At 42.8% G+C, this 144,179-nt stretch overlaps 4 protein-coding genes and 1 pseudogene across 4 annotated transcripts; 1 reads left to right on the forward strand and 4 right to left on the reverse strand.

The window, feature by feature from the left end:
• The first annotated feature begins 208 nt into the window (after positions 1–208).
• Positions 209–21,102, forward strand: LOC118358296 (alpha-1A adrenergic receptor-like). The gene is made up of 3 exons (XM_035735941.2): positions 209–414; positions 9,909–11,630; positions 18,124–21,102. The coding sequence occupies exons 2-3, from the start codon at positions 10,727–10,729 to the stop codon at positions 18,633–18,635; spliced, it is 1,416 nt and encodes a 471-aa protein (XP_035591834.1). The 5' UTR covers positions 209–414; positions 9,909–10,726; the 3' UTR covers positions 18,636–21,102.
• A 4,120-nt stretch (positions 21,103–25,222) lies between these two features.
• LOC118358596 (uncharacterized) lies at positions 25,223–25,275 on the reverse strand (annotated as a pseudogene).
• A 6,728-nt stretch (positions 25,276–32,003) lies between these two features.
• LOC118358297 (dihydropyrimidinase-related protein 2-like) lies at positions 32,004–51,243 on the reverse strand. The gene is made up of 14 exons (XM_035735943.2): positions 50,841–51,243; positions 42,594–42,682; positions 40,984–41,168; positions 39,704–39,868; positions 39,463–39,524; positions 38,604–38,684; positions 38,242–38,310; positions 37,843–37,963; positions 37,456–37,612; positions 37,111–37,252; positions 36,691–36,861; positions 35,730–35,909; positions 35,397–35,586; positions 32,004–33,561 (listed from the first exon to the last, which is right to left on the reverse strand). Exons 1-14 carry the CDS (start codon positions 50,880–50,882, stop codon positions 33,470–33,472), a joined length of 1,746 nt encoding a protein of 581 aa, XP_035591836.1. The 5' UTR covers positions 50,883–51,243; the 3' UTR covers positions 32,004–33,469.
• A 2,768-nt stretch (positions 51,244–54,011) lies between these two features.
• LOC118358299 (BCL2/adenovirus E1B 19 kDa protein-interacting protein 3-like) lies at positions 54,012–67,479 on the reverse strand. The gene is made up of 6 exons (XM_035735945.2): positions 67,335–67,479; positions 60,691–60,946; positions 60,499–60,580; positions 60,263–60,369; positions 58,132–58,281; positions 54,012–56,236 (listed from the first exon to the last, which is right to left on the reverse strand). Exons 1-6 carry the CDS (start codon positions 67,390–67,392, stop codon positions 56,188–56,190), a joined length of 702 nt encoding a protein of 233 aa, XP_035591838.1. The 5' UTR covers positions 67,393–67,479; the 3' UTR covers positions 54,012–56,187.
• A 323-nt stretch (positions 67,480–67,802) lies between these two features.
• LOC118358298 (serine/threonine-protein phosphatase 2A 55 kDa regulatory subunit B alpha isoform-like) lies at positions 67,803–87,923 on the reverse strand. Its single transcript, XM_035735944.2, has 10 exons — positions 87,588–87,923; positions 87,005–87,082; positions 75,935–76,032; positions 75,653–75,818; positions 74,522–74,634; positions 74,211–74,388; positions 73,779–73,943; positions 73,445–73,614; positions 73,070–73,161; positions 67,803–70,866 (listed from the first exon to the last, which is right to left on the reverse strand). Exons 1-10 carry the CDS (start codon positions 87,592–87,594, stop codon positions 70,590–70,592), a joined length of 1,344 nt encoding a protein of 447 aa, XP_035591837.1. The 5' UTR covers positions 87,595–87,923; the 3' UTR covers positions 67,803–70,589.
• Positions 87,924–144,179: the final 56,256 nt, after the last annotated feature.

The raw sequence follows: 144,179 nt of genomic DNA on the forward strand, positions 1-144,179 counted from the left end.
TGTGCCATCGCTGAGAAATCGCTGGGAAAATCTAAAGTTTTGTATAAATATTGATGACGCATGGTATGCTGATCTGTAGAAGGAAGCTGAAATGTATAGGCTATAGTGGAGGCGGGGGTGAAGGGGTGGTAGCAATGACTCATTTCGTAGTCATCGTTTCAAGGAGTAAATGCTCTTGAAGAGCAGCACTTAAATGGATCCAGGGCTTTCCATTAGGAGCGCACTTGGCTATCTGAATTAGTATCCGATACCTCACCTCGGTCGAGAAAGCGTAGCATATCACAAAAGCCCGCAGTTATTAACACCCTGTCCTTTTTACACCTTACAATGCTCCTTTTTCATCTTTCTTTTTGCTTTTCCGTATACTTGACATTTGTTGCTGTTCAAACCATCCGGGCAAGTGTCAAGAGTTAGGTGAGTAACGGTCCAGTGAAAATGTTTGATTGCTTCGGTCAATGGGATCGATTTTTTAAAAAGAAGTAACTCATTTATTGCAATCTATTTTTAGTTGATTGTCAACATATATGTTATTAATGTTTTCATGTATTGCATAGGCTACTTTGATGTACAGTATTGGAAAAATAGTCTAAGGAGAACGAAATGTAGACTAGTATTGGTTTAAAATTATATCCAAGTAGATTGAAAACAGTTCAATTTATGCGAATCACAGTTATGGTCAAAAAGACGGAACATCTACTCGACTTTTTCATTCTCTCAAAACGCTTCCTTCTAGTGTCTATTTATTTTACCTTTATTTAACCAGGCAAGTCAGTTAAGAAAAAATCTTATTTTCAATGACGGCCCGAGGAACAGTGGGTTAACTGCTTGTTCAGGGGCAGAACGACAGATTTGTACCTTGTCAGCTCGGGGGTTTGAACTTGCAACCTTGCGGTTACTAGTCCAACGCTCTAACCACTAGGCTACCATAGTTCAACAAACTTTGCAATTTTCAATACTAGTCAATAACCTAATCAACGTTAAATATATGACGCTTTTGCAGAGCCTAGATTGTGTAGTTTAAATTTGTACAATGAAATAATTCTAAAACCTATAGCCTATGTGCTTGCTACAGTAGGCTATAACGATGTATGAAATAATATGTTTAATTGTTTGTTGCGTTGCACCTTGCATTAGCCTTGAAGAGCAAGCAGTAAGGAGAAACAGTCCATAGTTAGGCCATGGCTTCCATAGCTTCTTTCTTTCTTTCTTTGCAGAGGAAATAGTATGTTGTTCTTATAAATTGTGTATTTGTATTTATTTTATGTATTTTTCCCACTGGGCCTTTTGTATATTCATTGTCTTCCATCAGTTTTTCATGTAATAGAATTGAGCTGTGAGAGGTCACCACAGAGTCCATTCATGTATGAAAAAACAAAGTGTGATTAAATCAAATCAAATCAAATGTTATTTGTCACATACACATGGTTAGCAGATGTTAATGCGAGTGTAGCGAAATGCTTGTGCTTCTAGTTCCGACAATGCAGTGATAACCAACAAGTGATCTAAATAACAATTCCAAAACTACTGTCTTATACACAGTGTAAGGGGATAAAGAATATGTACATAAGGATATATGAATGAGTGATGGTACAGGGCAGCATACAGTAGATGGTATCGAGTACAGTATATACATATGAGATGAGTATGTAGACAAAGTAAACAAAGTGGCATAGTTAAAGTGGCTAGTGATACATGTATTACATAAGGATGCAGTCGATGATATAGAGTACAGTATATACGTATGCATATGAGATTAATAATGTAGGGTAAGTAACATTATACAAGGTAGAATTGTTTAAAGTGGCTAGTGATATATTTACATCATTTCCCATCAATTCCCATTATTAAAGTGGCTGGAGTTGGGTCAGTGTCAATGACAGTGTGTTGGCAGCGGCCACTCAATGTTAGTGGTGGCTGTTTAACAGTTTGATGGCCTTGAGATAGAAGCTGTTTTTCAGTCTCTCGGTCCCAGCTTTGATGCACCTGTACTGACCTCGCCTTCTGGATGATAGCGGGGTGAACAGGCAGTGGCTCGGGTGGTTGATGTCGTTGATGATCTTTATGGCCTTCCTGTAACATCGGGTGGTGTAGGTGTCCTGGAGGGCAGGTAGTTTGCCCCCGGTGATGCGTTGTGCAGACCTCACTACCCTCTGGAGAGCCTTACGGTTGAGGGCGGAGCAGTTGCCGTACCAGGCGGTGATACAGCCCGCCAGGATGCTCTCGATTGTGCATCTGTAGAAGTTTGTGAGTGCTTTTGGTGACAAGCCGAATTTCTTCAGCCTCCTGAGGTTGAAGAGGCGCTGCTGCGCCTTCTTCACGACGCTGTCAGTGTGAGTGGACCAATTCAGTTTGTCTGTGATGTGTATGCCGAGGAACTTAAAACTTGCTACCCTCTCCACTACTGTTCCATCGATGTGGATAGGGGTGTTCCCTCTGCTGTTTACTGAAGTCCACAATCATCTCCTTAGTTTTGTTGACGTTGAGTGTGAGGTTATTTTCCTGACACCACACTCCGAGGGCCCTCACCTCCTCTCTGTAGGCCGTCTCGTCGTTGTTGGTAATCAAGCCTACCACTGTTGTGTCGTCCGCAAACTTGATGATTGAGTTGGAGGCGTGCGTGGCCACGCAGTCGTGGGTGAACAGGGAGTACAGGAGAGGGCTCAGAACGCACCCTTGTGGGGCCCCCGTGTTGAGGATCAGCGGGGAGGAGATGTTGTTGCCTACCCTCACCACCTGGGGGCGGCCCGTCAGGAAGTCCAGTACCCAGTTGCACAGGGCGGGGTCGAGACCCAGGGTCTCGAGCTTGATGACGAGCTTGGAGGGTACTATGGTGTTGAATGCCGAGCTGTAGTCGATGAACAGCATTCTCACATAGGTATTCCTCTTGTCCAGGTGGGTTAGGGCAGTGTGCAGTGTGGTTGAGATTGCCTCGTCTGTGGACCTATTTGGGCGGTAAGCAAATTGGAGTGGGTCTAGGGTGTCAGGTAGGGTGGAGGTGATATGGTCCTTGACTAGTCTCTCAAAGCACTTCATGATGATGGAAGTGAGTGCTACGGGGCGGTAGTCGTTTAGCTCAGTTACCTTAGCTTTCTTGGGAACAGGAACAATGGTGGCCCTCTTGAAGCATGTGGGAACAGCAGACTGGTATAGGGATTGATTGAATATGTCCGTAAACACACCGGCCAGCTGGTCTGCGCATGCTCTGAGGGCGCGGCTGGGGATGCCGTCTGGGCCTGCAGCCTTGCGAGGGTTAACACGTTTAAATGTCTTACTCACCTCGGCTGCAGTGAAGGAGAGACCGCATGTTTTCGTTGCAGGCCGTGTCAGTGGCACTGTATTGTCCTCAAAGCGGGCAAAAAAGTTATTTAGTCTGCCTGGGAGCAAGACATCCTGGTCCGTGACTGGGCTGGGTTTCTTCTTGTAGTCCGTGATTGACTGTAGACCCTGCCACATGCCTCTTGTGTCTGAGCCGTTGAATTGAGATTCTACTTTGTCTCTGTACTGACGCTTAGTTTGTTTAATAGCCTTGCGGAGGGAATAGCTGCATTGTTTATATTCGGTCATGTTACCAGACACCTTGCCCTGATTAAAAGCAGTGGTTCGCGCTTTCAGTTTCACGCGAATGCTGCCATCAATCCACAGTTTCTGGTTAGGGAATGTTTTTATTGTTGCTATGGGAACGACATCTTCAACGCACGTTCGAATGAACTCGCACACCGAATCAGCGTATTCGTCAATATTTTTATCTGACGCAATACGAAACATGTCCCAGTCCACGTGATGGAAGCAGTCTTGGAGTGTGGAGTGATCTTGGTCGGACCAGCGTTGGACAGACCTCAGCTTGGGGGCCTCTTGTTTAAGTTTCTGTCTGTAGGCAGGGATCAACAAAATGGAGTCGTGGTCAGCTTTTCCGAAAGGGGGGCGGGGCAGGGCCTTATATGCGTCGCGGAAGTTAGAGTAACAATGATCCAAGGTTTTACCACCCCTGGTTGCGCAATCGATATGCTGATAAAATTACTGAGCATTATACAATGGGTGTGTCTAATCCTGAATGCTGATTGGCTAAAACCGCATTCCAGCTGGTGTATATTCTACAAATGACCACCTGCTAAATCTATGATGTTAAAATGCCTATTTACTCTGTTTAATTTGACTGCGAAATCCACTGTCTCATCAGCCCAGCCAGGCAATTTATATCTCCACTACAAAGAACATCTAGCCATTATCTCATCTTTTAGACTAAAATGTAGTTTTCAACAGCGGAGATTAGTATAAACATTGCTGTCTGTCTCTCCGACATTTGCAACATTGCTTCAATATTCATATTCGATCTACAGCTGTCGCATAGTAATGAACTTGTCACGAGTCGGGATTACATAGACAGGCAGGCAGCTTTTGTCAGCCAGTCAAAATCATGAATAAGCATAATTTTATGGATATATACAAAGAAAATGAAACGAAGTGCAGCTAGTCTACAGTCTTTCCAGCTTCAGTTTCAAGGAATTGTGTTTGCTGTGTTGTTGTCTATTTCCTATGAACAATAGTGTCCTGACGAGGATCACATTTTCTATACCAGGTGAAATCGCGCCTCATTAGCTCATCGTTATTGATGTATCCAAATAAATTCCACTAGAAAACAGCTTAAACAAATGCAAATGCATCTACTTTGTTTTTATTCTGGCTGCACTGTTTGACGTGACAAAGTTAGCCGTAGTTGGCTAGCTAGCAAGCAAGGGATAAGTATGGCAATAGAACATTTAGATCAAATAACTGGGTCGTGTCCATAGATACAGAACAAAAACGACTGGATCGTGTCTCTGGCAACTGAACCGATAGAAAGAACGACCAGCCAGCTTTGGTAGCAACCCTCGATTTGTGTCAGGACTATATCTTCTGGAAGGATGAAATAGTATGAATAAATGAATCAAAATAAGGTTTTTAATGAAAATATGTAAATCATTATTTGAATATTTTGGTAACTCGTTGTATAAAAGTGATAATGCCCTCAAAGCCAGTGTTCGGAGGATATATTGGCACGGTTTGCCGGCCTCCGATTTCGTCTCGGCCTAACAACACCCGTGCCAATATATACTCCAAACACCGGCTTCTCTGGCATTATGACCTGACTGGAGCTAATGGTCGGAGACAGGGAATACCACCATACTACTGCAATAATGTGATAATTGTTCATTAAAGCGTACCAGTAATTGTGATGTAATCATGGACAGAATGGATGTTGCTTTAGGGGCAGTCATGTCTGCCGTTATGTGGACACACTGTCTCAGGCATAATGTAATGCTTTTACCATCCCTAATTTGAACAAATCCTAACAGGCACCATTTAGAGGGGGTTGGCTGTCTGTGCAGCTTGTTAGACACAAACAATCCTTGTTTTCTTGATTTGAGTATAATGTTTTTGCGGTTTGGGTTTGTGGTAATTTATTGAGGCATTTCATGTTACCTGTGCACCTGAGTCTGGTATGCACCTAATTTCTAACATCCAGATGTTGCTTACAAGGCACTATGCTGAGGGAAACTCATTAAGTAATGCTTTCATGTGTGACAATGATGCAAATGTCATTGTTGTTTATTCATAACTTTGCCATGGGCAGTTTTTTGTTTGTCCCACGCGCTTCAGTGGCTAAAATCAGACACTGTCTTAGCACCCTATATTTCCCTTAAATCAAATGAGCACTCTCTCATCCTGCTAGTACACTACCCAAGTAAGTATCTGTGCATTAGAGACCTTTCTAACGCCTAGAAAACTCTGATTCAAACTCCCATTCAACAGCTATGCAAACATTATAATGTCAAAATACGTTTGTTGATCACTAAAATTAACATGGAGTTTTGCTGAGCAATTATCTTCATTTACTCCTGTCACGGTTGGTATGTGCTTCCAAAAAAGGTCTAAATAAAAATGAAATAAAAAATGTACAAGCAAAATGACTATTTGGCACCTCCAATTTATGAGCTGTTGTAGACTTCCGACCTGTGAGGGGCAGTAATGAGTGATTGGAGGTGCAGAATATGATTTTTTTGGGTTGCTTGTACATTTTTATTTAGACCTTTTTTGGAACAACAAACGTATTTAGACATTAGAACGCTTTCAGAGCTGGTGAATGGGAGTTTGAATCTGAGCTTTCGGGGCGTTAGAGAGGTCTAAAGATACTGGTTCAGCACCTATATTGCCCTTAAAGCAAATGAGCACTCTCGCCCTGCTAGGACACAAGCCAAGCGCTGTTGTGTGTTATAACCCACACCGTGAGTAATATTATTGCACCATCCCAGTGTTCTCTCCAGCAGCACACCACACGCAGGAACTAGTTGGAGGTGTGAATGTAAGTGGCATCTGGCTGTACACAGGAGTTCACCAGGCTGCTTCAGCAGCTGCTCAGCCAGTGTGGAGCAGGACTCTGTGGGGCACAGAGGAAAGGTCATGCTGCGGTAATAATAATGTGATGGAGGAGAGAGGGGAGGAGGACAGTAAGGGACTAAGTCATGTTTTAATTTAGACCCATCACTAACGGTCCACTTTCACCTATTCTGTATGGGAATGGATGATATGCATACAAAGTACAAGAGAATTGGTTAGAATACATAAACCTTGACACTGATGGATTTATAGTCTAAGAGCTGCACTCAGATGAACTTCTAATGTCATCATCTAAGTCAAAGCTGCTTATCATAACCCAATATAAACCAAACTAGGGCTGTTTCCATCCACTTTTAGTATTCTACTGTGTTGTCAGGCATTCGATCAAATCTACAGTATATTCCATATATGACGTCCATGTACCAAATGCCTTTGAGCAGCAGAGACAAGGCTGATGAGATTCATTTTACATCAGTCAGACAGTGGGTGTTTTCTGTGGGACATTGTGAAAAATACATGTAGCTATGTCCTCTATTATGAAAGTTTACTCTTTGAAGGCGAAGGAGAGACAGCTCGAAAGATTGTTGCATCTCCACCATACAACAATGTCAAGATGAATTACAGTGCCTTCAGAAATGATTCCCACCACTTGACTTTTTCCACATTTTATTGTGTTACAATCTGGGATTAAAATTGATTTAATTGTAATTTTCTTCTCAATGAGCTACACAAAATACTCTTAATGTCAAAGTGGAAGAAAAATTTGAACATATTTTTTTAAATTATGGAAAATAAAACACTAATGTACCTTGATTGGATAAGTATTCACCCTCCTGAGTCAATACATGTTAGAATCACCTTTGGCAGCTATTTCAGCTGTGAGTCTTTCTGGGTAAGTCTCTAAGAGCTTTGCACACCTGGATTGTACAATATTTGCCCATTATTCTTAAATATATTATTCAAGCTCTGTCAAGTTGGTTGTTAATCATTGCTAGACAGGCATTTTCAAGTCTTGCCATAGATTTTCAAGCCGATTTAAATCAAAACTGTAACTAGGCTACTCAGGAACATTCAATGTCATCTTGGTAAGCAACGCAAGTGTATATTTGGCCTTGTGTTTTAGGTAATTGTCCTGGGTAAATTTGTCTTACAGTGTCTGTTGGAAAGCAGACAGAACCAATAATATGATGGAGGAGAGAGGGAAGGAGGACAGTAGGGAACTAAGTCATGTTTTAATTTAGACCCATTACTACCCGTGTGTGTTTTTTTCACCCATTGATTCCACTTTCACCTATTCTGTATGGGAATGGATGATATGCACACAAAGTACAAGAGAATTGGTTAGAATACATAAACCTTGACACTGATGGATTTATAGTCTAAGAGCTGCACTCAGATGAACTTCTAATGTCATCATCTAAGTCAAAGCTGCTTATCATAACCCAATATAAACCAAACTAGGGCTGTTTCCATCTACTTTTATTATTCTAATGTGTTGTCAAGCATTCGATCAAATCTAAATTCCATAGATGACGTCCATGTACCAAATGCCATTGAGCAGTAGTGACAAAGCTGATTAGATACATTTAACATCAGCCAGACAGTTGTTTTTTATGTGGAAGATCTTGAAATATAGAGCACACATAGCTATGTCCTCTATTTTGAAAGTTTACTCATTGAAAGAGAAGGAGAGAAAGCCAGCTGTGAGTCTTTCTGGATAAGTCTCTAAGAGCTTTGCACACCTGGATTGTACAATATTTGCCCATTATTCTTTTTTAAACTTATCAAGCGCTTTCAAGTGGGTTTTTGATCATTGCTAGACAGCCATTTTCAGGTCCTGCCGTAGATTTTCAAGACGATTTAAGTCTAAACTAACTAGGCCACTCAGGAACATTCAATGTCGTCTTGGTAAGCAACTCCAGTGTATATTTGGCCTTGTGTTTTAGGTTAATGTGCTGCGGAAAGGTGAATTTGTCTTCTAGTGCTTGTTGGAAATCAGACTGGAAAACAAGCTTTTCCTCTAGGATTTTGCCTGTGCTCTCTTCCGTTTATTTATTTTTTTAACTTAAAAATTAATCACAGGTCCTTTGTCGATGAAAAGCATACCCATAACATAATGCAGCCACCACCATGCTTGTAAATATGAATAGTGGTAACCAGTGATGTGTTGTGTTGGATTTGCCCCAAGCATAACGCTTTGTATTCAGGACAAAAAGTTCATTTCTTTGCCACATTTTCTGCAGTATTACTTTAGTGCCTTATTGCAAACAGGATGCATGTTTTGGAATATTTTTTATTCTGTACATGCTTCCTTCTTTTCACTCTGTCATTAATGTTAGTATTGTGGAGTAACTACAATGTTGTTGATCCATCCTCAGTTAATTCCTATCACAGCCATTAAACTCTGTAACTTAAAAAAAAATGCTATTGGCCTCATGGTGAAATTTCTGAGCAGTTTCTTTCCTCTCTGGCAACTGAGTTAGGAAGGGCACCTGTATCTTTGTAGTGACTGGGTGTATGGATACATCATCCAATGTGTAATTAATAACTTCACCATGCTCAAAGGGATATTCAATGTCTGCTTTTTATTACCCATCTACCAATGGGTGCCCTTCTTTGCAAACCATTGGAAAACCTCCCTGGTTTTTGTGGTTCAATCTGTGCTTGAAATTCACTGTTCGACTGAGGGACCGTACAGATAATTGTATGTGTAGGGTACAGAGATGGGGGTAGTCATTTGAAAATCATGTTAAAAACTATTATTGCACACAGAGTGAGTCCATGCAACTTATTATGTGACTTGTTAAGCAAATGTTTAGCTTATTTAGGTTTGCCATAACAAAAGGGTTGAATAATTATTGACTCAAGACATTTCAGCTTTTCATTTTGAATTAATTTGTAAACAATTCTGAAAACATGATTCCACTTTGACATTGTGAAGTAATGTGTGTAGATGGGTGACACAAAGCCTCAATTTAATATATTTAAAATTCAGGCTACAACACAACAACAAAATGTGGAAAAATTCTAGGGGTGTGAATACTTTCTGAAGGAAATGTATACAGTACATGAAAGGACTGCATGTCTTAAGACAGATGAATACATTTTTATGTCATAAAAGTCAGCAATCAAATCCAATTTTATATGGAAGCTTTCCTTCTATTCCATTCTTAGGCTACACAGATAAATTGAGAAAAAGGCATAGATTTGCTCAGCATTTGCAGCAGGTGCAAAGTCTGCACCTGCTTTTCTTTCAAAAAGGAAATGTATTCAGGATGAGAAAAGGGATTGTATCTCCCATACAATGGGACTGGATAGGGGCCAGATAGGTAATTTTAAGCAGCTAATGATATTGAAACACGTGGCAGAATACAAATTGTGGCTGTCTGAAGATGTTTTAAAAGATGTAGCGACTTGTCTTACTGAGGTTTGATTTTGCATGAGATCTGTTGTGGTGGTTGGATGTCATACCAGCTTATACTTAGTCTTACTCAGACCAAAGCATCACTGTGGCTGTATCTCTTTTTTTTCAGGGAGAGTCATGCCACAGATGCACAGTGACTATTCAACTCATCCACATCCAAGCTGAGGCTGTTCCCACTTTCAGGAGGCTTGGCCAGACTTGCCCTGGGACTGGCCTGTCTCTTCACCTGTAATAACCCTGCTACCTCCTGACTCCTACTCTGGCTAGCGGTCTGGTGTGGAGCTCAAGCTCAGTGAGAATACCTTTCAGTATTCTCTTCCAGTTGGATTGAGCCAAACTAAAACCAAACTACTCAGATTGCAGATATTCACTGTCCTCTTCCCACTATTCTACATTTTTGATATGACACAGACTTGCCCTTGTACACTTTGAAGTAGGTATTGGGAAGATCAGAGAGATCGACCTCAGAGCTATGCCTATGATCATGATCCTCAGTAACCAAATACGACTCTGACAGGTCAGACTGTCAGAGTCAACTCCACACTCCATCAAATATCTTTTGTGGTCTCCAACTGTATTTTAACTTGTGGCTTAACATCAAGCACAATCTCAAAATGGATTATGATTTCTGTGTTAAATAGCATTCCTCTGCATACACAATGTGTGTCTCGCTCAGTGTTTAAAACAAGAACATAGCTTACTATTTTTGATTCATCTTAATTGCTCATTAGATTGAGACATCATCAGTCAAATTATAATTTGACATGACAGTCTTAATGTGATCCTTATTGTAATTATTTTAATTTCTCAGGAAAGTGCTCTGATGTCCTTGTCTTCTCTCAGCAAACATAACTGTCTGCAGTCTGTTTATCAGTCTACTGTTACAGTACAGGGCAGCACAGTGTATCAATACTGTATAGAGAACAGATGGTTCCTATAGCAGACAACATGAACATGACCCCAGAGCCTCCGACACAGAACTGCTCCAACTGCAGCCAGGCGTTTGTCCCAGAGCTCAATGTGATCAAGGCTGTGGCGCTGGGACTGATACTTGGGACCTTCATCATATTTGGGGTTTTTGGTAACATCCTGGTTATCTTGTCGGTGGTCTGTCATCGACACCTACGCACAGTCACACACTACTTCATTGTCAACTTAGCGGTGGCAGACCTCCTGCTGAGCTCCATCGTGCTGCCCTTCTCTGCCACCTTTGAGATCTTAGGGTACTGGGTGTTCGGACGGCCATTCTGCAACGTGTGGGCAGCGATGGATGTGCTGTGCTGCACAGCCTCCATCATGAGCCTATGTGTGATCTCAGTGGACCGCTACATCGGGGTCAGCTACCCGCTGCGCTACCCAGCGATCGTGACAGAGCGCAGGGCACTGCTAGCTCTGGTGGGCCTGTGGGCTCTGTCTGTCACAATCTCTATCGGCCCTCTGTTTGGCTGGAAGGAGCCGGCGCCTGAGGATGAGTCTATCTGTAAGATCACAGAGGAGCCTGCCTATGCCATCTTCTCTGCTGTGGGCTCCTTCTATCTCCCGCTGGCCATCATACTGTCTATGTACTGCAGGGTGTATGTGGTGGCCCGCCAGGAGAGCCGAGGCCTGAGGGAGGGGCACAAAACAGACAAGTCAGACTCAGAGAGCATCACACTGAGGATCCACCGCGGCAACACGGCTGTGTCTGAGGACGAGGCCCTGCGCAGCCACACACACTTCGCCCTGCGCCTCCTCAAGTTCTCCCGAGAAAAGAAGGCCGCCAAGACCCTGGGCATTGTGGTTGGCTGCTTCGTGCTCTGCTGGCTGCCTTTCTTCCTGGTTCTGCCCATAGGTGAGTGTTACCCATTGTACCTAGGCTCCGTACCTTGTAGACCGTGCTCCACAGCTGCTGTTTCATGCTGTTAATGCCACCTCCTTTTGTATCTACACTTGGCAAAATAATTTATGAGGGTTTATAATTAAATTGCATTGCAGAGATGGATGTAGGAGGGAGTGTGGGATGACTCCCAAAATAGATGTTCACAACAGTCTCATGCAAGCCTTTCTTATGTCATACGGTATCAACCATAGAAATAGAACAAGTTTATTTATGTGTGTAATAAATCACTGATTTTAGGTTATGTGAGGCTGTTGGATGATGTAAAATGTAGTCTATTGTCGCATTAATCAACAATGGGCTGCATCTGCAAAGATTTACTTTCATTGATGACACTAATTAAAACTGGTTTACAAATAGAAACCATCTGAAGTAACGCAAATGTATCATTAAAAAGAGTACACTAATCAAAGTATTTGTTTGAGCTGTGCAAAATGTCAATCTTCTCCTCGCCCTTATGTTATTTTACTTGTCATACATGACAGCTTTTGTCTAACTTAACTACCAAACATTTTTTTTGTAGTATATGCAGTTGAAGTCAGAAGTTTACATACACTTAGGTTGGAGTCATTAAAACTCGTTTTCCCACAAATTTCTTGTTAACAAACTATAGTGTTGGGAAGTCGGTTAGGACATCTACTTTGTGCATGACACAAGTAATTTTTCCAACAATTGTTTACCGACAGAGTATTTCACTTATAATTCACTGTATCAAAATTCCAGTGGGTCAGACGTTTACATACACTAAGTTGACGGTGCCTTTAAACAGCTTGGAAAATTCCAGAAAATTATGTCATGGCTTCAGAAGCTTCTAGAAGCTACATAATTTGAATCAATTTGAGGTGTACCTGTGGATGTATTTCAAGGCCTACCTTCAAACTCAGTGCCTCTTTGCTTGACATCATGGGAAAATCAAAAGAAATCAGCCAAGATCTCAGAAAAAAATTGTAGACCTCCACAAGTCTGATTCATCCTTGGTAGCAATTTCCAAATGCGTGAAGGTACCACGTTCATCTGTACAAAAATAGTACGCAAGTATAAACACCATGGGATCATGCAGCCGTCATACCACTCAAGAAAGAGACGCGTTCTGTCTCCTAGAGATGAACGTACTTTGGTGTAAAAAGTGCAAATCAATCCCAGAACAACAGCAAAGGACCTTGTGAAGATGCTGGAGAAAACAGCTACAAATGTATCTATATCCACAGTAAAACGAGTCCTATAACGACATAAACTGAAAGGCTGCTCAGCATGGAAGAAGCCACTGCTCCAAAACCGCCATAAAAAAGTCAGACTACGCTTTGCAACTGCACATGGGGACAAAGATCGTACTTTTTGGAGAAATGTCCTCTGGCCATCAGACTGTTAAACAGCCACCACTAACATTGAGTGGCTGCTGCCAACACACTGACTCAACTCCAGCCACTTTAATAATGGGAATTGATGGGAAATGATGTCAAATATATCACTAGCCACTTTAAACAATGCTACCTAATATAATGTTTACATACCCTACATTATTCATCTCATATGTATACGTATATACTGTACTCTATATCATCTACTGCATCTTTATGTAATACATGTATCACTAGCCACTTTATCTATGCCACTTTGTTTACATACTCATCTCATATATATACTGTACTCGATACCATCTACTGTATCTTGCCTATGCCGATCTGTACCATCATACATTTACATTTAAGTCATTTAGCAGACGCTCTTATCCAGAGCGACTATCTTTATGTACATATTCTTTATCCCCTTACACTTGTGTGTATAAGACAGTAGTTTTGGAATTGTTAGTTAGATTACTTGTTGGTTATTACTGCATTGTCGGAACTAGAAGCAAGCATTTCGCTACACTCGCATTAACATCTGCTAACCATGTGTATGTGACAAATACAATTTGATTTGATTTGATTTGGTCTGATGAAACAAAAATATAACTATTTGGCCATAATGACCATTATGTTTGGAGGAAAGCCGAAGAACACCATCCCAACTGTGAAGCACAAGGAGTGGCAGCATCATGTTGTGGGAATGCTTTGCTTCAGGAGGGACTAGAGCACTTCACAAAATAGATGGCATCATGAGGCAGGAAAATTATGTGGATATATTGAAGCAACATCTCAAGACATCAGTCAGGAAATTAAAGCTTGGTTGCAAATGGGTCTTCCAAATGGACAATGACCCCAAGCATACTTCCAAAGTTGTGGCAAAATGGCTTAAGGACAAAGTCAAGGTGTATTGGAGTGGCCATGAAAAAGCCCTGAGCTCAATCCCATAGAAAATTTGTGGGCAGAACTGAAAAAGCGTGTGAGAGCAATGAGGCCGACACAAGCTCTGTCAGGAAGAATGGGCCAAAATTCACCCAATTTATTGTGGGAAGCTTGTTGAAGGCTACCCAAAACATTTGGCCCAGGTTAAACAATTTAAAGGCAATGCAACCAAATACTAATTGAGTGTATGTAAACTTCTGACCCACTGGGAATGTGATGAAATAAAGAAATGCTGAAATAAATAATTCTCTCTACTATTATTCTGACATTTCACATTCTTAAAATAAAGTGGTGGTCTTAACTGACCTAAGACAGGGAATTGTTACTGGGATTAAATGTCAGGAATTGTGAAAAACTGAGTTTAAATGTATTTGGCTAAGGTGTATGTAAACGTCCGACCCCAACTGTACATACACTTACAATAATGTGGTATTTCATGTGGAAATAATGAAATAAAAAAGTAATTTCAGTAGCTTTTATTTCAGAGCACACAATGCCCAATAACAAGTATAATTGCCATAAACATTTACTGATGTTATCACAATCTTTGAATAGAGTCAGTATTATTTTAATAGAAAACTGATTGATGAACATTTCAGATTAGGCCCATTATCCTCATCATTTCATTTGATTAAATTATTGTGTTTACTATTGTGTAGAAAATATAGAGAGGATGTTCACACGAACACGCACACACGCACGCACACACACACGCACACACACACACGCACACGCACACGCACGCACACACACACATTAGAAAGTGATAGAGATAGAGAGCTACAGAGAAAGATAGAGTACGTTTGGAACTTCCATTCATTCATTTCCAAGACACCAATGTCGATTTTTGTTATCCAACCATAGCCGTAAGTGCTTGTGAAATTGATCGTTTTTGGTGTTAATTGAATGGTTTTTCGGAAGGCCACTGAGGAGTTACTGCAATTTGGGCCAGGTGTCTCAGTGATGCAGTGCAGGCAACAAAGTTAAAAGCTGTGACCGGGTCTGGTACTAGGCTAGCCAGACACTGGGTCATCATAGGATTCTTCAGACAACAGAGATACTCTAAGCATGGGTGCGTGGTCACTTTCAGTCAGCCTCTGTCCCAGTCATCTTCTCAGTGTGATCAAAGAGCTGCTGTGGTTGAAAGAAAGTGTCTTTCCAGTTTGGCTGGTCTGTGAATAAGGCAACCTCACAGAGAGTTACACATAAGAAACTGTATTTGAAGAGTTGAACGCTATATCCACACATTTTTCACATTTGTATTTTTTCACCAGAAATGATTGCTTATGGGTACCTTCATGTGTGTGTAAAATATTACTGTTGTCAGATATATTATTCATAGATTTGAGAGAGTATGAAAATTTTTTTTTTGCTAAACGCTATATAGTCATTGTTTAGCTGGAATGGCATGTTCGTGTCCTGTATATCATTTGTACATTTCTTTACTAAAGATGTAGTTATTTGTTCCATGTGACTGTGTAAAACCAAGCAGTCCTACTTATTTCTCTGAGTGAGGTTTGTCTTTCTGAAATTAAACCATGACATGACAGATTTTAAACTAATACGTATCTGTCAATGAACAACCCCCATGCCATGATTAGATAGTGAAATAAAACACATTCATCTCATTCATAATGTCTTTAAACAATACAAGCAAATTTACCAACATTTCTGAAAATTGGTATAGCGTTTTGGAATGAAACTAATCATTTCCAGAGGACATATGTATGTGGTTCTGTACAAAGATAATGAATATACTATACATAATGAACATAACATAACAATGACTGTTTAACACGTAGTAGCATCAACTACTATTAATGACTGGCATTAGTAACAACCAACAGTAAATGCACACAAGTTTCAATAACAACATCACTCACGTCTGTCCACGCACTCCACTTGGAGAAAGACTGATGAGGCTCTTACCTGAGCAGGCAAAAGGACTGTCTGCTGTCCTGCCCCCTAGCAACCTCCCTAGCAACCTCCCTAGCAACCTCCTTAGCAACCTATAGGTGGCCTGGTAGCTGAGGTAACTCAGAGTTTGGGGAGCCAGTTTATGATCCCCTAGTCTCTCTGGCAACATCGGGGAATGGGTGGAGTGAGCTGCATGAAGTTAGGAGTGCTGAGCACATGCTGCCGGAAACTTTCTTTTGTGTCATACTTCACACACACTTTTCAGACAACAATTTTCTCTCTCTCTCTCTCTCTCTCTCTCTCTCTCTCTCTCTCTCTCTCTCTCTCTCTCTCTCTCTCTCTCTCTCTCTCTCTCTCTCTCTCTTTCTCTTTCTCTCTCTCTCTCTCTCTCTCTCTCTCTCTCTCTCTCTCTCTCTCTCTCTCTCTCTCTCTCTCTCTCTCCCTCGGCATCTATTTATCTTGCACATAGAGGCATTTTCATCAATGTGATCACAGTAGGAAGGAAAGATAAAGTCTGCTTGTTAGCTTAATCATTTCAGTATAGGATGAATGTGGGAAGAAAATACAAATCAAATCAAATTTAAGATCAAGTCAACTCCTTTCTAACCCCTCAGGGTTCCGATTTATTATACACTCTCATGCTCAGAAATATAGTAACTGCAATAGAGAGCTAGGGTGGTGATTCTACTCCCTTACCATGTCTGGACAACATGTCACAATGTTATGTATTATTATGCTGTTAAATCACAGAACCGTTTTCAAGTTAAGATTGATTGTGTTCAGCTGGGGATGGTTATTCTTGTTTGCTTTGGTTTATTGGGGCAGGCTTTATTTCTTCTTTAAGAGGGAAACTTACCCTTGTGGGGATTTGAGTGGGTCAAAAGGGTTAAAGAGGGCTATCACTGTCTTGGCAGTGTGTTTATTTTGAGACTGGTTTGTTCCAGTAGCTATTTAAAAGGCATGACCAAGAGCTACGCAACTGTTTACTCACACGTTGACAAGGTAGTGGTATCTTGTCTGCTGGTGCTGTGGTCGTTAGTCGGTAGTTGCACTTGTGCCTACCATGCATATTTGGTATTGTTATCTTAAATCATTATTGACATTATGAATTATATTTGGGGGTGTTGGTAGTGAGCTACAGTATTAGAGCAGTAGTGTGCTTCTGTGTCTTCCTGGATGTATGGCAACGTCTCACTTGGGAAGTGAGCACATTTATTGGTCATCCATGATTTATTTCTCACTCTATATTGTTTTCCGTCGCTATAAATCACTGTATACCCTCTGTTTGGTGCAGTAGAGGGAGAGAATGAAACCAAATTATTTGTTTAGCTTGTTTAACATGCTTTGCATCACTGTCTTTATTGTGTCAACTTTTCATAGAAAAATTAGGCTTCCTGAGTAACGGCAATCAAGTTTCCAGGATGTATGAATTCAGTAGTAAGAAGAGTAGTAGAATAGCTCTTGCTTGTTGCACAGTAGTCATCTGAGATGTACTTGACACGGAATCATATCTACTCAAACTTCACCTCCTTTCCTTCGCTCCTCTCTCTCTCTCTCTCTCTCTCTCTCTCTCTCTCTCTCTCTCTCTCTCTCTCTCTCTCTCTCTCTCTCTCTCTCTCTCTATCCATCTCCACATCACTAAAAGTTGTCCAACATTTCACAAGACAGCTCACCCAGCCTACCTTTGAAGATAGACGCTCAAATTCAAGGCCATCCAAGACATTAGCCATTTAATTATTTTAATGTGTCGAGCATTGGCTGTGAAAAGTCCTTCATGTAATGTGCATGTTAAACCATTTTAATCTACTTCACTATTAAGTGTGCAGCTCACACTCTATCACACTTTCTCCCATGAGCCCCTGTAGTAGGATTTATGAAGGCAATTTTAAATCAACTGATACCTTGATGTCAATACCTTGATGTTAATCAGTTTTCTTCCCTTTATGTGTGGCATGTGTGTCCGTGTCTAATTCTCTCTCTCTGTGTGTGTGTGTGTGTGTGTGTGTGTGTGTGTGTGTGTGTGTGTGTGTGTGTGTGTGTGTGTGTGTGTGTGTGTGTGTGTGTGTGTGTGTGTGTGTGTGTGTGTGTGTGTGTGTGTGTGTGTGTGTGTGTGTGTGTGTGTGTGTGTGTGTGTGTGTGTGTGTGTGTGTGTGTGTGTGTGTGTGTGTGTGTGTGTGTGTGTGTGTGTGTGTGTGTGTGTGTGTGTGTGTGTGTGTGTGTGTGTGTGTGTGTGTGGCCTATTATAGGTTCCATATTCCCGGCATACAGACCTTCGGACACAGTTTTCAAGATCACCTTCTGGCTGGGCTACTTCAACAGCTGCATCAACCCTATCATCTACCCCTGTTCCAACCAGGAGTTTAAGAAGGCCTTCCAGAGTATTCTGGGAGTGCGCTGTCTGAGAGCCCAGCCAAGAGCCACTCATCACCTAGGTCCAGGCCTCAGTCAAGCCCAGGTCCAGGGTCATTCTCTCACTCTGAGAGTAGATGGCAGAGGTGACCCCTCCCGTCTTAGCCCCTCCTCCTCCATAGCCCTGTCCCGCACACCCTCCTCTAGGGATGACAGAGAGTGGAAGATAGAGACAGGACAGGCTAAGGTGGCCCAACTGTGCAGTAGGAGTCTGCTGAAGACCTGCTGCTGCATCAGAGACGGGAGCCTCAACCAGGGGCCCAGCCATCCCCAGCCCCCTCCACACGGGGACATGCCCACCATTAAGATCCACCAGCTGTCTTTCTGTGAAAATGGAGAGGCCGTATAACCAGAGATAATGATGGAGTAAATCATTTTGAATGTCTCTGGTATGAATACTGTAGTTCTTCTTCTCTTAAACAAAGCATGGTCTACCCTCAAGGTCCAGTGCTATTAAAGGAAACTAAAGTGAATAGTGAATACATTTCTAAGCCCAGTGGAGTTTACAACGATGGAACATTAATAATAGCTGGTGGAGATGGTCGATGAAATTCTGAAATATGACTGCAGATACACAATGGCAGTGTTTAAATTCATGACTGTTTGTTTTTACACACTAAACCAAGGTTTTACCTCGAGATGATGACACTCTTTAAAGGTCCAATGCAGCAGTTATTATCTACATATCAACTAATTTCTGGGTAACAATTAACTACCTTGCTGTGATTGTTTTTAAATTAAAATGATCAAAAAGTAACATTACATTTACATTTTAGTCATTTAGCAGATGTTCTTAATCAGAGCGTCTTACACTAGTGAGAAACAAAAATAGCTTCTTGGCGAAGAGCAATTTCTCAAGCAAGAATTTTGCTAAGGATGTCTGGTAGTGGTCTGAGTGGGAAGGGGAAAATGGAAAATTAGCTGTTATTGGAACTCTCTTTCTTATTGGTCTATTAACTAATTTACCACCTGGTGATGCCACCAGGCAGGCCACAACTCTATCCAGCTCTTACACTAAAAGGGCATCATCATAATTTTCACATTTCACAGTATTATTCCTACCTCATAGTGTGGAAATATATATAAAACACACTGTACTGGGCCTTTAAGACAAGTGCACATTCTCTCAGGTGGTCTTTGCCACTCTTCACACTTTACCATCCAGTTGATTTGAATAGTAAAGAAAACCGTCCAAATTACTATTCCAATCTAATGCCAAAAGTGATAGTTCCCCAAGAGCAAAATATACCCCCCTTTTAAATATACATGTTAGAAAAAGTTTTCCATGGGGATCTTACTGGGGTCTACACTTTAGCTATATCAATATATGTATTATTTATTCCAGATATTCTTGATAAGATATTGGGGTTTGTGAAGTTATTTCTTAAGAAGGACCAAATTGTGTGTTCCTTGTGTAATGTTTACAAGTTGTATACTTACAAAGAATATTACCAATGCATTCTAGGTCAAGTCTGTACATATGTAATTGGTGGTAACCTCACAAATTGTTCAAAATTGTAATCATTCTCCCAGTGTCTTACCCTTTACCAAGCTCTTGTCCCGTTGTGAGAATAGTGTGTGACTGTGTGATACTGTGACATCACTCCCAGTCTCCCTGGGGAGTCAGAGGGCAGGCACAATGCCCATCACAAATGAATCACACCATACTGTCCACAGCAGGCTGGAACCCAAGAGGATACTGTCCTTCCATGTCACGTATTCCAATAAACAGAGTATGAGATATTCTCAGTTTGGGAGTTGCAACATTACTTTGAGAATCCTTTTTTTGGGATTTCATGGACACACATGTTTCATAAACACGCATGAACAGTATTGCTTTGTACTCCAACATTCCCACGATACCACTTTCCAATCTCCACTGCCAGACAGAAGATTAACTTCCTCCTTTGGAATTCTGAGGGATCATTTCATGGGTTTTGACCTCATAACTGCTCCCAAGCCTCTAAATCCACCATAAACCAGTGAGAAATTTGCCTTCATACTGTAGCTCAGGCTTTCCAGTATCAGAGAACCATTTGCAAATTGCATCCATACAGTGGAGGCTCCTCAGAGGAGGAAGGGGAGGACCATCCTCAGTGAATTTCATAAAAATAGTGAAATTAAAAAGGTTATCCTTTTTAGATTAAACTATACTAAATATATTCACGTCACCAAATAATTTTATAAAACACACTGTTTTGCAATGAAGCTCTACAGTAGCCTCAACAGTACTCAGTAGGGTAGCACCATGGTGTAGCCGGAGGACAGCTAGTTTCCGTCCTCCTCAGGGTACATTGCCTTCAATACAAAACCTAGGAGGCTCATGGTTCTCACCCCCTTCCATATACTTACACAGTAATTATGACAACTTCTGGAGGATTTCCTCCAACCTATCAGAGTTCTTGTAGCAGGGACTGACATGTTGTTCACCCAATCTGTATCAAAGCATTCTACAGGAGAACGTCATCCATCTGTGAACTGAAGCTAAAGCGCATCTGGGTCATGCAGCAAGACTGATCCAAAACACACAATCATGAAAATGGCTAAAAAGCAGCAAATTTGAAGTTTTGGAATGGCCCAGTCAAAGTCCAGACCTAATCCCAATTGAGATGTTGTGTCAGTTCATGCTGGAAAACCCACAAATATTGCTGAGTTACCGCAGTTCTGTATGGAAGGATAGGACAAAATTCCTCCACAGCGACATGAGAGACTGATCAACAACTACAGGAAGCGTTTGGTTGAAGTCATTGCAGCTAAAGGTGGCACAACCAGTTATTGAGTGTAAGGGGGCAATAACTTTTTCACATAGGGGTATTGGGTGTTGCATAACTTTGTTTATGAAATAAAGGAAATAAGTATGCAATTGTTGTGTTATTTATCAACTCAGGTTCCCTGTATCTAATAATAGGTTTTGGTTGAAGATCTGATAACATTCAGTATGAAAGATATGCAAAAGTAGAGACATTTAGACAGGGGAAAAACATATATTTTACAGCACTGTATATATCATTGTAATTTTTTTTCACTTTCACTTAGCAAGCAAATGCAGCTAGCTAGTTTAGACTACTCAAACACCCACCTCAAAGGAGAGGGATGGCTATCCAACGCTATGGCTGTCCAACACTGGAATGCTTTCAAGTCAAGGCAAACTTTTGGTTTTATAAATTTATTGTCAACAGGGCCCCTTGATGTAACTGCTAAACTGCTTGCTGACTGTACACTTTACTGCATGATTGTAGCGGATTTACTAATGCGTTAGTTCTAGTAGCTATGTTTACTAGCTATGATGTTAGCTAACATGGTGACAACGATGTAGGCTGTGTGTAGCGGTTATGATATGAAGGTTTGGCTTGGAAAAGTTTTTCTGCCTAGCTGATGTGTTGTGCACTGAAGTCCACAAGCGAAGGGAAAATGTGAGAGGAGTAGAGTGCGTAGATGCAAGAAGGAATTCTACAACGAGCAAAAATATAATGCTCTTTCTTTGTGGCTGCTATGAAAGTGAACTGTGTTTGCATGTGATCAGGGGTGTATTCATTCCACCGATTCTGTTGCAAAACGTTTCTTAAACAGAAGCAAACGGAACAAAATGGGGATAAACCTACCTGAATTTGACTGAATTTGCAACTGTTGGACTAATGATTACACCCTAGATTAGCTAGATGCGGACAAGAGCGTGCAAGGCGGTATTGAATATGTCACTGTCTGTCACCTTGACAACTCAATTTTTTTTCTCGACCTGTGCACCTACGTTGTAAACTGTCATTCATAGGCTAGATTGTAGCAACCTCATGATGGGTATAGGGAAATTAGAGTATAATTTAGTAGCCTAAACCAATCAATGTTATATTGAGCTGGGTGAATGGGAATGACAGTCATAGGAATGACAGTCATCCAATATGCTGTAATAGAAATAAGGCCATGCTCATAAGAAAAGATAATGTCCTCCCTCATCTTAAACATCACCAACCGCCACTTACACAAGCACACAAATAAAAGTGATTGCATGGATACCCATGTGAAAGAATACTACAGTTTAGTGTAGAATACTACAGTAAATACTATAGAACTCTGTAGTAAACTGTAATATACAGTACTGTAGAATACTATACTACACACTGTAGTATCCCGATCATGTGTAGTACTTACTATAGGACTTTGTATTATACTGTAGAATACTACAGTAAATAATACAATATACTACAGACCGCGGAACACTACAGTAAATATTACAGTGATGTCCGCAAAAACACTACAGTAATTACTAGTATATACTACAGTTTTTAATTTGCATATACCTTGCCCATTCCCGTCCCCCATATCCCAATTTGTGCCACCTATAAGTAAAAAACCTACATGCCAAGTATAGACCATATATTGTGTTCCCTTCAGGATATAGAAAACAGCAGAAGCACTGAACTTTCCATTCCGACCTACCTACCTACCTACCTACCTGATACAGAAAATTAGCTCCCTGAGTATTTTCTCAACCAGGTTTCCTCATGTGGGTATGCACTGACCACATTGTGGGCATAATAATAATAATCATCTCTACAGAGGGGTTATCTGTAATTTACATCAAGGCAGAAGCATGGTAGTGAACAGGGTATGGAGCGCAGGCAGTATTGGTTGACTTTCCTGTGGTTAATTTCTCTTGGGTGTTACAATGTACTCCCTCTGTGCGTTTGGAATGTGAATGGCATTGCAACGACAATTGTCACTCCCGGCATGAAGATGAGTATCTCCAGCAAGTCCTGGCAGCCAAGTGGACAGGTTGACCTGAGGGGAGTGGCCAGAAATACTTATTGAGCCAGCAGACACTCTGTCCCCATTGACATTGGCTGGCATGAATGTGCCTCTCTCTCTGTGAGTCATACTGTCTCAGTGCTGATGTAATCGAGAGGCTATTGGCTCAAAACACAGAGGGTATTGATGATGAACTGACTGTGTCTCGCTCTCTGGGCTGGAGAGAGGGATACAAAGAGTGATACAAAGAGAGATACAAAGAGACTAAGAGCCCAATTCAATCGAACCTGCATTATTAAAAGCACGCAATTGCTTTTTTCTGAATATAGAAAAGTTGTGGGTAAAAACCTACAACCAGTACTGAGTAGATACCCCTCCTATGCAGATGCTCCCAGTTTCCTGAATAAGAAGTGTGTGGGTGCGTGGGCTGTAGTTTCCAAAGAAAGATAAAATAGTCATGCAGGTAGCACACTAGTATCGTCAAACAAATAATACAAAAAATAAGTACTGAGAAAGGTATTACACATTTTTAAGTCTCTCTTTGCTCTACCCTCTGCTTCTGGTTTTCAATTATCTACCGTCTTTGAAATACAACCCTTCTAATGAATTCCACTAATAGAGCTTTGGCTGAAAGGGGATCAGACTGGAAAAATAGAACTTTCCATCCTCTGTTGCAATGACACGTGAACCAGACCCTGCTGATTTTACTTTTGACTCAGCCCAATGTGACGTGCTTGTGACATACGAAGGATAGACTTCCATAGAAATACTTCAATACGAAGTTCCCACGGGGGCAAAGACACTGTTAATTCATTCTGAGAGAGCCAGACTCAGACACACACGCCTAACTGCCATGGTCCTGAAATAGACCCCAAAAAAGTCCCAAAGCGTTTTCACCCACATGAAAAAATATTATAGTATACTATGGTATACAGAGCTTTCTGAAAGTATTCACACCCCTTGACTTTTTCCACATTTTTTTGTGTTACAGCCCAAATTGAATATTGGTTACAGAGGGTAGTGCATACGGCCCAGTACACCCCTGGGGCGGAACTCACTGCCATCCAGGATCTCTATGTCAGGCGCTGTCAAAGGAAGACCCTAAAAATTGTCAAAGACTCCAGCCACCCAAGACATCAAATTGTTCTCTCTGCTACCGCAAGGCAAGCGGTACCAATGCAAGTCTGAAACCAACAGGACCCTAAACAGCTTCTACCCCCAAGCCACAAGACTGCTAAATAGTTAGCTAAATAGTTAACCAAATAGCTACCTGGACTAACCTGCATTGACTTTTTTTTTTACTCATCACATACGCTGTTGCTACTGTTTATTATCTGTCACTTTATTCCTAGTTATATGTACATATCTACATCAATTACCTCGTACCCCAGCACATTTACTCAGTATTGGTACTCCGTGTAAATAGCCAAGTTATCGTTACTCATTATGTATTCATTATTACGTGTTTTATTATTTCTCTATTTTCGTTCTCTCTGCAATGTTGAAAAGTGCCCTTAAGTAAGCATTTCACTGTTAGCCAATTTGTAAGTCCCTCTGGATAAGAGCGTCTGCTAAATGACTTAAATGTAAATGTAGTCTACACCTGTTGTTGTCAGTGGTGGGTGTAGCTGGTGCATGGAAGTCAGGTGCAGGAGAGCAGAGATGAATAGACAAAGCACTTTACTTAGGCAATCATAATACAGAACGCAACTGCATCACAACACAAACGCCCAAAGAACAAGTGAGGCAGCACAAAGTACAAAACCCAAGTACAAAGCACCGGCTGCCACAAAAATGGAAAATGAAAGGTGGATCGGCGATGGCTAGAAGACCGGTGACGTCGACCGCCGAACACCGCCCGAACAAGGAGAGGGAGAGGAACCGACTTCGGCGGAAGTCGTGACAGTTGTTTAGAAAGCATGTGACAAATATTTTAATTTAATTTGAATTTGTTTTGTATTCAGTGTAGTGTTTTTACAGACTTAACTGTAGTATTTACTGTAGTATACTGTAGTAATTACAGTTAACTATAGAATAAATACTGTAATAAAATAATATGTAGTACACATAATAGTAATTAATGGAGTGTTTTTGCTGACTGTAGTATACTATAGTATTTACTGTAGTGTTTTTGCGGACATTAATGTAGTATTTAATATAATGTTTTTGTTTTATCATCTTTGACATAGAAGTGTAGGCTTTCTCCTTGAAGAAACCTTCTAGAGAAATACTAAAATAGCACATTTTCTATAACCTGTAGGTAGGTAGGACTGGGGTCGTTTTTTGGGGTATCTTTACTTTACTATTTATATTTTTGACACATTTTAAATGTACTACATTTCTGAAGAAAATATGTTCTTTTTACTTCCATACATTTTCCCTGACACCAAAAAGTACTCGATACATTTCCAATGCTCAGGCAAGACAACAATAGGGTTCAATTTCCACACCTATCAATATAACATGTTGATATCCCTACTGCCTTTGAGCTGGTGGACTCGCTAACACAAATACTGCATTTGTAAATTATGTCTGTGTTGGAGTGCGTCCCTGGCTGTCCGTAAATTGAAACAAACAAGAAAATTATGCCATCTGGTTTGCTTAATACAAGGAATTTGATGAATAGCATTTACTTGTACTTTTCACTTGATAATTGAATAGTTTTTCCACCACTGTACTTAAGTACATTTAAAACCAGATACTTTTAGACGTTTACTCAAGTAGTATTTTACTGGGTGACTTTCACTTGAGTCATTTTCTATTAAGGTATCTTTACTTTTGCTCAAATATGACAATGAGAACTTTTTCCATCACTGCTGAATAAAGAGTTTAGCATTTCTGCTCTTTACTATAATCTGTAGGGAACACAATACAGAAAAGTATGTGGACACCCCTTCCAATTAGAAGATCTGGCTATTTCAGCCACACCCGTTGATGATAGGTGTACAAAATCGAGCACACAGCCATGCAATCTCCATAGACAAACATTGGTAGTATCATGGCCTTATTGAAGAGCTCACTTACTTTCAAATCTAAACTTTCACCTTTCCAACAAGTCCGTTCCTCAAATGTATGTTTGGTGGAGGAGGAATTATGTTCTGGGGCTGATTTTCAAGACTCCTTAGTTCCAGTGAAGGCAAATCTAAACTCTACAGCATACAATGACATTCTAGACGATTCTGTGCTTTGTGGCAACAGTTTGGGGAAGGCCCTTTCCTGTTTCAGTATGACAATGCTCCCGTGCACAAAACGAGGCCCATACAAAAATGGTTTGTCGAGATTGGTGTGGAAGAACTTGACTGGCCTGCACAGAGCCCTGACCTCAACCCATCAAACATTTTTGGGATGAAGTGGAACACCGACTGTGAGCCAGGCCTAATTGCCCAACATCAGTGCCTGACCTCACTAATGCTCTTGTGGCTAAATGGAGGCAAGTCCCTGCAGCAATGTTCCAACATCTAGTGGCAAGCCTTCCCATAAGAGTGGAGGCTGTTAGAGCAGAAAATGGGGATGAACTCCATATTGACTCCCATGATTTTGGAACAAGATGTGCAATGAGCAGATGTCCATATACTTTTGTATGTACTTCATGCAGTGTATATGGTATATGGTCTATACTTGGCATGTAGGTTTCTCACTTATGGGTGACACAAACTGGACCATTGGTGGGGGGGTATATGCAAATTAAATACTGTAGTATTCATATATAAAAAATTAAGTGTATTTTGCAGACATTACTGAAGTATTTCTAACAGTTTTTGGTGGGATAATATGGAAGTATTTAGTATTTTACAGTATACTACAACATTCTATAGTAAGTACTACACATGATCTAGGGTTACTACAGTGGGTAGCATAGTATTCTACAGTATACTAGTTTACTATACAATTCTATAGTATGTACTGTAGTATTATATAGTAAACAGTGTAGTCTTTCTTCATATGGGCACTGCATGTGCAATGAATGAGAAATGTGTGTGTGAGAGAACATGCTGGTCAATAGTGACTGTCACGTTCTCACTGTTTGCAGTTCTCACTGATGATGACTACATGTGCTCATATAGGATTCCCCCGGAGCTTTATTCCATTGAAGTTCTTCTACAGTGTCTGTTTTCAGAAGCTCTCGTCTGTGGGGGTGGATTGATCGACCTTATGCTCTCCCTTCTCCACTACCAATTAGTGTGTCCTCACATAACTAGATTCAGTCGTAATTGGACAACTGCATGGTCGTGGATAATCATGAAACTGTTGGTGGAGTAAATAGCCCATGTTGTTTTAGCCCCACATTCTGAAATGCCCCCCCCCCCAGTTTTATAATTAGAATGTGATACAAAACGAGGCAACGGTGTGCTTCCGGACCATGCGGATGCCTCCGAGCGGTCGAGTAGGCTGTTTGGAGTGTTTATCTGACAAAAATTATAAATGTGTCCCGCCCGCTTCAAAAACCAAAGTTGCGCCCTTGAAAAAATAAAAATAAAGTTTTAACGTCACATTCACCGGATAGGTGCAGTGAAATGTATTTTTTTTTACAGGGTTAGCCATAGTAGTACAGGGTATTCGAAGCAGTGATTTACTGGTCCACCGATTTACTGGTCCACCGCTCTAATCTCTAGGCTACCTGCAGCCCTATGACGAGTTTGTAGAGAGGCTATTTTGAGGCTGACCACACAAAGCGGACTGTCTCCACCTAGTGTGCTTTCCTGTAGCCTACACTTCCATTTTTACTACATCATTTCTGAAACTAGCATCTCAGAGATGTTATTAGCAAATAAATATAATTAAAGCGCATGATTTATCAAAATACTTCAAGACAAATCTAATGAACAGCAAACTAATACAATGAACAACATTGACTATTCGCCTTTAGATTGAGAACAGTGATTTATAATTACAGGATTATATGTAACGCTGAAAATACATTTGAAATATTCGTCAGTACAATGGGAACATGAGATTCTTGTCATTATTTATTGTAATATTTATATAATGAATGTGTTTATTTATCCTCTCATATTCATATACATACATACTGGTTTTATCAGGGGCGCAACAGGGGTGCCGCTTTCACTGGGGATGTCCTTCCCGCATTCTGAAATTGCATTTTTGTCATCCCCAGGTTTAGCATTCGAATGTGATACAAAATAGGACAACGGTTTGCTTTAGGACCATGCGGACGCCTCCGGGCAGTCAGGTGGGCTGTTTGGGGTGTTTATCCGACTGGATTTAGGACCGCTAGGACCCCACAGAGCGGCCTGACAGGTTGGGTGAAGGCAAAGCTTCTGGAAGGCTGGCTGGACCAGCATAGGAGAGTTGAGCATGGTTTAGTGTGTACGTGTAGTGCTCTTTCACCAAATTGTAAAATGTAACAGAACAGAGACTGGCTACTCTTTAGTTGACTGATGTAGCTGTCAAGGTAACTTCTGTTTAACTTAACAGAAAAAAACTAAACTAGTGTTTATTTGCAGTGCTGAGCTAGTATTGTAACTGAAATGTAACGTTAGCTAATGTTTCATCCCCTCGACTGAGGTGAATGAATAAGCTACGCTAGTGAGTAGCTACCACAGCCAGGTTAGCTCTAGTCTCTAGCTATCTGTCAGATAGCAATATGATGTGGCAATTATTACTAACAGCAGTTGTTGGTATGTAAATGTTTTGTAGCCTTTTTTTGTCCTGTTTCAGGAGTAAATTAACTTGGCAAGCTTTCGCCAGTTGATGTACCGTTAGAGAGAGAACTGACCAAAAGTTGGCTTTCATTAGCTATTATTTTTGCCTCAATCAACAAGACCTGAATCAAATGATGAAACCATCCGCTGGCTTTCTCTCCCACACCCAACCGCTACCGCAAGAACTGGTCCCAGAACCAACCGCAGTCGGGCAATGTTATTTTAGGCATATCTGATGCAGCTCCCTTGCCAGCCATGGTCCCAGCAATTTTGCACCCTATAGACAATATCAAATGCGCAAAAATAACTTATGAAATAAGTTAAATTACAAGACAGGGCCGTGGACCCCTAGGGACAGGATGGGGTGACCCAGCTATATTGTGTGCAAGTAAAACGAGCTCCACAGTACTATTAGGCCGATGATATGAATTATACGGAGGATGTGCGGTTTCTGTGTGTTAATGTGAAGGTGCATGTGTGTTTTCATTACATTGTGTGTTCCAAATCTTTCCCCTGGGACAAAAAAATAAATATGAGAAGGATGTTGTGTTGGAGAGTTCAGTTATTGACTAGACTGGTGGGGGTCAGCCGTGTAGGCTGCTCGGGTTGGCTGGGCGGTCTGGCTGTAATTTGAAATACAGGATATCTTAAAGATAATCAGAAGTTAAATTCACATAGAAATTAAAAGTGGATGGTGTTCAGAGATAGATGGGAGCAGTTGAGTGGACCTGCAGGATGGGACTAAAAACGAACAAGGGATAACTATTGTAAAAATACTGTGTCCGTAAAATATATAAAGTATGTATATGCTGGAAGTAGAAGCCTAAGTGTTGTTGTCCATTAGTTTATTCCAATTATGGGAGGGATGGTAGTGTTAGGGGAAAATAATAATATATATATATATATATATATATATACTTACAAAAAAATAAATGGGTGATTGGAATTGATGCAAACAATTACATTGATGGATGCCACAATCTATCTGCAATATTAAAGCTGACCCCCAAAAAAAAAATATATATATATATATATAGATATACAGTACCAGTCAAAAGTTTGGACACACCTGCTCATTCAAGAGTTTTTATTAATTTTAAAAACTATTTTCTACATTGTAGAATAAAAGTGAAGACATCAAAACTATGAAATAACACAAATGGAATCATTTAAAAACCAAAAATATTATATATTTTAGATTCTTCAAAGTAGCCACCCTTTGCCTTGATGACAGCTTTGCACACTCTTGGCATTCTCTCAACCAGCTTCATGAGGAATGCTTTTCCAACAGTCTTGAAAGAGTTCCCACATATACTGAGCACTTGTTTACTGCTTTTCCTTCACTCTGCGGTCCAACTCATCCCAAACCATCTCAATTGGGTTGAGGTCGGATGATTGTGGAGGCCAGGTCATCTGATGCAGCACTCCATCACTCTCCTTCTTGGTCAAATAGCCCTTACACAGCCTGGAGGTGTATTTTGGATCAGTGTCCTGTTGAAAAACAAATGATAGTCCCACTACATGTAAACCACATGGGATGGCGTATCGCTGCAGAATGCTGTGGTAGCCATGCTGATTAAGTGTGCCTTGAATTCTAAATGTATCATAGTGTCACCTGCAAAGCACCCCCACACCATCTCCTCCATGCTTCACAGGGGGAACCACACATGTGGAGATCATCCGTTCACCGACTGCGTCTCACAAAGACACAGCGGTTGGAACAAAAACTCTCAAATTTTGACTCATCAGACCAAAGGACAGATTTCCACAGGTCTAATGTCCATTGCTCATGTTTTTTGGCCCAAGCAAGTCTCTTCTTATTGGTGTCCGTTAGTAGTGGTTTCTTTGCAGTAATTCGACCATGAAGGCCTGATTCACGCAGTGTCCTCTGAACAGTTGATGTTGAGATGTGTCTGTTAAATTAATTTTGTGAAGCATTTATTTGGGCTGCAATCTGAGGTGCAGTTAACTCTAATGAACTTATCTTCTGCAGCAGAAGTAACTCTGGGTCCTCCTTTCCTGTGGCGGTCCTCATGAGAGCCAGTTTTATCATAGTTCTTGATGGTTTTTGTGACTGCACTTGAAGAATCTTTCAAAATTCTTGAAATTTTCTGGATTGACTGACCTTCATGTTTTAAAGTAATGTTGGACTGTCGTTTCTCTTTACTTATTTAAGCTGTTCTTTCCACAATATGGACTAAGGGACATCTTCTGTATACCACCTTACCTTGTCACAACACAACTGATTGGCTCACTCTCTAACAAGGCAAACCTGTTAATTGAAATTCATTCCAGGTGACTACCTCATGAAGCTGGTTGAGAGAATGCCAAGTGTGCAAAACTGTCAAGGCAAAGGGTGGCTACTTTGAATAATCTAAAATATATCTTGATTTATTTAACAGTTTTTTGGTTACTACATGATTCCATGTGTTATTTCATAGTTTTGATGTATTCCCTATTATTCTACAATGTAGAAAATAGTCAAAATAATGGAAAAACCTGGAATGAGTAGGTGTCCAAACTTGACTATATGTGTATGCCCCCCACTCCTAAAACCAAAGTTGCGCCTCTATTTTATGACCAAAACTAAACCTGTATCTGCTAGCACAATAACTGTTAGAGACAAAGAATTTTGTTGAATTTTTTTATGTTTAAAACCATTTACATCAACACCGATGGGATTCAATGCCGTCAGGAGTAAGTACCCCAAAATCCCAGTAGCCTACAAAACATACATGGTCAACAGTTTATCACTAGATGGCAGGGCAGAGAGGGCAATGACAGTGCTAAACTTCATAAATTAAAAATAAACACTATAGGAAACCTCTCCATCTGCAATTCACTTACATCACATACAAGCTTGGCATGATGACCTGTACCTAAACAAGGCAAGGAGGAAAGAATACAATGCTATACAGAAAACTGATCAGATGAATAAGGAGCCTACTGTAAAAGGTCCCTACTGTACCTTTCACACAGTGAGTGCTTAGTGAGTGGTTAACTATCATTGTCCATACCCTGATGAGTGGCACTAACAGTGGGGTCTAATGTGAATAGGTAAGAGGATAAAGAGAGTGATGATGGAGCACCCGTTAAAAGTGGCTCCCATCGTCAACACTCACAGAGCTACAAGGAGATGCTATTCTAATGTCTCCAACAATAAGGACAGGAGTCAAACCACATAACCGGCACACGGTAAATAATGGATTTCATTATCATAGCTTTTTTTCACTGGATCTCAAAGCACCACTTGTACTAGCTTTGTCACTGACAGTGCTTAAGATATATTTTTCATAAATACATGGTTCATATAGTGTGCAATCAATCAATACTTTATAGAATAGGCAGGCAAGTGATATTGAACAAACATTCTGAAAAATAACTAAAACAAACATCTAATACAAATCAACATTTTCACAGATACACCTTTTGCACTTTAGCAGATAGAACATGAAGACCTGTGACGTATGAGACCATGATGGAGGAATGGTAAGAGCTAACCCCGCTTCCCCCGTAAAGTGGTTTTCACAAAGCTTGAATTTGTGTGGTTGAGTGGAAAAAGTAGGCACCACCATCTGCACATACACAGCATTGAACAAATAGCACCAGAGAGGTTGCTAGGGGCAACCTTCTATCCAGCATGGCTGTCAGTGTCATTAGAAATAAACAGCAGTGTGATTATAGGAAGCCTGGTGTCTTGGCGAGCTTTAACTTTGGAAAGCTAGAGAAAAATAAAGGATGAAATAAGAGGCAAAATGTCTCTCGTCTGTTTGTTTTTTTGCCGAAGGTTCTCCCTGCTGCCATGTATTGTGCATGCTTTGTGTCAAAGGTGTTCTGAGTGAGGAGATGAATGGTTTAACCCTACAATACTCTCACCTTTGACTTCTGTGCATTCCATCAGCAAACAAGCTAAGATCTAATAGTCAATATTTCAGAGATTACAGTAGTGTTTTAGCTCTAGACACGATTGAAAATGTAGAATATTAACAACAAAAATATTACAACAATACAAAAAGTGCAGTAATGAGAGAAAGGAAGATTAAAGTGAATTTGTTCAGCTGAAACTTCTGTGGTAATGCTGACCAGAAAGACTGGGAGGATAATACCAAGAACTCACAGCTGTCATTCAAATACTGCAAACTGACAGAGCGGTTAAAAGGTCCTCTCAGTTACTTAAACGACACTACTCTAAAGCCTTAAAATTATGCCAAATGCAAGAAACCATTCCATTCACTTATAGGATAGAAGGAAAACAATAAGATGTATTTTAATAAAATATGCCACGTGTCTTTGACAATGATTCAATTCAGTGTCTCCGTAGTTCATAACGACATTTATCACTTCTTGGAAACAATGCGTGTCAAGGCCCATTAAATAGCAGATACATCAAATGTCACGACTGCAATCCACAGTTCCTCTTGTACAATTAAAAGCCAAAATGTAAACAAAGCCCAAACTTAAATGGGATATAAATATATTTGTCACAAAACTGTAAAACATCAAGCGGTCTAAATTCACTTGACTCTTCCTTTAAAAAAAAAAAATGAAGGTGGCATATTGGTCATACAAAACAAAACATTGAGTGCTATCACTTTTTTTTCTTTGAATGAGGTGACAGAGCTGTTAAATATGGATGAAGATGAAGTGTTTTTGACCAGGGTGCAGTTGAGTCAGGGAGAAGGATCACATTAGATGAAGCATTGGTTGTGATGGTTTGTCTGGGAGTTGGGGTGGATTCTCCCGCTCATCTCCTCTCTGGCTCAGCTGACAGGAGAGCCTAACCCAGGCTGGTGATGTTCGACCTCCCACCGGGGGGCGCCGCGATGCGCTGGGTGTTGCGGCGAGGAATATTATCATCAACCTGTGCACCTGGGCATGAGAGATAGAGAGAAAAAAAGTCAAATCTTAAAGGGGATTTGAATGAGACATCGCTCTGATTTCCCTGACAAAAAAACAACACAAGAAGTTGTTTATTTTTAACAGATGAAATATATTGTAAAATTGCAGGCCAAAATGATAAAACTGGAGTGCCTACAGTCGTGGCCAAAAGTTTTGAGAATGACACAAATATTAATTTTCACAAAGTCTGCTGCCTCAGTTTGTATGATGGCAATTTGCATATACTCCAGAATGTTATGAAGAGTGATCAGATGAATTGCAAAGTCCCTCTTTGCCATGCAAATGAACTGAATCCCCCAAAAACATTTCAACTGCATTTCAGCCCTGCCACAAAAGGACCAGCTGACATCATGTCAGTGATTCTCTCGTTAACACAGGTGTGAGTGTTGACGAGGACAAGGCTGGAGATCACTCTGCCATGCTGATTGAGTTTGAATAGCTCTGGATAAGAGCGTCTGCTAAATGACTTAAATGTAAATGTAAATAACAGACTGGAAGCTTCAAAAGGAGGGTGGTGCTTGGAATCATTGTTCTTCCTCTGTCAATAATGGTTATCTGCAAGGAAACATGTGTCGTCATCATTGTTTTGCACAAAAAGGGCTTCACAGGCAAGGATATTGCTGCCAGTAAGATTGCACCTAAATCAACCATTTATCAGATCATCAAGAACTTCAAGGAGGGCGGTTCAAATGTTGTGAAGAAGGCTTCAGGGCGCCCAAGAAAGTCCAGCAAGTGCCAGGACCGTCTCCTAAAGTTGATTCAGTTACGGGATCGTGGCACCATCAGTACAGAGCTTGCTCAGGAATGGCAGCAGGCAGGTGTGAGTGCATCTGCACGCACAGTGAGGCAAAGACTTTTGGAGGATGGCCTGGTGACAAGAAGGGCAGCAAAGAATCCACTTCTCTCCAGGAAAAACATCAGGGACAGACTGATATTCTGCAAAAGGTACAGGGATTGGACTGCTGAGGACTGGGGTGAAGTCATTTTCTCTGATGAATCCCCTATCCGATTGTTCGGGGCATCCGGAAAAAAGCTTGTCCGGAGAAAACAAGGTGAGCGCTACCATCAGTCCTGTGTCATGCCAACAGTAAAGCATACTGAGACCATTCACGTGTGGGGTTGCTTCTCAGCCAAGGGAGTGGGCTCACTCACAATTTTGCCTAAGAACACAGCCATGAATAAAGAATGGTACCAACACATCCTCTGAGAGCAACTTCTCCCAACCATCCAGGAACAGCTTGGTGACGAACCATGCCTTTTCCAGCATGATGGGGCACCTTGCCATAAGGCAAAAGTGATAACTAAGTGGCTCAGGGAACAAAACATCTTGGGTCCATATTTTGGGTCCATGGCCAGGAAACTCCCCAGTCCTTAATCCCATTGAGAACTTGTGGTCAATCCTCAAGAGGTGGGTGGACAAACAAAAACCCACAAATTCTGACAAACTCCAAGCATGGATTATTCAAGAATGGGCTGCCATCAGTCAGGATGTGGCCCAGAAGTTAATTGACAGCATGCCAGGGCGGATTGAAGGGTCAACACTGCAAATATTGACTCTTTGCATCAACTTCATATAATTGTTAATAAAAGTCTTTGACACTTATATAATGCTTGTAATTATACTTCAGTATTCCATAGTAACATCTGACAAAATATCTAAAGACACTGAAGCAGCAAACTTTGTGAAAATTAATATTTGTGTCATTCTCAAAACTTTTGGCAACAACATAACATGTCTTAGTATTATGCTATTCCTACTGATGTTCCATGTAAGAGCTGTGAGAGACATTTTGAGCTGTACTCACCAGACAGGCTGAAGCCAGACTGGTGCAGGTTGCGAACTGGCTGAGGACCCTGCTGATGCTGTTGCTGCTGCTGCTGCAGCTTAGCTGGAGAGGTCTTCACTGAGGTGACCGGAGTCATTACCTTAGGTGTCACATTCTCACACACTGGCCCATCATAGAGACCCCTGGGGACCCCCCTCAGCTCCGTCAGCTTGGAGGAGACAAACAGAGAGACAGACAGACAGACAAGATGACAGCATCAGTTCGGCTGTTCGAGTTCTGCGATCATCGCTGTCAGTGGGAATGGTCATAAACAATCTATTCTGTGCCAATTTCACAGCACTATAGACTCACCCTGCTGCGAGCCTTTATCCTCCTGTAGACATGGTCAGGGAAGGGCTTGCGGCTCACATAGCGCCCACATCCCTCAGTGGTATGGAGGTCGCCCTCTTCCAACACGATTTTGCCCTGGCTGATCACCACCAGGGGAGCTCCACGCACCTCAATGCCCTCAAAGATATTATAGTCCACCGCCTGCAGAAGAACAGCTCTGATGAGAACAGTGACAAATAGACTGGCACAGTACAAGAGGGCAAATAACATAGAAAGAGAACACCAAGACTACACGATTATCACATGCACAAAACAACAACACATTTAAACAAGTTGAGGCCTTTTTCAATATGAACTTCAGTCCGGGCTTTAGTCTTTCAATGACTTGTGCCAGCATGGTGATGGCCATCAATCACATCAACATAGATGCCCAGAGAGAAAGACTGACTGTTACACTGTTACACAGTGAGTCACTGACATTCAGCTGACATCCTACTAGGAAACTAGTGCTAATATAGCCAGCTAGCTCCTCTAAATGATGAGTAGTGATGACTCAGTGAGCGATAAAAAAATAATAATACAAATCGTTTGTCACACCAGATAGATAGGTGCAGTGAAATATGACGTTTTACAGGGTCAGACATAGCAGTACAGCGCCCCGGACCAAATTATGATTAAGTGCATTGCTCAAGGGCACATCAACAGATTTTTCACCTTGCCGGCTTGGGTATTCAAATCCAAACCGACAAGTTACTGGCCGAACGCTCTAACCGCTAGGCTACCAAACAGTCTGCATGAGGTGTTCTGTGAAAAGCCATTTCGGGTGAGTAGATTTTTACTTGTTAGGTTGGATCAAAGCTTTGTTGGTAAAAGAGCTTCAATGTTTCATATGAAAATGAGTCCTACATACAGTAGGTGTGACTAAAACCATGTATAAATACCATGACATGGTCAATACAGTGTGGGTTGGCCAGGCTCTTACCACGTTGTGGCTCTTGGCAGAGATGACCTTGCTGACGTCTGGGTCCCAGAGGACCAGGTCGGCGTCAGAGCCCACAGCGATGCGGCCCTTACGGGGGTACAGGTTGAAGATCTTAGCTGCATTGGTGCTGGTCACAGCCACAAACTGGTTCTCGTCCATTTTTCCAGTCACCTAAGGGAATCAGAAGACAAGGCGCTGTCACTTCCTTTCTAACAAAACAGCTGCAAACATTCACCACCAACTGAGACAACCGCTTGATGACATGAATAACTGTGGCACAAACAGGGAAAGTAGATTGATTGTTAATACCACAAGATCTGTGTCTATTTACAATAACAGGATACATTTAAAAGAAGCATGTGTGATTGGGGTATGTTTGATGGTAGGAAACCCGGCAGAAAAGTCAGTAGTGTGCCTCACCACACACTTGTCCCAGATGAGGGAGAGTCTCTCCTCAGTGCCGTTGGTGCCCTCTGGGATGAGGGTGAAGTTGTCTTTACCCACGGCACGCTGGGAGGTGTGGAATGTGCAATGAGCACTACCAGTCACCTGCAGGTCACCACTGGAAAGGAACAAAGGATGGAGGGGAAGAGGGAGAGAGACTACTAACAGGTCTTATGTTTGATCTTTCTGTCTTGAGTGATACGACTTTCCAGGAGGCTAGGATGACATACTGCCCTCTGGTGGAAGATGTGTGTAAGTAACACATGATTACTGCATAGCTCTGTGTTGAATAAAGGTACATAGTGTAAATGGTGTACCTACCAGGAGAGCAGTGAGTTAAGATAGTCAGGGGTGGTGGGGTCGGGGCTGAGGGGTGGGGAGGTGATGAAGGCAGCTGCCTTGGCCCAGTTCTTACTCCAGTAGTGGGTGCCGTCCGTGCCCAGGCTGGCAGAGATGGGCTCTCCATACACCACAGCGCCTAGAGTACCACAGAAACACAGCAAAACACGAGGTCAGCATGGCAGGGAGAGTCAGTGTTCTATACACCTCAGAGTGCTCGTGCCCGGTCTGCAAGCCAGGACTGATTTACAAGTGGAATCATTTATGTGGGATTTGACATTTAGTGTATCTATAACCACAGAGAACAATCAATACAAAAACATGTTGCAGTAGTCCATCACCACACTTCTTTCTCCTTTTTACTAGTACCCTTTTTCCTGGCCAGGGCGATGACGTCAGCAGCACTCTTGCTCATCACCTTGGTGATGTACAGGGGGCAGTTGGTCTGATTGGCCACAGTGACTGACCGGTTGACTGCCTCTGCCTCCACCTACACACCAGACAGACACAGAGAGAGGGATTTCAGTCCAAACAGACCAGACTCAGTGACCTTCATGTTGAGTTACAGACTAGCTTTAATGCTTCTAGGCATTCTGGAAGAAGCAAGCATAGGAAAGAACACTCGACTCACTCATTTACATCTGTATTGAATTCTGTTAATATCATACAGCCTCTTACCTAATGTCCATGTAAAGCAACCAAAGGCACACATCAAATACAAGCAGAAGGCTGATAGAAGCACAGGACCTGGCCAGAGGTCATACTTACCTCCTCTGGGCGGCTCAGTACATGACCCTCAGGGCCAGTGATGCCCAGCTCCAGGATCCTGCACTGCTCCTGCAAACACATCAGACAACAGCTTTTAAAAAATACATAATTTATTGCCACATACAATAAAACTGTGAAATGTGTTGTTTTACAGGGTCAGCCATAGTAGTACAGCACCCCTAGAACAACCTAGGGATAAGTGCTTTGCTCAATGGTATATCATCCTATTTTTCACCTCGGGTATTCGAACCAGCGACCTTTCAGTTACAGGTGCAACGCTCTAACCCTTAGGCTACCTGCGCTTGGCCAGTGGAGAAGGCAAGCTGGGACACGGTGATAGGGTTTATTAGAGGTTCTGTTACCTGGGCAATGATGTCCCCGTTCTCTGCGTGCACCTGAGCGATGGCACCCAGGTCTCTGATGACACCGAACACCTCGTACATCTACAGGAGGAGGAAAGCAGCCGGTCACACGCAGGGCAGGCTTTAGCAATGAGGACATTTACAAGATGACTGGAGATCTCTTTATCAGAGCAACATGTGTTGGGATGAGAATCAGAATCAGAAGGAGAGTGCTAAATGCACAGATTAGTTCATTTACTCCACTTCTCTCTTTAGCTTGGACCACTTTGTTCAACTCCGAATTCCCACGGCAATCAACTAGGTATTCACAGCTGCAATAGGCCACAGGAAACGGTCAGGCAATCTTTCAGCACGTGTTGCAAGAGTCATCCCCAGTGTCAGTCCTAAACACTAACCAGCCTGTGCTGAGTGGGGAAACTCAATATTGGCCCATAACAAAGCTCTCACAGAAAGACATGAGGCACGTGGGAGTGATCATTCACCCCAGACAGACAATCCTTTACCTAGCATTCAGAAAGCAGTAGACTTTCCAGAAGAGGTGAAGAGGTCTACAATAATCTCTGAATGTTTGGAGCAGTGACGTACTGTAGCAAGCAAGATACGCAGGCGTAACGTGAACACTCGTGCAAATCCCTCATTTTACGTCAACAACTACTTTTTACACCTGCTAATCTATAGTTAGGATTCAGCCTCCAAAGAGTTTATCAGAAATGTAATACAGAATATCATTCTGTCATGCAATTTAGCTACACAAAGTGCAATGCAATCATTACTTTAAAAAGGCACAAGCCTCCAGAAATGTTGACTCCTCCATCCGTCGCCAGTAAATCATACCAATCTGAAATGCTTCAAATCGTACCTGGGAGTCGGAAAGTTGGAAAACATCCTTATAAGCCAAATAGACCAGGAAAGAGTTGACACCTAAAGATAGAAAACTTATGAGCAATAGTAGCAATAAAAGGATAGAAAAGGGAGAGGAAAGGACAGTCACAGGAAGGAAATAAACCAGAAAGAGTCTTAGTAGAAGTAATAACTGCCCCAACCCCCTGACATGAGTGAATGTAGAGAGAATGGGTTGTGTAATTGTGTTAGCGACGTACCATGGTCCTTCACCAGGCTCTCCATCTCCTCCTGCATGCCCTTGTGCCAGTTAGTGATGTCCACATGCAGAGAGTAGTCACAGCAGGACTTGCTGTCGGCCCATTCCCTCCACTGGTTGAACGCTGCCAGCAGGCTCACACCAGGTTCTGGAACCACATGATCAACTACACACACACACAAACACACACCATTGAAAACACACTAGCAGTAACATTATCACATTTTACAGAGGCCAGATATATTAAAAATCATGAGACAATGTGAACATCTGGTATTGGCTACTCCTCCTGGGGTCCAAACAGGAAACAAAACATAACAAAGAAAATACATAACACAATTAAAAATACAGTACAAAATATTGTCCCTGTAAGGTGTTCTTTTATCTATTGTACTGTTAGCGGGGTGGCAGAGAGTTCCATGTAGTCATGACTATTTAAAACTGTGCGTTTCCCAGCCTCTGTTCTGGACCAGGGCACTGTGAAGAAACCTCTGCCTGCATGTCTTGTGTTGTACTGATGAGTGCCCGAAATGTGTGCAAACTGCTTGAACAGACAGTTCTGTACCTTTAACCCATCAACACCTCTCACAAAGACCAATAGTGATGCAGTCAATCTCTCCTCAAATCAACATGCGCGCAATGACGGACGGACACACGCAGGCCGTCTGGTCAGCATGTTAGAGAGGCTTCCATTAAAGAAAACCCTCTGTTCTATTAGATAGGTAACTCTCAATCCATGATAAGGCAGAGAATATAAATCCATAAAACCTATGTTTTGTCAGCAATAGGTTAAGAGCAATGATATCAAAAGCTGCACTGAAATAAAAAAAAACAGCTCCCACAATCTTATTATTATCAATTTCTTTCGGCCAATCATTAGTCAATTATGTCAGTTTCGAGCATGTTGAGTGCCCTTCCTTATAAGCATGCTAAAAGTCTGTTGTTTTGTGTAAAATAACATTGTATTTGGTCAAAAGTGATTTCCAAAAGTTTGCTAAACACTATTCACAGGCCGATTAATGATTCAAACAGCCAACCAAAGGGCGATTTGCTATTCTTTGGCCGTGTAATGACCTTTTCCCTTCCTCCAGGCCTGAGGGCACACACCGTCTTCTAAGCTTAAATTGAAAATACGGCAAACAGGGGGGGAAATTATTCCGTTACCAACTTCAGCAATTTACCATCTAGGATGTCAGTACCAAGTATCAGTAAGTCAGAATCTACCTAGACATCACATGTATTATGGGTTTCTGTCAAGTATGCCATTTCATTAGTACATACTGATCATGGTGGTTCCCCCAGCCAGAGCAGCTCGGGTGCCCTGGTAGAAGTCATCTGCTGACACCATGCCCCTGTCTGGCATCTGGAAGCGTGTGTGCACATCTATGCCCCCGGGAATCACCATGTGCCCATGGGCATCAATGATCTTCACCCCACCAGGAACAATCAGGTTCTCTCCAATTTGCCTGAGAGAAGAAGAAACGGATTGAGAGAAATTATCAAAAGGTATTACAAAAAATATACAGATTTTCTTCATATAAACTCTGCAAAAAAAGAAATGTCCTCTCACCGTCAACTGCGTTTATTTTCAGCAAACTTAACATGTGTAAATATTTGTATGAACATAACAAGATTCAACAACTGAGACATAAACTGAACAAGTTCCACAGACATGTGACTAACAGAAATGGAATTATGTGTCCCTGAACAAAGGGGGGGTCAAAAGTAACAAGCAGTATCCAGTGTGGCCTCCAGCTGCATTAAGTACTGCAGTGCATCTCCTCCTCATGGACTGCACCAGATTTGCCAGTTCTTGCTGTGAGATGTTACCCCACTCTTCCACCAAGGCACCTGCAAGTTCCTGGACATTTCTGGGGGGAATGGCCCTAGCCCTCACATTCCGATCCAACAGGTCCCAAACGTGCTCAATGGGATTGAGATCCTGGTTCTTCACTGGCCATGGCAGAACACTGACATTGCTGTCTTGCAGGATATCACACACAGAATGAGCAGTATGGCTGGTGGCATTGTCATGCTGGAGGGTCATGTCAGGATGAGCCTGCAGGAAGGGTACCACATGAGGGAGGTGGATGTCTTCCCTGTAACGCATAGTGTTGAGATTGCCTGCAATTACAACAAGCTCAGTCCGATGATGCTGTGACACACCGCCCCAGACCATGGCGGACCCTCCACCTCCAAATCGATCTCACTCCAGAGTACAGGCATCGGTGTGACGCTCATTTCTTCGACGATAAACGCAAAGCCGACCATCACCCCTGGTGAGACAAAACCGCGACTCGTCAGTGAAGAGCACTTTTTGCCAGTCCTGTCTGGTCCAGCGACGGTGGGTTTGTGCTCATAGGCGACGTTGTTGCCAGTGATGTCTTGTGAGGACCTGCCTTACAACAGGCCTACAAGCCCTCAGTCCAGCCTCTCTCAGCCTATTGCGGACAGTCTGAGCACTGATGGAGGGATTGTGTGTTCCTGGTGTAACTCGTGCAGTTGTTGTTGCCATCCTGTACCTGTCCCGCAGGTGTGATGTTCGGATGTACCGATCCTGTGCAGGTGTTGTTACACGAGTCAGTAGATAGACCTCTTTAGTGTCCTAAGTTTTCATAACTGTGACCTTAATTGCCTACTATCTGTAAGCTGTTAGTGTCTTAACAACCGTTCCACAGGTGCGTGTTCATTAACTGTTTATGGTTCATTGAACAAGCATGGGAAACAGTATTAAAACCCTTTACAATGACGATATGTGAAGGTATTTGGATTTCTACTAATTATCTTTGAAAGACAGGGTCCTGAAAAAGGGACGTTTCTTATTTTACTGAGTTTATATAACCAACAAAGGTGCAGGCAAGAAAATGGCACTCTTAACTATTAGGACTTACTTGATGACGCCATCCTCCATATAGATGTCAGCAAGGAAAGACTGGTCATCATTCACAATCTTCCCACCTTTGATTAGGAGACGATCACTCTGTGGGAAGAATTTCATTTATATTGGACTTGATTGTATTTATAGCAGTGAGTACCACAACCCATTGATTAAAAAGCATATTCCACATTGAACATATTTGCCATGAAAGGTAAGCTAGCCAATACTCAACCCAGGCACATCCATCCGTCCAGGAGAGCTTTAACAGAACCACACTGAATAGAAGCACAGAGGCGTTCCATGAGTAGCTAACGAACAAGCTGCACAAAAGGATAGAATCCTCAGCATGTATTCCTGTATAGAACAGCACTAGGGCTTTGCCAAGACATGGCCATTGTCTAGTCTGCCAAGAAACCCCAAAAAACAATGCATAAGCAGAGCTAAGTGAAAAACAAAGTAACACAACGGTATTCAAAAATGTAAGTTTGATTTGTTTACATGGAATATAAAAAAAAAAGGCCACATCTTTCTTTCTTTGTCTCTTTCTACAAAGTTTTCATAACCAACTATTCCCAACCAGAGCTGTTTCTTTCTCTGTCAAACCAGTGATGCAGTTAACACATACTCATAACGCGTCTCCATATTATGTGAGTGCAAAGACTAGGCTAATGTCCAACAGAAAAGCCCTATTAAAGCAACCACATCCATAATCTACTCAGACAGCACTCGGATTGTACATTTTTACTAGCCTAGGCTATATCTTTCATATAGAATCAGGCTTTATACATTAAGTCATAAGAGATTCCACCTCGATCACAAACAGCTCAGATCATGGAGAATAGCTCAGATCAGAGTGGTAAATTAGTTCAGTCTGAGATGCAGAGGAAAGTGCTGTGTAGACTAGGGCATGGGTTAATGGAAGACCAAGAGAATGCACTTAAGCTGCAATACGTAACATTTTGGGCAACCTGACCAAATGTATCTTTTACTTTTGGTTTCATACACCAGCTTCAAACTGAAAAGACAATATATGGTTATTGAAAATATATTTCACAGCAGTTTAGATGGTACAATGATTCTCTACATTAGGTGAACTACACTAAACAAAAATATAAACGCAACATGCAACAATTTTACTGAGTTACAGTTCATAAGTAAAATCAGTCAACTGACAAATGAATTTGGCTACAATCTATGGATTTCACATGACTGGGAATACAGATACGCATCTGTTGGTCAGATACTTTTTTTTATTTTAAAAGGTAGGGGTGTGGATCAGAAAACCAGTCAGTATCTGGTGTGATCACCATTTGCCTCATGCAGCATCTCCTTTGCATAGAGTTGATGTGGCTGTTGATAGTGGCCTGTGGAATGTTGTCCCAATCTTCAATGGCTGTGCAAAGTTGCTGAATATTGGCGGGAACTGGAACACACTGTCATACATGTCAATCCAGAGCATCCCAAACATGCTCAATGGGTGACATGTTGGGTGAGTATGAAACCCATGGAAGAACTGGGACATTTTCAGCTTACAGGAACTGTGTACAGACATGGGGCCGTGCATTATCATGCTGAAACATGAAGTAATGGTGGCGGATGAATGGCATGACAATGGACCTCAGAATCTCGTCATGGTTTCTCTGTGCAATCAAATTGCAATAAATAAAATGCAATTGTGTTCATTGTCCGTAGCTTATGCCTGTCCATACCATAACCCCACCGCCACCATGGGCATTCTGATGTCAACGTTAGGAACAGCAAACCGCTCGTCAACACGACGCCATACACTGTTTGCCATCTGCCTGGTACAGTTGAAACCGGGGTTCATCCGTGAAGAGCACACTTCTCCAGAGTGCCAGTGAAGGTGAGCATTAGCCCACTGAAGTTGGTTACAACGCCGAACTGCAGTCAGGTCAAGACCCTGATGAGAAGGATGAGCACGCAAATGAGCTTCCCTGGGACGGTTTCTGACAGTTTTTGCAGAAATTCTTCGGTTGTGCAAACCCACAGTTTCATCAGCGGTCCGGGTTGCTTGTCTCAGACGATCCTGCAGGTGAAGAAGCCGGATGTTGAGGTCCTGGGCTGGCATGTTTTTTTTTTTAAATGTATTTTTATCTTTATTTAACTAGGCAAGTCAGTTAAGAACAAATTCTTATTTTCAATGACAGCCTGGGAACAGTGGGTTAACTGCCTGTTCAGGGGCAGAACAACATATTTGTTTGTACCTTGTCAACTCGGGGATTTGAACTTGCAACCTTCCGGTTACTAGTCCAACGCTCTAACCACTAGGCTACCCTGCCGCCTCGTTACACGTGTTTAGTGGTTGAGGCCGGTTGGAAGTACAGACAAATTCTCTAAAATTATGTTGGAGGTGGTTTACCACCTGGCAACAGCTCTGGTGGACATTCCTGCAGTCAGCATGCCAATTGCGTGCTTCCTCAAAACTTGAGAACATTTGTGGCATTGTGTTGTGACAAAACTGAACATTTTAGAGTGGGCTTTTGTCCCCAGCACAAGGTGCACCTATGTAACGACCATGCTGTTTAATCAGCTTCTTGATATGCCACACATGTGTAACGTGGATGGATTACCATGGCAAAGGTGAAATGCTCACTAACAGGGATGTAAACAAATGTGTGCATGGGACCAACACTTTACATGTTGCGTTTATATTTTTGTTCAGTATATTACAATTTTAGCAACAAGGAAATGGAGGAGTGAATTATGCACAATGCACCTTTAAGAGTAGGACAAATAATCCCATTTCCATCTAAGGAGAGCATGTTAGTGTAGGCTCGGGCTGACCTACTTCTCATCAGGCTTTCCTCGGTGAGTGTGGGCTGGGTAGCTTCTGTAATGAGGCTGACAGAGGCTCTCTCCAGACTGCACAGCAGCCCACAAGATGTAGGATGTTAGTATCCCCTAGCTAGCACCCTGACCTGACCACTTCCACCTTCAGACAGTGACCAATAGCCAACCACTAATGGCCGCAGAGAAGACTTTAGACAAACCTCAGAATCTTAAAGGCAATCCAAAAGGGCATTCTTCCATCATGATCTAACAGACTATTGTCAAGTGGGTCAGATTATGCTACATTTCTGGACTCAAACTGGAACATTTTTAATAACAGGCCTGAATGCAGAGAATAAAGCACACTGGTTCCAATATCCTCTTTTAGAACCATGAGTGATCTTGTCTTACTTATCTTCCTCTGTTCATCATCCATAGTAATACCTGTATCTTTAATAGTCTTAGGAGATCTAGGCAAAACACTGATGTATTGTGTTTTAATCTATGTCTTGCCACTGCAGAGGCAGGTGATAACTGAAGCATCTTTTAATAAACACCTCACAAACAGAATGAATCTCTGTCACACCCAAATGCACCAGTGGAGGTAAACTATTTATTCAGAGAAATAAACATCCCTGAGATTGAAAGCCTCAAGGGCAAGCATATAATTGATTTATGTCATGGTAATTCTGTTAACAATTGGGCCCAGGGTATAATTGTGAAAAATCTGAGCAACTCCATGCTGTGCAAATTCTTGACACAGTGATGAAATGAGAGCGAAATGAAATGCAACCACTCCACTGAATGGCATTTAGAACATGCATTATGACTAGTTAGGTAATGAAAATCCATATCCTCACTTAAAAAGCCTTCCTCCTGCCTCGTGTACAGTGAGCCCAGCCCAGTAAAATGCTGAGCTGGATGGGCTCTGTGGATGAGTGGATGGGTAATCTTTGTGACACGGAAATGATTCTGTACCAAACACTCTCCTGGAATTATTTAGGCTACTGCCATAGACTTCGCATCATTGTATCTGTCCCATTATGGTGTCCGTGAGAGCATGGGCAGTGCCATTTGAAGTAGTCCATTTTCTTATTCTGCTACTTCTATGAGTTTTGGGACGGCAGGTAGCTTAGTGGTTAGAGCGTTGGGCCAGTAACAGAAAGGTTGCTAGATCGAATCCCTAAGCTGACAAGTTAAAAATCTGTCGTTCTGCCCCTGAACAAGGCAGTTAATCCACTGTGCCTAGGTTGTCATTGTAAATAAGAATTTGTTCTTAACTGACTTGCCTAGTTAAAATAAATAAATAAAGTTGGCATACAAACTGAAAGGGTTCACACTGCCACCTAGAGTGTGTTGTTTGAATAGGTATGAAGCCACAGTTGGCAATTTACAGCCCCCTGCAGTTATGGAATGTTTCCTTTACTAGTATAATTTATTGGCTGATCCCTTCTGGTGACTTGGATGGAATGATGTGATCCTTCCTTAAAGAGATTCTCTGGTACTTTTGTATACATTTTATCAAGTAGTTCTGAAAGTAGTGACCACAAGCGTAAAGTGGTCCCTGAAAATTGCATACTATGTCACATATGTGCAGATATGTGAACTATGTCACTGCCGTCTCTGCTGTGTGAATGATGTGCATCTGGCTCAAATGGCAAGGGGCTGAAGCTCATTGGTTGAACTCAAATTGCTAGGGGCCGGCCCATGTGGGGGAAAATATAGGGCAAATGGCACCGCATAGCTTCGAGAAAAACAGTTGCTTTCAAACTAGGGATTTTGTGGCTAATTGAGGTAAAACACAGGGTTTCTATTAGCCGATAATAGCCGGCTTTTGGACGATAAAAAAAGAGAAAAGTCTATAAAATTGGGGTCCGCCGATTGTCCGAGAAGGAAAAAAATAATAATAATGCTTTTTATAATGCTTTTTTTCTCTCGAAAGAATGCTTTTTAACCTATTCATTGATGGAAATACCAGTCAATGTAAATACATTTGACTAGTCATGCTTATTGGTCTATAGGTTAATTTGCATAAGAGGAATTAAATTGGCACATGTATACTGTATATTAAGTATCTTATTTATCACACGTGTACAAAATGCAGATACAGAAGCTTTGAGCTGAAAATCTGTCCGACAGCATGAGAGCTGCTGCTACAGCATCTCAAACAGCAACTGCACAGGCAACAGAAGGCAGGTTTCATCAGCGCATCACACACCACTTCGCATTGGACTGGAGACAGTATGCACTTTGAAAACATACACTTAATTGTCTGAAACCTGAACGTTTTACTACATATTATGAGGCATGTTTGGCCTTGCTTCAATGTAGCCCAGTCAAAATCAGACCATATCCGGAGGCAATTATTTTATATCAACTTTTTTTCATCGTCCAGTAGCTAAAGGCACAATCCTAGTCATATTAGCAACCCATGTTAGTTGTTAAAAATTAGAACTCCCCTCTTTCTAAATTTCTAACAGACATTTTCATCTCTGTCACATGAAACCGTTTGCATGTGCGGTGCGGCTTTGACATCGGTGTTTTCCCGCTAACTGCATTATGGAACAAACATTCATCCATAGCCTACTTACTGCCTTGTGCGCATTGCTACTCTTATAATGTGAGGAAATAATAGTTTATCAACATTTTAAACTAAACATTCTGATCTATATTCCCACAACTGTCCCAAAGTCTGTTTGTAATAGGCTATTTCCTTCTCGACAAACTGACCAATACAATAGGTCAACTTTTCTACTATTGGGGATAGTAGATTGACATAGGCTAGTGATTTTGCTGTTCATTACTCGTGTTGTTGGCTGAGAAAAAGTACATGTGGCCCGTTACTCTAGCGTCTTCAATGTGCACATCAGAATTTGGGAAGAAGGACCGCACATCATTGCATCCTCGACTTGTATGTTCTGTTAATATGAATTATCGTAATCAAATGTGATTCTTTCATTCTGAGCTCTGTGGGAGGACTCCCTAATCAGGTTACGCACCCCATGCTAAAACTGGCTTTAGGGCACTACAGTCCTCCAACTATCTCTATGGCTACAGGTCAAATGTTCAGTAGGTCTAGGCTAGAGGTCGACCGATTATGATTTTTCAAGCCAATACCGATTATTGGAGGACCAAAAAAGCCAATACCGATTAAATCGGGCAATTTAAAAATATATATATTTGTAATAATGACAATTACAACAATACTGAATGAACACTTATTTTAACTTAATATAATACATCAATAAAATCAATTTAGCCTCAAGTAAATAATGAAACATGTTCAATTTGGTTTAAATAATGCAAAAAACAAAGTGCCGGAGAAGAAAGTACAAGTGCAATATGTGCTATGTAAGAAAGCTAACGTTTCAGTTCCTTGCTCAGAACATGAGAACATATGAAAGCTGGTGGTTCCTTTTAACATGAGTCTTCAATATTCCCAGGTAAGAAGTTTTAGGTTGTAGTTATTATAGGAATTATAGGACTATTTCCCTCTATACCATTTGTATTTCATTCAAATTTGACTATTGGATGTTCTTATAGGCATTGCCAGTGTAACAGTATAGTGTAACAGTATAGCTTCCGTTACTCTCCTCGCTCCTCCCTGGGCTCGAACCAGCAACACAATGACAACAGCCACCATCGAAGCAGCTTTACCCATGCAGAGCAAGGGGAACAACTACTAGAAGGCTCAGAGCGAGTGACGTTTGAAATGTTATTAGCGCACGCTAACTAGCTAGCCATTTCACTTCGGTTACACCAGCCTCATCTCGGGAGTTGATAGGTTTGAAGTCATAAACAGCGCAATGCTTGACGCACAACGAAGAGCTGCTGGCAAAATGGCCGAAAGTGCTGTTTGAATGAATGTTTAAGTGCTTGCTTCTGCCTACCACCGCTCAGTCAGATACTTAGATACTTGTATGCTCAGTCAGATTATATGCAACGCAGGACACACTAGATAATATCTAGTAATATCAACCATGTGTAGTTAACTAGTGATTATGATTGATTGTTTTTTAAAAGATAAGTTTAATGCTAGCTAGCAACTTACCTTGGCTTACTGCATTCGCGTAACAGGCAGTCTCTTTTTTAAATTTTTATAATAATAATAGGCGATCAAAAACACCGATTTCAGATTGTTATGAAAACATGAAATCGGCCATTCCGATTAATCGGTCGACCTCTAGTCTAGGCATAGCCATGGGAAGAATGGATGCTGAGGGTGCTGCAGCACCCCCCGATAAAAAAAAACATTAAAATAATAATTACTTTTCAGCAGAGCGGAGAAAACTACTCCTCAGCATACCTCCCCAAAGTCAAATCCATGTACATTACCAGCATCCCATAACTTATCTCTTTGCTTAGGTGGGGGGTGAGAGAGTAGCCTAGTTCATGCAAATAACAGGGTCCCCTTTTAAAGCCACACCATGCTGTCATCTGAAGGCTGGGGGCTGCTGGAATTGAGTCGTTTGTATGCAATGCCTGAGATGTAAAGGGGTTTAGATAGGCCTCCTCCAGTTGTGAAAGAGATCCGACAGCTGCCTGAAAATAACAGTTCCCCTCCATGCTGCCCTTGCAGAAACAAAAATGGACAGCTACCTTTTTATTTCAATAATTCATATATTTTAGAGAGGAACGCACAAAAATGTGTGGTTTGTTATTTGATTCAAGCCATTAAATACCTAAATGTCATTACTGTATCTACAGTATATTTCAGCATATAGTCAAAAGCCAGGCCTTCACGATCACAGCAAAAAGCAAGGATGGATTTCATCCAATGACCTACTTTATAGAAATGTTTTTTTGCCCTTTCAATTACTGTCCCCATCCCCATGTGTCATCATGGCAAATCAACCCAATGCTTTCTAGGGTTGATAGGACGAATTGTTGTGACAAATACATATTTATCCAATTAATATATTTCCAAACAATTTGGAAAATAATGAGGCCTAGCTAAAACAAATGCTATTGTTGCTGGGATTTTCCTCACATTTGATTTTATATGATGGTATTCCCAAGGTCTATAACTACAGTATTACCAATACTGCATTAAAAGTATAATATAATCAATCTGAATATAAGGAGGAAGAAGTACATAATGTCCCAATCATCTATTATTTTTCCCTAAACCTGCCGCTAGGCTAAATCGTATAACATGGTAGGATATGGAATGGCTGCAAAATAGGATGCACAGAATCAAATGCGCGTCTCAATGAGTATTCCAATGACAAGAGCGAGCTACAATTCGTTCAATTTCTTATGACCAATTACCGTGTCTTTGTTTATTATAGCAGTGCAAGTGGTGACATTGCATTTGTACAAATGGATCCAGTCCTCCTCAGACTATGCTGGCTGTAGCTAGCAAGCTAACTGTGTAATCCCCACTGCTAGCTTGTTCAGCCATGCATCGCCGGTCTAGATTTTACATACAATTTTGTAAAACTATAAGCATTTAAAACACAATACTCACTGTAATGCGTGGGATATTTTTCTTTCCCTGGTACCCAGACATTTTAGCGGCGCGTTGTCAGCCTCCTCGATTATGGTAGTCACCACACTTGTGTAAACTAGACCGCTAGCAATGAAAGGAATGGATGCTCAGATGTGTTGAGACCAGTCCACGCCCAGACAAAATTGTGTCTGCAGCTATCGCCTGCAACAGAACCAATAACTAAATTCGTGAAATAACTCTATCCGTTCCAACGTCCAAAGAGGTTTGCTGAATGAACCTGAACGGTCTGACAGTCTTTCCTCGCGTGCCAATGCTGAGCCAAGCCAGTCCAGACAGTCAGTCACCAACAGGGAGCGAGAATATAACCGGTGATGAGGGCCGTGGCCACAGTGCATGCGCAACGCCCCACCCTGCTCCAATCTTCACTCTCCAGCTCACCTGCTACCAGCAAGTCTGGAGCATGAGAGAAGTAGCAGTAACACTGATGCTAATTTGACTGGTCTGAAACAATGCAACTTCCTTTATTCAGAAAGGACAAACAAAGTCAAAAGGGCTGTGTGTTACGAATAACCCTAACCTGTATAATCAAGTTGTGCATGGTCAACATGAATGTTACTACGTTACTAATGTAGTGGGGAAAAGGCCCACACACTGATGTTCCTATACCAACTCTATTGTGACAAGGTACTGTGAGGTTTAAAGTTAACCACCACCTTTGATCGAAACCAATGTTGTGCTTATTTAGTAAGACATATTATGTGGAAGCCTTATGGATTTATTGCTGTTATTTTTCACTAAACAATATGAAAGTGAAGTGCATGTTGATTTAATTAATTCCTTAATTTAAAAATGAAACAAGGTCATTCACTTGTATAGGCCCAGTTAGTCTGCCTAACACCTAACTCGAAGTCCTCCTGACTTCAGTCTGGAAAGGCTATTTTGATGTTCTCGGCACGATGCATCGATAATGAAGAGGATGTGATGTTTTTACTGATTGGCACAAACAGCCCCGAGCCCCCCTTCCAATACAACAGTTGGATTTTCAAATCTAAACAATTTAGTCTCAAACGCCAGGAAAGACACCCGATTAGACTAATTACCCCATTAAACGGTAGAAATCATCATAACAATCACACCATTGTAGTCTAATCGGGTGGGAAAAAAATAATCACAACACATAACACCTACTTCATCCTCAGAACTCCTACGGTTAGCCAATCAAAATGTCTGAAATCCCCAAACCCCTCTATTGCCATGGATTTACGATGAGGTAGTTTTTTTCAGTTTACTTTTAGTAGCAGGTTAGAATTTACGCAGCAGGTTAGGATAATGCATGTAGCAGGTTAGGATACTTAGGTTATGGTTAGGAAAAGGTTAGGGTTAGCTAAAATGCAAACAAATCTACTTTTGACTTCAATTTGACATAAACTGTATCCCAGCTAGCCATGACCGGTATTTGTCCGTTTATAGAGTATACAATAATCAATGGAAACATGAATCGGATGAACCAAGAGGGATCTCTTTCCTACAAAACATTGTTCCGGCATACACATAGACTTTTTAAAAAATCACAAAGAAATGTAAACATTAATTTGGTCACATTTCATGTTGAAGCTTAGAGGACAGACATCCAAATCCTGTACTTTTCTATTTACATAATTCCTCTAAACCTCAACTGCTCCGTAACGTGGTAAAAGGGGTAAATTGACATTGTTTAGGCCTACTTGACAGACAAAACGGTGACATATGTTAGTGTTTAAATACTGGAGAGTCGAGACCAAATCACGGGCGCTGGACAGAGTGGATTTCAGTTGTAACAAAAGGCAGTTTTAATGAGTTAAAATATATCTTGTCCCGCAGTTTTACGTGCACGGATCTAGTTCAAATAACTCCGTAAGAAGTCAGGAGAAAAAGAGACTTAGATATTGGTCACAGCAGATTTTATACATGGAATATGTAGGTGGAGTCTTGTCGTGTTGGTCTTCTGACTGGTCCCGAAAGGGTTGGAGGCGGACCTGCTCTTGCTAGAGCAGGAGCCCCATTTGTGCACATCAGAGTCTTCTTGTTCTGAGCACCCGACCAGTAGAGGGGGGAGTAAGTTGTGTGTGTTCATTCAAGAAGGTATTTGTGTGTCAGGAAATCTGATACAGGAGAGCAGAGGGGGTCAGTTTTATGGCTGGGTGTATGTGTTCTTGCGATGGAAGATCTTTGTTTCCTGGGGTGGTGAGACAACAGAGCTGAGGGGGGGGGGTAGTTTTATTGCTGGCTGTGTGAGCTAGTTCCTGTTTTAACAGGGGTACGTACGTACTTAAGATGACTTGAGTCAGGCGGTTTGGCTTGGCGCTGTATATTATATGAGCTATGTGTATGAATGTTTACATATATATGACACATACATTGCAACAATCTATAACCTTTCACAGATATTAAGATAAATGCTTAATGGTCAATTTTTTAACATTTATTTTTATTTAACCTTTATTTAACTTAGCAAGTCAGTCAACAAATTCCTATTTACAATGACGGCCTAGGAACAGTGGGTTAACTGCCTTGTTCAGGGACAGAAAGACAGATGTTTACCTTGTCAGCTCGGGGATTTGATCTAACAACCTTTTGGTTACTGGCACATTTGACCCAGATTATTGATTTTGTGCATCACTGTTAGAAAATATGGAGAGAAGGCACTGTTACATCTACCCAGTCCATGCTGTCTAGGTTCAATAACATCAGCCAATGAATAATGTGAGACCTCTGCACATGTCCTTGCTATTCTTTGTACTTTTCATGCATCCTGGTCAGCAATGTAAAGCCACCAAAAAGACACATTAACACTAATCTATCACCTACCTTCCTCTTCTGTTGACATGCATTTATAAGGAACTCAAATATTTGTAAAGCATCAATCCTCTCCTGCTCACTCATTCTCACTTGATATGAGAGCACATCATTTTGCCCTCCTGCTTTTTCCTATTCAAAAGGTTGTAATGTGCTCTTCCCACTTATAACCCCACTCCCCTGGAAAAGGTATTCTAAAATGGGAGCATGAAAAGCAGTTGTGGTTGTGTATTTGGTAGGAGGGGGTTTCACAACAATCAATATTATTTCCATCATTTTGTTTTACAACATGTTGTGTTTTACAGTACATTTATGTTCTCCATTTTTTCCTTTCAAAAACTCTACTTGGGAGTATTGTGGTTCATTTCTCATTTTAATGTCAGTTTTTTCAATATGATTACAATGAATCAATCTACATGGCTGAAACTTCTTGCTTCTGGAATATTTTTTTACAAGCAATAAATTCCTGAGGGCCCTGCCCTCCGTACAAAAAAGAAAAGCATATTTCAGTTTGTATTTTGGATTATCAGAAGAAAAAAACATCAATGATAATGTGCATACTTCTTCTGCCTTACAAACAAGGCCGGACTTCACAATTTTTATGAAAGCTATAACAACCTTTGGCATCTCGTGAATTATACTACGTAAATGCCAATTACAAACTAAGGGCATGCATGCAATGGGAGTTACTTTGAGTTGGTACAAACCAAGAAAAGGCACAAAAAAACAATCCCACTCAGAAGGAAAAAAAATACCCCACTCATGTCATCACACCTATCCCCATTGCCCACCAACCTTCCCCCTAAAGATACAATACAAAACCCTAAATCACCAAGCAACTCAATACAGTGGAGGAGTGCTGGTTCTGTATAACCACTTTCCAGGGAGTTCCTGGGATAATTACATAGTGTGATGAAAAGAAAACATGTTTTTTACCATTGCCAAAAAAAGGGTAATTAATCATAATTCTTAACATAGGTCAGTGTTAAACACATATACAAAAAGCATTACTTACGTTACCTTAATAAGGTAGATAATGTCTACCTATGGGTAATGGCTGAGTAGAGCCCATGCTTACATAAAACAGATCACCAAAGGCCATGTCAAAACTTATCAGAGCTGGAGATAGTTTGAGTTTGTCTGTTTGAGTTTGTCTAACCCTATAGTTCGACTTCTCCAATAGTTGAGAGATCAGTGTCAGTGGTACCTTTCCAATGCAATGAAAGCACTGAGATGAAAATATATCTATATTTGGCAATATGCAGTAGTCATTTGTGGCCAGTTATTTCATAATTCCACTAATACATCCAACTCAGTATGGTGGCTGGACCTATACACTGGATCTCACTCTGAGGGTGTGTAGCCACACAGGAGAACTTCAATTCAAAGGTTTCTAGAATCAGCTTGAAAAAAACACAAGATGTGCCAAAAGAGATGAAGAATGTGTAGCATTGACACATTTGAGTTACTGAACAGCAGGCAGGCAGATGTGTATATTTGTATCTACTATATTATATCTACATAAAAAATGACATCTTCATTCAAACTTTGCCCTTCTCCTTACTACTGCAGTACTTCACCATGTATGCAGAGCATTTAGACATGCTTCTCTTTCTGCATCAACCCACCCATCTGTTTAACTATTTGCTAGGTTGTTTTCCTGATAATCAATGGAAACTTGCAGTAGCCACTAGCATTAATATTCACATCCTTTCACCAAGAGACCACCCTCTTTAGAGAAAATTGGTGCTACTAAAATATGACAAATTAGGTACAACTAGAATAGGGTGGAATTACAACAAAACTTCTGCTGAATTAAAGTCTGGGTTAAAAAAAAAATCCAAACCATTGCAAAAAACAAACAAACTGAACAACAATACCACTTGATTCAGAGTCACTGCAACTCTTGAAGAGTGTACTTCAGATATGGAGCTTATTTTTGGTTCAGGTGCAAGTAACTATGCAATTAACTGACTTGGAGTAAGGAGCAGGAAGATTAAACACTCCAAGACACTTGACCTCTCACAGCACAATCTCTGTCTAAGCTAAGGCATCTATATGGAAATCTCAAAGAGATTCTTAAAGGTTCAGGCCCCCTGCCATCCAATACCAGCCACCTCAGTGTTTGTGCAGTATAGGATTTCAATAACTGAATTGAGAATCATTTGTTCCAAAAGTACCACAGTCAGGTTCAGGCAGGGGCTGTGAACTATTATGGGTTGATAGTGGTCATTACTGTCCGATGCTACACTTCGCACTGTGCCCAATCTGTGTCAAAAGGTAAAGGGTCCCAAACGTTGACGAATTGTGAACCTTCCAAAAGCACCCAACATAAAAAAAACTGGGGTGAGTCAGTGTCAGGTAAAGTGGTAAAAACATAGGAAAAAAATCTGAGTAAACAGAATACAGAATGGAAAAGGGAGGAGGAAGCTGCTAGCTAGGTAAACAATGGATGCAGAGTAAAAGAGGGCATTTTAGCACAAATATTTTTTTAGACAGGACAACTTCCAGGCACTGCTTTAGTTTGGGTTTAGAAAGAGCTGGTGGAAGGCGTGGTGAGTCTCTTTCCAAGGTAGACCCTAAGGAGAGAATATGTACAGCATGACAATGATTCAACAGCAGACATAATCTACATTGAACAAAAATATAAACGCAATATGCAACAATTTCAAAGATTTTACTGAGTTACAGTTCATATGAGGAAATCAGTCAATTTAAATAAATTCATCAGACCCTAATCTATGGATTTCACATGACTGGGAATACAGATATGCATCTGTTGGTCACAGAAACCTTTAAAAAAAAAGTAGGGGCGTGGATCAGAAAACCAGTCAGTATCTGGTGTGACCACCATTTGCCTCATGCACCGCAACACATCTCCTTGGCATAGAGTTGATCAGGCTGTTGATTGTGGCCTGTGGAATATTTTCCCACTCCTCTTCAATGGCTGTGTGAAATTGCTGGATATTGACAGGAACTGGAACACGCTGTCATACATGTCAATCCAGAGCATCCCAAACCTGCTCAATGGGTGACATATCTGGTGAGTATACAGGCCATCAAAGAACTGGGACATTTCAGATTCCAGGAATTGTGTACAGATCCTTGCGACATGGGGCCGTACATTATCATGCTGAAACATGAGGTGATGGCGGTGGATGAATGGCACAACAATGTGCGTCAGGGTCCCATTATGGTATCTCTGTGCATTCAAATTGCCATCGATAAAATTGTGTTCATTGTCCATAGCATATGCCTGCCCATACCATAACCCCACCGCACGCACGGGGCACTAAGTTGACATCAACAAACCGCTTGACCGCACAATGCCATGCACGCTGTCTGTCATCTTTCTGGTACAGTTGAAACTGAGATTCATCCTTGAAGAACACACTTCTCAAGCGTGCCAGTAGACATCGAAGGTGAGCATAACGCAGAACTGCAGTCAGGTCATGCACACAGATGAGCTTCCCTGAGACGATTTTTGACAGCTTGTGCAGCAATTCTTCGGTTGTGCAAACCCACAGTTTCATCAGCTGTCCAGGTGGCCTGGTCTCAGATGATCCCGCAGGTAAAGAAGCCGGACGTGGCGTGGTTACATGTGGTCTGTGGTTGCGAGGTCGGTTTGACTTTTTTCTTTTTAATTAAATGTTTTATTTAAAATGTTACATTTATTTACCTAGGCAAGTCAGGTAAGAACAAATCCTTATTTACAATGACGGTCTACACCGTTCAAACACGGATGACGCTGGGCCAATTGTGCGCCGCCCTATGGTGCTACCAATAACGTCCGGTTGTGATACAGCCTGGATTCTGTAGTGACGCTTCAAGTACTGAGATGCAGTGCCTTAGACATTTGCGCCACTCGGGAGCCGCCAGTCAGAGGAGGAAGGCCCAGAGAAAGACAGAGAAGATGATATCCTGATGAACAAAGGTGCAGACTGGGTTGCAGATTGGTCGTACTGCAAAATTCGCAAAAAGAATGTCGGAGGCACAGCTTATGGTAGGGAAATTAACATTCAATTCTCTGGCAACTACTCTGGTGGACATTCCTGCAGACCGTATGCCAATTGCATGCTCCCTCAAAACTTGAGACATCTGTGGCATTGTGTTGTGTGACAAAACTGCACATTTTAGAGTGGCCTTTTATTGTCCCCAGCACAAGGTGCACCTGTGTAATGGTCATGCTATTTAATCAGCTTCTTGAAATGCCACACCTGTCAGGTGGATGGATTATCTTGGCAAAGAAGAAATGCTCACTAACAGGGATGTAAACAAATTTGTGAACAACATTTTTGAGAAATAAGAAATAATCATATTTTTTGTGCGTATGGAACATTTCTGGGATCTTTTATTTCAGCTCATGAAACATGGGACCAACACTTTACATGTAGCGTTTATACTTTTCTTCAGTGTACAAATACTCACACATCCAATTGATTTTCTAGTTGTGTAAGATGGTACAGTCACTCACCCGATACCAAGGGCAAGGATGTGAGACAGGACTAAGGAGGGGATGAAGACTTTGAGGAAGTCAGCAGAGAAGACACCCCCTTTCTTCATGGCTCCACTCTTTCTCATGCTGAGGGATACTGAGTGTCTGGGGTGTTGGAAGTGGAACTCCCTAAAAAAAAGAACCAAAGAAATATCACTGAACATGTTTGCAATTTTGAATTACATTGGCTTCCTACAGAAAATGATAATTTCTATTATATCCTTTAACATTCTACATGGACTGATATGGAATTGGATACGTTTAGTCTATTTTGCTATGATTTAGACTAGAGGTCGACCGATTAATCGGAATGGCCGATTAATTAGGGCTGATTTCAAGTTTTCATAACAATCGGAAATCTGTATTTTTGGGCGACGATTTTGCAGATTTTTTATGATTTATTTTTTACAGTTACACATTTATTTAATCTTTATTTAACTAGGCAAGTCAGTTAAGAACACATTCTTATTTTCAATGACGGCCTAGGAACGAGGCAGAACGACAGATTTTTACCTTGTCAGCTCGGGGGATCCAATCTTGCAACCATACATATTTTATTTTTTAATATATTTTTTCCCCTTTTTCTCCCCAATTTTGTGGTATCCAATTGTTGTAGTAGCTACTATCTTGTCTCATCGCTACAAGTCCTGTACGGGCTCGGGAGAGACGAAGGTTGAAAGTCATGCGTCCTCCGATACACAACCCAGCCAGCCGTACTGCTTCTTAACACAGCGCGCATCCAACCCGGAAGCCAGCCGCACCAATGTGTCGGAGGCTACACCGTGCACCTGGCAACCTTGGTTAGCCACTTCTCTTGCGTTCATTGCACGCAGAGTCAGGGTATATGCAACAGTTTGGGCCGCCTGGCTCTTTGCAAACTTATTTGCCAGAATTCTACATAATTATGACATAACATTGAAGGTTGTGCAATGTAACATTAATATTTAGACTCATGGATGCCATCCGTTAGATAAAATACAGAGCGGAATAAACGTTTTGTTTTCGAGGTGATAGTTTCCGGATTTGACCTAAGGCTTGTATTTCCATGTGTTTATTATAGTTAAGTCTATGATTTGATATTTGATAGAGCAGTCTGACTGAGGGGTGGTAGGCAGCAGCAGGCTCGTAATAGTCAAAGGTATATGGTTTAGAGAGAAATAGTCGACGCGTTATAATTCCTGTAAAACTTGTGCCTGAACTTGAAAGGTGTTCCTTCGTTATTTTACCGTTCATGTCTTCCATACAGAATGTCTTGATCTACTTCAAATAAGGTCTGTGTTTCGTGCTTAAACCGCCTCGGCGTTTTGAGACCCGTGTAAATCTCACTAGGATAAGGTAACGTTTGTCAAAATCTTTTTATAAATCCACTCTACAAAAATAATGATCTTCGCTTATATTTAGCCAATATTGATCAGAGTTACCTTGTCCTAAGGATATCTACACAGTTATAAAATTGGCAAGGTGGTGTAAGCCTACACGACACACAGATGTTATTTTAAGTGAATCTAAAAATATCCTATGGAATAAATTAATGAAGGAACCGGTTTTCAGATTTTGCTAGAAGGTGTCATGGGAATTATGACTCACACTTTGGTAGTCAATTCTTACCATGTCCATTATTAAAATAGGATATTCCTGCATGTAGAAATGACAGTTTTTGTTTTCAACATTCATCACAGATAACTTAAACTCTATTTTTATTCAAACAGTTGAGAGTATTTGTCTCCTAAGCAGAATCTTCAGTATAATTGTCACTTCAGAGCTGTGTGTGTGTTTTACAGATGGCAGAGAAAAGCAGAGCACCAGTGTGGGACTATTACATGGAATTGGCACCAGGGAAAGCAAAGTGTCTTATTTGTGATAAAGATGTAAGCATGGGGTCAGCAACGGCTAAAACAAAAAATACCACCAACCTGGGGAATCACCTTAACACCCATCCAAAAGCCCATATGTATTATATATATATATATATTAAAAATCGACCGATTAATCCGTATCGGCTTTTTTTGTCCTCCAATAATCGGTATCGGCGTTGAAAAATCATAATCAGTCGACCTCTAATTTAGACTACTAGTTTATTTATGTTAGATTGCGTGCAGTGTCTCCTTACTTGGGGGGAATGTTTTCGGGCCGACTGGACCAATCTGCAACCCAGTCTGCACCTTTGTTCATCAGGATATCATCTTCTCTGTCTTTCTCTGGGCCTTCCTCCTCTGACTGTAGATGTGGAGAAAGAGAGAGCACACAGGTGAGTGAGCAGAGAGGTCCTGTAGGCCTATACTGTAACAGTGATGTCAGGGGCATGGATGGAGGAACACACATGAGAGCAGACTGGGTTTTTTATACCTGGCTCCCTCTCCTACTGGACATCTCCAAGTCAAAGGTAACCTGGCTGTCATCCTGATCTGGACTGGAAGGTCTATGAGGACTGAGGCACAACACAGGAAGCAAATAAATACACTAATTATACAAACACCCAAACATGGAGAAAAGAGCTCAGGGAGGGGGCTCACCAAAAACATGACACTCCCTTCCTACCTGTCACAGGAGGAGCTGCTTTGGCTGGACTCATGCTGGGCATCCAGCAGGATCTTATTCATGTCTGCATTGTGGATAGAGGAGGATGAGGGCACATGCCCCAGCCCCCCTGTCAGACTCTCCTCCACCTCCTCTGGCACCACTTCCAGAGCCTGAGGGGCCTGACTCTCTCCCTCATTCCCGTTCTCCGTGTTGGGGTTTGGCAGCAGAGCCTGGTTCCTGTTGTTTCCATTCATCTCCAGCTCTACCCACGACCCTGAAAGCACAAGCATAAAATGGGGATCAGAGTAAGTGTGGGTATCAGTACAAATGTTGATAATAGTGACATAAGTCCATGGTAAAGACGCAGTGACAAGTTCTCAAAGTCAATGCACCAAAACATTGACATTTTGAAAAGATAACTTGTAGCACTGTTGTTTTATAATGTGGCTATTGTAATTCAAATTAGCAAGCTGGAGAAAGAAGGCAGTGATACTTCAGAGAAGGCCAAATAGCTCCTGTAAGTGCTTGCAATTAAAGTTACGCGGTCAACAAAGACAGAAATCATCATGACACAAAAATACTTACTCAGCCTGAATGGTGATCTAGGCTATAGATCCTGAATCAGCAGACATTTGCATTTCAGGTTGGTCTACAGCAGAGAGCCCCTGGCAGAGCAATGCATCCCCTCTATGTGTTTAGGACCCTTTATCTCAGATGCATGAGACCTGTGCTTTGTCTGGCACTCAGCCACTCACAGTATGTGTCAAGCAAAGTCACTGTATGGAACATACAGCAGTGTTTGTTAACAAGGAGAGCCATGGTGGATGGCTGCCTTATGCTCTTGAGGATTAGACCTAACTCCACATTTTATTTGATTTATTTCACCTTTATTTAACCAGGAAGGCTAGTTGAGAACAAGTTCTCATTTACAACTGCGACCTGGCCAAGATAAAGCAAAGCAGCGCGACACAAACAACAACACAGAGTTCCACATGGAAAAAACAAACATACAGTCAATAATACAAAAGAAAACGTTTATATAAAGTGTGTGCAAATGAGGTAGGCCATAGAGATCAAATAATTACAATATAGCAATTAAACACTGGAGTGATAGATGTGCAGAAGATGAATGTGCAAGTAGAGATACCGGGTTGCGAAGGAAAATAAATAAATAACAGTACGGGGATGAGGTAGTTGGATAGGCTTTTAACAGATGGGCTATGTACAGGTGCAGTGATCTGTAAGCTGCTCTGACAGCTGGTGCTTAAAGTTAGCGAGGGAGATATGAGTCTCGAGCTTCAGTGATTTATTGCAGTTCGTTCCAGTCATTGGCAGCAGAGAACTGGAAGGAAAGGCGACCAAAGGAGGAATTGGCTTTGGAGGTGACTAGTGAAATATACCTCCTGGAGTGCGTGCTATGGGTGGGTGCTGCTATGGTGACCAGTGAGCTGAGATAAGGTGGGGCTTGACCTAGCAAAGACTTATAGATGACCTGGAGCCAGTGGGTTTGGCAACGAATATGAAGCGAGGGCCAGCCAACGAGATCATACAGGTCGCAGTGGTGGGTAGTATATGGGGCTTTGGTGACAAAACAGATGGCACTGTGATAGACTACATCCAATTTGTTGAGTAGAGTGTTGGAGGCTATTTTGTAAATGACATCGCCAAAGTCAAGCTTCGGTAGGATAGTCAGTTTACGAGGGTATGTTTGGCTGCGTGATTGAAGGATGCTTTGTTGCAAAATAGGAAGCCGATTCTAGATTTAATTTTGGATTGGAGATGCTTAATGTGAGTCTGGAAGGAGTTTACAGTCGAACCATACACCTAGGTATTTGTAGGTGTCCACATATTCTAAATCAGAACCGTCCAGATTAGTGACTCTGGACGAGCGTGCAGGTACAGGCAGCGATCGATTGAATAGCATGCATTTAGTTTTACTTGCATTTAAGAACAGTTGGAGGCCATGGAAGGAGAGTTGTATGGCATTGAAGCTCATCTGAAGGGTTGTTAACACAGTGTCCAAAGAAGGGCCAGAAGTATACAGAATGGTGTCGTCTGCATAGAGGTGGATCAAATAATCACCAGCAGCAAGAGCGACATCATTGATGTATACAGAGAAGAGAGTCGGCCCGAGGATTGAACTTTGTGGCACCCCCATAGAGATTGCCAGAGGTCCGGACAACAGGCCCTCCGATATGACACGCTGAACTCTATCAGAGAAGTAGTTGGTGAACCAGGCAAGGCAGTCATTTGAGAAACCAAGGCTATTGAGTCTGCCGATAAGAATGTGATGATTGACAGAGTCGAAAGCCTTGGCCAGGTCGATGAATACAGCTGCACAGTCTTGTCTCATATCGATGGCAGTTATGATATCGTTTAGGACCTTGAGCGTGGCTGAGGTGCACCCACGACCAGCTCGGAAATCAGATTGCAATGCGGAGAAGGTACGGTGGGATTCGAAATGGTCGGTGATCTGTTTGTTAACTTGGCTTTTGAAGACCATAGAAAGGTAGGGGAGGATGGATATAGGTCTGCAACAGTTTGGGTCTAGAGTGTCTTCTCCTTTGAAGAGAGTGATGACGGTGGCAGCTTTCCAATCTTTGGGGATCTCAGATGATACGAAAGAGAGGTTGGACAGGCTAGTAATAGGGGTTGCAACAATTTCAGCTGATAATTTTAGAAAGAGAGGGTCCAGATTCTCTAGCCTGGTTGATTTTGTAGGGGTCCAGATTTTGCAGCTCTTTCAGAACATCAGCTATCTGTATTTGGGTGAAGGAGAAATGGGGGAGGCTTGGGCAAGTTGCTGTGGGGGGGTACAGGGCTGTTGACCAGGGTAGTGGTAGCCATGTGGAAAGCATGGCCAGCCGTAGAGAAATGCTTATTGAAATTCTCAATTATAACCGATTTATGGGTGGTGACAGTGTTTCCTAGCCTCAGTGCAATGGGCAGCTGGGAGGAGGTGCTCTTATTCTTCATGGACTTTACAGTGTCCCAGAACATCTTGGAGTTTGTGCTACAGGATGCAAATTTCTGTTTGAAAAAGCTAGCCTTTGTTTTCCTAACTTCCCTGAAGTTATGCACATGCACAAAAGCAGAATCATTTAAAAAAAAAAACTAAAAATGGATGTGGATGCAAGGTTTTTAGATGTCAAAGACACCGGTAGTGGTTCTCTTTACAAAAAGGCTGCATGTGCATATTAATCAATCAATCAATCAATCAAATTTTATTTATATAGCCCTTCGTACATCAGCTGATATCTCAAAGTGCTGTACAGAAACCCAGCCTAAAACCCCAAACAGCAAGCAATGCAGGTGTAGAAGCACGGTGGCTAGGAAAAACTCCCTAGAAAGGCCAAAACCTAGGAAGAAACCTAGAGAGGAACCAGGCTATGTGGGGTGGCCAGTCCTCTTCTGGCTGTGCCGGGTGGAGATTATAACAGAACATGGCCAAGATGTTCAAATGTTCATAAATGACCAGCATGGTCGAATAATAACAAGGCAGAACAGTTGAAACTGGAGCAGCAGTTTACTGAAACAAGTGACGCCATGAATAAAAACAAACATACTTCAGGAGAGTTCAGTTTAAAACTTGGCCCTGGACGAAGTCTAGCCTGCTTTAAGCTGCAACTTTGGAACAAAGCATGCTCTTGGTCTTTGCTCAAGTGATAAACAAGCTCCCATGCCTATTAAAGAGCAATTCCACCACTTTTCAATCTCATATTCATTATTTCCAGGACCATACCAGTGTTTACAAATGTGAAAACGTTGCGTTTCTATGATCTGTGGTTAAAAATGGGGCGGCAGCATAGCCTAGTGGTTAGAGCGTTGGACTAGTAACCGTAAGGTTGCGAGTTCAAACCCCCGAGCTGACAAGGTACAAATCTGTCGTTCTGCCCCTGGACAGGCAGTTAACCCACTGTTAACTGACTTGCCTGGTTAAATAAAGGTAAAATAAAAAAATAAATAAAATAAAAAAAAGATAAGGTCCTAAAAAAATCTCTGTGACATCTCAAGGCAGGATTAAGTAGGAAGTAGGAAAAGCAGTGATTTTCAAAACCTGCAACGAGTTTCTAGCCAGATTGAGTGTGTTTTCTTAGTCCCGACATAACCATGAATCTCAGTGTTTGAAAAGCAACCTCTTTACATTTTAAAAAAACCTGTTGATGTTAAGACTTCATATTTGTTTCTACAAAATGTAGAAATGCTGTTCCCGGTCCAAAATGACCGCCCCATTATAGCTGATTATAAATCGATAATAATACATATATTATCACCTAATGTTGTGTTTTTATCCACTTAAGTTATTTTGAACATTACACGTGTTTAACTTCTATTTGCTATTTATGGCCTGTAGGCCTCATTAACCTGAGCTCACACAACTTGTTTGAGTAAAAAAAAAATGTTTGGATTATTTTGACTATAACAAATACTCATATTAAACATATTGTGCTATTCATAGCAGACTACTTTGTGCCAAAGTTTAACAAGGACTCCTCACCAGTGTCTTGATTAAAGATATGATCAAGATCCTCACATACAGTATATTGTTTGGTCATTGTGCTGCCACAGAATGAATTGTGAGCAAGGCCTCAAAAAAGCTTTATATACAAGAGCTGCAAGAAAAAAATTCTATATATTATTAAAACAATGTTGTGATTGTTTGTGAGAATGCGAACAGGTGTTTCCCCCCTTGGGGGAAAGATCCTATTTCCTGTGGGGGTTGCCATGGAGGCCAAGAAGGGGAGTGAGGTGTGTGTGTGTGCTCAAACACACATGCATGTGGGGGTCTGGGAGAGGAAGTGTGTCCATCTGATGAATAGGCATGTGCCTGAACTCAATTTCATACACTAATTGTAGTTTCACCCATTCATTTCTAATGATCAGTCATTTTTGACAGGGAACACCAAAATATATTTTGTGTGTTCAGATGCCCTGTGTGGACGAAGTCATGGAACCATAAAACAATCAGATTAAATTAACTACATTTTTCAGTGAAAACTTGTAAATCGGTACAATTCGACCAGAACACAGGAGGGTTAAGCTAAAATATTCCTTATTTCCTCTTTGAGGGACATCAATTGTAATTGGGGGTCCTAAATTCCACTGTACCAGTGACATTATGTTGTTCCATTTCCAATATAGGCCCTTACATAATGTGCATATTCTATCAAACATAGACATATCATACAAAATGTGTTTATTTAATAAAGGATGTATATCCATGAACAACTTAAATGTTACTTGTCACATGAGAAGAATACAACAGGTGTATACTTTACTGTGAAATGCTTGATTACCAGATCTTCAAAACGATGCAGTTAAAAAAACGATGCAGTTAAATTATAATAAAAATAAAAATAGTAACACAAGAGGAATACAATGCACAAGAATGAGGCTATATATAAGGAGTGCCAGTAGCAGATCAATGTGCAGGAGTAAGGTCCATTATCTGTCGTAGTATGCCTATTATATCATTCATAATTTACCATTATCAGTTTGTCTATAAATAACACACTATCCAGCCGATAGCCTGCATTTCATGATAGTGGTACTGCCTCTCACAGCAGCCTGCCCTAATGGAATTCAGACTGCTCCCAGACAGGCAGGAAAGAGGGAGGGAGGAGAGTTACGCAATCTCTGGAAGCTACGCTAAAGCATCAAATCAAAGCTCCTCCCCACACCCCTGTCTGTTAACCAGTTTAGCCTGAGCAACATTCAACTCACTAAACCTCTTCTAGGAAATTCCCAGTGCACTAGAAACCGACTGAATCGCCATAACGTGTAAAGGGACAGAGCCCCCGTGACAGAAAGTACTATACAAGGACACCGATCATTAAAACATACACCATCTTAACCGTGTGCTTTTTCCTCCAAAGTGGACTTCTTGGGCAGTTGAGACTGCATCTGATGGTCATATGAATATTGAGTCTGTTCAGCAGACAGTAATTGTCATTGGGGGTTGAAGTAGGTTGTACGCCTATTGCGTTAAGTAATTCAATACATTTGAAATCGTTTATTTTTTCTTACGGATTAGATTGAATAGGCTATCTTTAGTATACATTTTATGAGAAAGCCTAAGGATATGGGATGACACTCAGTATCACTGAGTATTATGGGCATTGATGGGCCTATAGTTGTTCAAATAATGTTTTACTCTAGAATGAATTAGACTATTTAATATAGAATCTACATTGTCTAGTAGTCAGTGGTGTTGCACTGCATTCTTTCCACAGTAGACAAGCAGTTCCAAAAAATTCCGTTCGCCTTGTGGATGAAAACAATCGACAATGCAGAGTGCAACAGACAATATAAACCAACAATCCTTATGAATAACTGGAAATTGAGTTAAGTAAATATATTACACAATTAAAATTGAAGAATTGTCTCTAATTCGACAAAATTGGTTTGTTTTTCTCATTTTATTTGGATTTTGACATAGGTTAACCCTGCCCCCAGGCAAACCAGCGTTTACTTATCCATGATTGGTTGAAATCCTGTCACTAAAACATTTAAAGTCAATCCATTGGAGCAGCAAAGTTGACTTATGGTCAATATTGCTGTAACCTTCTGTTTATAAACACAACCACGAAAAGCAAGCCCATTCGTTGCAAATGTATTTAAAACTCTTGAGATTGTTCAAAAAGGTTTACAATTATACTTACCGTTGAGGCCTGGCTCCCCGTTATTGTTTTGCAGAGCAGCAGCAGTGGTGGTGGACATGTTGCCTACCTTAGTTAGTGATCGTCAACATGACGCAAGCAACGGCACGCGCAGGCGCATAATTATTTAATGGCCCCGAGGGAGACTTATCACAAATATTTCACCAACTAATTTGTAGTCCCGAAATATGCAACAAAACAAATAAAACAGGGAAAACAATACAATGCATATTGTTTGGACACAAGTTGTTTTGAGTATGTGAAGCCTAGCACAAATACCAATCATATTTCTTGTATTTCACATCAATATTCTGGTCTCCTTGATCCTTAAAAAAAAGTAATGTTGCTTGTGCATGTAATGCCAAGATCATTTCCTGTATGATAAGACACTATGAGGACATACAAATACAACGTAACTCACCATCTGATAGAAATAGTCCAAACAAATGATAAAAAGTTTTGTATTCATAGTTCAGTTTTGAAATACTTTATTACTCATTAAATCTAAACTATATTTTATTCCATTTGACAAAGGCAAACAGACCTATACAGTAAACCTTTAAAACTGCTGTATTGATATTTTTTTAATCACCCAAAATGTCCCCCAATCTTTATCAAGAGCCTCTCAAAACAAAACATACAAATCAATGAAATTCACAAAAATAAAAGTGCATTCTGTTGCGAGTTCTGTGAATACATTATATTTAAGTTCCCGTGAGCAGTCTCATGCCTGAAAAGCCACTAGTCACTTCAGGAAACATACTTGATTATCTCATTATTTCCTCTGCTATGAAAAAGGCAATTAGGTCCTTCTGAATGACATTTGGTGGCTTTGCACAAGAGCTGTAAAGACAGGAGTGTGTTGGGGGGAAAAGTAATCATTTATTTTGTTTAGGTGTCTCCATGTATTGACGCTTTAGAATAACTGACAGTAAATTTAAGAAAAATAAAAAAGCCAATTTTGACAACTACATTTGTACCGTAACTGAGCCTTGATGTTCTGATGCCAAGTGTGTGATAGTGGTATGGGGTCAGGGGTATAACGTGTGGCTTCTCCTATGTAGCATTTAACATCTTAACCATGACAAAACATGTACAGTAGGCTACACTCTTGTTCCTCATGTCATGACACATTCTCACAACAGCTAACAAAGTGACAGCCATTATAAACTGTCCACAAAACATAAGACAATCTAAGTATTCAACAAGGACATGGGCAGAGTCCTAAGGAAGTGACAACACCAGTAGAGCTAGTGACCTTGATTGCAGACAGACTGCAATAGTGCTTATTGGTAGCATTACTAGTGAGTGAGCCTCAATTCTTAAGCTTAATGCTAACTTATTATGACCCAATGGCTCACAATTGGCATCTATCTCGTCAATCAAGTATATACATAAACAAATGTACTACAGACACAACCTCCCAAAACATCCTCAACAAATAATGCCACATCAACTAAATACAGTACAAATGCTGGACATGCCATACGTTTGAAATACTGTCTCCAATGCCCTGAGCTGACATTAACCAGTAATTTCATCCAATGATACACTTGACAGTTTTACTTTGTTTCCTGCATAAATAACTTGTTATGCACAATCGAAGAGAAAACATCTCATTATAAAATATGTCAGTAAACCTGGTCTAGTCAATCAACCTGATTCTCCTCAGAGTGAATGTGGTTAAGAGTGTTTCTTCAGTCAAACTGAAGCAGAGAAAACAGATAATGCCTTGCCCATTCTCACTGTACAATGGCCTATTTATTATTCATCATCTTTCACTCAGTGCAAATGTTTAGAAAACATAGCCATGGCACACACAAACGGAGTTGAAACAATTCGCGCAAATAAACTAAAACTGGAGCAACCGAATCTATTCCAGTCAATATCAGTTACAGTAACCCAAATACAAAAACATTCAGATAATGACCCTAATGAGTCCGCAGTGGCACCGATACCTGAAAAGACTGCTCTTTGGACATCAACATGCATTAAGCCTTTCTTAATGGTACATTAATATGCACTCCATATTTAGACCAGCGGCCCACTTGAATTTAACACAATAAGTCACATTAAATATCACCATTTCAAGTAATCTTTCAGTCTACAGATCAGTCCAAAACCTACAGTTTAACAGACAACAGTGATCAGACTAAACCAAGTAGTGTGAGGGGGTTAAATGTTATCAATATTTCGGTCTTAGTTCATACAAAAATAAACTAATTATAGTGATTATTATTTATCTGAAGTACAAAATATCATTAAAAAAATATACAAACAAAAAAACTTGATCCAGAGGGGAACAATTTATAAGAAACATAAGCATAAGTCAAGACACATGCATGGAACTTAGCAGCAGAGGTACAAATGAGTGCCTCTCACATTTAAACTGACAAGTCATGCAGGTCAGCACAATATGGCCAAGGCATGCCTCTGCCTGAAGACTCTCTTACAATAACTGCACTGGAGCCTCTGTGCTGAGCTGTACATGGTGGCACTAAGAGCAAGAGGGACCAGTCCCTTCCATGTGAGATTAGGCTGCCTGCAGCACCTCTGCCCACTACCATTTACTTGGGAAAGCAATGGCTTCATACTGCAGGTTACCTCTGGAGAAGGAATCTGTGTTTACCAGACTGTTAAGCCTTGTCTGTAGTCTCAGACTGGATAACAACTGTGCATTTGGCATAGTTGTCTCACAATTACCCCCAAACCAATCCACCAACTGAGTTGAGCTTTGTATGTGTCTACATCGATGTTAAGAGTGAGTGTGTACTGTATGTGAAAGATGAGGGTGAGGAAACTTGGCAACTTGGCAAACAGCCTGGGACAAATATAGAGAGCTGACAGCTTGCCAATTTGGTCAATACAGAATGGCATTTTGTAATTTGTGTCAAAAATAGAGGGTTGGAGGTGGGAACCCAGTTGAAATAACTCCATATCAAAAGAAAAAATGCTTGTTCATATAAAAATGCTTGTGGCACCAAAACCGTGAAATTAGCAACATAGGAAATTAGCTTAATAAACAATATCCCACCAAAAGACTAGTGTTAGAAAAGTGTTCCCTTTGGGATGTAGTGGACATAAGTTGCAATGTGGCAGGAGAAGTGTGGTACTGTTGGAGCCCCCTGAACAGGAAATAAGACTAACAAAGCCATCAAAACAGAGGCGTTTTGCTGCACTTCTCCAGATGAGGTGTTGGTGACCAGAGTAGTGGGGCTAAAGTGGGATCTGGGATATGAAGGGTTTATTGAATAATAGTTACAGTCTGTCCTGAAATATATAGAGGTTGTTAGTGGTGGCCACGGCAATGATGTTGTCCTGGGGGTGCCAGGCCGTGTGGAGGATCTTCTTGTTAAAGTCCAGGCTGTCTACACTGATTTCGTCCTTCTTGCGTTTCCCACCTGTGCACACCTTACGGGGCTTGAGCACAGAACGAGGCTTACTGCTCTCCCGAGACGCCTCCAGGGTCACATCCTGCCGGTAGCCTCGGTCAAACATCCGGAAGAAGTTGTTGTATGAGCCCGTCATCACAACACTGAGGAGGACAAGGGTGGGGAATGAGACTCAGAGGTAGTGGCAGATTTACAGTGGTTTCAAGTAGTCTTTCAATCACAGAATCTAACCAACACATTCATTAAATCAGCCCTTACAACATTCAACTATACTGTGGCATGTATACAATGATGTCAAGGGACAGGAACAACAGTGTGTATAATGGCAATCCAGTGGCGTTTGTGCAGGATGGGAAACCTAAACGTGTACGGTGAATGAGTAAAAAAGAAACACGTGTTAACAAGCTAATACAGACAGATCCACCTTGAGTCCACCATTACAGACGTAATGCAAGGGGCAGCCTTGAGTTCTGTTTGACAGAGATAAAGGCAGCCTTTGATAAACGCTGTGCTGCTAAGTTCAGATGGGGGGACATCCCAATAGTGTCTTACAGTAGCTACAGCCTTTCTTCTGTAGGCCGAACATAAAATGACTACGTACAACTTATAAATTAATACAACTATTACTTTGATAAGTAAGTGTCCTCGATGTCAAACATTGATCTAATGTATCGTACCGCATCAACTTCCTGATAAATGTCAGACATCTATTAATATTTAATGCCTGACCGATGAGGATATATTTGTATCAGCATTTAGTCCACCGAAAAGGACCGATTTAAGACCGCTCTGGAAAAAAGCTGTTGATAGAATTATTTGGGCATTTTATTACTCGCCCCAAAGAGGAAGCTCTTTATATGGCTATAAGCGCGGTACAGACTGGACACATCACAACGCAACTATACCAGTTGGAGAAGAGTGTGAAATACTGGGAACTAACTGTTAGGTCTACTGCTTCTACGGTGAGTAGAAGCACGCCAGCTCAATAAAGTGCCAAAAATCACACTGGTCATATACTGTTGCGTGAAGTATCATGGTAGGGCGTTGGGTGTCATGACAAACAACGGATGCTATGCCCAAATGTGCTAAGAACGTTCAACTCTATGGCAATGTTAACGTTGCAGCCCCTTAGTGAAGCACACTAAATCTGGTGTGTTATATTTGCTCTTTACGAAGGGTATTCCTCAAGGTCTGCCTTTGTCATTCAAATGTTTTCAGAAACAAAACAAAAAACATATCAGGTTACAAAGTAGCGCTTCGTTGCCCCGCTTTTTATATATGGTTTGTCACCTATCAGGGACTGGTCCAAATTCACGTTTCACCACCCCCATTTCTACGACAAGCGCTAACTGGCTGTGTGAGAGTACTTGACACCCGTTCACTGAGGGTTAGTGCTATCTGGAATCCTTGGGACATCCCTACTCTAACCATTTTAAATGTCAACTTCAAATGGGGTAGGGATGTCCCAAGGATGCCGGAGAGCAAGGACAATTCACTGAGGCAACGCTTGGAGCGAGAGCCAGCGCAGTGCCAGCAGTTCATTTTTTTTATTGATGTTTTTCCTTTAGGTGGCAACTCCCAGAATTCAGTGGCTACAGCCCTACAATCGATAAAAACATAGCACAGACTTTCAATGTATTGGTATTTATCTATGTCCAGGTGGCTAGCATGAGGCAGCTCAGTTCTCAGAAGCTAATGTTTTGCTGGAATTAGTGCAGTTTATCCTCCTTTCACTAGAGTAACACAGTTTTACCATAACAAAACCTCATCTTTCTGGTGCTCTTAAATTTTATGTGGTGTCCTTCATATTTTAGGGCAGAAATCCAAAGCTTCCTTAATCCTTTTACATGATTCTATTATGTCCAGCTATCTGTATTTTATGTTATTTTGGCTTACTGTTTAATTATTCAGATAATGACCCCTAATGAGTCCGCAGTGGCACTGATAGCTGAAAAAGAAAATCGGGATCCATTCATACTGTGCAGACGTATTATTTTATGATCTACTTTTGGAATACACCGAATGACCATAAGCAAACACCACGGCCTCATTTGTCAAAAAACAAAAGTTAATAGTAACCATTTATCATAAATGCTCGGCTTCCAAATGTTCTTTCCTCAAATTTAAGAGCATCTTTCTGAGTATCTGTGTATGGCTGTTTTAAGCACAATGCAAACAGAAAGCGTTTTTTTCTCTCCCCCCCATTCCAGCTATAATAATAAAAACATTGGCAGATATCGATTATCGTGAATATTTTCACCATAAAATCAGATCCGTATCGGTCGGGCTCAATTCATAGATCCAGTATCAAGTTTAAAATGTATGGCAAAACTTGACAACCCTCACCTGTCGTTTCCATTCCAGCAGCACTCAAACTTATCAAAGATGCAATCATTCTCATAGAGTGAGCACAGTTTACTCCTCAGGTATTCATGAACCTGTTGGCAGAAAATGATAGTGAATCAAGACACGAGTACACAATAATTGCACAACAAAACACATTGGTTCAGTCTAATATAAGCATACCTTCAAATGATAACATTCAAGTGAATGTATCTTTGCTATAAATAAATAAAGATACAACAGGGCAATTACAGGACATGACACATTTAGGAGGATGTACTTATCAAACTAGAAGTTTAGAGCTGACAAGCAAATTGAACTTTGGATGCAACATCCATGTTGATGTCACTACATCCCACCACACAGACACCAGCTGACCTGATAAGTCTCTACTGGACGGGACTCCATGTTGAGGTCCCAGATTTTGACGGTGAGGTAGTCCCGCGTCATCATGTAGCGCCCACTGTGGCTGAACTTGACATCAGAGATGGAGGAGATGATCTCAGAGAAGAATGAGCGGTTGCTTGGATCCTCAGGCTCTTCAAACACTGAATGAAACAACGAGAGGTGAGCTAGGTCAGTCACTTCCATTGGAGTAGTCAAAGACAGCAAAGGAGTGTTGAAGCATCTTCTTCCGAGGTCTCTGAAATTGCCGGGCTTTTCAGTACTTTTAATCGGTCTCCGATTAAAAGCACTGTCACATGCCACTTACGTTTGGAGTGCTGGTCACAGAGAGCTGATGCCCTCATGTCACAGAGGCGTATGGTGCCCTTGCTGCTGCTGTAGACAAAGGTGTTGCACTGGTTAGGATGGAACTCTGCTGCTGTGATCACCTCTGTCAACTCCTCCATGTTAGCTGGCTTGATGTCTACAATGTCTAAGGAGGTCAGGGAGGTCAAGGGCAAACATAACAGCTCTGACACCACAGATAAGAAATGGGGCTCCTGAACTACTCGACCCAAAAATGACTAACTGTGCCTTGTTGAACTGTCTCAGTAAAATGAGTTACAGTGCTATCCAAGCAAACTCAACGCATAATTAACAAAAAAGGAAAGCATTAAATCAAGACGGAACAAGATCACCAAGACCTTCTGAAGTGCTCAGCAGAGACTGAAAGGAAAAGGACCAAACACAGAGAGGATACTAAAGCTGCGGTCAGTGATCTCCAGGTTCCAGAGGTTGATGCGAAGGTCATCGGCAGACAGGTAGGTCTCACAGTCGCTGTTGACCGAGATGGAGTTGATGTGGTAGGTGTGCGCGTTAGCAAACACTCGTCTGGGGCTGGCCTCCACCATCAGATCCATGGGATGAAACACTGGGACCTATGGTGAAGAGGAAGGAGGAGATTTAGCAGGTTCTCTCTAGCCAGGTGTACGAGTTGTGCGTAGTGTATAGAATGAGTCAATGTTGGGGCATCTGAGTGTGCAGGGTATATGTATGTGAAAGTCTACACACCCGTAGTGTTGTGACAGTGGTGGGGTCTCTGTAACGTCCATCCTCTTCCTTCAGGTTGTACCCCTCTGGTCTCTTGTCCCGTTCACTGATTTTCCACAGCTTTATAGTTTTATCTGCAAGAGAGCACATATGTATGTCAACGCTGCTTCTTCACCAGCAATATATTTCCAGACCTGCCAACCCCGTCCAACTTTTTAGAGTCCCAGACGCGCTCGGCAAATTGGAGATTCAACCCTGAATTGGGGTTCTCTTTCCCCCGCCCGCTCGTCCGCACGCTGTTCGAGTCAGATTGCAACTATAGAATAGGACCAAATAGCTAATACTGGACACTCATTCATTCTTCATCACGCGCTCTTCTAAACTCCCGACTCCATTTAATGCCAAGATGTCTATATTTGTTTTTGCTTATACTTTTGTAATGCTTTTTGTGAAGTAGATCATAATTACAGTTACAGTCTATCAGGTTGCATGGAAAATAAACTAATGGGATGCAGAATTAAATATCACACTCTACCAGTTATTTTTGGTATTTGCATTTAATTTCTTTCACTAGCAAATGTGAGTGAACTGCTGGCACACTTATGTTCGCTAACATTAGCTTGAGACAATGTGTTTACCTTCCCACAACACACAGAGTCAAAAAGGGATTTTTCCATGTGTTTATGTACAGCTGACAGTCGGCAAACTCAACGTCACAACAAAAACAGGAGATGGGGCAGAGACCGGGTACTAGCGTCGCCAAAATTGACGTATTAATCTCCCATGTGCGTTGACACAAACACCATACATGTATGTGTGTTGTAGCTCGAGAATCAGGATGTTAGATTTACTCAGCGGATTTATTGATTATTAAATCGTAATTTTTATATTTAAAATCAGGCCCTATTCATTTCTGTGTACTTTAACTCGGATCTCGTACCTGCGTACATGGACAGAGAAGTGCGTAGTTGGTACGCAAAATGCGTGCATGTTGGCAGGTCTGTATTTCCGTTGATCCCTCTCCTATTCAAAACATACAAATGAGTCAACGTAATGAACAGCGTATCCAGAGTCCTGTCAGGTCCCCTCCGTCCCCCAACAGAGGAAAGGGCTGTGGAGGGTAAGGCTACATGCACACAATGCTCTACTGACCATTCGTGGACAAGAGGAACTGTGCAGCGTTCTTCTGAGGAAGCCACCGGATCTTGTTGATCTTCTCCTCGATCTCAAGGCTCTTCAGGTAGTCAAACTCAGGCTCATGGCTCTGGAAGGTGCTGTAAACATTGTACTCTCCACGGCACTGTGGCTGGTTCTTACTCTGCTCGATGACAACATGCATAACACAGTCATGTCAAAAATAAATACACTACTGACACGAGACTCTGTACAGTGTTTAAATGCAGTGGACTGTGTTGAGCAGTAATCACCACTTACCTCTAGCTCCTGCTGAAAGATGACAACACGGCCCCCCTTGTCCCCAGTGGCTAGTAGCTCGCCAGAGTGATTGAATTCCACAGTGGATATGATGTCAGCTGTCACAAATAACATGGCAATTAGTAGGTTCAATTGCGTATTGCTAAATAATAGAAGGATCAACATTTGTAATGTTTTGGGGGTACAGGGCATTCGGAAGGTATTCAGATCCCTCAACTTTTTCCACATTTTGTTATGTTACAGCCTTTTTCTAAAATGGATTACATTATTTCCCATCACTAAATCTACAAATAATAACCCATAATGAAAAAGTAAAAACAGTTTTTTATTTTTTGATTGGTAAAATAAATAAATAATTTAAACAAGTATTCAAACCCTTTGCTATGAGACTCGAAATTGAGCTCAGGTGCATCCTGTTTCCATTGATCATCCTTGAGATGTTTCTACAACTTGGGAGTCCACCTGTGGTAAATTCAATTGATTGGACATGATTTGGAAAGGCACACACCTGTCTATATAAAGGTCCCACAGTTGACAGTGCATGTCAGAGAAAAAAAAACTAAGCCATGAGGTCTAAGGACTTGTCCGTAGAGCTCTGAGACATGATTGCATCTAGGCACAGATCTGGGGAAGAACACAGTGGCCTCCATCATTCTTAAATGGAAGAAGTTTGGAACCACCAAGACTCTTCCTAGAGCTGGCCGCACAGCCAAACGAGGGAGAAGGACCTTGGTCAGGGAGGAGACCAAAAACCCAATGTCACCGATAGAGCTCCCGAGTTCCTCTGTAGAGATGGGAGAACCTTCCAGAAGGACAACCATCTCTGCAGCACTTCATCAAGCAGACCTTTATGGGCGAGTGGCCAGACGGAAACCACTCCTCAGTAAAAAGGCACATGACAGCCCGCTTGGACTTTGCCAAAAGAAATCTAAAGACTCCCAGACCATGAGAAACACTCTCTGATGAAACCAAGATTGAACTCTTTGGCCTGAATGCCAAGTGTCACTTCTGGAAGAAACCTGGCACTTTCCCTACAGTGAAGCATGGTGGTGGCAGCATCATGCATGTGGATGTTTTTCAGCGGCAGGGAATGGGAGACTAGTCAGGATTGAGGGAAAGATGAACAGAACAAAGTACAGAGAGATCTTTGATGAAAACCTGCTCCAGAGTGTTCAGGAACTCAGACTGGGGAGAAGGTTCAGCTTCCAACAGGACAATGACCCTAAGTAGGCAGCCAAGACAACGCGGGAGTGGCTTCGGTACAAGTCTCTGCATGTCTGAGTGAAAATACCTGTGCAGTGGTGCTCCCCATCCAACCTGACAGAGCTTGAGAGGATCTGCAAAGAAGAATGGGAGAAACTCCCCAAATACAGGTGTGCCAAGCTTGTGGTGTCATACGCAAGAAGACTTTGAGCATGTAACCACTGCCAAAGGTGCTTCTTCATGTACTGTGTGAAGGGTCTTAATACTTAAGTAAATGTAATACTTAAGACTACTTTTTTCAAATGTATTTTTAATACTTTTGCAAAAATAAAAAACTTTTACTTTGTCATCCTGGAGTATTGTGTGTAGATTGAAGAGGGGAAAAACTATTGTCAATTTTAGAACAAAGCTGTAATGTAACAAAATGTGGAAAAAGTCAAGGGGTCTGAATACCTTTCAAATGCACTGTAATTTAGCTCCCTGCTGTGCCACACTGATTTCACAACTACTGAGCCTAACTACTAAAGTATATATGATTTTGTGAAGTTGTGGAAAGCAAGATGTACATAACCACCCCAGAGGGAAAATGTAAAAAACGTCATATCTGCAGCTAACCACTTACATAGAAGTTCTCAACTCAACAATCTCTCCCTTGTTGACCGAGGTTGGCACAAGCCTGATAATGTAGGGTTGTGCAGTGCTATCATCCACATAATAGGAGTTCTATGGAGGTGCTTGACCTCTGCTCCTGCCACAGCCACAAACTGCCCCCCACACACCTCCAATAAAACAGACAAAGGGGAAAGGATACAAGCAGAAAGAAACTTTTGCGGCAGCATGAACACCGGTGAAGAACCCAGAACCCACATAGCCACACAGATTCTGACCTAATATGTTTTGTTATGCTTGTTCTCAGATTCTGACCGAATCCATTTTGTTATTCTTGTTCTCAGATTCTGACCTAAACCGTTTTGTTATGCTTGTTCTCAGATTCTGACCTTATCTGTTTTGTTATGCTTGTTCTCAGGCAAAGCTTGTACTGTAAACAGAATCTTGTAATGTGCACACACAATCAAGCACACTCAGCTCAAGCCATTCATACACTTCAACGGAGGTCAGCCAAAAAGGCACCTACAAGTTCTTACCCTTTATCTTATGGGCAACTAAGCGCACCGTCTATGCAGCCTAGAAACCCAAGTAGGCTACAAGCTAGGCTAAAAGCATACTTCCATGGTGGTACCATCATCTTAAAAAGTGGAAAACTACAACAGTTACCATTAGCTCTTTACCAATGCTTTTTTTACCTGCATCTTGGGATGAAGTAGGCTACAGGCCAAAACCGCATGTAGTGGCTGAGACTGTAGATCAGTCACGAGCATCACCCAACATGATATTACCTTTCCATTGGGACACACAATTAATGCATCCTCAAACATCTGAAAAAAAGTGTCATGCCCCTTTATTTGTGGACATGTATTGGTGGGTATATGGTGTTTGGTGAGGAGAAGTGAATCAGTGACTGATTGTCAGTCTGAACATAGTGCCTTCAGAAAGTAGTCATACCCCTTCACTTATTCGACATCTTGTTGCGTTACTGCCCGAATTAAAAATGGATTAAATATATGTTTTCCCCTCACCCATCTACATACCATACCCCATAATGACAAAGTGAAAACATGTTTTTAGAAATTTTGCACATTTATTGCAAATAAATACAGACATCTAATTTACATAAGTATTCACATCCCCGAGTTAACACTTTGTAGAACCACCTTTGGCAGCAATTACAGCTGTGAGTCTTTTGGGGGTAAGTCTAAGAGCTTTGCACACCTGGATTGTAAAATATTTGCCCAATCTTTTTTTAAATTATTCAAGCTCCGTCAAGTTGATTGTTGACCACCATTTTCAAGTCTTGCCATAGAGTTTTCAGACAATTTAAGTCAAAACTGTAACTAGGCCACTCAAACATTCAATGTCAACTTGGAAAGGAACTCCAGTGTAAATTTATCCTTGTGTTTATCGTCTTGCTGAAAAGGTGAATTTGTCTCCCAGTGTTTATTGAAAAGCAGACAACCAGGTTTCCCTCTAGGATTTTTCCTGTGCTTATAAGAGGGTGCAACACCACCTCTTCCGCCTCAGGAGGCTGAAAAGATTTGGCGGCATCAAAGTTTTCTACAGCTGCACCATTGAGAGCATTTCGACTGGCTGCATCACCTCTTGGTATGGCAACTGCTTGGCATCCAGCTGCAAGGCGCACAGAGGGTAGTGAGGGTAGTGAGGGTAGTGTGTAACAGTACAGAGGGTAGTGTGTAACAGTACATCACTGGGGCCGAGCTCCCTGCCATCCAGGACCTCTATACCAGGCGTTGTCAGAGGAAGGCCCTAAAAATTGTCAAAGACTCCAGCCACCCAAGTCATAGGGTGTTTTCACATATCATCCTCTTTAAAATAATCTCATTGTTCTTTAAAGTTAACTCTGGGGTAAGAAAAAGCTAGAGAACTGCGTTATTTTTGTATTCACACTTCCATTTGAATGAGGACTCAACTATTTTGCCAGTCCACTTCACTTATTTGGTGGTCCGAGTCCTCTTTGCATTCACATTGCTGTTTAGAAAGGAACCAAGATTTTCCCCCAACATTCACCCAATGAACTCTGGGTTTTTACAAAGTGCAGGATAAGCCATTGCATCAAAATTATTTATCATCAGTAGCTACATATTGGTAGCTAACAGATTACAATTTGTCATTAAACTAAACTCAATCAGAAGATACTATTAACATGGTAATATTATTGGTAACAGAATAAATACCAGAAGATTAACTGCAGATTAAATAATTCTGTAATTGAAAACTGTACACCCAATATATGCTCCTGCCCCTTTAAGATTCTAGAATGGATTTTGTACCCCATGTCTTCTCACACTAGCATTTTGCTCTAGTCCAGGAAAGGTAGATGCAGCCTTCCAACAGGGGAAGGCCAGCATAGGGGTCCAAGGTTTTCTTGTTTGATGTTGAGCAGTTTTTACATTTTCTTTACATTTTATTACTCTGACCTTTCAGCACACTGGCCATGTGATCGTACTAACATTCTTTTCTGATTACTATGACTGACTAATTCACATACTCTAGGCTCCACATGCAATATCAGCTGGAACGTGAAAGGAATTAACCAGGTGGTCAAGCGTAGCCACGTGTATGCTCATCTTAAGTCCGGACATCGTTTTCTCCAAGAAACGCATCTCCGGTCCAGCGAACACTTCAAACTAAAGAGAGGATGGGTAGACCAAATATTTCACTCCAACTTTGGTGCTAAGCGGCAGCCATCCTTATCAGAAAAGGCACCCAGTTTGTCTCCAAAGTAATTTCAGATACTAATGGAAGATATATTATAGTGATAGGGAAATTGTTTAGCACACAGGTTATTCTGGCTAACCTCTATGGTCCTAATTGTGATGACACTCAATTTCTCTCTGACCTCATCGCAACACTTCCCTACTTTAACTCTCATAATTTGATATTCGGCGGAGATTTCAACTGTATATTGCATCCAAGTCTAGACAGATCCAGACCGAAGCCCAACAATGTAATTTCAAAATCAGGTGCAGTAATCAACTAATTTCTAGAATACTATAATTTGTCTGATTCATGGAGGAGGAATCCCACTGCTAAACAGTAGTCCCTTTTTCTCCAGTCCACCGCTCAAACTCTAGGATTGACTTTTTCCTGCTGGACAATAGAATTCTTCCTTTGTAACTAATATCCAATAACACAGTATCGTTATTTCAGACAATAGCCCTGTCCAGCTAGATATCTGCTTTCTGGACAGTACTGTCACAACGCGTGTGGCCACTTACTACTACTACTACTACTACTACTACTACTATCCTGTAGTGCCTTTAAAAAAAATACATATCAATTGATGTCTTTTACAGATCAACTGCATCACTGACGTGTCGCACTTTACTGTGTGGGAGTCGTTAAAAGCATATCTAAAGGGGCCAAATTCCAAAGGGCCAGCATCCCGGAGTCACCTCTTCAATGTTGACGTTGAGACTGGTGTTTTGTGGGTACCATTTAATGAAGCTGCCAGTTGAGGACTTGTGAGTAGTCTGTTTCTCAAACTAGACACTAATGTAATGTGTACTTGTCCTCTTGCTCAGTTGTGCACCGGGGCCTCCCACTCTTTCTATTCTGTTTAGAGACAGTTTGCGCTGTTCAGTGAAGGGAGTAGTACACAGCGTTGTACAAGATCTTCTGCTTCTTGGCAATTTCTCGCATGGAATAGCCTTCATTTCTCAGAAAAATAATAGACTGACGAGTTTCAGAAGAAAGTTATTTCTTGTTCCCAAATGAGTGAGCTTTCATTTGCAAAGGATTAGCATTTCAATTGTTATAATTATCAACTTTGTAGTTTCTCATCTCAGTTGACCCCCACTTCCCTTTTTGTCCACCAAGGAGCAATACCGGTTTATCCCACTAGGGAAACTCCGTTATCATCTCCTTGTAACTATCTACTGTTTGTTTATGCATTTCATAGTCGGGTACTCCCGGAGGCCGAGTGACTCCACGCCCACAACATAACTCCATGGTCTAGTCTCTGCTGTGAGTCAGAAGCGCCCTATGGCAGAGGCCCAGCTCTCCTGCAAGGCCTCGCGGATCTCTGTAGAGATGGGGACAGATGGAGAATCATCACTGTCGACCAGTTTGATGTCCAGTGCAGTGGCTACCCGAGTGAGTAAGCTCTTCATAACCTCTCAAGCTGCTGGAGGCGATGAAGCCCCGCTGCCAGCTTCTGATGGCCTGTCAGCCCCGCTCATGGTAGTAACCAGCTCCGGCATTGTCCCCCAGGAACAACCTATCACTGGCCAACAGGGAACAGCTGTCGTCACCATCGAAGCTGGCAACCTCCTGACTGAGGACAGGCACCCTCCGTTCAAGGTGGTCCCCAGCGTTCCGACTCATGCCCTCGTCCTGGACTGGCAACAGAAGGGTCCAGTAGAGGCCTGCGGTGGCTCCGGCCATGCTTCCTGGGAGGGGTACTGGGCCCAGTAGAGGGACTAACAGCTCGCTGCGCACCACTCCTGTGAGAGGGAGCTTGTCCCCGGCCTGAGCCTGGCAGACACACTCGCGCATGGCCTCCAATCGCGCAGGCGTTTTGAGAACATCACATAAAACAGGCATCCAGTAGGGCATTCCACCACCCTCTCCATGTGGCTCAAACCCAGGCAGTGCATACACAAAGTATGCAGATCCCCAGGGGGAATGCCACCATCACACCTATCAAAAGAAATCCATAAGCTCAGCCAAGCCAACAAGGCCACGGAGCAGGGGTCCGACTCCCTGGGAGAGCTTATGTCGTGACCCTCTTGGAGGAATAGGAACCAGGTGAGGGATAAATTACCCAGTAACTCTGCAAAAACCAGGGAAGACCCATGTGGGATAAACAGGCAGACAAAAAAAGTATAATAACAGCAACCGGGTAATAGATTTGATTTACATGTTTTTTTTACTTCAATACTACCTTTAATATCCAAGCAGTAAAAACAGCACTATATGATGGAGTAACTCCATTAAGGAACTCCAAAGTTAATTTCTCAATGTAGTGGAAGCCCACCACAATACTCTTACACTATGCAGAGGTACGAAAAAGAAAAATCCTGCAGGATATTTAGCAGCATGTTAAAGCAATTCACAACAAACACCTAGAACAAGCCAGTCGGCAAGTTGAGCATGGTCAATTACAGTTTGTGAAAGCAAGAGCCACCATACCAATGAAAACACAAGTAAGACAAACCACGGACGGAAGCGACAGATCAACCCAGCGCAGCGGGTGAAGCACTCAAGAGGAGCTGGACATTAGGCCAGCTGCTCCAGGCTGCAAAGAGCCAGTGAGTATACTTCCACACAAAATATTACACTTACCAAGCGAACATGTTTGTACCTCAAACCATATGGATGTCCACCGAGAAAATGAAAGAGAACATGTGTCGCGACCATGGGGTCTACAGTGGCTTGCGAAAGTATTCACCCTCCTTGGCATTTTCCTATTTTGTTGCCTTACAACCTGGAATTAAAATCGATTTGGGGGGTGGGGGTTTATCATTTGATTTACACAACATGCCTACCATATTGAATATGCATTTTTTTATTGTGAAACAAACAAGAAAGTAGACAAAAAAAAATAACTTGAGCGTGCATAACTATAAGCACCCCTTTTACATTTATTTTATGAAACAAGTTATTTTTTTTCATTTCATCAATTTGAACTATTTTGTGTATGTCCATTACAAGAAATCCAAATAAAAATCCATTTAAAATGACAGGTTGTAATGCAACAAAACAGGAAAAACGCCAAGGGGGATGAATACTTTCGCAAGGCACTGTGTATATATAGGGGCGGACCCCAGCCCTGACACAGGTGTACACGGGAGTACATCTGTAAATCCTCACCTCAAATGTGTCCCTCTGCTGCAGAGTGATATCAATGTTTTGGAGTGATCCAATATAGGGAAACATAACTGAAGGAGATCTGAGCAGAAACAGAAAAGGACTCAACTCACACAGGTGAGGAAAGTCATACAGGATGGATGGCCTGAGGAGAGGACAAAATGCCCTCAGAGCGTCTCAGAGTACTGGAACCATCGTGATGAACTATCACAGATCAACGGAAACATTTTCAAAGGAGACAAAAATCATAATTCTTGCCAGTCTCAGAGAAGAGACTTTCACCAAGATCCATGTTGGACACATGGGCATGGAAGAGTGCAAGCAGAGAACACTCTTTTGGCCTGTAATGTGCAAATAAATACAGGACATTGTTGGTAAATGTGCCACCTGTCTTGAGCGACACCCCTCAAACACCAAAGAGCCAACATTATCTCACTGTAGCCCAGACCAACCATGGCAACGAGGACTACATAGTAACAGACTACTGCAGCAGATACTTCAATCTCGACAAGTTTCACAGCACCACATCTGCAGCTGTGATACACAAGCTGAAAGCAATCTTTGCCAGGCATGGCATTGTAGAGACTTTAATATCTGACAATGCCCGTTACAAATCAAATGAGTTTGAATCCTTCACAAAAGCATGGGAGTTCACACGTCACCACAAGCCCACATTACCCTCAAAGTAATGGCCTTGCTAAAAAAAAGTATTATTATTATTATTTTATTTTTTTTAATCGGTGCAGATTGCTAAATCACTCATGGACAAAGCAAAAGCAGACAAGAGAGACGCCTACCTCAGTCTCCTTGAATAATGCAACACTCCAGTTGACAACTTCAAATCACCAGCCCAGCTTTTAATGAGCTGCAGACTTCGTTCAACCCTTCCCAGCACCAACCAGCAGCTGCAACCTGAGGTCGCCAGCTACAAGGAAATGCATGAAAAACGTACACAAAGACAACAACAAAAGCGATACTTTGACAGGTCAGCGAGACCAATACCACCACTGAACGACGGTCAGTTAGAATCCAGGAGCATGGACACTGGAAGCCATCAGTCGTCATCCAGCCAGCTGACACTGAAAGTTCATATCACATCCGCACCGCAGAAGGAGCGGTGTAGCGCCGCAATTGTCGTCGCCTACTCAACACAAAAAAACAATACACTGAGGAGATTAACTGTTCCCCTGGCATAGAAAGTGATGGACTAAACACACACACACACACACACACACACACACACACACACACACACACACACACACACACACACAACATACTTAACTGCAACACCACAAGAACTGATGACTGACACAGAAGCATGCTCAGCATCATATAACACAAAGTCAGGAAGAGAGGTCAAGCTGTCCTAAACCTGTGAAATGTAACGGGTGTTGGCAGATCACTGCCCTAAGAGTTCCAGACTGTAAACTTGTTATTGAAAAGTTGACTTGAAATGCTTTGGTATTGTATTTGCTTGAAATGTTAAGATGTCATTGCTACAGTGAATCCTTCATAACAGTATGCTGAATCATTGTTTCCGTCTGTTATGTTGATTCAGTTGGTGCAGTATAAATGGTTACTTACCTTGAGTTCAAACTACAGAGCATGTATTCAAAAGAAACACTTAGAATACTGTCATGACGTTGGCCTGGGGGGTAGGTTTATGACAGTCATAAATACCTCTTCCCCCCTTTTCCTCTCTCTACCCTACTGATGTTACATTTGCAAAACCCTTGGTTTTGCGGTGGTACTGAATGAATATGATGTAAGTTCGGTTGTCATCTGAGACATTCTCATCAATAATAAGATGACAAACTCTACAGTGGAAAGTCTACACATCAGAGTTATCGGATTCACATGGAATTGTTGTTCAATTTAAATGTTTGAATATGAAATTATTTGTGTTGGGATGAAATGTGATTTTAGCTTCTAAAATGTGAGATTTGGTTTTTCATAAGATATGTCTCTGCTCAATCAGTGGCCCGCCCCTGTGAAGGGACATGGGCTATAAAACTTTTCAAACACGCCCTCCTCTCCCTTCCGATATAAGCCCTTGACGACAATATAACCTCCTGTTCCGAGGATGTGGGGACGACGGTCCAATGTCAGAATAGCAACAGCCGTGCAAACGAGGGTTAGGAAGGAACAGACAGAGTATCCCGTCGAACAACGACGTTACTACAACGTATCCATTTGACAACCAGCTGTAATTTAGAATGCATAAGATACTGTATTTACGATAGCACAGCTTCGCCCTTTGTTCCTCAGTCTTCCCGCTCTTTCACTCAAACTCAGCCCCTTTTCTTTTGTGTAACAAGCCGTCATATCCGTTCCACCCGCTAGGGACGTTTTCCTTTATGACGTCATTTGTAATCAAGTTATGATTTAATTATGTGTGTGTAATTAGTTAGGTATTTACTAAATAAATAATTAAACCCAATTTTGTATTGCTGATTCAACTTGTTAGCCAGGGTTCGTGCAGATAACCAAGAACTTACAACTTTCAGATGAGACTGAACTAAGATGACGATTAATATTGACTGCTATTGATGTCAAATATTACTAGGTCTTTAAGAGTTTATTCGGAAGATAACAGCTCTATAAATATTATTTTGTGGTGCCCGACTCTCTATTTAATTACATTTACATGATTAGCTCAATCGGGTAATATTAATTACGAAGAAATTATTTTATAGAATAGCATGTCATATCACTTAATCCGGCATAACCAAAGACACGACAATATGTAAAACATTTTTATTTTAAAAGGGGTGGGGGGTAATATTAATGTGTAAACATACTGAATTGTAATTGGATGCATTTTACCCCCATATCATACTGCACTATGATTGGTTAAGACCACCCAGGTGAAGAGGTCATCTTCATTTAATCATGGTATGAGACACTGAATATGCCAGTTATAGCTTGCTAATAAATACATATCCTGTCATACCGGATTTTATTATTTTGTACAAAGCATGCAAAACAAGACAGGGACCTTATAGATAATTGTATGTGTGGGGTACAGAGATGAGGTAGTTATTAAAAAATAAATATTAAACACTATTATTGCATGAGTCCATGCCAATTATTATGCGATTTGTTATGCACATTTTTACTCCTGACTTATTTAGGCTTGTCATAACAAAGGGGTTAAAAACATATTGACCCAAGACATTTCAGCTTGGAATTGGTTAATTAAAAAAAATGTCTTCATACAAAATTCCACTTTGACATTATGGGGCATAGTGTGTAGATCAATTTCCTCCATTTTAAAACCAGGCTGTAAGTAACGGTGTGAATACTTTCTGAAGGCACTGTACAGTAGCTAGCTAAATGCATTATTGACTACACCCTAGCTAGACTAAATCAACTAACGTAGCTAGCTGTCTATAGAGCCTGAATCACCAGTCTTACCTTCAGCAACATCGTCATCAATCGCTCCTTTGACTTGAGAAAAACACCACTGCACATCATTGCCCCCGCCGCCGGCTCCTGGAACCCCATAAACAGAGCAACGCTTTAAAACTCAAAAGCTGCATCACGCATGGCTTTGATGTCAAAGATGAATGTGATTCTTCTAGTTAGCAAGCTTTTTTTCTAATCTAGTAACGTTAACGACTAACGCTACTTTCCATAATCAGAGAAGACCACCATTAAGCAATTTATTGACATCATTATTTGGTAGCTTCAATACAGAGAACGTGATAGCAAATATAGAAAGTTAGTTAGCTAGTTAGTTAACATGAACTAGCTAGCTAATGTAGTTGGTGGTGCAGTTAGCTACTATAACTTTATATCTAGCGGAAGCATCCGATACGCGGGACAACATGCAGAGTACACGCCCAACTCAGGGGAGGCTAATGTTAGCTAGCTAGCTTCTCTCCAAATGGCAAGAAAGCGGACAATATACATAGAAACAACTTAGCAAATATATGGGCGATAAACAAGCCCCTTCAATTTATGCATCAGACATTATTAGCTTGCTAGTTAACATTACCTGCCATGGTGAGAGGGAATCTCTGTCGAGGGCTTCGTTGGGGCCCTTGCTTATCTTTCCAGTTTGCCGGGCTAGGGTGTGTACAAGCAGAATCTCGCTGGGAGTGCAAGTGAAGCTATGGAGGGTGTGGCTCTTTTTCCCTGCTATTCTTCAACTTCTCCTGTCACTTATCTTGCTAAGCAATGTTTTGACAATCAGCAACGCTTTCTCGGATCACTTTGCAACTATTATTTCCCTCTCCCTTCTTCTACTTTCAAAATGGCGCAACCTGGTCCTGCACTGACGTCAGTGAGAGGCAGGTGCGCGCTTCCCACCAGTTTAAAGTGATTCCATATCCAAAACAGCCCCCTTTCGAATACTAAATCATATCCTTCCTCCTTTCCTTGACGGAATCACTGATCTGACAAATGGTCGGTGATCCACTCCTATACTACAGATCCACTACATAGTTGCCTATCACCAGAAAGAGCAGCATCTTTGCTATCACCAATCAGAAAAATGCATTGGAAAGCATTCAACAAAAATACCACCTATGATTCAAACAGATCATCCAAATAAAACAATCAGGTTCCCCCTGAGTTTGCCTTAGGGGTTAAAGACCTAAACGTATTGAGATGTGTTGATTTAAAAATACAGTAACAGTATAAGGCCATTCCATTTGATTTCAATCACTTTTTGAACGCACTCCTTTTGATTTGAACAAAACTTTCTATACATATTTGCCCGTGGTAGAAGTGGTCAGAAAGTTACTTTTTGGACCTGAATGCCAAAACATTTAGGAGATAGATGAGCTCAAAGTTGACCCATTTTGCATACCTCACCATAGCATGAGACATCCATGTCTTTCTTCATCACTGGAAAAGATAAACGTTTTAATTTATATATTTTAAAAGCATACAGATAGGGTTGTCAAACAAATGTATAATTCTGTACTAAAAGAAATCACAACAAAATTAGGATTTTTTTTGCCATTCGCGTATATTGTCCAAAAATCTATAATGCGTAAACTCAATGTCATAGTTTATACCCAATTTTAAATACTCTGAGGTGGTATGTGTTGTGCCCGCTTTCAGTTGGGACACAGCACTGAAATGCAGAGTGGGTGTCATGTTTTGGCTGATAAATGTACTAAAATAGGAATAACATTTACATTTTAACTTTAAAATGGTAGCACTAAGATGGTTGGAAAGCCACATATCAAATAATGTTGACTTGAAAAAAATAATTAGTTTTAAATTATACTGTCAATATTCCTTAGGAAACCTATAGAAATAATAGACATTCCCATTTAGGTGCACGTTCAATGGTGGGTTGACCTGCGGCCATCTTTGTGGTAGTAATTGGAAGTTAAAATGTTAATGCAATTTAAAATTAAACGATGTACCAGCTAAATTACACTGGTCTGAATAGATATGTCCCTTCTATGAATTATATTTCTATGATTGAAATGACACCCATCCTGTATTCAAGAGTATGTTGTGTCTTTATCGATGGGGGGCACAACACAAACACCTCAGGTGATGTAAAATAATAGGGTCTAAGCTACAACATATGCAGAATATTTGTTGTTGAGTTTATGAGTTTTTAGATAATTGATGTAAAAGGTCAAAAAATGACCACATTTTATATAATAAACAAGAAATTATAAAATAGTTTGATAACCCTTAAGCTTTTAAATTATATCAATCTCAAGCTTTGTGATGAAGACAATTATGTCTCATGGCATATGGGTCAACTTTGAGCACCTCTATCTTCTAAATGTTTTGGCATTCAGGTCCTTTCTGACCACTTCTACCATGGGCAAAAATGTATGGAAAGTTTTGTTCCAATCAAAAGGGGTGTGGTCAAAAAGTTATTGAAATAAAATGGAACAACCCTATTGTATTGTTTAATGTTATTAATGGTATTAGAATGGTGTAGAATGGTATTCTATATAATATATCACATGCGATGAACCTAGTATCCTGATTCCTGATTTCCATCAGGAAGAAAATAGAACAACTTCAACCACAAGATGGCAATAATGTAACATGTAATCTGTGTCTCCAAACTGTTTCTTCCATGCCTGGCAGGCAACCTGTATATTTGGGAAAAGAGTGCAAAACAACACTTCAACACAGCTCTACCTTCCCCTAGTAGGTCAAAGCTGTGTGTACCATAGTAACATAGATGCCAGCCAGTATCCATATGTCATAAACCTTTTCAATCCAGGAGGCTCTCCTTGATAAAAATGTAAATCATTTGTTAAGGTTATCACTAAGGTTATCAAAGAAAGGTAGGCTACAGACTCAAAAAGCATGTTACATATATTGTCGTTGTATGTGTCGAACTGTTTTGCTTTATCTTGGCCAGGTCGCAATTGTAAATGAGAACTTGTTCTCAACTTGCCTACCTGGTTAAATAAAGGTGAAAAAAAAAAAAAAAAAAAAAATGTGGAATCTCTTTGTTCCAGTTAATTTCCTGCTCGGACAATTGCTCTTTGCTGTACAATGATAAAAGATATGCCTAAATCATATTTATGAGTTTGATTCCACCAATGGGGCGGTAGGTAGCCTAGTGGTTAGAGCATTGGACAAGTAACCGGAAGGTTGCAAGATTGAATCCCTGAGCTGACAAGGTAAATATCTGTCATTCTGCCCCTGAACAAGGCAGTTAACCCACTGTTCCTAGGCTGTCATTGAAAATAACAATGTGTTCTTAACTGACTTGCCTAGTTAAATAAAGATTTAAAAATATATATATATTATTTGTTTGATTCAAAGTGTGGTGATCTATGCTATCCTTGTGGTAAAATCTGACAAATAACATGACTGAGACTGTTGCCTGAAGCCTACTCTCTTGTACATAATAATGGGCTGCATAATGTTTCTTCTGCACAATGCCTCTGATTGGTTGTAATCTGCAATACCGCAATCTCATGTTGCCAAATCTATTCATTATCCTGATCTCCCCATCTATGCAAGTCATTAAATGTCAATGAGAGTGAAGATAGACCTGCATGTTGAGAATGAAATATTAGTGTCCAATCACATTTGATTGAACTTTTGATAACTTTACAAGTTAAATAGATAACTTTGATAGAGGACTGATTAAGTGAGTGTATTCAGCAGAAAATTGAAAATGACAGTGCAGGAAACCACATAGCATCCAGGCCTACCTGATGTGCACCCAAACTAGCCTTTATTTCCCAGAGGCTATGGTTATTTCATTAAAGTGGGGTTCCCCAATAGGCGGCCCGCAAATAATTTTTGTTGTTGAACATAAACAACTAAAATCACCAGGAAATCAGCTCAAAGTGGCATATTTGATTGGATCCCAATGTAATCAAGAATCAAGAAATTATTCTATATCTGTTTGGGATTCTTGTAGTCAATTGGCAGTGTACAAATGATTTAGAACTATAATATAATAATAATAATATAATAATATATGCCATTTAGCAGACGCTTTTATCCAAAGCGACTTACAGTCATGTGTGCATACATTCTACGTATGGGTGGTCCCGGGAATCGAACCCACTACCCTGGCGTTACAAGCGCCATGCTCTACCAACTGAGCTACAGAAGGACCATATGTTCCGGCCCCCCGACCATCCACTCAAGGAAGAAATGTAGTTGGGGACCCCTGGATTAAAGGGTTAGATCATTCACAGCAGAGTTTTGGTTCTCCTTCAGTAAAGCTTGAAAGATAATTTAGTTTACTGTTTTGTCACTAAATACATGCATACTGTTTATGAGTATGTACATTTAATTGGCCAAGTTATTGACTTTCTGAAACAAGTTCCAATATGTGTGAGAAAATACTTTCAGGTTTGATGTTTGGGAGGGCAGGGATTAATTCTTCACAGGGACAGGGAGAGTGTGGCAGAGTCAGGAGTCAGACCTGAGCCAACTCCCCCTGTTTATCATAAGGAGCCATGGATGGAATCAGAGCTGTTGGCGAAGCTGAGGGTGGAGTCTGAGAGGGTCGAGGAGTTATTGGACAGATTGGAGGAGAGTGAACGGATGGGAGATGAGGAGACACTCGAGGTGTTAATAGAATTGGAGGAGAGTGAAGAGAGAGAGCAGTTGATTTGGCATAGTATGCAAGGCATTCGCCCTGAGGTGCGTGTCCCCAACCTGGTACCACCAGTGCCAGCACCCCGCACCAGGCTGTCTCTCCGTCCCATCAATACAGAATCTCCCGCCCGCCCGCGCCGCCAGAGTCTCCCGCCTGCCCGGCGCCGCCAGAGTCTCCCGCCTGCCCGGCGCCGCCAGAGTCTCCCGCCTGCCCGGCGCCGCCAGAGTCTCCCGCCTGCCCGGCGCCGCCAGAGTCTCCCGCCTGCCCGGCGCCGCCAGAGTCTCCCGCCTGCCCGGCGCCACCAGAGTCTCCCGCCTGCCCGGCGCCGCCCCTCGGTCCAGTGGAGTCCTTTGTTAGGGTTCCTAGGCCCAGGTCGTCGGCGACGGTCGCCACTCAAAGGACACTAAGGAGGTGGACTAAGACAACGATGGAGTGGGGTCCATGTCCAGCGCCAGAGCTGCCACCGCGGACAGATGCCCACACAGACCCTCCCCTATAGGTTTAGGTTGTGCGGTCAGAGTCCGCACCTTTGGGGGGGTCCGTCCTGACCATAGTTCTTGTGTGTTTGCCTTGTTTTAGTGTTGGTCAGGATGTGAGCTGGGTGGGCATTCTATGTGGTGTGTCTAGTTTGTCTATTTCTGTTTGGCCTGATATGGTTCTCAATCAGAGGCAGGTGTTAATCATTGTCTCTGATTGGGAACCATATTTATGTAGCCTGTTTTGTGTTGGGATTTGTGGGTGATTGTTTCCTGTCTTTGTGTTCTCTGCACCAGATAGGACTGTTTCGGGTTTTGCTACATTTATTGTTTTGTAGTGTGTTCATGTTGAGTTTCTGTCATTAAATAGCCATGGACACTTACCACGCTGCGCTTTGGTCCTCTCCTTCCCAGGAAGAAAGCTGTTACAAACTACCACAACAAAAACACAATAGGATTGTGGCCAACAACATTTTTCACATGCTCACGTGTTTTCTATCATTGATATTAAGCATGTAACATGAAATCCATAAGCAACAATTATGTAATATATTAAAGCATTGTATCAATGTATTTTTTTGTGAAATATTCCGTTACCAACATTTATTGCAAAAGCTGCCAAAGGTTTTGGCAAAATGTTATGTTTAAAATGGTTGAAATAGATATCCTCTGGATATTCCATCTGCCTGTCCTGTGTGTTTGAAAAAACAAGAAAACAAAAAAAACAGACTCAACAGTGAGCCCTGCAACTGCTCATGGTTATACAAGATGTCTTTGTGTCATTTTGAAAGGAGAGGAAAATCAATGACTTTTCTGGAATAAGTTTCCTCTGACTCTTTCCTTTATGAAAGTTACTTTTTGAATAAATGTTTTTAATAAAAGACAAATCTATTGCTTCTTCCATATGTTTATGTTGCCTTCTTCGTTTATACTGAATGTAAGGTGACATCAAGGTCACCCCAGACTCCTTTGCTCCCAGCCAATATTACTGTATGCTATTAGAACATGTTCTTATTAATTACCCAATTGAGTCACTCCATTTATAATAATAGAAATATATTCTCTGCCTTTGACCTTCAGAGTCTTTCCTGTGCAGAACTTTGTAGTCCATGTGATGTATAGTTAATGTCCTATTAGAGACATTTTTTAAGGACTTGACAAATGCATTTGGGATTTTTTTTCTTCACATCCACAGATGTATGGAACTGCTGAAGTAAAAAGAGTCACTAAACATCTCTTGGTGAAATTGGTTGTCCGTAGCCCCAAGAAAAAGTGCTAATTTGAAATTGGAGCAAGCAAGTGCAGTCTACGTAGTTATTTAAAAAACAGAACTTACAGCAATCCTCCCACAATCCGACCGGTGCCTGGAAGGGTTGGCATTACCTATTCATCAGAAGAGACTTGCCACTCTCTATGGAAATGAAATGCTAAAACATCCAATCACTTCCTGGAGTTGCAGAACTTACATGACATGTGCTCAACCTCATCCTTGGAATTCTAATTTTCTAATGTATTCTCCTTGCATATTTGAATGTGGTTTTCAAGTGGACCACACCACAACCCAGTTCACAAACAGGGATGACATAGTAATAAACAAAGTATTGATAAAATTCTCCAACAAAAGAGGCATACCTTGTATGTCCATATGTCCATAAATTCTTAACAGTATGATGGCACAAAAGGAGCGATTGAGCGTTTTGGAAGATTGCTTATTCAATATTGTTCATGTGGGTGAGGAGTATGCATCTCTGTTGACAGAGGTGTCATGCCAATAGGAGGCACAAGGGCACGTGCCCCCTCAGATTTGTTCTGTTTTATAATTTTGCAAATGTTGAATTAATTACTAAACTTCATTTTTAAGCCCACATTTTATCATCATTATTATATTTTTTTTTTATCTAGCAGCTGTAGTTGCAGAAGGGGCACACTGACTGGACCAGGCAAAGACTACCCCCCTTAGATATGCTGGACAGGACGTTAGATACTCTAGTGTGTGCAGAAAGGATTGTCAGTGGAGGATGAGAGAGACTGTTGTGTGACCATTTGATTTGATTTTAGCTGCCGGTGATGGACAGGACTTCCAAGAGGTACGTTTGTAAATGTATTTGATCAAGCTACTGTATGAATTCCATTGATTCCTTCATGATGAATGAATACAATGAAAATGTTTTGTTGTTTCTCTGTAATACTAGCCACCTAGCAATTAGCCAGCTAGACCTCCCATCCTCATAACTAGCTACCTGTCATGTATCTCCCCAAGGAGAAGTGGGTGTGGAGTCAGGCGCAGGAGAGAGCAAACTTCGAAAAAGGGCGTTTTATTATACAAGTCCAAAGAACAGGAACAGGACTATAACAGTAGCCTCAAAACAACCGGACACCGTCCAGAAAAATCGCAAATGGTCGCAAATGGGTCTTCCAAATGGACACTGACCCCAAGCATACTTCCAAAGTTGTGGCAAAATGGCTTAAGGACAAAAAAGTCAAGGTATTGGAGTGGCCATCACAAAGCCCTGACCTCAATCCTATAGAACATTTGTGGGCAGAACTGAAAAAGCATGTCCGAGCAAGGAGGCCTACAAACCTGACTCAGTTACACCAGCTCTGTCAGGAGGAATGTGCCAAAATTCACCCAACTTATTGTGGGAAGCTTGTGGAAGACTACCTGAAACGTTTGACCCAAGTTAAACAATTTAAAGGCAATGCTACCAAATACTAATTGAGTGTATGTAAACTTCTGACCCACTGGGAATGTGAAGAAAGAAATGAAAGCTGAAGTAAATCATTCTCTCTACTATTATTCTGACATTTCATATTCTTAAAATAAAGTGGTGATCCTAACTGACCTAAGACAGGGAATTTTTACTTGAATTAAATGTCAGGATTTGTGAGAAACTGAGTTTAAATGTAGTTGGCTAAGGTGTATGTAAACTTCCGACTTCAACTGTACATTGTAGTAAAAAGTTGTTTCAGGTGTTTGCAAATGCACAATTCCAAAATTCCAGAACCCCCCCATCCATCCTCACATACTTTGTGCGCCCTATAAAATAATGGGTGCATGACGCCCCTCTATGTTGAAGACGCATGGCTCATAGGGATATTATCCAATGCATTTATCCAACAGTTATAGTTAAACAGAGGGTTTATTTGGAGTCATCTGCAGCTGCAAAATGCTAGGTGGATAAGGTGAGATGTATCTATTGGCATTATCTTTCTTTAAACTATGCTCTTGGTTCTCAGCCCGTGTGATACACATGAGAGAAGGATCTTCAGTAATTTTCTCTTCGCACTCCTCTCACTGTCCTTTTGGTCCCCAATGTCATATGGCAGCTACTGAGAAACAGTAAAGGAAGCTGTCCTGAGGGTGAGTTGAGCAAAATATGACCAAAGAGCAAATGATAAAGAAATGATTGGTGATCTGTGAAGTTCATCCTTCAGTAGTCTTTTACTGTGCCTGTGCCATATGACAGAGCTCTGTGCACACTGGCCCTGGGTCAGCTTACTATGACTCCCCGCTTGGTGGCTCTAAATGGATTAAAATGTCAGCTGAACAACAGAACATCTGAGGTTTTTAATATCCAGCTCGATGTACAGTAAACCACCGTCTGCCTGCCTTAGGTAGCAGTGGGATTTACTTTACGTCAATTTCATATCCTTGCTACTTTTATGTCTCCCTCTTCCCTAAAAAGACATATGCCCTCTTCTTCCCTCAATCTTCATAGACTATTTCAAGTTCACACCACAGGAGTTAACAGCCTTCTCATCAGAAGATGCAGCCAGTACAGTATTAGGCTTAATTGTACACAACACCCTTGCCATATGCTCACCCCACTATTGTTCTGTATGTGCCACATCCTGATTTGGCTTCTTTTAAAATATGATGTATTATATTACAGAGTAAAAGAGGAACATTGAATAGTTATATCATGTTGTGCTATGTGTCACTTTAGCCAGTTGACTTGTAACAGACGAAGCTTAGGTCAACTTGCCTTTGGCATTTACCTGCTCTGTACTTGGCACTGCACATGCTGTTGGGGGAGGTCTTGCCCATGGGGCTGAAGTTTGGATTTGGGAGTTTGTACTGCAAAACAGGAAGCTAGATTCAGTGCATTGATGTTAGAAATGTTTTGAGTGAGCTGGCTAAGGTTATTTGCCTGGAGATTCTGTTATAGCTGGCAACTGCTTTTTCCCTTTGCCATCATTGTTCATGTATTTTGGGATTTTTTTACTGAACAGACATGGCCTTGTATGACAACAGTGGTAAAAACTGAAGGAGAATAAAACACAATGAAAAATATGTGATTGACAGATTTGTTTCAATTGTCTGCTGTTTGGATATATGCATAGAAAAATGTGATTTCCCAATCTGTAATTGACTTCAGTTTTTTGAGTCAGTTTAGCATATGACTTGTTAGGTGCAGGTTTGGTGAGGACACGGGTTAGTCAGTTAGCGAAGGAGAAATGGGCAAGTATATAAATGGAACCACAAGAACAGCTTTTCAAGCTCAAAGGGAGTTACATAATGGACTACCCTTAGAGAGGGACTTTGTACACACCTTTGTGCACTTTTTTTCCTCCATGAAAAGCCTCAAGGACACCTTCCTCAAACCACTCACAGTTTCTCACTATTGTGCTTTCTTCGTCTCGCCGTTCTCCGAATAATTGATTTTACAAATTGCAAGCCATGTATCATTTTTTAAGGAGTGACAAGATCAAAGAAGCAACAAAGGCTGCACGATTCTTTATGGTAATGATACTGGCCAGGGACTGACTGATTAGTGCATCTCCTGTCTAGTGGTTTAAAGCAGAACGCATGCTATGGGGATGAAATAAAACATCACAGCCTCCAACCATTGCAGTCATTTTAACTCTAAAATGAAAACAGAGCAGGTGGAATTCAATAGTCAGAAATCAATTACCACCTCCCAACCCTCCCCACACACCCTTGCCATATGCTCACGACAACATTTTTCTCTATAGGCCTACTCCTGATTTGGCTTCTTTAAATACATTATGTCTTATATTACAGAGTAAAAACCTCAAATGTAATGGTTACATCTGTTCACTATCGCCATACCCTTTATTGACAGTTTATAGGCCCTCTTAGTTTTCACTGGGAGAATGGTCACCTTTTTATTATGATGGAATTTATCTCAACTATCTCAACTCATTAATAAAACCATTAGGAGTGAGTGGAGGATTACCTGTCACATGTGAGTGTAATTGATGTCAGTGAACGGGTGACTAACACAGCGGCCGTACAGCATCCCATCACAACCACCCCACCTTTCCATCTGATAGTCCTATCATAGGCCACAGGCCTCTGTGACAGTATAGATACCACCCATGAATTATAGTGCCACTGAGGCGCACAAATGCCCTTATCAATAGACTCACAGGCGGACCCATGGAGAGGAGAGCCACATCAACAGCCTATTAATGTCTGTTTTTCAAACAATTATTCATGCAATGTCTGTTAGGCAAATCCTCCCTACATTTTACCTCCATACTGGTATGTAATCATTTATGGAAGACACTGAGTTTTATTTTCCAGAGCACAGCGTCTTCCTGCTTTGCCAGCTTCCCTTACTGTCATTATATCATGGAGCTGAAACATTTAGAATGGTCTCCCCTTTCTGCTGATGAACTAATTGTAATCACCTGCTATAATAATGCCATTCAAATGCAATACCCAGGGGGTCATTACTGGGCGTTTGATATAGTTGTCCATACTGGTTAAACCATCAAAACACTGCTTTATCAAATACCACACCACAGAAACGGCATCCCAGAGCACGATTCAAACACAGTACAGTGTAGGTGTGAAAAACATGACTGGGAAATGGGGAGCTCTCTTTCATTTTGGTAGGTTTTAAGAAGGGTAATTTATTACATTCTGTCATAAAAAGCACATCTTCGAACGCTGGCACAGACTGGAATATGTTCCAGGATTCATCCAACAACATTGAGGAGTTTACCACATCAGTTGGCTTCATTGATAAGTGGATCGATGACATCGTCCCAATAGTGACCATACGTACAGTAAGTACGCACATATACCAACCAGAAGCCATGGATTACAGACAACATCCGCACTGAGCTAAAGGCGAGAGCTTCTGCTTTCAAGAAGCGGGACACTAATCTGGATGCTTATAAGAAAACCCACTATTTGTAAAGTGGCTGTTCCACTGGATGTCATAAGGTGTATGCACCAATTTGTAAGTCGCTCTGGATAAGAGCGTCTGCTAAATGACTTAAATGTAAATGTAATAACCTCCGATGAGCCATCAAATAGGCAAAGTGTCAATACAGGATTAAGATCGAATCCTACTACAGTTGCTCTGACGCTCATCGGATGTGGCAGTGTTGGCAAACTATACCACCAATTAAATGGAAACTCAGCCACAAACTGCCCAGTGACGCGAACCCCTTGAGACAACGGGAATGGAAGCTTGTTGTTTGCAACAGTGAGTTGAAATTGAAAGCAAGCGTCACAAAAAAATGTTTTCTTGATAAAACATTTCTTGCCTGTTGATCTATGGGTAACAGGGTCAACATATTATGCTCGACACGCTCAGTTTTCAACCACAAAACACCAGAAAATGCCCAAAAAATAGTAAAAGCTCACCTGCTTTTACACTATGACTATGACTATTACATGTTAAATATTTCACTTAGTTTCACCATATTAAAATGAGAGTTCAGTTCACCTAACAAAGTTGATTTTAAAAAATGAGGGTAAATTAATCCCTAATCACATTAAATAAATAATATTTTTACTAAATTACTTTGTCAAATCAACACAATAGCTATGGCTTTACAATGATTTGAGAAACTTGGAGAAATGTTGGGGTTATGCAGGTTAAAGCTTCCTAGAAGTGACGCAGGGTTGACAGAGGGACATGTCAAAATGCTGCATTTTGGCACTTTAGCAAGTCTTTATTCTTATGAAAAAGTGGATTTATTTAATATAACAAGCTTTTAAAATGCAATATTGGTGCGCATTTCTACTTAAAATATAAACTATTTTCGTGGAACGACCAAACTATTAAAATAAATATGTAATAAAAAACAGACATCTCTGCTTTAGTGGGCCTATTTTGTTGGAAAATCTAAAGAAAAGCTTTAATCCATAGTTCATGCATAAGAAGACCTTGCTGAAAGAGGTGAAAGACACAGCATCATCATCCTGGGCTTTGATCATATGTCTATCATTCCCCTGCCCACTAACAGAAATGATCACTGTGTCAGCTAATTCTTCATTTCAACCACACTTTATCATTTATTGGATTATTTCTTCAGGGCTAGGATAATGAAACGTTTGCCAATATATTCCCCCATTTGCAGGGCTTTAAACTGAAAGTGTGATTCACTCATCATATCTTATTCAGGAAATGAAGCAGGGGTGTTTAACACGAGAAAAAAAGAGGGCTGTCATTGCAGGTTCAACACTACACAGTCTACACACCAGAATCATTGGCAATCACACACAAGTATATATTAACTTCAAGAGGATAGACACAATTACGCAGGCACAATGCCAGGCCCCTTGAAAAAAACAAAAAACAACAAACAAACCAACAGAACAACTAGCTATAAGACCTTTAAACACAGATGCAAAATATGTATTTACTGCACTTGATGACAATTATTCATAGAGCAAAAGTATGGTGTAAAAGGCTGTACACAATGCAGGGAATGAACCACACTATTTACCTAGATATCCCTATCATAGAATTCCCATTGTGAATGACCAGTTTAATCTGCAAGTGTTATATGTCAGAGGAAATCCCTGTAGCGATCTGAGTACCCTTTATTGGCAGTTTATTGGCCCTCCTAGTTCTCACTGGGAGAATGTTCAACAGGGGATTTAGAATTGTATTCATGAATTTCTAAGTGATTCAATACTTCAAAGCTAGTGGGTATTGATCACTCTCATTATTCTTCATCAGTTGATAATACTTCAGAAGAAAGCATTAATATTGTGTCACTACAGCTTCTCCAGCCAACACACAGCTCTCTTCTCAAGCAAGGTCTCTACTTGGCGAGACATTGACTTCTGAGTCGTTTGAAGTGGCTCTTTGCCAGAGCACGGAGACAGTGAGAAAATCCAAGCTTGTTTTTTACCCTTATTTTACCAGGTAAGATGACTGAGAACACATTCTCATTTATAGCAATGACCTGGGGAATAGTTACAGGAAAGAGGAGGGGGGATGAATGAGCCAATTGGAAGCTTGGGAAGATTAGGTGGCTATGATGGTATGAGGGCCAGATTGGGAATTTAGTTAGCAGATGGGAGGTACAATCCTTGCCAATCCTATGATAGTGGCTATGTTTGTAACTGTTTACAATTAGGCAAGCACTAAGAGGCATGATTGCAGGCACGTCCTTGGACCGCACTTCTTAAAATCTCACATGACTAACACATGATCAAAGCACCTGATTGGAAGTAGGGTAGCCTAGCAGCCTAGCAGGGTAGCAGGGTAGCCTAGTGGTTAGAGCATTGGACTAGTAACCGAATGGTTGCAAGTTCAAATCCCTGAGCTGACAAGGTAAAAACTGTTGCTCTGTATCCGAATAAGGCAGTTAACTTGGCCACTGTTCCTAGGCTGTCATTGAAAATATGAATTTGATCTTTTAACTGACTTGCCTAGTAAAATAGAGGCTTCATAGCACTTTTACGGACAGATGTGGTCCCTCTATTTATCTTGTGTGTTTAATACAAACATGGATAAGTAATGGACCTAAAAAAGAGATGCAATTACACTTTAAGGACATTAACTCCATTTCCAATATACTTACTTAACCATTTTGAGAGTCTTCAAAGAAAACTGTTGTGAGAATGGTGCACATTTGGAAAGGCAAACTGTTACTAATAAAGTGTCAATGAGACACTAAGGGAGAGGAGGGACATTAAATGTAAGATTATGTGTGACATAAAATGGTTGCCTTTACAGAAACAGACAAATAAGCTTCCAGGTATGTTATCTGATATAAACCACAAAGTACTTGTTTGTTTCAAACTGCAGCCTTTTAAAAGAAGCAAATCACTGGCAATGGTGACACCATAGGCCAAAACATAAAGACCCAGTGAGAACTAATTTCACGTGAGAGGAATTTATAAAAATTAAGTTATTGTGTTTGATATGTTATGTCCCTACTTGGTTGATTCCAGGTGCAATCACAGAGGGGGTGGAAGTGAATTTGTTTCTTAATTTATTTATGTAAACTTGGCCTCCCTCCAGTTGAAGCAGATGATTTCATTTGTCTGAGCAGTGTGGCTGATTTAATAGGATTACATCCTGGCTGTTGGGAAATAAGTATTGTCTGTGTATCTCTGCCTCTGAACGTTTGGTCACATTTCTTAACCCATGAAGGCATGTACCTATTTCCTTTCTATCCGAGCATTTATAATCATCTGGCTGTTAGAAAAACAAAACCACATGATGTTATAATGTTCCCTGGGAAAAGAAGATGACCATATTTGCCCGGGGATTGGCAGCAGTTTATTGATTAACTGACCTGTGTAGGCAATATCCTGATAAACAGTACAGCATCAAATCTAAACACGGAACAGTTTAATCCTCTGAACCAGATCTCAGACGATAATCAAAAGGCATGAGAGTAACCATGGCTATAGGCAGCCAAGGAAGATACTGTATGCAGCATGTTGTGCTGAATACCTGTTAACAGCAACAAAGCCACACTAAAAGAGAGTCTTTGCAATGGATCTGTTTTCAGACTCCCTCCCCGGTTTCCTGTGGAATAATGCAGTAGATCCCCTGGGAGGGACAGCAGCTTCAGGAATGTACACATGCCGGGACAGATTGAACCCAGTACATCCACTGGGATGTACTCCAAATAACTCAAACTCTATTTGAAAATAAGTCCTATTCTCCCTAGTCAAACAAGTACCGTTAAGATGTAATTAATTTGATTTGAGACACATCCGTATGCTAATGTGTACTGGGAAATAAATAGATTTTCAACACACCAAGCTAGCGAAATAGGTTGACATTTTCGGTTTGTGAACACAACCTTTTTCTTGTAATATCGTTTTGCAATTTTTCAAAAATGTTCCATCACCTTAAATTTTCAATGCAATTATGCAAACTGACAGTGATGGATACAACAAATCAGAACTCAGCCTGAGTAAGTCAAGTAAATTCATCTAAATTATGTCACATTTCCCTAATTAAACTAGACTAAAACAGCCTTTGTCCAAAACTACATACCAGTAAGAGGAAATGGCTCATGTTTCAGACCAGACGTTTAGCAATCCCCGTTAATAAACTCTGAGACCAGTATAGCCTTATTAGAACGGTTCTACTTCATGCCTGAACAAATACATAACTTAAAGTGTATCAAGAAGGATCTAGCTAATACTTTTATGTTAGAATTAAGCACTGCTGTCATCTTACAAGCATCACCCTGCACAGACAAGCACATGAGTGACTGTAGGACAGACCGAAGGAGACAGTAATCTGCATTTTATTCCCTAGCTACAGTACCTCAGCTGAAAAGCACCAGATATGACACTGGAGCATTGCAAGACCAGAGGAGCAAAGGGGGTGAAATTATCGACTTTGATAGAGAGCGAACTGAAATCAGGTCAATTAGATTTACAGATATCATCAGATTTACTTTCCTGTCACTACTCAATTACTTCACCTTGGAGAGCTCCTTTCCTTTTACCACATTCCCTAGATAGGTCAATTTTGCAAGTATGTGTCATTTGACTGTAGGCAGAGTGATTCTTAACTTGTTCAAAGGTTCTGGAAAGAATAATTGAAATGACAAAATCCACCTCTCAACTATCAAATGGGAGGCTTTAGCAGTTGGACCACTTGTTATATCACTTAATGCCTGACCACCTACACACTGGCACACTCTGTGACTCTTAGCTCTGTTCTAGTGCTGCTAAGAGCCCACTCAGAGCTCCCCAAGCATGGCTGAATGTAGCACGATGTCAAACATAATGCTGACACTTAATGTGGTCATTTAGTGCATGGCTGGCAGTGATGGCTTTTCAATTAATACAGCCCAAATGGCAAATATGCTCAATTAGCTTTAATGTGTTCTACTCTCTGATGAATGCAGAGCAAGTGCATGAAGATGATGATTTTATTTATTTCTGACGCATTGGTCCACCGTAACCTGTCATAGTTGCAATGAGCAGCAGTGTAAGCAGGATCCTTGTCCATTGTTTTCCTCCTCTTTCCATTTGTCACGTGAATGCTTACCTTTTCCCGTTGGTGTCAACATAAGCCATGGGCACTAAGATGGATTGTCGGGAAAAGATACAGCTGCCTCCAGGAAATGGCTATGTAAAGCATGAAATAAGGAACTGCCAACAAAGCAGAACAGATGAAGACTGGATCAGCAACCAGAAAAAAGATCCAATATATGTATGTATGTATGTAGGTACAGTTGAAGTCGAAGTTTACATACACTTAGGTTGGAGTCATTAAAACTTGTTTTTCAACCACTCCATAAATGTTTTGTTAACAAACTATAGTTTTGGCAAGTCAGTTAGTACATCTACTTTGTCCATGACACAAGTAATTTTTCCAACAATTGTTTACAGACAGATTATTTCACTTATAATTCACTGTATCACAATTCCAGTTGGTCAGAAGTTTACATACACTAAGTTGACTGTGCCTTTAAACAGCTTGGAAAATTCCAGAAAATGATGTCATGGCTTCAGAAGCTTCTGATAGGCTAATTGGCATCATTTGAGTCAATTGGCGGTGCACCTACCTTCAAGGCCTACCTTCAAACTCAGTGCCTCTTTGTTTGACATCAAGGTAAAATCAAAAGAAATCAGCCAAATACCTCAGAAAAAAAATTGTAGACCTCCACAGGTCTGGTTCATCCTTGGGAGCAATTTCCAAACGCCTGAAGGTACCACGTTCATCTGTACAAACAATAGTACGCAAGTACACTGCTCAAAAAAATAAAGGGAACACTAAAACAACACATGTTAGATCTGAATGAATTAAATATTCTTATTAAATACTTTTTTCTTTACATAGTTGAATGTGCTGACAACAAAATCACACAAAAATTATCAATGGAAATCAAATTTATCAACCCATGGAGGTCTGGATTTGGAGTCACACTCAAAATTAAAGTGGAAAACCACACTACAGGCTGATCCAACTTTGATGTAATGTCCTTAAAATAAGTCAAAATGAGGCTTAGTAGTGTGTGTGGCCTCCACGTGCCTGATTGACCTCCCTACAACGCCTGGGCATGCTCCTGATGAGGTGGAGGATGGTCTCCTGAGGGATCTCCTCCCAGACCTGGACTAAAGCATCCTGGACTTGGACTAAGCCAACTCCTGGACAGTCTGTGGTGCAACGTGGCATTGGTGGATGGAGCGAGACATGATGTCCCAAATGTGCTCAATTGGATTCAGGTCAGGGGAACGGGCGGGCCAGTCCATAGCATCAATGCCTTCCTCTTGCAGGAACTGCTGACACACTCCAGCCACATGAGGTCTAGCTTTGTCTTGCATTAGGAGGAACCCAGGGCCAACCGCACCAGCATATGGTCTCACAAGGGGTCTGAGGATCTCATCTCGTTACCTAATGGCAGTCAGGCTACCTCTGGCAAGCACATGGAGGGCTGTGCGGCCCCCCAAAGAAATGCCACTCCACACCATGACTGACCCATCGCCAAACCGGTCATGCTGGAGGATGTTGCAGGCAGCAGAACATTCTCTACGGTGTCTCCAGACTGTCACGTCTGTCACATGTGCTCAGTGTGAACCTGCTTTCATCTGTGAAGAGCACAGGGCGCCAGTGGTGAATTTGACAATCTTGGTGTTCTCTGGCAAATGCCAAACGTCCTGCATGGTGTTCGGCTGTGAGCCCAACCCCCACCTGTGGACGTCGGGCCCTCATACCACCCTCATAGAGTCTGTTTCTGACCGTTTGAGCAGACACATGAACATTTGTGGCCAGCTGGAGGGAATTTTGCAGGGCTCTGGCAGTGCTCCTCCTGCTCCTCCTTGCACAAAGGCGGAGGTAGCGGTCCTGCTGCTGGGTTGTTGCCCTCCTACGGCCTCCTCCACGTCTCCTGATGTACTGGCCTGTCTCCTGGTAGCGCCTCCATGCTCTGGACACTACGCTGACAGACACAGCAAACCTTCTTGCCACAGCTCGCATTGATGTGCCATCTTGGATGAGCTGCACTACCTGAGCCACTTGTGTGGGTTGTAGACTCTGTCTCATGCTACCACTAGAGTGAAAGCACCACCAGCATTCAAAAGTGACCAAAACATCAGCCAGGAAGCATAGGAACTGAGAAGTGGTCTGTGGTTATCACCTGCAGAACCACTCCTTTATTGGGGGGGTCTTGCTAATTGCCTATAATTTCCATCTGTTGTCTATTTCATTCGCACAACAGCATGTGAAATGTATTGTCAATCAGTGTTGCTTCCTAAGTGGACAGTTTGATTTCACAGAAGTGTGATTGACTTGGAGTTACATTGTGTTGTTTAAGTGTTCCCTTTATTTTTTTGAGCAGTGTATTAACACCATGGGACCACGCAGCCGTCATACCGCTCAGGAATAAGACGCGTTCTGTCTCCTAGAGATGAACGTACTTTGGTGCGAAAAGTGTAAATCAATCCCAGAACAACAGCAAAGGACCTTGTGAAGATGCTGGAGGAAACAGCTACAAGAGTATTGGAATGGCCATCACAAAGCCCTGACCTCAATCCCATAGAACATTTGTGGGCAGAACTGAAAAAGCGTGAGCGAGCAAGAAGGCCTACAAACCTGACTCAGTCACAGCAGCTCTGTCTGGAGGAATGGGCCGAAATTCACCAAACATATTGTGGGAAGCTTGTGGAAGGCTACCCGAAACGTTTGACCCAAGTTAAACAATTTAAAGGCAATGCTACCAAATACTAATTGAGTGTATGTAAACTTCTGACGCACTGGGAATGTGATGAAAGAAAGAAATTCTCTCATTTCACATTCTTAAAATAAAGTGGTGATCCTAACTGACCTAAAACAGGGAATTATTACTAGGATAAATTGTCAGGAATTGTGAAAAACTGGAATTTGTATTTGGCTACGGTGTATGTAAACTTCTGACTTCAACTGTGTGCCATATACAGACAGACAAGAGGAACGTGAATATACAGTGCTGATAAACAATAAAAGGGGACATACTCCAGCAGCCATGTGAGACTACAGGCTCCAAGAGTGTTTTCCGGAATTGGATGTTTATACTGTATTGACTTTCTCTCTTGCTCTTACTCTGCCTGCACAATGTTTCTTCAGTCAATGAATAGTGCTTACATTTGTTTTTATTAAATTGTGTGGATTGCCTGAGATTATGTGATTGACTTCATACCCTTCTCTGTGAATTTACTTTAAACATGTGTACATTTTACAGGAAGCAATGTTCTTGGTTGATAGATTGTAGGTTTTGCTGAGTAGTTTGATATGTGAGTGTCCGTGGTACTGTATACATGCATACCCGTCCAAACTATATAGTGTGCTTGGCAGTGTTATTGCTAGAGGTGTAGGGGTTGAGCAGTGTGTCTAAGTCATAGTTATCTATTCCCATGACTCTGTAATTCCCACCCTGCCTCTGACTCCGAGATCAATCTACAAGTCTGCCGCTCTGAGCCGGATTAGGAAGAGCTAACAGGATTGCCTTGGAAACGTTATAATAATTTTAGGTTTAAAAAAAGGGACGGCGCCACTGCAGGGTGAAGTAGCCTAAATCTCAATTCCCCTTTCTCTTCTCTAAAGAACTCCCTCTCTAAATTGAGAAGACAAATAATTCAATAAAGAAGGAAGAATCACCTCCCATGAGCATTAGCTCCAGGTGGCTGAAAGGTAGTAAAAGTGTGCTGCAGCACCTGGTGGGTGTGTGTGTGGCAGGCCTGCTGATTTATCTGCCTGTTGTAGCCACTTGAGGAAAAGCCAACAGCAGGTGTGAGATTATGGCTTGAAATGAATGTGGAGGTGAGCAGGTGTGGGTGCTATTAAAGTCCTGCCAGACACGAAGACTGCTTTTTTCACTCCATCGGCGTGGTAAGTCACCAGATCATCTTCAGCTCTGTCAGCACACATGGTAGCGGCATGGTTTGCACCAATGAGGTACATAAACATATAATATATATGTCCTCCCTGTCATAAACCATATTATATCCCGGAGAAATAGAAGTGCAGTCAATGTAAGTAACCTAGTCAGTGTTCCTTTAACTGTTAGCTCTGAGTGTATTGTCAGCAATAATCATATGCCCATTGAATTGAATTCCACTGTTTGCACTGAAACTGTATGCCTTAGGAAGAGGTTCACTTTGGGCAGCCCACTCAGTACCATTGGCTCAAATGTAAATCTCAAGGACATGTCTAGCTCAGATCAGCCTCTCAGAATAGTACTAAAAACAAACAAGCAACCTAGAAAATGACTATAAATAGCCCATATTAACATATGCAGCCTGAGAAACAAGGTTAAAGAAATTGAAAACTTACTAACTCTCACGTTCTGACCTTAGTTCCTTTGTTTTGTCTTTGTTTTAGTATGGTCATGGTGGGCAGTCTGTTTTTGTATGTTGGTTTTTGAGTTTGGCCTAGTATGATTCTCAATCAGAGGCAGCTGCCAATTGTTGTCCCTGATTGAGAATCATACTTAGGTAGCCTGAGTTTCACTTTTGGGTTGTGGGTGTTTGTTTTCAGTGTGAGTGTTTGGTCCACACGGTACTGTTTTCTGTTTTGTATATTCACGTCATCGTTTGTTGTTTTGTTCGAGTGTTCTATTGTCTTTATTAAAAAACATTATGGACACTTACCACGCTGCGCATTGGTCCTCCGATCCTTCTCGCTACTCCTCCTCAGAAGAGGACGAGAACCGTTACAATAACATCAGAAAGCATTAATATTCTGTCCATCGCTGATACACACTAAATCATTTATTTGATGATGCAGTAGTAGCTATACATAGCATTTACAGGAAAGATGGAAATGCAGGAGGTGTTGATATATACAGTAGCAGTCAAAAGTTTGGACACACTTACTCACAGAATAATAGTGAAAACTATGAAATAACACATGGAATCATGTAGTAAAAGTTAATTTGACAGACTGTCATTTCTCTTTACTTATTTGAGCTGTTCTTGCCATAATATAGATTTGGTATTTTACCAAATAGTGCTTTCTTCTGTATACCACCCCTACCTTGACACAACACAACTGATTGGCTCAAACGCATTAAGAAGGAAAGAAATTCCACAAATTGACTTTTAACAAGGCACACCTATTAATTGAAATGCATTCCAGGTGACTACCTCATGAAGCTGGTTGAGAGGATGCCAAGAGTGTGCAAAGCTGTCATCAAGGCGAAGGGTTACTTTGAAGAGACTAAAATCTAAAACACTTTGATTTGTTTAACACTTTTTTGGTTATTACATGATGTGTTATGTGTTATTTAATAGTTTTGATGTATTCACTATTATTCTAAAAATAGTTTTTTAAAAAATAAGAAAAACCCTTGAATGTGTAGGTGTGTCCAAACTTTTGACTGGTACTGTAGGTACAGTCAAATTCATGTTAGGCTACATTTTATCCATTGTTTTTGATGGTAGGCCAGTCTGGAAGGCCTACATTATGATCAAATAGCCACAGTAGCCTACTTGGCCACTGTCAAACTGTAACTTAAAGTGGGTATAAACTCAGTGTTCACAGTAAATGCACGCTGGAAGTTGCACAGAATTCTCACAAAGCTCAAGTTTGCGCTCAGCAGACCTGTAATTTGCTCAGTGCCGATTTTTTTTTTTTCTTTTGAGGGAACATTGCTCATCGGTACCACACCAGACATAAAGCCAGTGGACAGTTCCCAGGTCCAGAACAGAGGCTGTATTAAATAGAGCCATGATGACTACATGGAACTCTCTGCCACCCCAAAAAACAGATGAAAGAATATCTTACGGCAGGATGGGGACTGTCAAATCAAATCAAATGTATTTATATAGCCCTTCTTACATTAATCTGACAACAGAAACCCATCCTAAAACCCCAAACAGCAAGCGATGCAGGTGTAGAAGCAAGGTCCTTCTGTAGCTCAGTTGGTAGAGCATGGCGCTTGTAACGCCAGGGTAGTGGGTTCAATCCCAGGGACCACCCATACGTAGAATGTATGCACACATGACTGTAAGTCGCTTTGGATAAAAGCGTCTGCTAAATGGCATATATATATATAAGGTGGCTAGGAAAAACTCCCTAGAAAGGCCAAAACCCAGGAAGAAACCTAGAGGAACCTGGCTATGAGGGGTGGCCAGTCCTCTTCTGTGCCAGGTGGAGATTATAACAGAACATGGCCAAGATGTTCAAAAGTTCATAAATGACCAGCATGATCAAATAATAGTAATTACAGTGAACAGGTCAGGGTTCCATAGCCGCACGCAGAACAGTTGAAACTGGAGCAGCAGCACGGCCAGGTGGACTGGGGACAACAAGGAGTCATCATGCATGGTCCTAGGGCTCAGGTCCTCCGAGGGAGAGAAAGAAAGAAAGAGAGAAAGAGAGAATTAGAGTGAGCATACTTAAATTCACACAGGACACAGGATAAGACAGGAGAAATACTCCAGATATAACAGAATGACCCTAGCCCCCCGACACATAAACTACTGCAGCATAAATACTGGACGCTGAGACAGGAGGGGTCAGGAGACACTGTGGCCCCATCCAATGATACCCCGGATAGGGCCAAACAGGCGAGATACAACACCACCCACTTTGCCAAAGCACAGACCCCACACCACTAGAGTGATATTTTCAACTGTGAAGAGACAGATATTTTCTATATTTTTCTATTGAATTTTGAATTGCATGATGTATTATATTATGTAGTGTTATGTATATAATGTATTTCATTTCTTGTTTTTTGTTTTCTGTTTGGAACACTGGGAAAAAAAACTAAATACTAAATACTAGTATATTTAAGAAAATCTACTTTACCTCAACATTACACCAGACAGAGATCGTCTGCGTTAGTGCTACAAACTTGAGTTGAAGTGCAATACAGATGAGTTGAGACAGGAGGCTGCGGCAGCGGCAACGGCTTGGGCTCAATCCTGTGCTCATTAGTTCAACACCATTGGGTTAATAATCTTACCTGTGAAGGACAGTTAATGGCTCATATCAACGCAATTATGCCAACCCACAAAAACAGCCATTCATATTTGTCATGTACTTCGCCGGCTCAATCTGTGTAACCCGACATAGACAACCTGGGTGGTGGTAGTGGCCCGGACACTACATTAAAGATAAATGTTGGGTTTCTCATCTGGTTAGAGGCCACAAGGGTCAAGTCCATAACACCCAACCCTTGTATATTCAACTGCTTAGACACAAGTGATACAGTATAAAGAAGTCAAACAAGTGTGATATAAACATTTCAAATTAGTATCACCGTTTATCTCAGTTCATATTGAGTAGGCAGGATAAAATAGATCACAAATACTACTAATATCCTACTACCCTACTATCACTAGTTTACTCCTCCACACAAAACAATGTGGAAAATACTATTTTCTAACCTGATTTAACTTTCCTTCTCAGTTTATGTCCTACCTTTCCATCACCTTAGATGGAGTGGTTTGGTTTTGATTGATTTCAAACTTGTGCTATCTGTGAACCTGTTCTTCAACTACCTCCATCAAGTTGGCAGAACCCCCCCTATTGCTATTGATTTCCCCCCAGAAATGACATAGAAGTGGATATATGCTTTGCTCTTACTGTACCAAAATAATTTAATTTCTCTGAAATGGTTTACTGTATTCTCCAGTGCACAAACCCATTTAATTCAAGAGAACAGTACAGAAGAAATTGAAAATAAGATCACTGCACTCTATCCTAACCTATGGAAGTTTGGATGGAGTTCTAAGTTAAGGTGTAACGCAAGCTATGAAGTGAGTTTAGTGAGAAGATAATCATTTGATTGATAGGTATTTAATTAATCTGTCACGCCCTGACCTTAGTTATCTTTGTTTTCTTTATTATTTTGGTTAGGTCAAGATGTGACAAGGGTGGTTGGTTTAGTTTTTGTTTTGTCTGTGTTTTTGTCCTGTCTAGGGTTTTTGTAATTCTATGGGGTTTTAGTATGTCTAGGTACAGTGGGGCAAAAAAGTATTTAGTCATACTTTTTTGCCCCACTGTATATGTAGGTCTATGGTGGCCTGAATTGGTTCCCAATCAGAGGCAGCTGTTTATCGTTGTCTCTGATTGGGGATCCTATTTAGGTCGCCATTTTTCCATTTTGGTTTTGTGGGTTATTATTCTATGTTTAGTTGCCTGTTCGCACTAGTCATAGTGTTTCACGGTTCGTTTTGTTATTTTGTATAGTTTTGTTCAGTGTTGCATTCGTTTAATAAATTAGAATGTACGCTTATCACTCTGTGCCTTGGTCTCCTCCTTATGTCGACCGTGACAGAATAACCCACCAAATCAGGACCAAGCAGCGTGAAAAGGAGGAACAGAGCTTAATGGGAAATGGACCTGGGAGGAGATATTAGATGGAGCAGGACCCTGGACACAGCCGGTGGAGGAGGAGTTAGAGGCCGCAAAAGTGGAACGGCGATACTACGACGATATGAAGGTACACGGCGAGCACGGAAGCCCGAGTGGCAGCCCCAATAAAAAAAATTGGGGGGGAGGCACACAAGGAGATTGCATGAGTCAGGTCGGAGACCTGAGTCTACTCCTCATGCTTACTGTGGGGAGCGTGTTACTGGTCAGGCACCGTGTTATGGGGTAGAGCGCATGGTGTCTTCAGTGCACTATTCTAGCCTGGTGCGCTCTATTCCAGCTCCTCGCATTGGCCGGGCTAGAATGGGCATCCAGCCAGGAAGGAGAGTGCCGGCTCAGCACTCCTGGTCTCCAGTATACCTCTTTGGACCAGGATATCCTGCGCTGGCTCTGCGTACCGTGTCTCCGGTGAGTCTGCACAGCATTTGCAGGGCGAAAATAAACATCCAGCCAGGACGGGTTGTGTCAGCTCTACACTCCAGACCTCCAGTGCGCCTCCACAGTCCAGTACGTCTTGTTCCTCCTCCCCGCACTCGCCCTGAGGTGCGTGTCCCCAGCCCGGTACCACCAGTGCCGGCACCACGCACCAGGCCTACAATGCGCCTTGGCAGTCCAGAGCGTCCGGCGACAGTATCCAGTCCAGAGCGTCCGGTGACAGTAACCAGTCCAGAGCTTCCGGCAACAGTTCACAGACCGGAACCTCCAACGATGGGCCACATTCCGGAACCTCCAACGACGGGCCACAGTCCGGAACCTCCAACGACGGGCCACAGTCCGGGGTCTCCAGCGACGGTCCCCAGCCCGGGGTCTCCAGCGACGGTTCCCAGCCCGGGGTCTCCAGCGACGGTCCCCAGCCTGGGGTCCCCAGCCCGGGGTCTCCAGTCAGGGGTCTCCAGCGACGGTCCCCAGTTCAGAACATCTGCCGATGATCCACGCCGCGAGGGTCCCCAGTCCGGGGCCTACGGCGAGGATCCACGGGTCAGTGCTACAAGAGAGGACTCAGTGTAAAGAAAGGGGGCGGCGTCCAGAACCAGAGCCACCACCGAGGTTAGATGCCCACCCAGACCCTCGCATATAGGTTTAGGTTTGCGGCCGGGAGTCCGCACCTTTGGGGGGCCCTGGCCTTAATTATCTTTGTTGTCTTTATTATTTTGGTTAGGTCAGGGTGTGACAAAAGTGGTTGGTTTAGTTTTTGTATTGTCTAAGTGTTTTGGTGTTGTCTAGGGTTTTTGTAATTCTATGGGGTTTTAGTATGTCTAGGTACATGTAGGTCTTCATATTATATGTAGGTCTTCATGGTTAACCCGAGGAAACTCTTGGGAAAACATTGAAGGAGCTGAAGCAAGAAAGAACTTTTGCTTAGAGTGCTTTTACCAAGCAAGCAAACTTCCTTAGCAGAGGTACAAAACACATGACTAAGAGCTAACTGCAAGAGGAGTTCAAGAAGCTCACATCGGAGGCAAGGAAGGCCAGTGAGACAAATGATGAATACAGGGCTGGACTTCTGGCAGACATTGAAGCTGATACCGATGAGGGTGAAGAAGCTGACCTGAGCAAGCAGCAGTCTGAACTTGAGAAGACGTTCCAAGAATGCGAAGTACGATTGGATGAGGTCAGGGGGATGATCCAGTCCAACCTATGGCCTAGATACGGGGAGGACGAGGTGAAGTCTGCAATCAAAGAAGCTGGATCTGAAAGCATTCAGAAACCGCCTTGAAGCAAGGAGGGCAGGATTTCTCACAGCTCAAAGAATTGCAGAAGAGGATAAAGACAGAGGGAGAGTGCCACAGATGCCCGTGCCAGCTCCACAGCCGACACTGAGAATAAAACCAACCTGTTTACCCAGGTTGAGTGAGTATAAAAGGAATTTCCATCGATGGAGGAGAGACTGGGAGAGTCTACAGAAGCAGGGGGAACCAACAGGCTCAGTCGAAGTAAAGAAGATCCAACTCATTGACAGTGTAGATAAGAGAATGTGCAGAGACCTCCGTTTGTCTACTTACATTACTGCTGAGGACATGTTCAGGGTGCTTGAGAGCAGGTATGGAAACAAGTCTACAATTGCCTTGGAGATAATTGAGGATCTGGAGAAAATTCCTGCTTTAAGAGCAAATCAGCTAAGGAAAGTTATCGACATGATCCAAACTATAGAGAAAGCACTGGATGATCTCACAGAGCTTGGAGGCACAGGAGCCATCAACAACCCTCTAGTGATCAAATCCATAGAAAGAAAGTTACTTTACTTGACAACATCAAGCGAGATGGAGATGTGGAGATGAAAAGCATAGAGAAAAGATATTTTGCAAGCGTTTCAAAGAACTGAAGCCTGTGGAAAAGTTGGATGCTGTAGAAAAGCTGGGGGCCTGCAAGAGGTGCTTGGTCTGTCATGGAGAAGATGATGAATGCAAAGACACTTACCTGTGCAGGAAAAGAAACTGTAAGAAAGACCATCATTTCTTTCTTTGTCTGAAGGGAGATTTCAAGACGAGTGACTCAGACAGAAGACAATCCAATGTGAGAAGGTATACGCTTACAGAGGAGCAGGAGGAATTTGTATCTAAGCTCTCCCCAGAGATGGCAGAGAATTTCAAGAAAGCATTCACCAAGATGGCGTAGCAGTAAGTCCTGTCGTCCTGTCCCCTGTATATATCGCGTCTTTTTCGTTTTTTTACATAATTTTCTTTGCATACCTCTTTAAAACATTTTGCTAAAACTAAGCTTCCAAATACTCTCCTGCAACCCGCCTCACCCAATGTAGCTATTTTTCCTAAAGTATTTATATTTACTTCGGAACCGAAACCCCTCAACTGAAGCTAGCCAGCTAATCCACCAGCTATGCTAGCGGTCTTCAGCTAACCGGTCATCAGCTAACCTTTAGCCCGGAAAGCTCTCGCCAGTCCGAACAACGCGACTAACCAGAGCATAACGGACCTATTTATTTTTCATCCCCGGATTCCTACCGCAAACGGAACATTTTTCAGCTGGATCTTCACAACTAGCTATCTAGCTAAACTGCAACCCCGGATGACTACCCCTGGCTAGCGTTTCCACCCACTTAGCTTGAAGCTAGCCCGGCCAGAGCACCTGTAGCACACCCCTGCTACCCTGTCTAGCCCGGGCCTACGAACTGTTAGCTTGTTAGCACAGGCCTGCTAACCGTCTGAATCACCGCTTCCCAAACACTCTCTGGACCCATATTTACTTTCTATCTCTTTTTGATTTTTAAATTGTTTATACCTTCCGGAAACCTGCCTCACCCATTGTGATACGGAATCGCTATTATTTTTAATCGTTTAGAACACACTCAAGAACCTCCAGACGCTAACCAGCTAACTAGCTACAAGCTATTTAGTCATTGTTATTTTTTTTTTACCTGGATAACACTCGCCAGTCCAGCTTCCCTGCCCATCCACCGCTGCCCCCTGGACACTGATCTCTTGGCTACATAGCTGATGCACGCTGGACTGTCCATTAATCACGGTACTCCATTCTGCTTGTTTGTTTTATCTGTCGGCCCCGTTGCCTAGTCAACGCCATTTTACCTGCTGTTTGTTGTGCTAGCTGTCTAGCTGTTGCTGTCTCACCTACTGTTTTAGCTAGCTTTCCCAATTCAACACCTGTGATTACTGTATGCCTCGCTGTATGTCTCTCTCATATGTCAATATGCCTTGTATACTGTTGTTCAGGTTAGTGATCATTGTTTTAGTTCACAATGGAGCCCCTAGTTCCACTCTTCATACCCCTGTTACCTCCTTCGTCCCACCTCCCACACATGCGGTGACCTCACCCATTACAACCAGCATGTCCAGAGATACAACCTCTCTCATCATCACCCAGTGCCTGGGCTTACCTCCGCTGTACCCGCACCCCACCATACCCCTGTCTGCGCATTATGCCCTGAATATATTCTACCATGCCCAGAAACCTGCTCCTCTTATTCTCTGTCCCCAACGCTCCAGGCGACCAGTTTTGATAGCCTTCAGCCGCACCCTCATACTACTCCTTCTCTGCTCCGCGGGTGATGTGGAGGTAAACCCAGGCCCTGCATGTCCCCAGGCACCCTCATTTGTTGACTTCTGTGATCGAAAAAGCCTTGGTTTCATGCATGTCAACATCAGAAGCCTCCTCCCTAAGTTTGTTTTACTCACTGCTCTAGCACACTCTGCTAACCCTGATGTCCTTGCCGTGTCTGAATCCTGGCTCAGGAAGGCCACCAAAAATTCAGAGATTTCCATTTCCAACTATAACATCTTCCGTCAAGATAGAACTGCCAAAGGGGGAGGAGTTGCAGTCTACTGCAGAGATAGCCTGCAAAGTAATGTCATACTTTCCACGTCCATACCCAAACAGTTCGAACTGCTAATTTTGAAAATTACTCTCTCCAGAAATAAGTCTCTCACTGTTGCCGCCTGCTACCGACCCCCCTCAGCTCCCAGCTGTGCCCTGGACACCATTTGTGAATTGATCGCCCCCCATCTAGCTTCACAGTTTGTTCTGTTAGGCGACCTAAACTGGATATGCTTAACACCCCGGCAGTCCTACAATCTAAGCTAGATGCCCTCAATCTCACACAAATCATCAAGGAACCCACCAGGTACAACCCTAACTCAGTAAACAAGGGTACTCTCATAGACGTCATCCTGACCAACTGGCCCTCCAAATACACCTCCGCTGTCTTCAACCAGGATCTCAGCGATCACTGCCTCATTGCCTGTATCCGCCACGGAGCCGCAGTCAAACGACCACCCCTCATCACTGTCAAACGCTCCCTAAAACACTTCTGTGAGCAGGCCTTTCTAATCGACCTGGCCCGGGTATCCTGGAAGGACATTGACCTCATCCCGTCAGTTGAGGATGCCTGGTCATTCTTTAAAAGTAACTTCCTCACCATTTTAGATAAGCATGCTCCGTTTAAAAAATGCAGAACCAAGAACAGATACAGCCCTTGGTTCACTCCAGACCTGACTGCCCTCGACCAGCACAAAAACATCCTGTGGCGGACTGCAATAGCATCTATGCCGCGATATGCAACTGTTCAGGGAAGTCAGGAACCAATACATGCAGTCAGTCAGGAAAGCTAAGGCCAGCTACTTCAGGCAGAAGTTTGCATCCTGTAGCTCCAACTCCAAAAAGTTCTGGGACACAAGTCCATGGAGAACAAGAGCACCTCCTCCCAGCTGCCCACTGCACTGTGGCTAGGTAACACGGTCACCACCGATAAATCCATGATTATCGAAAACTTCAATAAGCATTTCTCAACGGCTGGCCATGCCTTCCGCCTGGCCACTCCAACCTCGGCCAACAGCTCCGCCTCCCCCCCTCGCCCAAGCCTCTCCAGGTTCTCCTTTACCCAAATCCAGATAGCAGATGTTCTGAAAGAGCTGCAAAACCTGGACCCGTACAAATCAGCTGGGCTTGACAATCTGGACCCTCTATTTCTGAAACTATCCGCCGCCATTGTCGCAACCCCTATTACCAGCCTGTTCAACCTCTCTTTCATATCGTCTGAGATCCCCAAGGATTGGAAAGCTGCCGCAGTCATCCCCCTCTTCAAAGGGGGAGACACCCTGGACCCAAACTGTTACAGACCTATATCCATCCTGCCCTGCCTATCTAAGGTCTTCGAAAGCCAAGTCAACAAACAGGTCACTGACCATCTCGAATCCCACCGTACCTTCTCCGCTGTGCAATCTGGTTTCCGAGCCGGTCACGGGTGCACCTCAGCCACACTCAAGGTATGAAACGATATCATAACCGCCATCGATAAAAGACAGTACTGTGCAGCCGTCTTCATCAACCTTGCCAAGGCCTTCAACTCTGTCAATCACCATATTCTTATCGGCAGACTCAGTAGCCTCGGTTTTTCGGATGACTGCTTTGCCTGGTTCACCAATTACTTTGCAGACAGAGTTCAGTGTGTCAAATCGGAGGGCATGCTGTCCGGTCCTCTGGCAGTCTCTATGGGGGTGCCACAGGGTTCAATTCTCGGGCAGACTCTTTTCTCTGTATATATCAATGATGTTGCTCTTGCTGCGGGCGATTCCCTGATCCACCTCTACGCAGACGACACCATTCTATATACCTTCGGCCCGTCATTGGATACTTTCGGCCCGTCATTGGACACTGTGCTATCTAACCTCCAAACGAGCTTCAATGCCATACAACACTCCTTCCGTGGCCTCCAACTGCTCTTAAACGCTAGTAAAACCAAATGCATGCTTTTCAACCGTTCGCTGCCTGCACCCGCACGCCTGACCAGCATCACCACCCTGGATGGTTCCAACCTTGAATATGTGGACATCTATAAGTACCTAGGTGTCTCCAATCGAAAATCAAATCAAGAATCGGCTTTCTATTCCGCAACAAAGCCTCCTTCACTCACGCCGCCAAGCTTAGCCTAGTAAAACTGACTATCCTACCGATCCTTGACTTCGGCGATGTCATCTACAAAATGGCTTCCAACACTCTACTCAGCAAACTGGATGCAGTCTATCACAGTGCCATCCGTTTTGTCACTAAAGCACCTTATACCACCCACTACTGCGACTTGTATGTTCTAGTCGGCTGGCCCTCGCTACATATTCGTCGACAGACCCACTGGCTCCAGGTCATCTACAAGTCCATGCTAGGTAAAGCTCCGCCTTATCTCAGTTCACTGGTCACGATGGCAACACCCATCCGTAGCACGCGCTCCAGCAGGTGTATCTCACTGATCATCCCTAAAGCCAACACCTCATTTGGCCGCCTTTCGTTCCAGTACTCTGCTGCCTGTGACTGGAACGAATTGCAAAAATCGCTGAAGTTGGAGACTTATCTCCCTCACCAACTTCAAACATCAGCTATCTGAGCAGCTAACCGATCGCTGCTGCTGTACATAGTCTATTGGTAAATAGCCCACCCATTTTCACCTACCTCATTCCCATACTGTTTTTATACTGTTTTTATTTATTTACTTTTCTGCTCTTTTGCACACCAATATCTCTACCTGTACATGACCATCTGATCATTTATCACTCCAGTGCTAATCTGCAAAATTGTAATTATTCGCCTACCTCATGCCTTTTGCACACATTGTATATAGACTCCCCTTTTTTCTACTGTGTTATTGACTTGTTAATTGTTTACTCCATGTGTAACTCTGTGTTGTCTGTTCACACTGCTATGCTTTATCTTGGCCAGGTCGCAGTTGCAAATGAGAACTTGTTCTCAACTAGCCTACCTGGTTAAATAAAGGTAAAAACATTTTTTTTTTTAAAAACACCAACTGCGAAAACAAACTGTGTCGAAAAGAATCAGCTGGGAGTGACTGAGTCAAGTGCAGTAGAAGAATTGTCAGTTATTCTAATGCTGCTCAAGGTAACTGCCAATGCAGAACAAAAAATTGGAGCCCTGATCGACTTGGCATCGGACACAAACTACATCACTCACAGAGCTGCCAGAAGATTAAATCTTCGAAGCGAAAATATCACTTTAGTCGTTCATGGAGTCGGAGGAATGGCTATGAAGGTTAGAACCAGAAGATATCTCCTCAGAGTGAGGGTGAGCTTATCTGCTATGGTTTGAATGAAATTGCCAACATCCACAGAATCATCAAACCTGAGCAACTCAAGAAGTTCTTCCCAGAAGTCAATCTAGGAGATCTGAGTAGACCGGAGAGTATTGAGCTACTGATAAGCCACCACAAAGGAAGACTTGCTCCGCAAAGATTGAAGGTGATTGGAGACCTTGTCTTGTGGGAAGGCCCGCTAGGAAAGACTGTTGGTGGAGCACATCCAGATCTGTTTGAAGAAGTGGATATAGCCACACACAGGTCTGAAACACACTTTGCTCGATCCATGAGAGTAATCGCTGTCAAGTATCAAGAGATCGCTAAGCTGTTCACAACTGAAACCACAGTTGCTCGCAGAGAGTTCTTGGATTGGTGGAAATGGGACAGCATTGGAGCAGCTTGCGACCCAAAGTGTGGAGGATGCCGGTGCGGCAACTGTCAACCAGGAGGCAAGGAAATGACTCTGAGTGAGGAAAGAGAGCTGGAGATCATAAGGAAAGGCCTCACCTACATCAAAGCAGATGCTCACAGTGATGAACCCCACTGGGACACAAATTACCCCTGGATTCAAGATCCAAGTTCCCTTCCTCACAACAGGAGTGGGGTGGAAGCCACCTTCTTGAGAACAGAAAAGCAACTCAAAAAAGAGCCAGAGTGGAGAATAGCATACACAGCTCAAGTCCATGAAATGGTGGAGAGAAGAGCAGCGAAGAAACTCACCAAAGAGCTCATTGCCAGCTGGAAGGGGCCAGTATTGTATGTCAGCCACTTGGTGGCGCCAAACCCGCACTCTCACAACACCTGTGCGACTGGTATGGAACAGCAGCCAGAAGTTTAGAGGGGTCAGCATGAATGACCTTCTGCTGAAAGGGCCTGATGTCCTCAATCCTATCCGAGCAGTACTACTCAGGTTCAGGAGAGGCGTCCATGCTGCCCTCGGTGACATTAAGAAAATGTACAATTCTGTGTGGTTGGAAGACCTGGAGATGCACCTCCACAGATTTCTCTGGAGAGACACTGAGGAGGAAGAGATTGAAGAGTATGCGATCACCAGAGTCAACATTGGCAATCGACCAGCAGGGTGCATTGCGCAATTGGCTATGAGAGAGACAGCCAAACTGCCCATGTTTGCTCAACTGGAGGAGGAACGTAGGATCCTTGAAGAGGATACCTATGTCGATGACATCCTGACTTCCCATAATGACTTGCAAAAGCTGGACCAGAACACCAAAAGGGTTGAAGAGATCCTGAAGGCAGGTGGCTTCTTCCTCAAGCCCTGGGTCTGGTCAGATCAATATGGGAGGCAGGAGATCGTACCAGGAGAACAAGGAGCGCAGTCAAGCACAGCACTCATTCTCCCAAACCAAATGAGGGAAGGAGACAATAAAGCCCTTGGAGTTGGATACCTTCTTGAGGAGGATAAACTGTACCTCATGACTTCAATCAATTTCTCAAAGAGGAAAAAGAAAATGAGAATCGGCCAAAATCTCCTTGATGAAGAGGTGAGAGGGAAAACTCCAAACCCACTGACGAGAAGAGAACTGTTGAGCCAAGTAGCTAACCTGTATGACCCAATAGGCCTCGTCACACCTGCCAAACAAAAGGGTGCCATTCTTGTCAGAAAGGCATTTCAGTGCAAAACATTCAAACCTTGTCTGAAAATTTGAAAGGAAGTCATCCAATTCTTTGAGGAATACTCTTGACCAGAGAAGCAAAAAGCAACTGAAAAACCTCATTCTCTGATGGAAGTGACGGTGCTGTCTAACAAGGCATCAAAGTCAGACTGGTTGATGAAAGCTCACACCATTGGACCAAAAGGAGAACCTGTGAAAGCTGAAATGGAAAATGACTACGTGGAAAAGTACAGTCGAATAGAAATTGAACGATGGCTCCATCTACTGGACAGGCAAACTGTGTTGGGAGCAATCCAGAGAGACAGCTATGGATATCAAACTTTCTTTGCGAATAGAGTTGGAGAGATCCAGAAATCCACATCCGTAGAAGACTGGTGGTGGATCCCAGGAGGCCTGAACAGTGCTGACATCATAACAAGAGGGGCAGCCCCAGAAGACCTCCAGGAAGATTCCATGTGGCAGGATGGACCAGTATTCCTGAGGCAACCTGTGGAAGAGTGGCCACATAAGTCAGCCAAAGAAATCGCCGCGTATGCCAAGGAAGGCATAAACAAACTTCGAAGGAAAGCTTTCTGGGCAGCACTGACCAGAGCGCAGGTCAAAAGAAACCAGAGTGATGCACAGCAAAATAACTCAGATGAACCCAAGACTCGGATCCGAAGATCACTAGCCGGCTCTGCGGTAACCAAACTAATTGACATCAGGAAATTCAGCAGTCTGACCAGGCTGATCCGAGTCATTGACTGGGTTTGGAGAGCCGCAACGAGATGAGAAGAAATGGTGACCAAGAATTCAGCCTCAGATAAACCAAAGTGGGAGGACGCTCTTTCAACAAACTGGAGGTCCAGAGCCAAACAAGCTGTACTCACTGTCTGGGAGTGTGAAGATGCACTAAGACTTGTTCCTTGCGGGTCAAGAAGGTATAACCTTTCAAGACACCACTCTCAACAGACTCGCTGTTTACAGAGATAAAGAGACTGGGCTCTTAGTTTGTGGAGGAAGGTTCCAGATCTTTGATGAGGACGAAACTGCCGTACCAATTCTACCATATGAGGCATGGATATCCACTCTCCTACCTCAAGAGGCCCATGGTGCAAACCATGAAGAAATAGCAGGCATACTCCTCCGGATGAGGAAGAAAGCCTGGGTGATAAAAGGCCGGAAGCTGACTAAAAAGAGAGTTGACAACTGTGTGGTGTGCAGAAAGGCCAGGGCCAGAAAGTGCCAACAGATCATGAGTGACCTTCCATCCGAGCGGATAACACCAGCCAGACCATTTGAATACACAACAGTGGACTTATTTGGACCGTATGAAGTCAAGGACGAGGTGAAAAAGAAAACCAAGCTCAAGGTGTGGGGTATTGTCTTCTTTTGCATGGTATCCAGAGCTATACACACAGTTGTCAGTGACCAGTCGACTGAATGCTTCCTACTGGCTTACCAAAGATTCACAGCACTGAGAGGGCAACCAAAGAAATTGTGGTCAGATCCTGGAAAGAACTTTGTGGGTGCCAGACCTGCCCTCAAAGAACTCTACCTCTTTTTGGATCAACTAAGTAAATCTGAGCTTGAAAATGAAGCTTCCAAGCATGGGACAGAGTGGAGCTGGAAAATCCACCCAGCAGACTCCCCTCACAGGAATGGAGCTGCAGAAGCAGCTGTTCGTACTGTGAAGCAGGCTTTGCACAACCTGGGAGGAGAAGGACTCTTCACATGGAGTGAGTTTAAAACATTTCTCTACACGGCTGCTAACCTTGCCAATGAGAGGCCCATAAATGCAAGAACTCAAACCCGGGAGGACTGCATAGAATAAATCAGCCCAAATTCCCTTCTGCTTGGATGGATTGGACCCAGAGGAGATCTTAGATGCTTTGATTTTGAAAGCTACCCATAAAAAAGATTGAGAGCTATCCAAACAGAAGTTGACCGGTTCTGGAGGAAGTGGAGTCAGTTAGCTGGGCCCAATCTATTCGTGAGGAGTAAATGGCACACGACACATAGGAATGTGGCTATTGGAGATGTTGGCTGGCTGGCTGACCAAAATGCCTGGAGGGGTCACTACAAACTAGCCAGAGTCATCAGTGTCAACATTGACAAGAAGGACATCGTCAGAGATTTGCATGTCAGAACTTTTCCCAGCTACCCAGTCCCAACTGTGAAGCCTGCTCAAGAGAAGTCAAAGAAACTATCAACTAAAATACCTGCTACAGTTCTTCATAGGGATGTCAGACCTTCCTGTCCTTGTTTTACTTCCTGTTGAAGAAGGAAAAAACCTGATAGCTGAAATCGAACCTGCCCCAACACCGAGGTTCGTGCGACCTCCTTGGGTTCAAGAACCAGGAGGTCAAGTGGGAGGTGTTGCGTCAAAAAACAGAACACTCAAAACATGAGCACAATGGCAGCTCTTCCTTTAAAGAACTCCAGGCCTCAAGAGGGCAGATAACCCAAAAACACGAGTGGAACTAAAAAATTGAGCCAGGATTTCTGGAGGGACTACTTTTACATGTGCACCTGGCAGATAAGAATGGGTATAAAATGTTTGGGCTTAGCTTTGCTTGGGTCCTCAACATACAAACGGCTCATTGTTCAACCCTAAAGACGCAACTGGTATGTAATGTTTGGAATTATTTATTATGTTGCATCCAGTGCTTTGCACAATTTACATGTTTAACTCTGGTAGGAGTGGTGACTTCTTTTTTGTTGATATTTTCTGACTGCAGAAGTAATTGCTTGAAGTGCTAGATTAAATTGTTTAAACATTTACTTTATTCAAAGCCATGCTTTGTTGCTGTGTCATGCATTGTTTATTGTGTAAAATAATGCATGTTTATTCTCTGTTTAAGGTTATCAACCTTTCCCTATTCCTTATTCCTGTCATTCAACTACTCTATTCAACAAATCAACTGTTTCAACATATTCAACAAATGACATCAAAACCATAATAAAACACTAAAAAGGAATTGAGTTGCCCCTTTGCATCCTTCACGTGTTGAGCAAGCCGTTTTCAAGTTTGGGCAGAGCTGAAATGATTATAACACCTAGACAACTTGACAATGGTGGCCTGAATTGGTTCCCAATCAGAGGCAGCTGTTTTTCGTTGTCTCTGATTGGGGATCCTATTTAGGTTGCCATTTTCCATTTTGGTTTTGTAGGTTATTATTCTATGTTTAGTTTCCTGTTCGCACTAGTCATATTGCTTCACGGTTCGTTTTGTTATTTTGTATAGTTTTGTTCTGTGTTGCATTCATTTAATAAATTAGAATGTATGCCTATCACACTGCGCCTTGGTCTCCTCCTTGTGACGACAGTGACAGAATCATGCAGATAGATAAGTCAATGGTTATAATCATTAATCTGAATCAAAAAATCCCAAACAATCTGCCCAGCAAAGGAAAGGCACCCTGTGGGAAAAATATGACAAACAGTGACATGTACTCTGAATGACCTAAAATTATATACCATATTGGTCTTACACAGTCAGGCCAACCGAAGCTGTACTGTGCAAGTAGGCTTGTCACACCCTGATCTGTTTCACCTGTCTTTGTGCTTGTCTCCCACCCCTCCAGGTGTCTCCCATCTTCCGAATTATCCCCTGTGTATTTATGCCTGTGTTCTCTGTCTGTTGCCAGTTTGTTTTGTTTGTGAAACCTACCATCGTTTGTTCTCCTGCTCCTGTCTGTTTCTTGCTCCTGTTTTCTAGTCCTTCCTGATTTTGGCCCTTATGCGTGCCCTGACCCTGAGCCTGCCTGCCGTTCTATACCTTGCCGCACATCACTGGATTATTGACCCATGCCTGCCCTGACCCTGAGACTGCCTGCCTTTCTGGACCCTTTGCACCCTCTCTGGATTACTGACCCCTGCCCGCGTTTAACCTGTCATTTGCCTGCCCTTGTATTAGGAATAAATGTTTGTTTCTTCGACACTGTCTGCATCTGGGCCATACCTGAAACGTGATAGTACAAACTGGCCTTGACTGACCCAGCAGACCCAGCTCTGCAATGCCCTCTCCTCCCAAGCAGACACCATTGGAAGGCACGAGGAGTTGCTTTGTTTACCACTGAGGAAGTACAGTTCCCGCTCAGCCCAGTCAAAACTGTTCGCTGCTCTGGCCCCCCAATGGTGGAACAAACTCCCTCACGACGCCAGGACAGCGGAGTCAATCACCACCTTCCGGAGACACCTGAAACCCCACCTCTTTAAGGAATACCTAGGATAGGATAAAGTAATCCTTCTCATCCTTCTCACCCCCCCCCCTTAAAAGATTTAGATGCACTATTGTAAAGTGGCTGTTCCACTGGATGTCATAAGGTGAATGCACCAATTTGTAAGTCGCTCTGGATAAGAGCGTCTGCTAAATGACTTAAATGTAAATGTCTTTGTGGTCTTATGGAAGGGTTCTAGACCTTGGCCGAACGCCACAACCGAGCATTGAACACATTTCTGGAGCACTTCCATGGGTTGTACCAGGCAGCCTACCAGGACTGTAACCTTTCGGGCCCTCTGTAACCCAGCTTTTAGCAGTGCCGTCACCCCGGTTTCCCGGAAACCCTGCTTACCTCCCCTAGAGCACTTTGATGGAGAGTCTGGCATCTGTCGGGCGTTTCTCGTTCAGTGTTCACTCATCATCGAGCTGCAGCCCTCCTCCTTCCCCTCAGACCACTCTTAAGATAGCGTACCTCATCATGCTGATGTCCGGGAGGGCCCTCGCCTGGGCTACGGCATTATGGGAACAACAGTCGGCTGTATGTTTCAGTCTGGAGGAGTTCGTGGCAGAGGTAAGTAAGGTTTTCGATGCTCCGTTGTCCGGCAGAGAGGCTGCCTGGATGTTACTCCAGCTTCGACAAGGCTCCCGCAGTGTGGCAGACTACTCGGTTGATTTCCACACGTTGGCAGCTGAGAGTACCTGGAAGCACTGTTCGACATGTTCCTGCATGGAGTATTGGAGGAAGTAAAGGACAAGCTTTCTGCCGGGGAACTACCGACGGATATCGACTTTCTCATCGCCTTGACCATTCAGATCAATGGGCGACTACGGGAATGAAGGAAGGAGAGGAGATTCAATTTCACTCGGCCGTTCAAGGATTCCACCTCACCTCTGAGGTATCCCGGAAGTCCCCGACGGCTCCGTTGCCGAGAACCAGAAGCTACCCGAGTTCTCCTGAGAGCCTCCGAAGACTGCCGATTCACCTCTTCCCGAGCCCATGAAACTAGGCAGAGCTAGGCTGTCTCCAGCTGAACGGCCATACAGGCCGTATTCACCTGTTCACTAAAAGATCAGGCTCACCTGTAGGAGTGAGTACTCTGGTGGGCCATACAGATAACTATTCCTCTCCCCTTACTCGCATCCCTTTTCATGCCATGTTGCTGTGGATGAACCAGTCGAAGTCTCTCCGGGTACTCATCGACTCTGAGGCTGATGAGAGCTTTATGGACGCTACCCTGGCTCCCGAGCTGGATATCCCCACTCAGCCCCTCTACATTCCCATGGACGTGAGAGCACTGGATAGGCGCTCTATAGGCCGGGTCACCCACAATACCACCCCATCAACCTACATGTGTCAGGGAACCACAGCAAGATGATCCAGTTCCTGCTCATTAAGTCTCCTCAGGTTCCCGTGGTATTGGGATTCTATTGGAGCCCGTTCTGCCACGCCCATTGCCTGAAGTCAGTGCAGCCTGTCCCGGGATGTCTTCCTGGGAAGTTGCCCTGGACCTTTCTGCCAATTCCGTGGAGTACCAGAACCTCCGGGAGGTGTTCAGTAAGGCCCGGGCCACTTCGCTGCCGCCGCACTGACCATATGACTGCGGGATTGACCTTCTTCCAGGCACCACTTCGCCCCAGGGACGACTGCACTTTCTGTCGGGTCCAGAGACCAAGGCTATGGAGACCAACATTGAGGACTCCTTAGCTGCTGGGTTCATCTGTCATTCTGCCTCCCTCGCCGGCGCAGGGTTCTTCTTTATGGAGGACAAAACCATGCGCCCGTGCATCGACTACCAAGGTCTCAACGATATCAAGAACCGCTACCCTTCGAGCCGCTCCAGGGGGCCACCGTGTCCTCCAAGCTGGACCTACGGAACGCCTACCACCTGGTGCAGATAGGGGACGAGGTGAAAACTGCCTTCAACACGGCCAGCAGTCACTACGAGTATCTGCACATGTCATTTGGCCTTACCAACTCCCCTGCTATGTTCCAGGCTCTGGTTAATGATGTTCTCCTCGACATGTTGAACCAGTTCGTCTTCATCTACTACAAAGACATTGTCGTCTTCTCCCGCTCCACCCAAGAACACATGCTCCACGTGACCCGTCCCACCAGTTCATGGTGGAGACCAATGCTTCGGATGTCGGAGTGGGGGCTGTCCTGTCCCAGCGGTCTGCCCTGGACCTAAAGTTACATCCCTGCACCTTCTCCCACCACCTCAACTCCATGGAGAGGAACTACGATGTGGGGAATTGTGAGATTCTCGCGGTGAAGATGGCATGGGAGGAGTGGAGGCACTGGCTGGAGGGGGCAGAACATCCTTTCATTGTGTGGACCGAGCACAATAACCTGGAATATCTCTGTACTGCCAAGCATCTCAATTCCAGGCAGGCTAGATGGGCCCTACTGTTCACCCGGTTCAACTTCTCCCTCTCATACTGGCCGGGATCCAAGAATGTCAAGCCAGATGCGCTGTCACACCGCTATAGCCCCACGGCTACTACCCCGGAACCTGAGACCATCCTACACACCTCATGTCAGGCGACGGCACTCAGCTGGGTAATAGGGAAGCAGGTTCGTGAGGCACAGTGTTCCCAGCCGAACCCCGGGGGGGGGCACAGATAACCGAATGCTCGTTCCTGACGCTCCTCGGTCCCCCCGTCTCCCGTCGGACCCTGGCTTTGTGCGACCGAGCTTTTGGTGACCTTCCATGGTTTCCGACGTCTCCTCGTTCGTTGCTGCTTGCACGGTCTGTGCACAGAACGAGACTCCTCGGCAAACTCCGGCTGGTCTCCTCCAACCTCTGCCTATCCCTCACCATCCCTGGTCTCACATCTCACTGGTCTTTGTCACAGGTCTTTCCCCATCTGATGGTAACACTGCCATCCTGATCATGGTGGATCGGTTTCCAAATCTGCCCAGTTCATTCCTCTCTCCAAGCAACCCTCTGCCAAAGAAACGGCCCAGCTCATGGTGCAGCACGTCTTCCGGATTCATGGACTAGCAGTAGACATGGTCTCTGGCCGGGTTCCTCAGTTCTCGTCACGGTTCTGGAAGGTGTTCTGCACCCTCATTGGGTCGTCGGCCAGCCTGTCCTGGGTCGTCGGCCAGGGTTCCAACCCCAGTCCAATGGCCAGTCGGACCGGGCCAACCAGGACCTAGAGACTAATCTGCCGTGTCTGGTATTCGACAACCCCACCACCTAGAGCCAGCAGTTTGTGGGTCAAACGCCAGCAACACCCTTCCTGCTCTGCCATGGGCCTATCCCCCTTTGAGTGTAATCCTGGTGGTATCAGCCTCCGCTCTTCCCTGAGCAAGAAGAAGAGGTTGGAATTTTTTCAACCTGAGATTCATTGCCCTTGGGTCATTTTCTGTGAAGAACATGTAAAATAACACATTTTCATTGACTGCACACTATCCACCCCCCTACACCTTTACAGTTGAAGTCGGAAGTTTACATACACATAGGTTGGAGTCATTAAAACTAGTTTTTCAACCACACCACAAATGTCTTAACTTCTTATGGCTTAGATCCCGCTAATGGGATCGATATTATAACAGCCAGTGAAAATGCGGGGCGCCAAATTCAAAACAAAAAATCTCATAATTCAAATTCCTCAAACAGAAGTATTTTACACCATTTTAAAGATAAACTTGTTGTTAATCCCACCACAGTGTCCAATTTCAAATAGGCTTTACAGCGAAAGCACACCAAACGATTGTTAGGTCAGCACCTAGTCACAGAAAAACACAGGCATGTTTCCAGCCAAAGAGAGGAGTCACAAAAAGCAGAAATAGAGTTAAATGAATCACTAACCTTTTGATCTTCATCAGATGACACTCATAGGACTTCATAGTACACAATACATGTATGTTTTGTTCAATAAAGTGCATATTTGTATCCAAAAATCTGTTTACATTATGTTCAGTAATGTTTTGCTTCCAAAACATCCTGTGATTTTGCAGAGAGCTACATCAATTTACAGAAATAGTCATCATAAACTTTAATATAAGACACAAGTGTTATGCACAGAATTAGAGATGCACTCAATTAGTCTTTGGTAGCATTGCCTTTAAATTGTTTAAGGAGTAGTGTATGTAAACTTCTGACCCACTGGGAATGTGATGAAAGGAATAAAAGCTTAAATAAATAATTCTCGCTACTATTATTCTGACATTTCACATTCTTAAAATAAAGTGGTGATCCTAACTGACGTAAAACAGAATTGTTACTAGGATTAAATGTCTGGAATTGTGAAAAACTGAGTTTAAATGTATTTGACTAAGGTGTATATAAACTTCCCACTTTAACTGTATATTACATATGTGGTGTTCGGGTCCACTGGACTTGAGGGCAATAAATGTATGTGTGTAGGTGAAAACAAGTAAAAATTAAACAGGTTTACTGTGTGCCTCTGTTTTCCACCTCCCTGGGCCTGCTGTTCAAACATAGCATCAAGAACCTGTCTGTCTCCCTGCCCGTCAAACTCTTTATCCTTTGTAGTGTGTGAATCTACACATGTCTTGCAGGAACCTGTACAATGTTATTACAATACATTGAAAAAATTCTGCATTTTCCCACACTCTACCTCAGCCAGGTGCAAATTGGGGAGGGGATACAACAAATAAATAGCTTTGCATGTGTGGCTCCTTACCAAAATCAATCAGCATGGCAAAATGAATCTCACTCAGAGGACCTTACAAATATATTTTTTCAGAGAGTGTGGAAGGAGTGTCTTCCACTTTGGAAGATTAAGAAATTTCCGAATATGAGTATCATGTCTCTGTCAATTCCGAGTCTGAAAATTAGTTGTAAGAAGAGGATGAGATTGATCCTCAGCCAGCTGAAGGACCAGACCGTCAGCAGCCAGCCCCAGGACCAGTCCGTCAGCAGCCAGCTCATCAGCAGCCTCCAGGAGGAAAAATATGGATGTCAGAAAATTATGAAATTGAATGGCCTTCTTGCCCACGGAATGAGCCACCCAGCATGGCTGCCAATGTGATAAGGATGCAACCAGGGCCGACGTGGCTGGCAGTTACTCATGGACAGGACAAAGTCTTCTTTTGAACTGTTCATCCCAGACACCATCCATTTACATGCAAACTTTGGGTTTCTTATCATAGCTGGTGTTTTCCAATCCAATGGCGAATCCACAGAATCCCTGTGGGATGCATAAACTGGCAGAGAACTTTTCTGTGCAACAATGTCTCTGGAAAACTTCCACATTATTTCCAGGATTATCCGCTTCGATAACCGCGAGACACCAGACCAGCTCGGTGGCAGAGAGACAAGCTAGCTGCAATCAGGTCAGTGAGGGACTATCAGGCTTGTGCGCTACTGGTACGAAGTCAGGTGCAGGAGAGCAGTAAGTTGTGATCAGGCGCACTTTTATTTGACAAAAGCACAAAAGTTGGACGCAACTTTGTCAAAAATCCTCCAGCCATCCTCCAGGCATATTACCTTGCTTCAAATTAGCCTAGCAAAAATCCCACCATTGAAACATGGAGGCAATTATTTTATAATGACTACCTCATATGTGCTTTCCTGTTCTATCAATTTTCAAATCAATTTTATTTCATTGTCCAGCAGCCAAAGGCATTATCCTAGTCATATTTGAAACGCATGATAGTTCTTGCATCTTTAGATCTCCCGTCTTTTTAAATTTCGAATGGATATTTCCATCTCTGTCCATGAAACTGCTCGCATGTTTTCCAATGTTTCCTGTTTCTTCCAGTGTTTTCCAGAAAGTTGCATTTCCGAACATTCACACCTAGGCCTATCGCTTAATCTAAATGGGTGGGCCTGGCTCCACAGTGGCCTGGCCCACCCGTGCCTGCTCAGCAGCTTAAAATGTGAAACAATAACCATTTATCAACATTTTCAGCTAAAGATTCTGATCTGTTCCATCAACCTTATTAATGATACGGCGTACCTCCACTACAATACTTTGATATGCATCGTGCATATTAAGAAGTGAGTATACACACTGCCCACTGAAACAAAAGTGGGTATACAGTGTATACCTGCATATAACGATCACTTCACCACTGGTTACAATAGAGCTGGTGTTATCAAAGCCAAACATCTATTTTGTAAAATATTAATATTTTCAAAACCATTCCTAGTACCAACAATTTGTCATGTAGCTGTGTTTTGTAATACACTGTATGGTTTCAGGAAGTGTAATGTGAGTCAGCGGCACTTGTTTTCAGAACAGTTGTCAGTGTTCCTGTGTTTGTATATTAAAGGACTTTGAGGGGTCACCTTACCCATCTGTTAAGAACATTTTGTTTCTACATTGTTTCATTTGGCTTGTGACTTGCCTAGCTGAGTCACAAAGGCTCATCACCACATGAAGCTTCCCACAGCATTATTTCACAACTGCTTGAAATTAAACAGATTACAAAACACAACCATACATATTGAAGTAAAGTCTAGAGCACTGTATGTGTATAGGCTATTCACAATCAAAAACGACTATACCCAAATAAACAATAAAGTGTTGTCAATTGCTTGTGGGCCCTTAATCCCAAAAAGCATGAATAAGATGCTTCGTGAACTGGCCACAGATGGAGAATATCCTGTTGATGCTCTTGGGGAGGAAACTGGTCCAACATGACAGTTAGTCCATTATAAAGCTCTAGTCTTTGCCTGAATGTCACCTTTCATGTCACTGCTCCATGGAAAGCTGCCCAATGAAGAGTTGCCAGGTATTAAGCATTTTTAATCTCACTTAATCTCCCCAGAGTTTCGGCCAACCTTCCACTTTCCAGGGGTTAAAACTTTATGATTTGTGATTCACATTTATGATACTCATCTCCCCTTCCTCCACTAAAGTGACATGAAGTGACCTACCTATCCTTCATTTATGCAGCCTATGAAGCACACAAAATGAGTGCGACCAGTGAGTGCGAACAGTAAATTAATTTAAAAAATGTTCACTGTGTTGCGCAGGATACTTTTGTTGAAATCAAATCTGTTGGAATTCAAACTTCCAGTGTTTTATTTATTAAAAAAAAAACATTTTGGGGGGGGTAGATCAGATATGAAACTAGCAGACAGTTGAGTCTATCAAATAACACGGCATCATTTCTGATCCCCTTTCTATTTTTGTGCCTACCACCCCCTCCCCTGGCTGGAGGACCTGGTGGTAAATATGAAAATTCACTATATCGTACCAGTCAAAAGTTTGGACACACCCACTCAGGTTTTTCTTTATTTTTACTATTTTCTACATTGTAGGATAATAGTGAAGACATCAACTATTAAACAAAAACACATATGGAATCAACTAGTAACAAAAAAAGTGTTTTATAAAATATATTTTATTTCAGATTCTTCAAAGTAGCCACCCTTTGCCTTGATGACAGCTTTGCACACTCTTTGCTTTCTCTCAACCAGCTTCATGAGGTAGTCACCTGGAATACATTTCAATTAACAGGTGTGCCTTGTTAAAAATTCATTTGTGGAATTTATTTCATTTTAATGTGTTTGAGCCAATCAACTGTGTTGTGACAAGGTAGGGTTGGTATACAGAAGATAGCCCTACTTGGTTTAAAATACCAAGTACATATTTTGACAAGAACAGTCCATCATTACTTTAAGACATTAAGGTCAGTCAATTCGGAAAATTTCAAGAACATTTAAAGTTTCTTCAAGTGCAGTCGCAAAAACCATCAAGAACTATGATTAAACTGTCTCACAAGAGGACCAACACAGAAAAGGAAGACCCAGAGTTACCTCTGCTGCGGAGAAGTTCATTTGAGTTACCAGCCTCAGGAATTGCAGCCCAAATAAATGCTTTACAGAGTTCAAGTAACAGACACATCTTAACATCAACTGTTCAGAGGAGACTGTGTGAATCAAGCCTTCGTGGTCGAATTGCTGCAAAGAAACCACTACTAAAGAACACCAATAACAATAAAGAAGAGAGATGGGGGGTCTGTGTATATTTGTAAACAACAGCTGGTGCACGAAATGAAAGGAAGTCTCTAGATTTTGCTCGCCTGAAGTAGAGTATATTGTGATAAATTGCAGGCCACACTACTTGCCTAGAGAGTTTTCAGCTATAGTTTTTGTGGCTGTTTATTTAACACCACAGACAGATGCTGGCGCTAAGACCGCACAAGGAAATAAGCAAACAGGAAACAACTCACCCAGAGGTGGCACTCCTAGTGGCCGGAGACTTTAATGCAGGGAAACTTAAATCAGTTCTACCAAATTTCTATCAACATGTTAAATGTGCAACCAGAGGGAAAACAATTCTAGTTCACCTGTACTCCACACACAGAGACGCGTACAAAGCTCTCCCTCGCCCTCCATTTGGTAAATCCGACCACAACTCTATTCTCCTGATTCCTGCTTACAAGCAAAAATTAAAGCAGAAATCTCCAGTGACTCGGCCTATTAAAAAAGTGGTTAGATGAAGCAGATGCTAAACTACATCATTTACTGGCTTTATCAATAAGTGCATTGAGGATGTCGTCCCCATAGTGACTGTACGTACATACCCCAACCAGAAGCCATGGATAGAGCTGCAGCTTTCAAGGTGCAGGACTCTAACCCGGGAAGCTTACAAGAAATCCTGATATGCCCTTGCGACGAACCATCAAATACAGGGCTAAGATTGAATCATACTACACCAGCTCAGACGCTCGTTTTATGTGGCAGGACTTGCAAACTATTACAGACTACAAAGGGATGCACAGCCGCAAGCTGCCCAGTGACACGAGCCTACCAGACGAGCTAAATTACTTCTATGCTCGCTTCCAGGCAAGCAACACTGAAGCATGCATGAGAGCATCAGCTGTTCCAGACGACTGTCTGATCACGCTCTCCGTAGCCGACATGAGTAAGTGCTTTAAACAAGTCAACATACACGAGGCTGCGGGGCAAGACGGATTACCAGGACATGTGCTCCAGGCATGTGCTGACCAACTGGCAGGTATCTTCACTGACATTTTCAACATATCCCTGATTAAGTCTGTAATACCAACATGTTTCAAACAGACCACCATAGTCCCTGAGCCCAAGAAAACAAAGGCAACCTGCCTAAATGACTACAGACCCGTAGCACTCACGTCCATAGCCATGAAGTGCTTTGAAAGGCTGGTCATGGCTCACATCAACACCATAATCCCAGAAACCCTAGACCCACTCCAATTTGCATACCACCCGAACAGATCCACAGATGATGCAATCTCTATTGCACTCCACACTGCCCTTTCAAAACCTGGACAAAAGGAACACTTATGTGAGAATGCTATTCATTGACTACAGCTCAGCGTTCAACACCATCATACTCTCAAAGCTCATCATGGGACTAAACACCTCCCTCTGGATAAGGATCCTGGGACTAAACACCTCCCTCTGCAACTGGATCCTGGACTTCCTGACGGGCCGCCCCCAGGTGGTGAGGGTAGGTAGCAACACATCTGCCATGCTGATCCTCAACACTGGAGCTCCCCAGGGGTGCGTGCTCAGTCCCCTCCTGTACTCCCTGTTCACCCACGACTGCATGGCCAGGCACGACTCCAATACCATCATTAAGTTTGAAGATGACACAGCAGTGGTAGGCCTGATCACCGACAATGACGAGACAGCCTATAGGGAGGAGGTCAGAGACCTTGCCGGTGGTGACAGAATAACAACCTATCCCTCAACATAACCAAGACAAAGGAGATGATTGTGGACTACAGGAAAAGGAGGACCAAGCACACTCACATTCTCATCAACGGGGCTGTAGTGGAGCAGGTTGAGAGCTTTAAGTTCCTTGGTGTCCACATCAACCACAAACTAGAATGGTCCAAACACACCAAGACAGTCGTGAAGAGAGCACGAACGACAAAGCCTATTTCCCCTCAGGAAACTAAAAAGATATGGCATGGGAGCTGAGATCCTCAAAAGGTTCTACAGCTGCAACATCAAGAGCATCCTGACTGGTTGCATCACTGCCTAGTACGGCGATTGCTCGGCCTCCTACCACAAGGTACTACAGATGGTAGTGCGAATGGCCCAGTACATCTCTGGGGCTAAGCTGCCTGCCATCCAGGATCTTTACACCAGGCGGTGTCAAAGGAAGTCCCTAAAAATGGTCAAAGACCCCAACCACTGTAGGGTCTACACCATTTCACTGTAAGATCTAAACCTGTTGTATTCGGCGCATGTGACAAATAAACTTTGATTTGATTTGAGACTTGCTTGGGCCAAGAAACATGAGCTATGGACATCAATGGTGGAATTCTGTCCTTTGGTCTGATGAGTCCAAATTTAAGATTTTTGGTTCCAACCGCCGTGTCTTTGTGAGACGCAGAGTAGGTGAACGGATTATCTCTGCATGTGTAGTTCCCACCGTGAAGCTTGAAGGAGGAGGTGTGATGGTGTGGGGGTGCTTTGCTGGTGACACTGTCAGTGATTTATTTAGAATTCAAGGCACACTTAACCAGCATGGCTACAACAGCATTCTGCAGCGATATGCCACCCTATATGGTTTGCGCTTAGTGGAACTATCGTTTATTTTTCAACAGGATAATGATCCAATACACCTCCAGGCTGTGTAAAGGCTATTTGACCAAGAAGGAGAGTGATGGAGTGCTTTCTAAGATTACCTGGCCTCCACAATCACCCGACCTCAACCCAGTTGAGATGGTTTGGGATTAGTTGGACAACAGAGGAAGGAAAAGCAGCCAACAAGTGCTCAGCAGATGTGGGAACTCCTTCAAGACTGTTGGAAAAGCATTCCAGGTGAAGCTGGTTGAGAGAATGCCAATAATGTGCAAAGCTGTCATAAATGCAAAGGGTGGCTACTTTGAAGAATCCAAAAGATTAAATGTATTTGATTTGTTTAACACTTTTTTGGTTACTACATGATTCCATGTGTGTTATTACATAGTGTTGATGTATTGACTATTATTCTACAATGTAGAAAATAATAAAAATAAAGAAAAATCCTGGAATGAGTAGGTGTGTCCAAACATTTGACTGGTACTGTATATACATGCAGCTTCCTCCTATAGAGAGCAATAGTAATGACATCTTTTTTAGGCACTAAATCCGCTGTGGTTTGTTGGACAAAGCCTATGGGAAAATGTTGGGATCAACGCTGAAAATAATCAGAATTGCAGGGAGATTGAATATTTATTGACTCAAAACATTTCAGCTTAAAAATTGTAATTATTTTTTTATACATAAATCCACTTTGACATTTATGGGGTTTTGTGTGTAGGCCAGTATTGTGTGTAAACACAGGTTTCGGAAATCTTATATGTTTTGTTCTTTGAGATAATCTTCATCGGCTAACGTCAATTTAGATTTTGTGTCACTGGCCTACACACAACACCCCACGAAGTGGATTTATGTGAGGGTTTTTTATTTGAAAAAAAAAATAAAAGCTGACATGTCTTGAGTCAATAAGAATTAGGAGTAAAAGTAATTGGCGTGGACTCACTCTGTGTGCAATATTAATGTAACACCTGTCATCGGAAGGAGCGCAGCGTGAAAAGTGTTCATATTTTTATTATCAAAAAACACTCAAACAAAGTTACAAAACGAAAGCGAATAGTTCTGTCAGGTAAAAGAGACATCAGAAAATAACTACCCAAAAAGGCTACCTAAGTATAGGCTGCCTCTGATTGGGAACCACACTCGGTCAAAAACAAAGAAATAGGAAACATAGAATGCCCACCCTAATCACACCCTGACCTAACCAAATAGAGAAATAAAACGGCTCTCTAAGGTCAGGGCGTGACAGTACCCCCCTCCCCAAAGGTGCGGACTCCCAGCCGCAAACCTGAACCTATAGGGGAGGGTCCGGGTGGGCATCTACCCTCGGTGACGGCTCCGGTTTGGGACGTAGCCCACGCTCCCTGCGCTGATCCCTCCGCTTCTGTGGAACCGGACTGTGGATCGTCGCCGAAGACTCTGGACCGTGGACCGTCGCCGGAGGAACCGGACCGCGGACAGTCGCCGGAGGCACCGGCCCGCGGACAGTCGCCGGAGGCACCGGCCCGGGGACCAGTCGCCGGAGGCACCGGCCCGGGGACCAGTCGCCGGAGGCACCGGCCCGGGGACCAGTCGCCGGAGGCACCGGCCCGGGGACCAGTCGCCGGAGGCACCGGCCCGGGGACCAGTCGCCGGAGGCACCGGCCCGGGGACCAGTCGCCGGAGGCACCGGCCCGGGGACCAGTCGCCGGAGGCACCGGCCCGGGGACCAGTCGCCGGAGGCACCGGCCCGGAGACCAGTCGCCGGAGGCACCGGCCCGGAGACCAGTCGCCGGAGGCACCGGCCTGGAGACCAGTCGCCGGAGGCACCGGCCTGGAGACCGTCGCCGGAGGCTCCGGCCTGGGGATCGTCGACATGGATCATCACTGGAGGCTTCGTGCCATGGATCATAACTGGAGCCTTCGTGCCATGGATCATCACTACAGGCTCCGGGACATGGATCATCACTAGAGGCTTCGTACGTGGGGCCGGAACAGGTCTCACAGAACTGGGGAGATGCACTGGAAGCCTGGTGCCTGGCACACTGGAGGTCTCGAGCGTAGAGCTGGCACAACCCGTCCTGGCTGGATGCCCATTTCCGCCCGGCAAATGAGGGGCGCAACGGCCTGTGAATGCTCACTGGAGTCACCTTGCGCATCACCGCATAACACGGTGCCTGACCAGTCACACGCTCCCCACGGTAAGCACGGGGAGTTGGCTCAGGTCTAAAACCCTGACACCAACAATCTCCCCATGTCCCCCCCGAAAAAAGTTTTGGGTCTGCTTATGAGGCTCCCGTTGTTGTTGTGACTCCTGGTCTCGTCGCTGTTCCTCTAATTCCTCGTATCTTCGCCATTCTGCTCTTGATGCTTTTATCTCCTCCCTCTCCAGCCTGCGCCCAGGGTCCTTTTCCGTCCAGGATCTCCTCCCATGTCCATTCGTCCTTTTTACCAAGCTGCTTGGTCCTTTGGTGGTGGGTAGTTCTGTAACGCCTGTCGTCAGAAGGAGTGGACCAAAGCGCAGCGTGAAAAGTGTTTATGATTTATTTTTATTTTTTTTAAAAACACTCGAACAAAGTAACAAAAACGAAAGCGAACACTTCTGTCAGGTAACGGAGACAAAACAGAAAATAACTACCCACAAACACAGGTGGGAAAAAGGCTACCTAAGTATGATTCCCAATCAGAGACAACGATAGACTGCTGCCTCTGATTGGGAACTACACTCGGCCAAAAACAAATAAATAGGAAACATAGAATGCCCACCCTAATCACACCCTGACCTAACCAAATAGAGAAATAAAATGGCTCTCTAAGGTCACGGCATGACAATTAGTGTTTAACATGATTTTTGAATGACTACATTATGTCTGTACGCCACACATTGTAACGCTCGTCCTCTTCCTCTGATGAGGAGTAAGAGAGATCGGACCAATTTGCAGAGTGGTAAGTGTCCATTTTACACCCACAAAACACAATAGAAAACAGGCTACCTAAATATGGTTCTCAATCAGGGACAACAATAGACAGCTGCCTCTGATTGAGAACCATACCAGGCCAAACACAGAAATAGCAAATCATAGAAAAACTAACATAGATGTTACGTTCCCCAGATTATGTGTTGTAGTTTGTGTATTTGCATGTGTTTATTTCAGGAAATGGCTTCCTGAAATCCCTCAAGCAGCTGATTGGTCGACTCCAGGGCTAATTGGAGAGCTGACCCCACCCCCTCGTCAAGACGCAGCTGTCTCCAGTTACACATTCATTCTGAAGCTATATAAAAGCAAGTGTTCTGTTCAGGAGGGAGATTTTGCTGGAGATAGATTTGCTAGAGATTTTGCTGGAGGTAGATTTTGCTAGAGTTTTGCTGGGAGGTCATTGCAGAGATTTTGCTAGAGGTTGATTTTGCTGGGAGTTCATTGCTGGGAAGTTGGTATGTTTTGTGAGTTTGTTGCTCAGATAGAACATATTTGATGTCCTTTGTTTCTTAGTTTGTTTGTGAAATTGTTTAATATTCTGTTTCATTTGTTCCCAGGGGGAATGGGGAAGGCACCTTGGGAGTGTTTAGGCAAGAGGCCCGCGGGCATACATATACCCGTAGCATATTTGCTGTCTAGGCACACTAGTTAAGACCTGGGCGGACCACCCCCTGTATTTTGGTAAGGGCACCAGGTGGTGCTAAAATAGGTAAGTAGTGGGTAGGCAGGTAAGATAGGAGAGGGGGGGGGGGGCTTTGAGATTTACTTTCTTTGCTTTGGTTCCGTCCAGCCCCTTTTCCCCATATTACCGTGTAGGGGAATAAAGTCCTTGTAAACGGTACCACATTCTGCCTGTTGTCATTCTTACTTGCACCTACAGTCAATACCTTTTTCACTTCACGGAGAGTTTAGTTGTAGCAGGGTGTTGCGTTCCCTCTTCATAGAGGCGTGCGTAACATAGACAGCCCACCCAACTCACGCTCTGACCATACTAAAACAAAGACATAACAAAATAACTAAGGTCAGAATGTGACACACATACAATTATCTGTAAGGTCTCTCACGTGAGCAATGCATTTCAAACACAGATTCAACCACAAAGACCAGGGAGGTTTTCCAATTATTTTTTAAAATTGTATTTCACCTTTATTTAACCAGGTAGGCTAGTGAGAACAAGTTCTAATTTGCAACTGTGACCTGGCCAAGATAAAGCATAACAATTCGACACATACAACAACACAGAGTTACACATAAAATAAACAAAACATACAGTAGAACAAAAGAAAACAAAAAGTCTATATACAGTGAGTGCAAATGAGGTAAGTTAAAGCAATAAATAGGCCATGGTGGCGGAGTAATTACAATATAGCAATTAAACACTGGAATGGTAGATGTGCAGAAGATGAATGTGCAAGTCGAGATACTGGGGTGCAAAGGAGCAAGATAAATAAATACAGTATGGGGATGAGGTAGGTAGATGGGCTGTTTACAGATGGTCTATGTACAGGTGCAGTGATCTGTGAGCTGCTCTGACAGCTGGTGCTTAAAGCTAGTGAGGGAGATATGAGTCTCCAGCTTCAGAGATTTTTGCAGTTCGTTCCAGTCATTGGCAGCAGAGAACTGGAAGGAATGACGACCAAAGGAGGAATTGGCTTTGGGGGTGACCAGTGAGATATACCTGCTGGAGCGCGTGCTACGAGTGTGTGCTGCTATGGTGACCAGTGAGCTGAGATAAGGTGGGGCTTTACCTAGCAGATACTTGTAGATAACCTGGTGGGTAGTGTATGGGGCTTTGGTGACAAAACGGATGGCACTGTGATAGACTGCATCCAGTTTGTTGAGTAGGGTGTTGGAGCCTATTTTATAGATGACGTCACCGAAGTCGAGGATCGGTAGGATGGTCAGTTTTACGAGGGTATGTTTGGCAGCATGAGTGAAGGATGCTTTGTTTGCGAAATAGGATTTGTAGGGGTCCAGATTTTGCAGCTCTTTCAGAACATCATCTATCTGGATTTGGGTGAAGGAGAAGTGGGGGAGGTTTGGGCGAGTTGCTGTGGGGAGCCCAGGGCTGTTGACCGGGGTAGGGGTAGCCAGGTGGAAAGCATGGCCAGCCGTAGAAAAATGCTTATTGAAATTCTCAATTATAGTAGATTTATCAGATTTATAGTGAATGTATCAGACAGTGTTTCCTAGCCTCAGTGCAGTGGGCAGCTGGGAGGAGGTGCTCTAATTCTCCATGGACTTTACTGTGTCCCAGTTATAGTTAGGGATTGAAATTTCAGGGTTTTTGGTGGACTTCCTAAGCCAGGATTCAAACATGGCTAAGACATCCGGGTTGGCAAAGTGTGCTAAAGCAGTGAATAAAACAAACTTAGGGAGGAGGTATCTAATGTTAATATGCATGAAACCAAGGCTTTTACGGTTACAGAAGTCAACAAATGAGAGCACCTGGGGAGTAGGAGTGGAGCTAGGCACTGCAGGGCCTGGATTAAACTCTACATCACCAGAGGAACAGAGGAGGAGTAGGATGAGGGTACGGATAAAGGCTATCATATTACATTACATTTACATTTAAGTCATTTAGCAGACGCTCTTATCCAGAGCGACTTACAAATTGGTGCATTCACCTTATGACATCCAGTGGAACAGCCACTTTACAATAGTGCATCTAAATCTTTTAAGGGGGGTGAGAAGGATTACTTTATCCTATCCTAGGTATTCCTTAAAGAGGTGGGGTTTCAGGTGTCTCCGGAAGGTGGTGATTGACTCCGCTGTCCTGGCGTCGTGAGGGAGTGTGTTCCACCATTGGGGAGCCAGAGCAGCGAACAGTTTTGACTGGGCTGAGCGGGAACTGTACTTCCTCAGTGGTAGGGAGGCGAGCAGGCCAGAGGTGGATGAACGCAGTGCCCTTGTTTGGGTGTAGGGCCTGATCAGAGCCTGGAGGTACTGAGGTGCCGTTCCCCTCACAGCTCCGTAGGCAAGCACCATGGTCTTGTAGCGGATGCGAGCTTCAACTGGAAGCCAGTGGAGAGAGCGGAGGAGCGGGGTGACGTGAGAGAACTTGGGAAGGTTGAACACCAGACGGGCTGCGGCGTTCTGGATGAGTTGTAGGGGTTTAATGGCACAGGCAGGGAGCCCAGCCAACAGCGAGTTGCAGTAATCCAGACGGGAGATGACAAGTGCCTGGATTAGGACCTGCACCGCTTCCTGTGTGAGGCAGGGTCGTACTCTGCGGATGTTGTAGAGCATGAACCTACAGGAACGGGCCACCGCCTTGATGTTAGTTGAGAACGACAGGGTGTTGTCCAGGATCACGCCAAGGTTCTTAGCGCTCTGGGAGGAGGACACAATGGAGTTGTCAACCGTGATGGCGAGATCATGGAACGGGCAGTCCTTCCCCGGGAGGAAGAGCAGCTCCGTCTTGCCGAGGTTCAGCTTGAGGTGGTGATCCGTCATCCACACTGATATGTCTGCCAGACATGCAGAGATGCGATTCGCCACCTGGTCATCAGAAGGGGGAAAGGAGAAGATTAATTGTGTGTCGTCTGCATAGCAATGATAGGAGAGACCATGTGAGGTTATGACAGAGCCAAGTGACTTGGTGTATAGCGAGAATAGGAGAGGGCCTAGAACAGAGCCCTGGGGGACACCAGTGATGAGAGCGCCTGGTGAGGAGACAGATTCTCGCCACGCCACCTGGTAGGAGCGACCTGTCAGGTAGGACGCAATCCAAGCGTGGGCCGCGCCGGAGATGCCCAACTCGGAGAGGGTGGAGAGGAGGATCTGATGGTTCACAGTATCGAAGGCAGACGATAGGTCTAGAAGGATGAGAGCAGAGGAGAGAGAGTTAGCTTTAGCAGTGCGGAGCGCCTCCGTGATACAGAGAAGAGCAGTCTCAGTTGAATGACTAGTCTTGAAACCTGACTGATTTGGATCAAGAAGGTCATTCTGAGAGAGATAGCGGGAGAGCTGGCCAAGGACAGCACGTTCAAGAGTTTTGGAGAGAAAAGAAAGAAGGGATACTGGTCTGTAGTTGTTGACATGGGAGGGATCGAGTGTAGGTTTTTTCAGAAGGGGTGCAACTCTCGCTCTCTTGAAGACGGAAGGGACGTAGCCAGCGGTCAGGGATGAGTTGATGAGCGAGGTGAGGTAAGGGAGAAGGTCTCCGGAAATGGTCTGGAGAAGAGAGGAGGGGATAGGGTCGAGCGGGCAGGTTGTTGGGCGGCCGGCCGTCACAAGACGCGAGATTTCATCTGGAGAGAGAGGGGAGAAAGAGGTCAGAGCACAGGGTAGGGCCGTGTGAGCAGAACCAGCGGTGTCGTTTGACTTAGCAAACGAGGATCGGATGTCGTCAACCTTCTTTTCAAAATGGTTGACGAAGTCATCTGCAGAGAGGGGAGGAGGGGGAGGAGGATTCAGGAGGGAGGAGAAGGTGGCAAAGAGCTTCCTAGGGTTAGAGGCAGATGCTTGGAATTTAGAGTGGTAGAAAGTGGCTTTAGCAGCAGAGACAGAGGAGGAAAATGTAGAGAGGAGGGAGCGAAAGGATGCCAGGTCCGCAGGGAGGCGAGTTTTCCTCCATTTCCGCTCGGCTGCCCGGAGCCCTGTTCTGTGAGCTCGCAATGAGTCGTCGAGCCACGGAGCGGGAGGGGAGGACCGAGCCGGCCTGGAAGATAGGGGACATAGAGAGTCAAAGGATGCAGAAAGGGAGGAGAGGAGGGTTGAGGAGGCAGAATCAGGAGATAGGTTGGAGAAGGTTTGAGCAGAGGGAAGAGATGATAGGATGGAAGAGGAGAGAGTAGCGGGGGAGAGAGAGCGAAGGTTGGGACGGCGCGATACCATCCGAGTAGGGGCAGTGTGGGAAGTGTTGGATGAGAGCGAGAGGGAAAAGGATACAAGGTAGTGGTCGGAGACTTGGAGGGAGTTGCAATGAGGTTAGTGGAAGAACAGCATCTAGTAAAGATGAGGTCGAGCGTATTGCCTGCCTTGTGAGTAGGGGGAAGGTGAGAGGGTGAGGTCAAAAGAGGAAAGGAGTGGAAAGAAGGAGGCAGAGAGGAATGAGTCAAAGGTAGACGTGGGGAGGTTAAAGTCACCCAGAACTGTGAGAGGTGAGCCGTCCTCAGGAAAGGAGCTTATCAAGACATCAAGCTCATTGATGAACTCTCCGAGGGGACCTGGAGGGCGATAAATGATAAGGATGTTAAGCTTGAAAGGGCTGGTAACTGTGACAGCATGAAATTCAAAGGAGGCGATAGACAGATGGGTAAGGGGAGAAAGAGAGAATGACCACTTGGGAGAGATGAGGATCCCGGTGCCACCACCCCGCTGACCAGAAGCTCTCGGGGTGTGCGAGAACACGTGGGCGGACGAAGAGAGAACAGTAGGAGTAGCAGTGTTATCTGTGGTGATCCATGTTTCCGTCAGTGCCAAGAAGTCGAGGGACTGGAGGGAGGCATAGGCTGAGATGAACTCTGCCTTGTTGGCCGCAGATCGGCAGTTCCAGAGGCTACCGGAGACCTGGAACTCCACGTGGGTCGTGCGCGCTGGGACCACCAGATTAGGTGGCCGCGGCCACGTGGTGTGGAGCGTTTGTATGGTCTGTGCAGAGAGGAGATAACAGGGATAGACAGACACATAGTTGACAGGCTACAGAAGAGGCTA

This window comes from Oncorhynchus keta, chromosome 25 (genome assembly GCF_023373465.1).
Source record: "Oncorhynchus keta strain PuntledgeMale-10-30-2019 chromosome 25, Oket_V2, whole genome shotgun sequence".
In the NCBI taxonomy this organism is placed as follows: domain Eukaryota; kingdom Metazoa; phylum Chordata; class Actinopteri; order Salmoniformes; family Salmonidae; genus Oncorhynchus; species Oncorhynchus keta.

Coding starts and splice junctions, on each gene's coding strand:
- LOC118358296 (XM_035735941.2), top strand. CDS start 10,727: ATGGTTCCTATAGCAGACAACATGAACATGACCCCAGAGCCTCCGACA. Junction 11,631..18,123: donor CTTCCTGGTTCTGCCCATAG/GTGAGTGTTACC, acceptor GGCCTATTATAG/GTTCCATATTCCCGGCATAC.
- LOC118358297 (XM_035735943.2), bottom strand. CDS start 50,882: ATGTCTGGGTACCAGGGAAAGAAAAATATCCCACGCATTACA. Junction 38,311..38,603: donor ACGGGGACATCATTGCCCAG/GTAACAGAACCT, acceptor ATGTGTTTGCAG/GAGCAGTGCAGGATCCTGGA. Junction 33,562..35,396: donor GTCTGGCTTCAGCCTGTCTG/GTGAGTACAGCT, acceptor TCTCATGCCCAG/GTGCACAGGTTGATGATAAT.
- LOC118358299 (XM_035735945.2), bottom strand. CDS start 67,392: ATGTCCACCACCACTGCTGCTGCTCTGCAAAACAATAACGGGGAGCCA. Junction 60,947..67,334: donor CGGGGAGCCAGGCCTCAACG/GTAAGTATAATT, acceptor TTGTGCTTTCAG/GGTCGTGGGTAGAGCTGGAG. Junction 60,581..60,690: donor AGCAGCTCCTCCTGTGACAG/GTAGGAAGGGAG, acceptor GTTGTGCCTCAG/TCCTCATAGACCTTCCAGTC.
- LOC118358298 (XM_035735944.2), bottom strand. Junction 74,635..75,652: donor GTTCCTCTTGTCCACGAATG/GTCAGTAGAGCA, acceptor GCTCTCTTGCAG/ATAAAACTATAAAGCTGTGG. Junction 74,389..74,521: donor CCACTGTCACAACACTACGG/GTGTGTAGACTT, acceptor TCTTCACCATAG/GTCCCAGTGTTTCATCCCAT.